General features: G+C 37.2%; 4 protein-coding genes across 9 annotated transcripts in view; 1 reads left to right on the top strand and 3 right to left on the bottom strand.

Moving 5' to 3' along the window:
• Positions 1-46,561, top strand: part of alpk3.S (alpha kinase 3 S homeolog) — a 56,590-nt gene extending 10,029 nt beyond the window's left edge. Inside the window, exons 2-16 of one of the 2 annotated variants that reach the window (XM_018255628.2) lie at positions 3,024-3,249; positions 13,101-13,142; positions 13,981-14,102; positions 17,391-17,508; positions 19,823-21,233; positions 26,603-26,731; positions 29,669-31,805; positions 32,333-32,480; positions 38,426-38,553; positions 41,133-41,168; positions 41,385-41,659; positions 43,013-43,101; positions 44,402-44,619; positions 45,197-45,245; positions 45,476-46,561. In XM_018255628.2, coding sequence (XP_018111117.1) covers positions 3,080-3,249; positions 13,101-13,142; positions 13,981-14,102; positions 17,391-17,508; positions 19,823-21,233; positions 26,603-26,731; positions 29,669-31,805; positions 32,333-32,480; positions 38,426-38,553; positions 41,133-41,168; positions 41,385-41,659; positions 43,013-43,101; positions 44,402-44,619; positions 45,197-45,245; positions 45,476-45,812 — 5,409 coding nt within the window. In that variant the 5' untranslated portion in view covers positions 3,024-3,079 and the 3' untranslated portion in view covers positions 45,813-46,561. The remainder of the gene's footprint in view (positions 1-3,023; positions 3,250-13,100; positions 13,143-13,980; positions 14,103-17,390; positions 17,509-19,822; positions 21,234-26,602; positions 26,732-29,668; positions 31,806-32,332; positions 32,481-38,425; positions 38,554-41,132; positions 41,169-41,384; positions 41,660-43,012; positions 43,102-44,401; positions 44,620-45,196; positions 45,246-45,475) is intronic. The other variant, XM_018255629.2, reaches the window with a different exon arrangement.
• A 13,309-nt stretch (positions 46,562-59,870) lies between these two features.
• LOC108713003 (stimulated by retinoic acid gene 6 protein-like) lies at positions 59,871-93,814 on the bottom strand. Of its 5 annotated transcripts, none has more exons than XM_018255626.2 (20): positions 93,679-93,814; positions 92,925-93,072; positions 90,949-91,071; positions 82,532-82,628; positions 81,663-81,760; positions 80,336-80,475; positions 78,673-78,793; positions 75,082-75,130; positions 74,463-74,585; positions 74,006-74,079; positions 73,288-73,399; positions 71,721-71,841; positions 71,286-71,361; positions 70,801-70,870; positions 68,980-69,028; positions 68,194-68,311; positions 67,901-68,020; positions 66,806-66,969; positions 64,360-64,479; positions 59,871-61,851 (listed from the first exon to the last, which is right to left on the bottom strand). In XM_018255626.2, the coding sequence occupies exons 4-20, from the start codon at positions 82,580-82,582 to the stop codon at positions 61,592-61,594; spliced, it is 1,866 nt and encodes a 621-aa protein (XP_018111115.1). In that variant the 5' UTR covers positions 82,583-82,628; positions 90,949-91,071; positions 92,925-93,072; positions 93,679-93,814; the 3' UTR covers positions 59,871-61,591. The 5 variants fall into 5 exon arrangements, with proteins under 5 accessions (XP_018111115.1, XP_041444323.1, XP_041444324.1 ...); XM_041588389.1 differs by lacking the exon at positions 93,679-93,814 and adding an exon at positions 93,461-93,630; XM_041588390.1 differs by lacking the exons at positions 90,949-91,071; positions 93,679-93,814 and adding an exon at positions 93,461-93,630.
• Positions 93,815-103,127: 9,313 nt separating this feature from the next.
• On the bottom strand, positions 103,128-118,046 carry crabp1.S (cellular retinoic acid binding protein 1 S homeolog). The gene is made up of 4 exons (XM_018255624.2): positions 117,869-118,046; positions 115,177-115,355; positions 110,482-110,595; positions 103,128-105,718 (listed from the first exon to the last, which is right to left on the bottom strand). The coding sequence occupies exons 1-4, from the start codon at positions 117,936-117,938 to the stop codon at positions 105,668-105,670; spliced, it is 414 nt and encodes a 137-aa protein (XP_018111113.1). The 5' UTR covers positions 117,939-118,046; the 3' UTR covers positions 103,128-105,667.
• Positions 118,047-141,899: 23,853 nt separating this feature from the next.
• LOC108713002 overlaps positions 141,900-144,179 on the bottom strand; it is a 15,575-nt gene continuing 13,295 nt past the window's right edge. The window contains exon 6 of the mRNA XM_018255623.2: positions 141,900-143,464. Coding sequence (XP_018111112.1) covers positions 142,998-143,464 — 467 coding nt within the window. The 3' untranslated portion in view covers positions 141,900-142,997. The remainder of the gene's footprint in view (positions 143,465-144,179) is intronic.

The raw sequence follows: 144,179 nt of genomic DNA, 5'->3' as shown, positions 1-144,179 counted from the left end.
GTCTCAGCCTGTGGTTTAGTGTCCATTGGCCTCACATGTAATTTTGTGTTTTTTTTACCTTCATTGGATGCAATTATAATTAAAGTAAGGACATTTCCAAAATCAAACATTAGGAAGTGGGCTACTTTTTTGTGGAATGCCACTTGGAAGTGGGCTGGTATGGGGTACCCAAATACATTCTGTTTACAAAAATATCCCTAGTACACAGAATTAATGTCTCCCAGAGTACCTAAGGATTTGTGACCATATACACAGAAAAAAAATGTACAAAATACCTATTTCTATTAAAGAATAAGAACTAAATTTTGTTTGTGCATAAAAGGATATTATTACATTACAAACTCAATTAACAAGCAATCTCTCTCATAAATGTATAACATCCACGTTACAGACTCAGTTATGTGCAAAGTTACTTACAGAATTAATTATGTAAAACAAAAACTTAAACAGAAGAAATAATGGTGTAACTAACTAATGCATGCTAAGATAGATTATAATGACAAAATAGATTCTTGTGAAAGAAAGCAAGATTTTATAGTGCAGGATTCATTCTATCAACAAAATGAAAATATAGTTTCACAAAACAGATAAAATATCCATTATGTGAAACAATACTGTTAGTCACATTACTGAACCAATAAGAACAAAGCTTATTGCTCTATAACAAACATGATGAAAAGTTGCCAGCTCTGCTCCACATGGCTGCATTATCGCTAACATATAGGTTACTATCTGGCCTGCTGTAGAGGGTGTTCTCTAATAAAGAGAATGTATGTGGGACAAATGGCAACCCATAGGCTGGAGCCACATAACTACAGGTATGGCACCTGTTATCCAGAATGTCTGGAACCTGGGGTTTTTCAGGTAACTTATCTGTCTGTAATTTGGATCTTCATACTTTAAGTCTACTAGAAAATAATGTAAACATTAAATAAACCCAGTAGACTGGTTTTGCTTCCAATAAGGATTAATTATATCTTAGTTTGGATAAAGTACAAGGTATTGTTTTATTATTACAGAGAAAAAGGGAAAAAGCTGACAATGACTTTTTGTCCAGGTGCAACAAGAATTATCAAAAGACAATGGTAGATGCAAGTATGTCCAAGTATTAGAAATTACAGGATTAAGACACAGCCTGCACTGCTCCAGTGCAGTTACATAAAGCAACAAATAAGATATGTGCTTCATGTTATAACTTGTAGTAGACTATTGCTATTGGCAACTGCACAGGTAAGTATTTTAGTACCTATGATAGTCCAATAGTCAACACTGCTACTCTAAAGAAAGTCCAAAATTACAAGGTCATCTCCCAAAGACTCAATCTTAATCACATAATTCATATTTTTAAAAATGATTCCTTTTTCCCTCTGTAATAATAAAACAGTACCCTGTACTTGATCTGAACCAAGATATAATAACCCCTTATTGGAGGCAAAACAATACTATTTGGTTTAATTCATTTTTAAATTATTTTAAGCAGACTTAAATTGTTGGTAATTCAAAATATGGAAAGAGCCCATATCTGGAAAACTATATGTCCTGAGTATTATGGATAACAGGCCCAAACCTGTATAATAACAATGTTGAAGCTAGAAGACCTGGAACCTTTTGCACTATTCAGACTACTATATAACAATATACTCTATTAAATAGCCATGCTTGGAAAAACTACAAATCCTACAATCCACTACAATCTACTGTCACATGAGTGTAGCAGAGGCAGATAGAACATGCAGTTTGGTATTTTTGGATATTCAGTCATATCACTCAATGCTTCACACTAAAACTTTTCATCACTGCCATGTGCTGAGATACTACAAATACATGATGCACTGTAAGTTATCAGCACTAAAAGTAACAGGGGTGACAATGGAGATTGCTGAATGCAGAGATGTAAGTACAAGTTAATAGGCCCACACTAAAATCATTTTAGGGCCCTCCAATATATACCTTACACTACTGGGCCCCAAAGCAGTTGTGGAACCAGTATGCCATACTGTTAACCCTGGATAAAGGCATCAATGCATTAATGATCTATCTAGTTATAAATTGCTGCCATGAAACAGAGTAATATAAAACAGACTTTAATTCATATTGGGCATCCTTCATGTGCCCTTGTGAATTGTTCATGTTTGAAAAGACCACAAAGTTAATTATGCACTATTTTACCTTTTTTTTATCATTGCAGACCACTGTTGTTTGTCTAAATACCACCACAGCATCAGGAAGCATTGGCAATGTACGTTGTACAAAACACATTATCTATTAAAGAGCCAAATTTCCTGGTTGAAAATCGGAAATCCAGCTCTTAAAGTTACTGGGAGTGGCTCTTTGCCAACCCTGGTAACTGCTGGGGCGCTACTGCCTGCCTCATTGGTGCAGCACCCCTGGGGATCAGATTTTGTAACATCCCACAAAATCTTGTGCTATTGCAGGGCAATATTTTGTGGATCAGATAAAAATAACTTAATGTCTTAGGGGGAAGCAAAGTTGGAAAAGGCATGTGTACAGTGGCTGCAGATGCTGTGAAACACAACAATATTTTCTGGCCCCTCTGACAGTTGAAAAATTGTGGCCCTTAGACATTCTGCCTGCTGCCTGCTGTTGGGTTATTTATATAATTGTGCTTGCTTGATGACTGATGACATCAGAGATGGGCAGGCCAGGCATTGGTATATAAATAATGATGTCTTGCTTGGTCAGTTTTGATCTATGTTGAGAAAGAATGCATGGCACAATTTGGTGCCAGATAGGAGTGAAATCGCTGGGGCAGAGGGAAAGCCTTCTGAAGGCAGATATAAAATACAAGGCAAAGAGTATGAAAACTTCTGAAATGTGTATAATATTATATTTAATTGATTGTTTTTTATGATGAACATTGTGGTCTGTATATATCTTGGTAGTTTGAACTTACCAATTTTGCAACAATATTGTATTTTACAATAATAACGACCATTGAAATATATTTCTGTTACTAAAACGAGAACAATCCTAAATAAAGGCTGTACTCTTTTGATCTCCAGATTTCAGACTGTAGCCTTCCGTTTTTCGTGACCAAACAAAGGAAAAGATATATAGGATGGGTACCCGAAGACCCATGAGCCGTACATCATCTACAAATGGGAGGTACTATGACTCCCTAGGAAGCAGCAACGGCAGTGCCAGTGAAAGTGAAGATAGTAATGGGTCTGCATACAGTCCCCGACCAGATAGTAGAAATTATCTGCTGAATGTGAGACCTGAGAACAGGTAGGAAGACTTGATTTCTTATGCATTTGGTAGAAATTGTCTGCCATTAATGAGCTATCCAATAAAATGTATATATGATAAAAAGCTCATTTATGTCTTGTAATTAAAAAGATTTTCTCCTCAGATTATACAGAGTATACATAAAATCTACATCCACATCTACATCCAAAAATGCTAGGCTTCTTCTTTTGGAACTTTTCCTGCACACTGAATATCTGATTGAAATGCCTTTTAATTACATTTTTGCTGAGTTCTTGTTACTTTTGCCATATAATTCCAAAATTATCTTTATGGCACTGGCACAGGGGGGATTCTTTGCATTTGCCACCTGCTCAAATTTTAGCTTAGATGGAGGGCAGCAAAGTGTTAGTAATTTTCCCCACTGACTTTAATGTTCATTTCCTGGACCTTGCCGGTGCAGTTGTAGGTTCGGCAATTATCACACTACAGGGCAGATTTATCAAGGGTCGAATTTCGAAGTAAAAAATACTTTGAAATTCGACCATCAAATTAAAATACTTCGAATTCGAATATCAAAGTCGAAATATTTTTCACCGAATTTGGCCATCAAACGATCAAAGTAAAATCTTCAATCGCACGATTAAATTGTTCTATTGGAACGATTTTAGAGTACGATTGAACGATTTTACTTCGATGTGTGAAGGCTTAGAAAAATGGTCTAGAAGGTCACCATAGTCTAACATCGCACTTCGGCAGGTTTAATTTGGTGAATTATTGAAGTCGAAATTTTTTTAAAGAGACAGTACTTCGATTATCGAATGGTCGAATATTCAAACGATTTTTACTTTGAATCGTAGTATCCTATTTGATGGTCGAAGTATCCAAAAAATTACTTAGAATTTTGAATTTTTTTACTTCGAAAATTCCCTCGAATTCACTCAGACCCTTGATAAATCTGCCTCTACGTGTTTCTAAACTATAAATGCTCCCTTTCGGCTCTAATAGTATTTGCACATTAGTTCTTAGTCAAAAATACAATCACTTTGTCCTAATACAAAGTCACGATGAACCATATCTAGTAATGAGTTTAAAGCAACTAGGCCTGCTGAGTAATCATGAAAACATTTGACCACTCATTTTATGCAGTTTCTTTATGGTGGAACATTCTCCAACATTTTAAGACTCTTAAGGATATTACAGTATATAATGACCTGGATGAATGAAAAGTTTCATAGGCATTTTTGCTAATTTTTGAAGTACCCTGAAACTGGTACACGGAAATCAGAGGATGGCCAGAAAACTTGTGGATTACAGGAACCATCTACACTTTGTCTACGCCTGGATTCCTTAGTAAAAGTTCAAGATTATCCTACAGAAAACCCATATACAACTACTAAATAAACAATTGAAGCAGAGCAGCTTCTCCACTGAGGTGCTAAATCTAAAGATTGACCATTGAAACAGAGGTTGGCAGTTAAACAACCTGCTATGACAAAGTGCGGTTGACTTCACAAAGTGAGCATGGCTAGCCCAGCATACCAAGGTACCATTCTACTATCCTGAGAACAGACAAATTAACATTGAGGTGGAAAGAAAATCACGACATCCCAGGGAACATCAAGGATATGTGGGTATATAACTTATCAGACAAGGAAATCACAGAGCGAGAGAAGTAGGTACTAAATAAGGGTCTAAACTTCTACATGCCACAACAGTATGTCACAGTGGTGGTTTCAGCAACAAACATAGGGGCAAATTTACTTACCTCCAAAATTGCGCCAGCGACAGCTTCGCTGACATCGCAGCACTTTGCCAGGCGTAGATTCGCCAGGACAACGATAATTCACAAAAATCCGAAGTTACATCCAGGGTTCCAAATGCTTGCGAAGTTGCGCTAGTGATAATACAATAAGCAGTTCGAAGTTACGCTAGCGATGCCTAATTAGCATACGGCGTGAAGTTAAAGTACAATGGTTGTATATGTTGCAATAACTACATTTCAAAACATAAGGCCAGGGAACCTTAATAAAATAAAATAGAGGTGTTATATTGCCCTACACATGAGCCCACTGTATAGTTTAGGTGCCATATGTTAGGAAATGTAGGGGGGAAGGAGGGAACCCAAAAAAAAATTTACGATCTTTTTCAGCCTATCACGTAAAAAGTAAAAGACGCCAGCGTTTTTAGGGACTTGGAAAAATTTTCAACTTTTTTTTGAGGCCTCCTGGCGAAGGCAAGTCTGGCGCAAGAGGTAACGTTCAGTAAAATCAGCATCTTAGTGAATTTGTGTAGTTACGTCCATTCGCCTGAGCGAAAATTCGCCTGCCGTTAGAGTGCAAAGTAGCGTTAGAGTCTATCTCCTTCACTAGCGAATTTATGCCAGCGCCCGTTATTAAATCGACGAAGTTCTGAAATGACGTCACGCTGTCGAATTCTCGCCGGTGTTAGTCACTTCGCCCTTTAGTAAATTTGCCCCATAGAATCTTATATCCACAACAACATACTTGTAGATGAGGCTAAAAATATTACAGTGTCAGCTTTACTAGCTAGTGTTAAAACTTTTCCTTTCAACCTAAGTATGTGAGAGAGAAAAGCTTTGACACAACTTACTAAGGACCCAATTGACACCATACTGTCTGCAGATAAACAAAATGCACAGTGGAGCTGCACACATAAGACTATCATTAAAGGTAGTCACACTACTCAGGGATTCTGATACATAGGGACTATTTCAGAGGGAGTGCATCCTACTAGCAGTTACAAGAGAAGGGGTTTAGACTGCTTGCAGCAGCTTGAAAAGGTCAGTGTCATCAATTCAGCTTTTTATTACCATCTCTACCACTGGAAAGCCACCCCATGCCTATATGACCCCCATATACATTTAAGGCAATTGTCAGCATCATCAGCAACAGTGATGCATAACATTGCATATATGAGGTTCCAGTTGTCACTGAACACTTAGGGGAAAATGTAATAAAAAAATTCATAAATAAGAATAAAACATTGCATTTCACAATATCTTATTCTTTAATAGATAGTTATTGCATTGCAAATTTAAATTTTTCTGCATTCACAGTCCATTGGTGCAAACTATTAAACTTGCAATCGTTCTTCCAATGGAAGATGTGATCTCTAAACAGTTTCCAGATTTGCTTAATCTTGATTCACTCAAATAACTAGTTTTTACCTTACCCCAGGAAACTCAGTGGACAATGGCATGCTGTTCACAAGAGAAGATGTGAAATGCCTCAAAATAACGTGTTTGGACTGTGAAATATGAATTAAAGAGGAGGAAACCTGAATATTGTAGTATACAGGAAACCTGTACAACCTCACCTTACCCTGATTTTTTGCTGTTTTTCCCATCACACATTGGAACATAAACAGGGAGATTTCATACATCCAAGTTGAATCTTGGACAGCCGCTGCTGAATCGAAAGACAAGGAATATAATCTTTTCAAATGAGCTTTAAAGGAGTTGTTCAGTGTAAAAATAAAAACTGGGTAAATAGATAGGCTGTGCAAAATAAAAAATGTTTCTAATATAGTTATTTAGCCAAATATGTAATGTATAAAGGCTGGAGTGACTGGATGTCTAACATAACAGAATATAGCCCAACTTCCTGCTTTTCAGCTCTCTTGGTTTACACTGACTGGTTACCCTGGTTACCAGGCAGTAACCAATCAGAGACTTGAAGGGGGGCCACATGGGTCATATCTGTTGCTTTTGAATCTGAGCTGAATGCTATGGATCAATTGCAAACTCACTGAACAGAAATGTACCATGTGATCCCCTTCAAGTCGCTGACTAAATCAGATTTAGAGAGCTGAAAAGCAGGAAGCAGTGTTCTCATTCAGAGACATAAAACTCTCTCCCTCTCTTATTTACAGAGCATTTTTTAGAATTATCTTCTGTAAGGTATCTGCTTTAAGGCAATGACTTATATCCTATTCTTGAACATGGTTTAAGAGCTGAATAATCAACTGCATTTGCAGTAAACATGTCACTCATTAGGTTACTTTGCGCCTCAGATGAACTGGTTTAGTTAATCATTTGCCACAGCTGTTTTCTGCCTCTGCAACTTAATCTTTAGGGAGGTGGCAGACGGGGAGATTAGTTGTCCAGCGACCAATCTCCTCTACTGCAGGTGACTAATTGCCTTCCTGTCCGCAAGAATATGAACTGCCGGCAGGATTGAGGCAACTTCGGGCGACTTCGGAAATCCAAAGTGATTTGCTTGGCTGGGAGAGTAATCTCCCCACCTGCCACCACCCTTAACTTACACTGTTCAATCTATTATCAGTCTGTAAATGTTCACAGATGTGCTGTGCGAAACCATATGTTGCTATATAACTTTACAGTGTATTGATGCATTATGCAGGAAAGGGATTTGTGATCTTGGCAGATCTGGGTGGTTACTTGAGGCCACGGATTTGGAAAACACCTTGTGCTCTCTCCGATTTAGCTTCTAAGTGGGACATGGGACAATACTGAGCCAAGGCTAGATTATACTGGGATAGCAAGAAGTAGCATAAGAAATAGGCACACTCATTACACTTCGGGGCACATTTACTTAGGGTCGAATATCGAGGGTTAATTAACCCTCGATAGTCGAACGATTTTTAGTTCGAATCGTTCGATTCGAAGTCGTAGTCGAAGGTCGAAGTAGCCAAAAAAATTATTTCGAAATTCTAAGTTTTTTTTATTCTATTCATTCACTCGAACTAAGCAAATGTGCCCCTTCATCTTGCTTCCTACCCCATTTAGTATTACAGATAATGTATTATGCAATGACATTTTACCTCCTTTACAGTATATAATTTAGCTAATAGAAAAATAATGACCAAAACAAATCCTTTCTATGAGAAATGGTATGTGGTAATGTTGAAATGGCTTAAGTTAGAGTACTTTAAAATCCAGTTAAAATATCCAGTTCTTCTATGAGTAGTAAAGCAATGTAGGGAGCTAACTGCTTATGCAGCAAGCCTATAAGCCTATAAGCTACTACAGAAATTATCTATAGAAATTAGAAGTATAGTATCATGATGTATACATTAGCCTCTTGGCGTCTTCAACAGGAGCGGGGTCACCCCCTGATTTGAAGGGGTCAGTAAAGGAGTCAGGTTTACGGCCAAGTCTAAATAGTTCAGTTTATTCCTGCTCTATTGGAATTCCCTAAGCTTCCCTTCTAATCTTCCAATACATTTTGGTTCTTAAAATGGGGCTGAAAAGCATAGCATTATATTAATCTAAAGACATACATTATGTTGCAAGCAAAACTGTTTTAAACAACAATAATCCTATGCAAGTTCATAGAGCCTCCCCATGAAGCAGAGTTTGTTAAGAAAATGCCACTTCTCTGCTAGAAAAAAGGCTCTGTGGTCATTGATAAAGATGCTTGATATATTCCAGTGATTGGTCCTTCACATAGCAATACAAGAGCAATTATGCCATACCACCCAATATTCTTCAAACTTGAAATTCCAATTATAACTGTTGCTGGAAATAGCTCCAAAAATAGAGCAGGGTAGAAAAAAAACAACCTCCAAAAATAATAATAGTGCAGTACTTTACTATTCTTTGTAGCACCAAACTGTACCGTGCAAATATCAGTTGAAGTAGATTTATTAACAGATTTGTTATGTAAAAAAGGTGGAATAATGTGCCACACATTGCCATTTTACAAAACTTTTACACCGTTTTTTCAACAAATTTAGTTTTACACAGCATAATAAATAGGCCCATAAAACTACCACATCAGTGATAAAGTCAGAAAGAATAACACGTTTCTAAAATTCATTAGGCAGAATAGGGAATCACATATAAACTCCGATGTACTTGTGCTCACAGAAGTTTAAAGGGGTTGTGTCCATTTTATAACATACTAAAAGTTATCGTAAAGGTGAATCACTCCTTTAACTGATTAGTAGACTTATCAAATAAAGCATCCGGTACATCAAAGGTTAAAAACAGGATAGTTCCCTCTGACTTTCTTTTTAACTATAGAAAGTGACATGTGCAAGGACCTGTTTAAAATATTTTAATTATGAAAAAGATTGCACTTACAAACAATTATTTTAAAAAACGCATATCAGTTGGCAACAAATCTCTGTTGCGCTCAGTGTTTTGTCAGCGTCCTGAGTGGTCAGCTGACATCAACACACAAAGTTCATATGTGGATTTGGAATTTCAAGTTGGAGATGGAAGAGACTTGTCTGTCTTTGGAGTTTGGGGAACACTTGAATTGGAACAAAATCTTTTAATTTTTAGTAATATTCTTCTATAAAATATACCCACACACTCAAGCTGCCGGTAACTTCAGGGTTCCCACTGCGGCTGGTACCAATACGCACATCAGACTTATACCAAAATAATCACGCAAAGACATTTAGTACAAGTGCTAGAAATGAAGGCATCTGAACTTGGAAAATTTTTAACACAGAGTAAACATTGTGCTCGTTTTGACACACTGGGCACGATTGCATCAGATGGATAAGGGCAACTCCCCCTCCAGCCCACAATTACTCTGGAATTGTGGGGGAAAATACTGCATTGTGGCTACAAAACATGTAAAATTTCAGCCAAAATTTAAATTTGCACACTAACGTAAGTTTATGACCCTGTTTATTTTTAATTAGTTTTTGTGTTTAGATGTAGAAGCTGGTGGCTAAATATTAAACCTTCCACTTTATCATCCCCCTAACCAGAAATTGCATTTTAGAAGCCCTGCATTACTTTCCAAATTAAAAAAATAAAGATAGTAAGGTTGCACAAAATGTACTTTGAATATAGAACCTTTATTGGCATCCCTACTTGAATAATTTAATTTACCAGCTATGAATATCGGGTACTATATATATATATATATATATATATATATATATATATATAGGCAAGAGAGAAAAACCGCACCAACAGGTCTTTATACAAAATAGAAATCCTTTTATTTTAGAATAGAAAGTTTTTCTATTTTTGTATAAAGACCTGTTGGTGCGGTTTTTCTCTCTTGCCTATGTCTATTGACACATGTAACCAGCACACAGGCATTGCTTTTTTCGGTTATCCGTGTGCACTGTACTCAAATTTGCTATATATATATATATATATATATATATATATATATATATATATATATATATATATATATATATATATATATATATATGCACTGTATATATATATTATACTATACAATATATGTCAAGAAGTATACTGTATAATGATGACTTTACTAATATGAATTTGTCTCCTTTTATTTCCAGTTTTTAATTCTTAATTTTGTTTCCATTATTTGTTACTTACTTACTTCATTTTGTCACATTTGTAGTCCATTTTAATATCATACTGTATATGTATATATATATATATATATATATATATATATATATATATATATATATATATACATTTGTTTGCATTGGTACTTCTAACCTGTGTTTTGTTATGTTTGAGTTTTGCATCAGTGACTCATTTATTTCTCCACTTCACTAATATGTAACTATTTGTTCCATTTGTGTTTATTTCGTTCTCTGGGGTGTGTTCACATTGCAGGATTGGTATGATGTCTTCTGTGTGGGGCAATGCTATTTTGTCATTAGTGTTCCTCTATATTTTGGACTATAAGGAAGGAAAATGCTGGAATGGAATGTTGGTAATAGCAAGGGACTGACCCACTGTATTGTTATTGTTATAACCTTTTGCCCTCTAACAAGTCATGTTAGTGTGGATAATTGGAAAGTCATCTTGCATAAATATATTTGTTCAGACTATGTAAATGTAAGACTTGTGGCAATGCAAATAAGGAGGTGCTAAGAGAGACGCATGTAAAGATAAAAGAGAAAATATGGTTGGTACAGAAGATGCAGAAAAATGGAAAGGCCAAAATGTAGGATTCAGGAATGGAGAGTGAAATACATGTGGAGTAGTGTAAGTCCTACAGGTTATAAGAGCCAATCAGCAGGCCACAATTTACTGGTCACTTATTCAACAGCAAGCATCTTATTGGTTACTGCACCTGGACAAACGTTATGCCATCTATTACATACAGGGCATAAAATATACTTTCCCCCATATGCAAAAAAAGGGGCTAAGTTTGCCCATGAGTGGTATCCCATAGCAACCAATAAGATATTTGCTTTTAAACAGGTGACAGTAAATGCTACCTGCTGACTGGTTGCCAGGGGATACTGCCGCTAGGCAAACGTAGTGCCTTTTATTACATAACCCCATTTGTGGTCTATAATATAATGAAGGTAATCAAAGGAAAAGTCAGCAAGTTCACGACACATTTTGATAACTTAAGTCTTAGTGCCTGAGGCTTTTTATGCATGGGAGCATGTGCTAGCTGGTACGTTTTTGTTTTTCTCTATGCTTTGGAAATTGTTCTGAAAGTGGCCCTTACAATCCAAATTAGTAAGCAATGTTGATTGTAAGCATACTTTTTGTGGGCTTTACAAGGGCTCAGCCCCTGACAAAATTTAAACTAGGACAACAATTGTTGTTATAGTTCTAAAATATGAACAAAACTATTTAAACAAAACTACAAAAATCATGTATTAGTCTCCAGATAAGTTCAGTCCACCATTACCCCTAATTCCTGCATGCTGTAAATTGGGCCCTTCACATTATCTTATTCTGCTTTGGAAGTTCTTATTTTGGATGCCCATGGGGCCTCCAACCTTAAAATAACCTTAAACAGAGCTTTTTTCCAAGCAAGGACACCTTTTTTAGTTAAATAAATCATTTATGGTTTCAAATTCCAAAACTAGTCAATATCAAGTCCCTAGTGTGATTATGTGGTCTTGTTTTGTTAGTGCACCCATCAATGGGTAATGCCAACATGTCCTTTAAAGACAGATGCTTAAAATGTAATGGTAGAAAAAAGCTGTACAGGATATAGCTAAATATATAGAGCTAGAAAGACTGCAGAAATGCACATTTGAAAAAGGGTTGAAAACCCACACTTGAATGATTGCAAATGCTGGTGTCCATTTAAACCACAAAAGTCTTTCAGATGTTCTGAAAAAAACCCTATGTTTTTAATATTTATTTTCAATCTCCTACTTAAAAGGAACATCTTGGCTTTTATGTGAAATTGGTATGTGAAAGTACAACAGAGATGGAAATCCATCACATAACTTGACTCTTGGATTTCACTTATATTAAGCAAATTATACTAGGTAGTATATTTATAAAGGTGTGTACTTTCCTGTGTACTTTACCTTTACTTACTATACATACCTTTATCCTACTGCCATTTGAATGCATTGTTGTGCAGCCATACATGGGCCCAGCAGCAACTGCTCTTTACTTCCCCATCTATACCATGCACTGGCCGAGATGGTGCATTGGCAAATTACATTTTTAAACCTGCCAAATCCTCAGACTGGCCAATATCCAAAGTACACGATAATAGGTCAGCATCGATGGACCAGCATACACACGCAAATAATTATATGGAACTTTCATATATTTCTAAACCCTTAAGTAATTGTTTATATATGGCAGAGTTTAAATTATGTTATAGAAAGAGGAGCTAACTTGAAAACAGCTCCATAAAAACCATTGTTAAATAACACAGCAGTTTATAGCACAACAGAAAATGTTCCCCACCTGAGTATGCCCGTGGCCTGAGGTGGCATAAAAGTTAGTTGTCGTTAAAGAAAATACAAACTTTATAAAATTTTATACAAAAGTCAGCTATCTCTTTGTTATGGATTATGGAGTGTAATGCATGGTTCCCAAGGACAGCAACAAAACTTTTTTTTTTGTTTGTTTTTGTAGTTTACACTAACGTTCACACAGCTAGAAATATATCCCTAATTGTTCTTTTGCTAATGCTTTTCCTGCTTAATGTTTTCCAAATGTGCCGGTTTTCTGCTTGCTCCAGTCGCTCCAGCTTCAGTCGGTATTCAAGCTATACACCAGGAAGGTAATGACCCTGCTTCATTGTCTGGCTGATTGGGTGGGAAAACTATTGTAAATAACTCAATTTTCTATTGTCAAAGGCAAATTATTTGATTAATAGATATGAAAACTTTATACCTCCTTATACAAGGATTATTTTGTTAACACATTAGAACTTATACTAGCTCGAAACACAGTATAATTTCCACTTATTGCACATATTTTATAAGTGGAAATTATACTGTTTCGAGCTAGTATAAGTTCTAATGTGTTAACAAAATAATCCTGTGTCCCCTATAAAAACACCTAGGTTTTAAGTGTAACATTTCCATGCCTTTAGGACTAAGCATGGTTTGCAGCTTTTGTCACTTGCCTTCAGACCCATTGCTAAACTAAAGTGTATATCTATCATCAGATATAAGGTTTGCCAACAGCTGTAGCAATATCTGCTTGCTTCTCAGATGACTTTTCATACTGAACCAGTTCTGCTACTGTGCTCTGTTCAGAGGGAAGCAATTCCAAAGCCAAAATCTAAAAGTTGGGCTGATGGGCTGCTCGTCAAGATTTAGATCATCTCCACAGACAGTTTTGGGACCAGTATTGAGCAGAAGGTTATTTGACTTTGTTTAGTATTTGCATAGGAGCTATCACTTACCTGGTAAAAAAAGGAAAGTATTTATTTATCCATGATGAAAACATTTTTACTAACTGTTGTTACAGCTTACACCTAACTTCTCAGTACATATGTGCAATGGCCGTGCATTTACAGCTATTGAGTCAGATTAATGCATACAAGTCTAGTTCACAATGCACTGCTATGACGCCCCCCCTCATTTACCAAGTGATGTTACTGTTTTTGCCAGGACCACATTTTGCAGCATCATCTCTCAGCTGACTGAGGAGACACAGCCGTGTTTTGAAACCACTCTGAAACCCAAAGCAGTGTCAGAGGGATGCGATGCTAAATTTATCTGCATGGTGTCAGGTAAGCAAGGAGGAGGTAACACTTACAGGGATTCTCTCATTGTATAATACCCCTTTCAGATTATCACTTGTTGCATCACTGTCACATTAGGAGTTTCATTTTTTTCTTTTTCTTTTTTCTGTTAAAGTTTAAGGCTGTCCGTGTGGTTTGTGTGCCAAGCTCTTGCCCACCCACTTCCCTTTTATTTAAATGGGGGAACAAGCTGCCAATGTCTGATCATCGTCCAAGCACTTATTCAGAAAGAAAAAAAACACACACAAAAATGGGGAACAAGCTAGCAGTGAAAAACGTTAGTACAAGTATAGGATCTGTTATCCGGAAAAATGTTAACCAAAAAGCTCTGAATTACGGAAAAGCAGTCTCCCATAGACTCCATTATAATCAAATAATCCAACTTTTTAAAAATTATTTCATTTTTCTCTGTATTAGTAAAACATTAGCTTGTGCTTGACCCCAACTAAGATATAATTAATCCTTATTGAAAGCAAAAACAGCTTATTGGGTTTATTTCATGTTTACAGGATTTTCTAGGAGACTTAAGGTATGAAGATCCAAATTACAGAAAGATCTGTTATTGGGAAAACCCCAGGTCCCAAGCATTCTGGATAACAGGTCCCATACCTGTATTATAAGACAGGGCTTGCTTAGGAACAGGAATATTAGGAATTTGCAGATACACTCCACTTCCTTAAGTTGCCCGAAGTTTCCTCATGAGACAACTTCAGGCGACTTTGGAAAACTACTAATCTCCCGAAAGCAGCGTGTGTCTCTGCCCTAAAGCCGTCTAGTTATGTCATTTTGAATTAAATTGAAATCATGGTACATGTAGGATCTAACTGGGACAGCCAGAGTATGAAGTGATGCAATTTCTGGTTCTTCTGTGCTGTGAGGGTAATTGATAGGGCTGGGCAGGGACCTTGTGTGAAGTGATGGGAGCTCAGCTTTCAATCACTGACGTCCACAAATAATTTATCTTCTGGCACAACGTGCTACTTGTACTGGGAAACATAAAGTTCTTTAGGAAGAAAATTGTAAAGAATAGATTCTTCTTTAAAGATAAACTATCATGAAAATGAAAATTGAATACTTGTCTCATGGAAATAAGGAATCTTTCTAAAATAATTAATTAAAAAGTCTGTACCTTTTCTGAAATAATCATTTTAACTTTTTATCCCCTTCTCAGCAATCTGTCTCTTTTTGCACAGGAGTCAGATTTTGATGGACAGTTAGGACAAATGCATTGGTCTGTGTTGCCTTTGCCTATTAAAACTGTTTTAAAATAACCGATTCCAGCACAAAGCTGCATGTTGAGACAGATTGCTGAGTTGGGGATAGAGAAGAGTAATTTGAATATTTTAGAAATAAAACAGAATATTTAATCAATTGGGAAAAAAACAAGTGGGTATAAGAGGTCTTGTTGCAGAAAAGTCTTGCGTCTGTGAATGATTTGAGGTTATGACAGAAAAAGATATGGGTCAGAACAGCTGTTTTTACTTTTTGCTTGATAACCCTCTGCAATAGGTGGTTTTTGGTTTGAAGAAACCAAAATCATCTGAATAAATGCACTAAGAAACAATCTGTGAGCTAAAGGCTTTGATGTTAAAAATGTGAATATCATTTGAAGAAAAAGGAAGCTAATAGCGTAAGTGAGTAAGAAGGAATAGTGGCATTTATGAATTTAGCGCATCTAACAGCAGCATATAGGACAGGCTAAAGTAGAGAAAGAGGGTTGAGTGGAATCCCATAAAAGAGTAAGTTTCAAGAGTCTAGACTAAGGTGAACATGTATTTACAGAAGCTTCATCTGAGTTACATAAAGGGTTAACTTATGCACTATTCCTCTCTTAAAAACATCAAGTTTATCATGAGCTGCATATTGGTTTCATCTATCAGGAGGGAGTGCTTCCTTGTTAATATATATATATATATATATATATATATATATATATATATATATATATATATATATATATATATATATATATATATACACACACACTGAATAACACCACAGTTTTAGCAGGGCTTGAACTAGAGGTAGGCAGCAGAATCACTTGCTTGGAGCACAATTTGGGGAAAGGGTATTGAGGGGTACAGTTGCAGAAAATATGTATTGAATATTATTTCTGCTTTATTGCACATTCATTGAACTACCAACAACAGCTCCTTGTCTCTACCTTCCTGTTTAAGTTGGTTTGTGCCAGCCAAAGTGCCAAATAATGGGTGAAGATGTGTTATTACCATGGGGTGTGCAGAGTTTGCCTCAGGAGGCAAAATCCTTTGGTCTGGCTCTGCACTTTAGTAATAGATATTTTGATATAGTGCATCCCTACATGTTTCCTTATGGGCATGTATTTATACATTATGACTTGCAATGGGTCACTTTATTTTATTTATCTTAATATACTGGAATGAATGCTTTTCCAGAGAATGTCACAGCTTTGCAGTCAGAGTTCATTAGGTTGTTTATGCACCGTCCATTAGCAGTGTTCTCCATTGTCAGGCATATAGGGGGTTCAAGACAAGACCCTGCGCTGGTTGCCCTGACCCCTGCCAGCCATGCAGAGGGTCTCCACTCACACTCCACACACATACACCCGTGACTCGTACTTTGTATCGGCTGCTGCATCTGTGTGCTGGCAGAAATGGTTTCTGGAGTGAACATTTGGGGAATGAAGACAGAGGAAGTACAGGCGGAGCTACCCCTAGCATTGTGCTCTAGGAACATATGTCTTCTGCTTAGCCCTAGCTCCAGCCCTGCATACCTCCCATTGCATTTATTACTTTTTTTGAAGTGGTCATTTTGAGTTGGTTTTGTTTTGCCCTATTTTTTGGGGCTGTTAAATTTTCTGGGGTTTGATTTTTTTCTGGTCGGACTTAAAGGAGATAAACACAATTGTTTTTGGAGAAAGAAACCCTCAAATTTGTCAAGATTTATTAAACTCAGAGGCTGTTAAATGTCTGATTATAAAAGTACTCCATCTCAAACCTGCTGCGGTCATGTAGAAGTCAATGGATGTTCCGTTTGCAATTAGAAAATATCATGATCTGCACTGGGTTTTGTTCAATAATCTGAAACATTTGGGGTTTTCAGGCGATAATCTGAAAAAATCATACAATACAAATTTTTCGAGTAAATGTATTGATAAATACAGTAAAAATTTGCATGGGAGTTTGATCGAAGTGGTTTTAAGAAAATAGTGAAAAATATTCATATTTTAGTAAATAACCCCCTTAATGTCAGAGGTCATAGATAGCTATAAAATGTGCCCTTTTATGATTTCTGCAGGATATCCAGAGCCTGAGGTTACCTGGTATAAAGATGATGAGGAGATGGACAGATACTGTGGTTTGCCGAAGTATGAGATTTTCCGAAACGGAAATCAGCACACCTTACAGATTTACAAGTGAGTTTTTCATTTTAATGATAAATAAATTGTATTAAGAATGACACATGATAAATTATACACTGACTCTGGCTAGTAAAATTTGCGCAACATATTTAAAATGGCGAGATATTCATATTGCCCTCAGCATAAACATACCTCCCAACATTTTGGAAATAAAAAAAGGGACAAAAAAGTTGGTGGGCGTAGCACAGCAAAAATGTGGCCATTTTTGCGGCCACACCCACTAATTACCATGTTCATTTTACAAAATTTGGCAGGTTATGAAAGTTTGAACATATTTCTGTGTTTTTTTCAGTTATAACAGTTTTGCTAATGAAGGTGAATTGCCCTTTAAGCTGTGAGTCTAACTTTTCCCAAGGGACCTATTATCTTATATTGTTACAATTACTTATTTGCTTATCTTGAAATTGTTACAAAAGTATCTTATCTACTGCTGTGGTTGTTCTGGGCTCTCTGCAAAAAGCCAATTAATTTAGAAACGTTTTTTCTTTTTCTGGCTGTTCAGTGCAGAGAAAAACAGGACTTTCCAGTACAAACGAGGGACTGCAGGTTGAGCTGTCAAAAGAGGGACTGTCCCTCTAAAAACGGGACAGTTGGGAGGTATGGCATTAAGCAGTCATCCCCAACCAGTAGCTTGTGAACTACATGTTGCTCTCCAACCCCTTGGATGTTGCTCCCAGTGGCCTCAAAGCAGGTGCTTATTTTTGAATTCCTGGCTTGAAGGCAATTTTTGACTGCATAAAAAACAGGTGCACTGCCAAACAGAGCCTCAATGTATGTTGACAAGCCACATGGGGCTACTAAATGGCCAATCACAGCCCATTGTGATTGACATTCAATGACAGGCCCGGACTGGGGTTCAAAAAAGGCCCTGTCATTTCATATACATAGAGGCTCAATAAACAGTAGCTGTATATTACAGCTGTATATGATCTTAAAGCAACCCCTTTGGCAATTGCCGAAATCTACAGATTGCCAGTATAGGCCTGTTCAATGAAATCCAAGTTCCTATTGGGAAACCTTGTAAAACCTTGTTTTGAAGCAAAGTTGTCTGTAGTTTTTATCTTATTGAAATAAATAGTTTATTTTTAAAGATTTTCTTGCTATTGAGATGTAAAAAAATATTTTTATTTGCAGCCAAAACTTGCCTCCAAGCCTGGTATTCAAAAATAAGCTCCTGCTTTGAGGCCACTGGGATCAACATCCAAGGGGTCGGAGAGCAACATGTTGCTCGCAAGCTACTGCTTGGGGATCACTGGTCTATAGCATATAATAAGTTACAGAATATGTAGAAATGACAGCTAATAGTATAAAAACAAAGCATGCAACCACATTTCCCCTCATCAGATAAGTATGGTTCGAAATTTGGAAAACACTCGTCTGGACAGAGACACTGATTGTTACCTGCAAGACAGCATATTAGCAGAATCTCCAGAAAAGGTCAGTTATTGATCGAGCAGGGTAAACAGCTGAAGCTGTTCATCCTAGGGGTTATGCCACTGTATCAGTCACATTGTGGGACCACCAGTGACCCATCCTTGACCCAGCTTAGCCAGAGCTAAACTTCTAGGCTTGCACCAGTTTAATAAGCATAAATCTAATGTTAATTTCCACTTGGGACATTCACACAAACAGATATTCTGTTAAGTAATAGGGCTATGTGTAATGCAGCATTATATCACATAATATGCATGCTGAGTGTAGGTAAATACTATAGTAAAAAAAGTATTGCCCAACAAAGAGTCTTAGCACCTAATACCCAAGCCCCCATATCTTTAGAAGGTTTCAAACAATTAGCTACAAATCACAATATGGTTACTAAAATTGTGTAAGGATAAATAAAAATTAATCAAAGTAATGATTAATTAAGTTGGAGAGGTATTTACAAGTTCACTCCTGCCATAAGGCAAAGTGAAGGAGGAAGAGTGTGGCAAGTTACCAGAGGTGGAAAAATGTAATCCCTTGTAACTTTAAGAACCAAAATTTGGGGTTTTAAAACAGAAGTTCATCTCAGATTTGCACTATATTCACTCACAACAGGGTTGGGCTAGGCTATTAACCCCGGCCCTCATGGGCCCTGCTTCCCCCAGGATGGGGTTTAGAATGGTCCTAGGTGGGCCATGAGTTGATGGCACCTCAGTGGGCCCCACACATCCTAGCCCAACAATGATATGCAATCCCCCCCTCATTGATGCAGAAAAGGTAAGCACAGGGGATGGCTTCATGCAATGATTTTTTTTCTTTTATATGCTGTTTTACTCTATGTTGTATCCTTGGTATCCCATGGTAAGAAAATGTATTCTTTTCCTAGTTGTCTGGAAGAAGATGCTGCCATATACCAAGCTTCAGCAAGAAACAACAAAGGAATTGTGTCTTGTTCTGGTGTGCTGGAAGTTGGTACAATGACTGAATTTGAAATACACCAAAGGTGGTTCGCCAAACTCAAAAGGAAAGCTGAAGCAAAGATGCGTGAGATTGAGCAGAGCAGGAGGCGGGTGAAAGAGAATTTAGAGGAAGGAGAAAAAATAAGGGCATTAAGCCCAGAAAGAATTCAGAGAAAGAGAAGATTCTCAAAAGAAAATAAGCAAGAAGCTGCTGCTGCTGAATCAGAAAAAGAAGACTTAATAAAGGTCCATATTCCAGACCCAAACTCACGACTGCAAGAGGACATATCCAGTACAGTGCAGCAACCACAGAATGGGGTTAACGGGTTCACAGAACTGGATAAATCTCAAGAAGAATCAGTAGTCACAAATGGTTACACACTTCCTGAGAATGTAGAGGATAGTGGTAAAGAATTCCTGGCCTATGTCTATGAAACAGTGGCAGTAATAACAAAAAAGCCAACTGCAAAAGAGTCATATGCAAAAAAGAAAAAAAAAGAGGATGATCCTCCTGTTTCTAAAGCAGAAACCAAGAGAGAGGAGGCTGCACCTGTTAGCATTCAAAAGAAAGCAGAGGGCATAAGTCCAGCTCCTAGGAGATCTCGCATTAACAAGGATCATACTATGTCAGCAGATGAAAAAATGGAAATTCAGCCAACTCAGCCAGTAGTTACAGCAAACCGAAGGTTTGCCATTAACACTGCACTTCCGAAAGTAGGGAAGACAATATCAAAAGATACAAAGAAACCAAAAGAATCAGTGGCACCACCAATCAAGGTAGCAGATGCCACCAGCTCAAGGAAAGATCCCCTGCCACCAAAGACAGATGGTATCTTTTCTTTGAAGGATATGTATTTTGGGGAGTCATTGCAAGTTACACAAGAGGAAAAAGATGTCAGGCCATCTAATGTAGTCCAGAAGTCAAATGCTGAAATAAAAGTCTCTAGCGTTAAACAAGATAGAGGTATTCCAACAAAGTTTGGAATACAGACACAAGTTAGTGAGCCACCAAAAGCAGCTCCAAGACGCTCCAGAGAACAAAGAGAACTGCTTTCAGGTACTACACCCCAAAAAGCAAGCACACAATATGATGCTTCAGTTGGTAGCACCTTAGATAATCAAGGGAGTCAGGAGGCAAAACCTGTTTGTGAAGTTCTACAGCAACCCATTGTAGAAAGCAAACCAGAGCCTTCTTCCCCCATTAAATCACATTCTATATCTGACATTCCTGAGCAAAAGCAGTTGGAACAAGTTCCATCTCTGAGGCTGCCTGAGAGAGAAATCCAAGAACCAGATGTCTTAAATAAGAGCAGAATAGCCTCAGAAGACCTTCCTGAAGTAAGTTTTATCTTTTTGTTTACTTACATCATGCAAACGTTTTTTCCAGATCAGTTAATCTCCAGACTATAACGCAAAGGGCCCTAATTATAGCTTAGGCATTCATGGGTTGGATAGATTCCTACAGCCATGATGACTTTTTTTAATGGCTGTTGCAAACAGAATACCTTTCATGCCTCTCTTTTGTGTAAATAATAATGTGCAAAATACCTTCTGCTATGCACATTTTTACCATATAAGTTACATGCTACATTGTTATTAATAGACTGGATGGCTTAATCTATTCATTTTATATTTTATTGCATAGAGATTTTAATCATTTTACAATCAAAAATGTCACAAGATCTAATTTTCTACTGTACAATATAGTTGTGGATGCAAAACCAAACCTTTGAATGTAAAATATTTTTTTCTCTAGTCAGTTTTTTTTTAATTAATAAAATAACCCCAATTCTTGCACATTTTGTAAAGTTAGAAAGTTGGAGAAACCTGCAAATGGAGTACTAGTTTCCACTTTGTAGATTAATGTAATAAAGTAGAAATGAAAGGTAGCTAATTGCTGACTACCACCTTTTGGGACTTGATAAATCATTAAATTCTTTGCTGTCAGAGTGCTGTCAACAAGGGGTTACAGTCCAGAAATATGCTTACATACCAATATAATAAAGTCATGGAAGTGAACTCTCTTTATCTTTCAAAGTAGTCATGGGCTTGTGCCGGCATAAACATAAATGTATTTGAAGCGGCTTGTAAGCAGGTGTTGTGGTTCTTCATCCCTTGACTTTCACTGCATTGGAGTTTCCTTATGTCCTTCAGTATTTCCATAAACATGTTCAAGGGCAAAAAGATACTGTATCTGACTTTTATATAGGGGTCTTACATTCTAAAGCTCATCTAAACTTGTCCAAGGGAGGTGCTTGATATGACACTGGGCTGCTGATTGATGCACCTGTGGTTTTTAAGTTACAAATATGTTTTAAATATGCACTGAAAGTTTGGCTGAACCTAGATTGCCTTCACTGCAGTTTAGAAACTACCAGCGTGTTTGCTTAGCTTCTCGTTGTGAACCATTAACTTTTTAATTACATGTATGCAGACCGCAAGGACAATTTCTCAGAGAAATCAGATTTATAACTAGCTGGGGAGACCTCTCAGAGGCCAAATTTGTTGTGCATTCTACTTTTTTACCAACTCCTTTTTGTGCTCATAGAGTATGTGATGCAAAACAAACAAAAAAGTTTGTTCTGGTTTGTGCTGACCAGCTCCAAATAAAGCAAACCCTGGGGTTAGGGTGGATGGGGGGCTAAGTAAACTTTAAGGCACATAACCATAGCCATCTTAAGGAAATCCAGAGGAATCAAAACATCCTTTCCATTTGCAGTGAGTGTCTTTGACTTGGATGCAAAACATACAGTTTATTTGAACAAACCACAATTCCACATTTCAAAATGCCTGCAGCTCCCCTTTCTTCTTTATAATTCTAGAAATAGTGACAATATTTTTTATTTCAGGCACTACCCAATTTTATATGATAAAATACCCATTAGTGCAAAGGGTAGCACAACTCCAGCTAATATATTGCTCTGCCCTTAGCTCTGCCCTTACACTTCTAGGTACTTTTCTTTTGTTCAATATTACATTACATAATATGGCATTTATCTTATAGTCTATAATCTGGCATTTAATATGTTACTGCGTTACCGGAAAGGCTCTATAAATATCTAATGTATACATTTGGCTTAGGTCAGAAGGCATACTGTTTTTCTTAAATTTTATTCAATGAAATGTTCTATATGTCTAAAAGCAGGCCTTAAAGAAAAACTGTTCTCTGAACAATGTAAGTCTCTATAGAAATATATTGCATAAAACAGCTCAAAAACCCTGCTTCATGTAAATAATTGTCATAATAATATACGTTTAGTATTTTGCGCCATTGGGTTATTCGAAATAAAAAATTGCCATTTTAAAAGATAAGGGTCCCCCCTGGGATTCTATAATTCACGGTACACACAAAAAAACCATACTTGTTAGGTCACATGAGCCAGTTAACAGACAGTTCTCTTTTGCTTCAACATGTCTTCCTTTTACAGTTGTAGTATTTCTGGTAGGGATACACCAAATCCACTATTTTCGATTCGGCCTTACCCCCGAATCCTTCGCGAAAGATTCGGCTGAATACCAGACCGAATCCAAATTTGAATATGCAAATTAAGGGTGGGAAGGGGAAAACATTTTCTACTGCCATGCTTTGTGACAAAACTTCACACAATTTTCCTCCCTGCCGGGTGAGGAAGGTTCGGGCAAGGTTCGGAATCAGAATCCTGCTGAAAAAGGCCGAATCCCAAACCGAATCCAGGATTCGGTGCATTCCTAATTTTTGGGGGGCTCAAGGAATAAGAGGTAAAAGGGCAATAATCTGGTTTGGTAAGATTCTTTGATATGCTACTCAATATTGTGTAAACTATCTGTTGCTTAAGTATTAATGTATTTGGGGCTATAGTTTTCCTTTAAAGGGATCCTTTCATCAGAAAACATGTTTTTTTCAAAACACATCAGTTAATAGTGCTACTCCAGCAGACTTCTGCACTGAAATCCATTTCTCAAAAGAGCAAACAGATTTTTTATATTCAATTTTGAAATCTGACATGGGGCTAGACATTTTGTCAATTTCCCAGCTGTCCCTGGTCATGTGACTTGTGCCTGCACTTTAGGAGAGAAATGCTTTCTGGCAGGTTGCTGTTTTTCCTTCTCAATGTAACTGAATGTGTCTCAGTGGGACATGGGTTTATACTATTGAGTGTTGTTCTGGCAGTTGTTATCTTGTGTTAGGGAGCTGCTATCTGGTTACCTTCCCATTGTTCTTTTGTTTGGCTGCTGGGAGGAAAAGGGAGGGGGTGATATCACTCCAACTTGCAGTACAGCAGTAAAGAGTGATTGAAGTTTATCAGAGCACAAGTCACATTACTTGGGGCAGCTGGGAAATTGACACTATGTCTAGCCCCATGTCAGATTTCAAAATTGAATATAAAAAAATCTGTTTGCTCTTTTGAGAAATTGATTTCAGTGCAGAATTCTGCTGGAGCAGCACTATTAACTGATTTATTTAGAATTTTTTTTCCCATGACAGTATCCCTTTAAGTACAATGCTTCCTTGTACCTGTGTGAGTATCAGTCTTAGCCTTGACCTGAATTCTTAATGGAACAAGAGCTGTTTGTTACAAGTTGCAAAATAATGCCTTTTCATCAGAATACTTCTCCTTTAAGCAGTTTTCTCACCCTAGTCTATTAGTAACTATCACCAGTGTGATAAGTGGACTTTCTGTATAGCAACAATCATCTGAGCTGCTGTAGTGTCTATAAAGAGGAGATGACCTCACTCCCTGCTACTCTTAGCACTGACACTGCTCTGCCATTGCCATTTTTGGCTCTGCAAATATTGCCCAACAACATGCACGTACACAAAAAGCAGTAGAGATTTCATCAGCTCTTACTTTGGCTTCTCTATGAAGGAAAAAAGGAATACTCAAAAAAGGGCTAACATCTGATATCACATAGACATTAGTCAAAACTGGGAGCATTTTACATGCATGTTTTAATATAATTACACTGTTAAAGGTATAATATTTAGGTGCAGATTCACTAAGGGTCGAATTTCGAAGTTAAAAATACTTCGAAATTCGACCCTCGAATTGAAATCCTTCGACTTCGAATATCGAAGTCGAAGGATTTAGCGCTAATCCTTCGTTCGATCGATCGAAGGATTTTTCGTTCGATCGAACGGTTAAATCCTTCGAATCGAACGATTCGAAGGATTTTAATCCAACGATCGAAGGAAAATCCTTCGATCAAAAAAAGGTTAGCAAACCTATGGGGACCTTCCCCATAGGCTAACATTGACTTCGGTAGGTTTTACCTGCCGAAGTAGGGGGTCGAAGTTTTTTTTAAAGGGCAAGTACTTCGACTATCGAATGGTCGAATAGTCGAACGATTTTTCGTTCGATTCGTTCGATTTCGTTCGAATTCGAACGAATTTAACCAATTCGATGGTCGAAGTACCAAAAAAATACTTCAAAATTCGAAGTATTTTTCATTCGAATCCTTCACTCGAGCTTAGTGAATCTGCCCCTTATTGTCCAATAATAATGCAATAACAAGGAGAAAAACAAAGTGACCTAGTAACAGTGACACACTGGATGAGTTAGGGAGCAGCAAATTGTCTAATAGCAAAGGCATGTTAAATGAGCCGGGCAGCATGTCAAACCTAATACAGACGGCTTGTGTGGCTACTGCAGTATCTGACGAGATCATTTCTGTGTCACATGGGGAAATATTCCACTTAATAAAGCAACATCCATCCTGTTCATGTAAAAATACATTTAAAGGAGAAATAAACTCTCCGAAACGTGAATGCATTGCAAACTCTCCAATAAACAATGTAGGTAGACACTTTATAGATAGGAATATAACATTTGAGAAAGACAGTATAGTGTGGAATTGCTTTTTTTTTTTTATCTATGAACAATCTCTTGCCTAGTTTTTTACTAAATCTATTTCAACAAGAAGCAAAAAGTCAAATTGCACATGTAGTAAAAACTTGTTGTTTGCTGGGCAAGACTGGAAAAATATTAAACATTAATCAATTTTTAACTTTTGTCCCCAGATTTCCAATTGTGTAGTTCTGCAGCATATGTTGGTGCTTTACAAAATGTATAAATATTATAATTACAATTTTATAACAAGTGCCTATAAAATAGCATAGACCGATGCACTTAAAATGCAGGAGCAAAATAACACCCCATGACAAATGATAATTGCAGGGTTCCCTTGAGTACATGTGCTTTATACTCTTGTATGCCCTTCATCAAATCAGGCTGACCTAGACACTGGTAGTAGATGCACGTTGCAATGACCTTGTAGAGGTAAAAATACCTTTGTGACTAGGGATAAAATGCAAGCAATGTTTTACAATTTCTTTCACTTTGCTCCTGTGTTTGCTTTCCAAAACAATCCAATATTTGTGCTTTGATTCAAGGATGCACACTAGAATAGTTTTTTGAAGCAATGGCTCTTGAAAAATATGTGCCAATGTTGACACTGTTTGTTGTGTGTGGAACCAGAGACTGCATGCAGCACCTTGGGTATGTCTGATTTCTTTCTGAATTATTTACCATACTGTGCTAGTTGGAATCCCACACCACCCATCCTTGAAGAAGTAGGAGGAGATCAGGGAAATATAGGGGTTAGTGTAGAAAGAATTGCTTATAGAAAAGTGCTATTAAACTTTGAAAGGCTATATTTTTAAATTTAAGAGACAAAACAAGTAACTATTCATTGTAAGTTCTGATTGCCAAGTACTATTTTTTTTTAAGGAAAAGTCCCAGACAGAAACAACTGAAAAACTGAAGATCTTAGAGATGGAGTATATGTCTTTGCAGAAAGCTTATGCCCTGCTGCAACAGCAACTTGAGCTAAATCAGAAGACTGAAGAACAGATGAAGGTAAAGTGATATACAAATAAGACATATGATACAAATAAAAAGTGGTATTTTGATGGATATGTAACAATATAAATATTAGTCGTAAAGTCGGCCATTTATTCATAGCTGTTAAAAAGAAATTTTGGTGGCAAGGGCATGATGCAGTTTGCAGTAAATGATCTTCAGTATATTGGTTGATTGAAACCACAGAAATCAGTTGAACAGAAATATTCACCAACTGTGCAAAAATGTCTACATTTGTGGCAGCAGCATTCATTTTCATATCACTCACAGTCACTGGGCGAAATGTGAGAGAGGGATTGAATGGCTTACTATACATACAAATATCAGATTCACAGAGTAGCCGTATGAGATTTATAGTTAGTTGAGCATTATGAAAATGTCAAGGCTTATGCTGAGACAAGGGGCAATCAATAGGGGCAAAGGTAGCAGGTAACAATGTGCTTTCTTATCTTTTGTTACAGCACCAGGAGCCAACAATATAGGGGTTATTTACGTTTAAACCCCCCCCAAACAAAATCTACCATGTAATCAACTATTACATATAGATGTATATAACAAACACCAGATAAAGATTGTACTCCATTTAAGGAAACAAATGTCTGGGTGCTAGAGTAAAATAGACCCAATTGCTATGCACTCACAGGTCCAGGGGCGAGCCTGGCCCCTCCGCCGCCTGAGGCAGCTTGGTGTTGATGCTGCCCCCCCTTCCCCAGTGTGCTCTCTCTTTTTGGTCTGGGGGGGGGTCCGCAAGGGCGGTCGAGAGGGCCAGGACGCTAGCGCAGAGAGCATAATTTCACTCTCTGCGCCAGAAGTTTGAAAAACGGAAATTCTGGGGCTTTGCTGCCTGAGGCAAGTTACTCAATTCACCTCATTGGCGGAGCGCCCCTGCACAGGTCTTTGCAAAAAGAAAACACTTTTAATTCACTCTAACCTATTAGGGGTAGGAAGATGAGGCAGGAGCCTTGGGTACTGTTTTCAACACCAATCCTCTCACCCAAATGCCAAGCTTCTGTCTCTTATTTTTTATTCCCAACAACAACTGAGGCAGGGAGGTGCCACCAGTTCCAAATTTGCATAGGGTGTCTAAGCACCTAGTTCTGTCTCAGCTGTATAGCACTTTTCAGCAACCTGTGGAGGGTAGTATCACTGTGATCACCATCACAAGTACCATGTGTACTACAGCCTTAATCCTTTATTGCAAGGAAACTATTTTATTGGAATTGTAGGGATGCAAACTTTTAAAAGTGCTTTCACCTTTTCAGGGAACTCATACCTCCCAACACTTGAGAATAAGAACGATTTAACGCCCCCCAAAAGTCATGCCTACAAAAACACACCCTTTATTTTGGTTGTAATGGCAACATCAGATGCACAATATGCACTAGCATTTTAAGGCAGACAAAGTGGCCAATAATAGACTCAGTGTGGCAGGAGCATTGCTGAATCTCAGCATTTAATGGCATGTTGTGGTGCCAGCTTTTCATGACAGACCCTCTACTCCACCAATAACACAGCTCAACAACTGCTCCCCTAATGAATCGTTACATTATCATGTATAGCTGGAAAGAGTTAGGAGAAGAAGCAAATAACTGAAAAGCTAACAAGCGAAGACCAATTGGGAAGTTGCTTAGAATTAACCATTCTATAACGTACTTAAAGTATACTTAATTGTGAACCACCCCTTTAAGAGAAAAGTCTGATCTCAAATACCCTTAATTTATACACAATCTAGCCAGCTTTACACTTTCTGTACTCTGCTCAACAGCTCAAGTATGCTTAAGCCACTACCACAGACTTACTCATTGGCACAGACTGTATGTGGCAGAACTAATTTATCAAAAACTTCACAATCAGGGCAAACTCACCAAGCTGTGTTTTTTTTTTTTTTACAAAAGCAGTGTAGATCCACACCAGAATTTAAAAAGTAAGCAGCAGCAACAGCTTTTTACTTCCCGAACAGTGCAGAGCAGTTAATGGGCAGGAGCACAGCTTGCTCATGTCCAATCAGAATGGTCTCACTAGCAGCTATGTCTCATCGCGCAAGATTTACTGTCCGGTTATTCAGAATGCGCGTTGTAAGGAGCCAAGATGATCCGAAGACCCAAAGCACCGAAGACCTGAAGACAACTACACCGTAAAAGGACAAGAAGACCTGAAGCAAAGGCAAGAGTGCTGGAAGAAGTCTCTAAGACCAGAAGATGACCAGGATACTTAAAGGCACATCTGTGCAACTATCTGGGACAGCGGGATGGGCAGCAAAATGCACAGCGTAATGTGGATATGATGGCATATGATAACATATTATAGTCTAAATGCAAATATACATCCCTATGGTGTGTTGATTGAAGTTAACCCAGCCAAATAGGGGAAACCCTGGTGCAGGAAAACAGTATGATGCAAAAGTCTTGTAGTAATTCTGGTTCCACAGCTAATAGCCTGTAGGTCCCTATAACTAGACAGTAATGAACTCTAGAAAGCAAAATGTGTCAAGTTTCAGGTCAACAGAAAACCGGTCAACTGGGTGCGTGAAAAAAGTAACTACAGTCCTATGTTTGTAAACTAAGATCTGACCGTTCAAAATGCATCGACAGAATAGAAACGATGACACTGAAGTGCTCCTTTGCCCTCATGAATAATTCAACATTTTATTTTATTCCATGGCTTACTCATGTTAAAACTTTGAAAGATAAACTATTATATTTGTTTACTGGGCTGCAGGGAGTTATCCCTTTTGGTACCATTTTAGATAATTGTAGTTTATTGTTCAATTCCAGTTTAATTTAGAAGTTTGTTAATCATTTTATGTTTGCCTTTTTATAGTGTTTGCTAAGGGATATAAAGAAACAAGAATATATCTTTAGACTTGGAACCAATGGTAATAAGTTATTACAACCTTACAAAAACTACATAATCTTTTTTTATTTATTCTTTTAGACAAAGGAAGTCACAGAATCGCAGGAAAACATTGGACAAAAGCAAATCCTCATCTCTGAACAGAATCAAATGGAAATGCAAAAAATCAGAGATGAGAGCAATGTGGCTGAATCTTTAAATTCACCAGTATTCATGGAGACAGATGAAGCCATAAAAGCAGAAATGGATGCTACTCCTCAAAAGGAAGGAGTAGATCATGAAAGTAATCAAGATTTAGTTTCCTCCTTATTATCCGAACATTCTACAGAATTCTTAATGGAATGCAGTTCAGAGAAAGGTTTAGATAATAAGGATGTTTGCTTGACTGAACCTGAATCAAAAGTGGTAAAAGAGAATAATTTTTTTCCACTCAAGTTATTGCAGGAGGAAAAAACGAACATTGAAGGTGATGATGATAATTTTTATAAACCCAGTGCCAATTCACATGAAGATGGTGAAGAGAACCCAAGATTGTCAGACTCTAAAGTGGAAACGATGGAGGGTATAAAGGAAACAAAACAAGTAGATGAAAAAAACGAAACCAAATTAGAAGAAATACTAGCATCTGATAAACAAAACTCAAATACTCTCTCTATCACACCCACCTTCGAAAATACTAATCAATTAATATTATTAGATGTGGATTTGACAAAAATGGAAACAAGCATTCCACCCTCCATTACAGCCCAACCTTGTATAGAAAGCATAGATGATGTTAAGGAACTAAGTATTTCTGAAGATATTGTAGAAACAAATATTCCAGGTGCCACGTCAGTGGCAAATTTATTGGCTGGGGACACTAACCAATCTGTGGTTACACTTTTAAGAGATGTAAAGGCCGCTTTGGAATCAGGGATTGTTAAAGATGTAGAATGTCCTTCAGAATCCAGTTCTAGTTCAGGGCTTTCTCCACTTGTAATATCTTCTCCAGAAGAGTATTTTATAGAACCTATGCTGCCTTTATCAAGTGAAGAAGAGAAAAATATTATTCATCACCCTGTGGTACCTGAGCTTGAAACCATACCCGTAAACATCCAAGCAATCACTTCTGAGATTGAAGAATCTGCCAAAGACATTGAGGTTCCAATATCTCCAGAGCATCAAACAAATGAAGAGGCTCAAAGTGAAATGATATTAAAAGAACAGAGTAAGCAAGATCACAGTTTAGTAACTACTTTGAAGAACTCTTTGTTAAAGTTGTTTCATATAAAACCTGCAGATGATGTAGATCATAATTCAGAGGTCAAAGAAAGAAACAAAGTTGGTGAAATTCAAGTTGGAACTCCTGAAGAAATGTCTTTTATAGAGGGAAATGTAAGTCCCATGAATTCTAGTAAAACACTGACATCAGATGAATATCACTTTCAAAAGATTGCAGAGATTTCCACAACAGGAAAAGTATCTCCAACTTTGGAAGTGGACATCCCTCAAAATGCAGACTCTTTGAAAACAATTCCTACCACATGCAGAAAAGCAAGCGAATCCTCTAAAAAAGGCATAACACAGGAGGTACATAGTGCCCCACTGACCCCAGCAATCTCCAGGAGTTCAAGGGGTTTAGATGAAGAGTTTGTGTTGAACAAAGACGATCTTAGCTTTAGTCCTGCCACTGCACGAAAGATTGCAGGGAAAATATGCGCTGATGCAGAATTTCCTTCTGTTTTATCTGTGCCTTCTATAGTTGTTGGCAGCCTTCCTGCTGAAAAGACCCTTGGAAATTTGTTCTCTGATTTTGAGAAAGATAATTGTCGCAAATGGAGGTCTACTGAAAACGTAAGTTTTATTCCTTCAGCAACACCACAGGAGCTGGCCTCTGGGGCACGTCGCAAAATATACATTGCTAAGCCAAAGCAATTAGAAGAAACAGGCAGTACCGGTTCACTTACACCTCCTTCTAAACGAGAAAGCCCTAGTGTTTCTCCTGGCCAGACTAGAAGGAATACTTCTTTGCTGTCCTCTCAGCCTCAGCAAGCTGAAAAGCGTTCACCAGTTATGGCTAGAAGGATGACAAAGTTGGAAGTGCCAAAGATAAATGAAGAATGTGCTGAGAAAGAGGGGAGCTCAGAAGACCATTCTGTGCAAACTAAAGATTCAGATATCTTGCCAAAAGATGATATACAGCCAGTTGAACCTAAAAAGTCCAATGATCCTCATAAAGGTAATGTCTCCCAAATGCATGTGGTTTTAATACTTTATATTTCATTATTTTTAAAGTAGTATGATTTTCCCTTTCAACCTTTCCTTACACATAGGGGCAGATTTATTATGGATTGTTCTGGGAAATTCTGAAAGATTCCCAGCAGTTCCATCTCTTTTATGAGCATAACTTTCCTGACTGTTTGGTAAAATTTCCAGACAGTCAAAACATTTTTTAACAAATTAACATATTTATTAAAGTGTTTTAAAAGATATTAATTCGAAAAACCTGTTGCAGCTTTTTGGGCTACAGGTTGAGGTTGGGGATGTGGGTAAGAGGAAAATACAATTTAATTTATTAAATATGCTATAAAGGTAGCAACATGTCTAACCATTCTAGAAGTAAAAGTAGGCACTTGGTGTATTCAGATCTGTAAAGGAATCAGGCATATACCAAGCAACTGTGAAAAAAAGTTTAAATAATAGGTGTTTCCATGTTTGGGTGCTTAAACTTCTTTCTCCTACAAAATATTATTTGTACTTTTTCAGCTCCACAAGTGATAAGGAAGATAAGAGCCGAGCAATTTTCTGATGCATCTGGAAATCTTAAACTTTGGTGTCAATTTTTCAACATTTTAAGCGACTCTATTATAACATGGTATAAAGATGAAGTTCAAGTTGCTAAAGTAAACCGAAGGTAATGTTAATGAGTAAAGCCTATACAATAGTGTAATCAAATTCTTTATACAGGAATGGTATCTGGTAATTCCTTTATACACACTGTACTGCTTAAACAAGAAGATGATAGAAATTGATTTAATGCTAAGTTTTAGGTGTTGCAGTGACATTCAGTAGGAGGTAGTGAAAAGACAATCTACGGTGGCATAGTACAGAAGGAGAGAGAGTTTGAGTAGATAGGAAGATATGGATATCATCTGCAAAAAGATGATATTGGAATCCAAAAAAGTAGATTTGTTTTTCTACAGCTGTAGTGTAGAATAAAAAGAGCAGGGGACATAAGATGCAGGTCTGGGGAACATACACAGAAGGAGTGAGTAATTGGTATATCTAGAAAGAGTACATTTAAGCTACAGGCACACAGGCTAAAGGCTCTGGCTACTGCCAGCCTTGTGTATTTTTGCAGGCTGAGAGAAGCAGATCTGCTCAGTGCCCCTGCTCTATTTATTTGAATCCGGTCAGCCTGTGTGCACTCATACACAGCGGAGCTGAAGCTAAAATCAGCCCAAATACGCAAAAGGAGGCATCTCCAGGCTGACCTCAGCTTCAGCTCTGCTGTGTGTGAGTGCACACAGCTATTTGGTAGCCCCTATATGAACTGGCAGCTTACAGGATGCTCTGTTTGGCAGTACACCTGGTTTTTATGCAACCAAAACTTGTCTCCTATGGGGTGCCGTTTGTCCCAAATACATTCTGTATACAAAACTATCCCTAATACACAGAATGAATGTCTCTCGTGTTATATAAGTATTTGTGACCATACACAGAGAAAAAAAATATACAAAAGACTTATTTCTATTAAAGAATAAAAACAAAATCTGGTTAGTGCACAAAAGGATGTCATTATATCACAAACTCCATTCTGTACAGTTTAACAAGCAATCTGTCTCACAAATGTATAACCTCCATGTAAGGGACGCACTTATGTGCAAAGTTACTTACAGAATGAATTATGTAAAAACAAAGTTGGACATAATATATAATAGTGTAACTAACTAGTGCTTGTCAAGCTAGATTTGACTGACAAAATAGATATCTGTGACAGAAAGCAAGATTTTATAGTACAGGATTCATTCTTTCCACAAAATGACAGTTTTGTTTCACAAAACAGATAAAATAACCATTCTGTGAAGCAACCAATAAGAACAAAGCGTATTGCCATATACAAACAAGATGAGAAGTGGCCAGCTCTGCTCCACATGGCTAAGGCAAAATATCTGACCTGCTATAGAGGGCGCCCTCTAATGTCCCCTGTGCTGCATAGTAATAAACATGAACAAACATTTCCTAAAAGAGCTGCTGTTAAACACTACAGGTTCATGAATGGAAGTTTTTACAAATGGCTGAGAAATATAATTCTGCACTTATAATAATTGTAGAGAAAGAAAAGTATGCAAAACTTATATAAATATGATCATTTTAGGTGATATGGCTATTCTTATTGTAGCAACCTGCTTGTGTGACCATTTTGGTTAAGGGCATTCCTGCTGTTTTGCCATTATCTTATGACTCACTCCTGTTCCTCTTCCTGTCTAAGCTGAGAGCAATAATGGGACAGGCCACACCCACCTGCCATATTGTATTAAATGTACCAGAAATTACTGTGCTTGTCTGGCTGCTTATAAGTTATAAGTTTTGTATATGATAGTTAGACTCCAATGTCTCCTCCTAGCTGTAATCTTGCACCAATTAGCTTGTAGTAGTCTCTTAGTAATGTGCTTAGCTATAGTTCAACTACTACATAATAGCTTTAGCCAGAGACTTGGGACTGATAGGGTTGCCACCTTTTTGTAATTTAGTTACCGGTTGGTGGGGGGGTGGGAAGAAAAAGGGTCTTACAGGGGATTGGGGGCGGGCCGAGAGGGTTTTTATAAGGGTATTACAAATGTACCGGCAGCTACATTGCCAGTAAATTTGTAATACCGGCCCTGGCCTTGGCTGGTGTTATACCGGCTAGGCTGGTAAAATACCGGCCAGGTGGTAACCCTAGGGACTGATAGAGTTGCCACCCGGCTGGTATTTTACTGGCCTAGCCGGTAAAACACCTGCCAAGGCCAGGGCCGGTATTGCAAATTTACCAGCAATGCAATTGCCGGTAATTTGAAATACCCTTTAAAAAAAGCCCCTGGCCTGCCCCCAATTCGAAAATAACTTACCTTTTTTCCAGCGCTGTGCGATGTTGCTCCGCCCATTTTGTGGCACGCCACATAGCTCCGCCCCTTTCGGCGGCACCCTGCGTAGCTCCGCCCCCTTTAGAGTCACGGACCGCACCCTTTTGGTGCCCCCCACTGGCCGGTAATTTTTTTTAATAAAGGTGGCAACCCTAGGGACTGATCATGTCACACATTGTGTATAGTATGATGTGTAGGTTATATGAGCAGCCACTCCTGAGTACTGTGTGTAAACAAAAGGCTTCAGGACTTCAACTCCTTTCGTGAATTCGGGTCTTTTCGCCGCTTCGGGACTTCAGCTTCGTCTTTTCGGCACTTTCGCATTCTGTAATATGTGAAATGGCCGCACGGCTCGGGCGCTCATAAAGGGGACCGGCTCTTTTAAAAATGCAGCACTTCTGTGCCCCCCCTTCAGGCCCGGAACACTTGTCCCCCCCCTGGTGGCGGCCCTGGACATGCATGTGACATGGGCACAGTTGTGCTCTCTGCTCTAGTGTTGTGCCCCCCTCGACCTACTCTGATGTGAAAGGGTTAGAGGATTAGAGTCTTTTGTTATAAATAAATATAAAGCATTGTATAGCTTGTTGCTTCTATATAACTAGATTATGATCCCCTAAAATTGCCCCTGCCTAAATGACCCCCTTTTGTTTACACACAGTACTCAGGAGTGGCTGCTCATATAACCTACACATCATACTATAGAGAATGCGTGGTCATACCTCACAACATTTTGGAAGTAAAATTTTTTGTCATGTAGCGTGGCAATTTTTTTGACCACACCCATTTTTGTGGCCACACGCCGTAATTACCATGTTCATTTTACAAAATTTGTCAGGTTATAAAAGTTTGAAAATATTTCTCCTTATCTAAACTGTTAAAATTACTCATTTTCTTATTTTAAAATTGTTACAAAGTATCTTAGTTGCACCTGTTAGCTGTACTGGCCTCTCTGCCAAAAGCCAATTAAGTTAGAAATTTTGGACACAATAAAGATCTTTACACTTTGAATTGGTGCCTGCTCCTTTTTACATTTCGGTTCGTCCGCCCCCTATGCTGAGTGCTCAGGGCAGTGCACCTGGGCCACTTCCCTTGCGTGGTGAGTAATTAGTTTACCACATTGAAGTACCCATACTACAGATGACTTCTTGTAAGTTAGAAATTTTGTTTCTTTTTCTTGCTGTTCAGTGCAGAGAATAGAGGGACTGTCCCTCCAAAAAAGGGACAGTTGGGAGGTATGTCATACCTCCCAACATTTTGGAAATAAAAAGAGAGACAAAATTTTTTTTTTTTGCATGTAGTGCAGCAATTTTTTGACCACACCCATTTTGTGGCCGCACCCCCTAATTACCATGTTCACTTTACAAAGTTTAGCAGGTTATAAAAAATTTAAAATATTTCTCATTATCTAAACTGTTAAATGTACTTATTTTCTTATCTCAAAATTGTTATAAAGCATCTTAGTTGCCCCTGTTAGCCGTACTGGCCTCTCTGCCAAAAGCCAATTAAGTTCAAAACTTTGTTTCTTTTTCTGGCTGTTCAGTGCAGAGAAAAGAGGGACTTTCTGGTACAAATGAGGGACCTCAGGTTGAGTTGTCAAAAGAGGGACTGTCCCTCTGAAAAAGGGACAGTTGGGAGGTATGTGTGCACATGATCAGTCCCAAGTCTCTGGCTAAATCTATTATGTAGTAGTTGAACTATAGCTAAGCACATTATTAAGAGACTACTATAAGCCAATTGGTGCAAGATTACAGCTAGGAGGAGACATTGGAGTCTAACTATCATATACAAAACTTTCTCTGAGAATCAGGCAAAGCAGCCAGACAAGCACAGTAACTTCTGGTACATTTAATAGAAGATGGCAGGTGGGTGTGGCCTGTCCCATTATTGCTCTTAGTTTAGACAGGAAGAGGAACAGGAGTGAGTCATAAGATCATGGCAAAACAGCAGGAATGCCCTTAACCAAAATGGTCACACAAGCAGGTTACTACAATAAGAATAGCCATATCACCTAAAATGATCATATTTATGTTTTGCATACTTTTCTTTCTCTACAATCATTATAAGTGCAGCATTATATTTCTCGGCCATTTGTAAAAACTTCCATTCATGAACCTGTAGTGTTTAACAGCAGCTCTTTTAGGAAATGTTTGTTCATGTTTATTACTATGCAGCACAGGGGACATTAGAGGGCGCCCTCTATAGCAGGTCAGATACTTTGCCTTAGCCATGTGGAGTAGAGCTGGCCACTTCTCATCTTGTTTGTATATGGCAATAAGCTTTGTTCTTATTGGTTCAGGAATGTGACTGTCAGTGTTGCTTCACAGAATGGTTATTTTATCTGTTTTGTGAAACAAAACTGTCATTTTGTGGAAAGAATGAATCCTGTACTATAAAATCTTGCTTTCTGTCACAGATATCTATTTTGTCAGTCAAATCTAGCTTGACAAGCACTAGTTAGTTACACTATTATATATTATGTCCAACTTTGTTTTTACATAATTCATTCTGTAAGTAACTTTGCACATAAGTGCGTCCCTTACATGGAGGTTATACATTTGTGAGACAGATTGCTTGTTAAACTGTACAGAATGGAGTTTGTGATATAATGACATCCTTTTGTGCACTAACCAGATTTTGTTTTTATTCTTTAATAGAAATAAGTCTTTTGTATATTTTTTTTCTCTGTGTATGGTCACAAATACTTATATAACACGAGAGACATTCATTCTGTGTATTAGGGATAGTTTTGTATACAGAATGTATTTGGGACAAACGGCACCCCATAGTTAACCACTGTTCAGTGACCCTCATAGAATTAGGGGCCGATTCACTAACTTCGAGTGAAGGATTCGAAGTAAAAAAAAACTTCGAATTTCGAAGTTTTTTTGGGCTACTTCAACCATCGAATGGGCTACTTCGACCTTCGTCTACGACTTCGAAACGAAGGATTCGGAGTAAAAATCGTTCGACTATTCGACCATTCGATAGTCGAAGTACTGTCTCTTTAAAAAAAACTTCGACCCCCTAGTTTGGCATCTAAAAGCTACCGAAGTCAATGTTAGCCTATGGGGAAGGTCCCCATAGGCTTGGCTAACTTTTTTTGATTGAAGGATATTCCTTCGATCGTTGGATTTGAATCCGTCGAATCGTTCGATTAGAAGGATTTAATCGTTCGATCGAACTATCTGCGCTAAATCCTTTGAATATCGAAGTTGAAGGATTTCAATTCCTAGTCGAATAGCGAGGGTTAATTAACCCTCGATATTCGACCCTTAGTGAATCAGCCCCTGTAACTCCATTGGAATCCCACAAAAAGTCTATTTCCAGAGGTGGAAATATAAGATATGGGTACAGTGAAATAACAAGATTGAAGTGTGTTTTTTATTATTTATATATACATGATTTTCTAGATATGAGGTTAATACAGTGAGAAGGTTTTGGTTTCTGTATTTGATATACTGTATGATAAGGTTCTTATTAACTCTAGATTTCCAGGTCTGCATCAACACATCCATAACGATTCATATGTGCTAGTCCTAGGTCTGCTTTTTGAGGTGGATAACCAATTACTGTTTTTCCAGGTTGGGTATATAATTATAAGAAGCCATTTTAAAATAGCAAAACTCCTGCCATAAATAATATGTCTGCAGATTCAGCTATGATAATTTTTTATTCAATGTAATTGCTCTTTGCTTGTTGTTATTATTATCTGTATACACTTCTTGCTCACTAGTTGCGGTGATGAAGGCCAGGTGGCACTTGCCATTGTTCAGGCATCAACGAAAGACTGTGGTGTTTATCAGTGCACAATTGATAATGATTATGGTACAGATTCAACAGACTGCCTTCTAAGTGCAGAGAGTAAGTAACCTTCAAACATTGTATTGACCTACATCCATCAAATCATTTCTATACTTTTGCCTCTGTATGTCCATGTGATTTGTCTGTCTTGTCTGTCTTTCCTCTATGACAAACCTGTAAGCCTGTAAAGGTTTAATCAGAACATCTCTTCAATCATTTGACTGTTCATTTAAGTCAGTTTTTCTGTGTAATTTTTGTTGCAAATTCATTGAAGAACTGGATGTCCCATGGAGTTATTATTTTCATCTTCTTTTCATATTTATATTTCCTATGCTCTATTTATTGTATTTTCTGTTGCCCAGTTCTTCTCACCTTGTCACTACACTGAGCGGCACATTTACTTAGGGTCGAATATCAAGGGTTAATAAACCCTCTAATTCGACCCTCGAGGTAAAATCCTACAAATTCGAATATCGAATTCGTAGGATTTACCGCAAATCCTATGATTGAACGATCGAAGGAAAAATGAATGAACGATGAAATCCTTCGAATCGAACGATTTGAAGGATTTTAATCCATCGATCAAAGGATTTTCCTTCGATCAAAAAAAACCTTAGAAAAGTAATGGGGAAGGTCACAATAGGCTAACATTGTACCGCGGTAGGTTTAAACTACCGAAGTATGTAGTCTAAGTTTTTTTTAAAGAGACAGTACTTCGACTATCGAATAGTCGAACGATTTTAAGTTCGAATTGAAGTTGCAGTCGAAGGTCGTAGTAGCCTATTCAATGGTCAAAGTACCCAAAAAAACCTTCGAAATTCGAAGTTTTATTACTTCGAATCCTTCACTCGAGCTTAGTAAATGTGCCCCTGAATGTTTCATCTTCATCCTTTTGGTTACCCCACCTTGCTCACATTTCTTTCTGTCTGTATTCCACATTTCTTTCTGCTTTTCCCCCTAAATATTATAACCTTTTCTTGTTCTTTCCACTCTTTTATCTCTTCTTTCTTCTTCCACTCCATCTTTGAACATTTCATGAAATTTTTTTATCTGTCTTCTGTCCTTGCAATTTGTATTATTTGTATTTCTTTTCTAGTATCAAGCCAATTCAGATGATTTAAAACAAATGCACAAGTTATGCAGCTATAATTTATACTCTTTAGAACCCATGCATGTTACATTGCACCCCTTCTTATCCTTTGTGCAAGCTGCATGTAGCATCTTGTGCTGATAAAAAAGTGTGATACAAAGTGTAGAGCATAGCTTGAGCTTGCATGGGTGCAAAGAAAGGAGCCTCTTGATTCTAGTATCCTCTGGCGATCTTGCCTTGCAACTTGTGCATGGTTTGTTAGGCTTGGAACATGCCAATGGATGACTTTCATGTACACTTTTTAAAAAGTGTATTCTCACACTGATCAGCTGTGTACTGTAAGCTCCACATTTGTTATGTCCAAGTGCCATAACTTTTGTTGCACAATGGGGCACAGTAACCTCTACTTTTACCATTGCCTGCAACCCACTCATGACTACATTAAAGGAGAACTAAACCCTAACAATGAATATGGCCATATTTTATACACTTAACCTATGGCACCAGCTTCTTATTAGCAGCAATGATCCAGGACTTGTCACCATCTTGGAAAGTGTCTGCGACACTCACATGATCAGTGGGCTCCAGGCCCGGACTGGCAATTTGTGGGTTCTGGCAAATGCCAGAGGGGCTGCTGTAAGGTCCCATAGACAGTCATTATTTAGTGGGCTGGTGGAGGACTATTTGGGCCTCTGTGTACTTGGAATGCCAGGGCCTATTTTGACTCCCAGTCCAGACCTGGTGGGCTCTAAGCAGCTGTTGAGAAGCTAGGTTTAGGGGTTGTTGCAAATTATCAAGCAGAAAATGAGGTTAGTCTATAATTTAAGCTGATGCTAGAGGGCTGATTATTAAATTCTGATGCTATTTGCACTGGTTTCTATGCTGCCATGTAGTAATTATCTGTATTAATTACTAATCAGCCTTATATTGTGACATTTATATTTTGTGTACACAGTATATTGTGAATTAGTCCCTAAGCTCATTAAGTGACAGCAGCACAGAGCATGTGCAGTGAATTAGCAGAAAAGAAAATGTCAAGCTACTGGGGCATCTTTGGAGGCTGTGGTTGCCTAGGGCTGGTACAGAAGCCCAAAACCTAGGAGGTTATTTACTAAACTTTTTTTTTTCTGGTCTGCATTTTAAAGGGGAAAAACATAATTCTTGAATGTTTCGAGATTTATTAGTGGTTTTAAGAAAATAGTGAGAAATGTTAGGATTTTAGTAATTTTTTAGAAATTTTTTTAGTAAATTTCTAGCCTACTTCTTTAGTTAAGCTTTAGTTCTCCTTTAAGTATGATATAACCTAAAGTAGAAGAAACATACAATGTGTTACATTCAGTGCCATTTTGATAGGTAGGGTAAACCTTGTGGCTGTGTGGGGTGACGTGATTTTTCAAGGCCCTGGAAGTAACTATCATTTTTCCTGGATGGTACAGTTGTAAGCAGGCATTTTTATTGCCATCTAATTAAGCATATTTAAACTACACAATATATTGTCTATGCAACAATGGTTAACATTTCTTTTCAACTATTTTTGTTTGTCTTTCAGTTTTGTCCGCATTCATCAGCAAAGAAGAAGCTGAAGGTAATACCCAGAAAATATTAGAAATGGACAAAATATACTGTATGTATACTACTATACAAGCAGACAGCCTATTCAGTAAAATGTCAGTCCTCATTTTCCCCTCCTATGTAACCAGAAAACTAACTTTGCACAGGGTATGTGGTATTGGTGGGGCAAGGGCATATTATTCATTGCTAAATCACTTTTGTTTCCCATTGTTTTTGTTGTTTTATTCAGTTGGGGAAGAAATAGAGATGACACCAATGGTTTTTGCAAAAGGATTAGGTGACTCAAGTTACTGGGGGGACAAATTTTTTGGAAGGATTATGATGGAAAATGCGCATGTTGGAGAGGGATTTCTGAGGAAGTCATGCCGAGCCAAGGCTATATACGGGCTGGAACCAATATTTGACTCTGGAAAAACATGTATAATCAAAATAAAAAATCTTATCCCATTTGGAACGAAGAATGAAAGTACCTTGGTTGAGAAGAATTACGAGATCACAATTCAGGCAAGTGGAAATATTTCTTAAATATCAAAAGCTTCTTGTTGTTGGGTAAAAGTAAGACCACTACATTAAAATAGTTAGTTAAAAGCAGTAGCTTCTCCCCAGTAAGGGATACCTGTAGCAAACACTGGTGCTGTTCAGTTGAGGTCATTCTGTAATGTTCCAAAATTCCCAATCATTTTCTATCTCAAAGGGCTAGCATTTTCCATAGAATTTCCATAGCATTTTCCATAGTTGCTAGAACATTTTCTATTCAAAAACATGGTAGGAGGCTGTAGGAGAAAAAGTGTTTTTGACTACCATGGTTTTTCCAGAGAGATCTGAATTTGTCAATGCACTTTCTTTGGCCTTTAATGAGGCTCCAGCCAAATACTCAAGAAAAAATTAAACATTTGCTCAATGAAAGAAAATGCTACTCCTGAGATTTCATTCTCCTCCAAATTGGAGGCTTCAGGGGAAATTGTTTCAGTGGTACATGTAGTCAACACCAGCAGTGCAGGGAACAGCAAAATACTGATACTGCTTACAATAGCAGTTACTTTTTCAAATCATAGAAATTTTAATGTAATGTATATTGGAAAGTTCCTTATAATTACATTTTCTTTCATAAGCCGTCATTTTAATAATTTGGGTGTAGTTTCCCTTCAAGGCATAATACTTGAGAAAAGATACTTTTTGCAAGAAACTATGAACTAGAATCCTTAATCATTAGAGTATAATCATTTATAGGGTGTGTATAACCTTGTATGATATATAACTGATAGTTTTGAACAAAGTAAGCAAAATAATTGAAGTAAGAGTTTGGTTGAAGTTATGTTTTAACTTATGACCTTACACATATCCTATAAATGTTGCTTAGTGACTGCACCAGTTATAATTGGCACATTGTGATGTCATTTTCCAAATATTCTTTGAAATATATGTATGATAAGTAATAATGTAACTTGTTATCTTTTGGTAGCCGAGGATGATTACAGTATAACATTGCTTTATTAGCAGGCTCATGCAGCCATTACACAACAGTAAGCAACTCTAACACCACAAGCTGTATAGAAAGTATGCATAGTATAAGTCACAGTGACATCTACAAGCCATTTGTATAAACACCACATAAACCTTATTTGGAAATATAAGAATATTTGAAGTAAACCTGGATGTTAATATATATTTGAAATATTCCATGATTTGCATGTCACATGTCATTACATTTCAAAAGAGTGGAAAATATTCTCTATATTGCACATAGTCGTGTATAAAATAGTACTAACGTTAGTTATATTGGTTTTTCAGTATTAAGCTGGAGGATTGCTTACCAACACTTACGTGATGGTCAACATTTGTGACTTTGTGTTGCAGGAGTGTAAAATTCAGAACACTACCAGAGAATACTGCAAGATATTTGCTGCTGAGTGCCGAGCAGTCTCCAGCTTTGGACAGGTCCCAGAGTAAGATCAAATGATCTGTGAATCACTTATTTTTTTCTGTAACCGCTTTACCCTAAATATCCCCTCTAAAGTCTAGGAAAAAAGATGGTTACAATGGATTTTAACACCTCTCAATTTCATTACTCACTTCATGTGTGCTAGATTTGCAGTGTTTACATCTACATCCTTTAGATGCTTACGGTTTTCTCAGACTTTATCATTTCAACATATTTTACATATTAAGAAAATAGTGTAAATATTGAAAGCAAATAGAATTCTTATTTTTTTCTAAAGATAACACCACCCAAATAATAAAAAGAATAACATTTTGTATAAATCAGGAAAATATACATTAATTAAAAATTTTTAATGATTTGTGCATGCAACTGCCATTGACAGGAGTACCACTTTCTATTCTCTGATCTGCTTCTATTGACTAAAAAATATGTAGAAAAATCCAACTCTTCTTCATGTAAGACTCCAGCTCCAGCTGCTTTGGTCATTCTGTATTTAACAAACACGTGAAGAAGCATGCAAGGCATTGTGGGAGTCAGAGTCTTGAATGGAGGAGAGCTGGATTTTACAACATTAATTAAAGTGGACCTGTCACCCAGGCTTAAAAATCTGTATAATAAAAGTCCTTTTAAACATGAAATCAAATGTCTATTTTTTATTACAGCATTCATAGCTGTTGTAATCTCAGTTAAAAATCTCAGCTGTCAATCAAATATTGTCTGCCCCTCCTCTATGCCTTAGGCATAGAGGCGGGGCAGACAACTACTTTCACTTTATATTCAGTACTTACTAGATGTCACTGCTCTCCACACATTCCCCCGTTCTCTTCACCATTTAATTGTGTAGCCAGGGCATGGGGATGGACATCGGGTCCCCTATTCAAGATTCTGAGATGATGCAAGGCTTGCCTTAATAACAGTGTCCACAAAATGGCTCCTGCCTGCTTGCTATCATTATGAACTATTTTATATCATTGTAATTTAAGTTCATTTTGCTTGACTAATGTGATAAAATAGGATTTTGAATATTTTTTGTGGTGACGGGTCCTCTTTAAATAGACAGAACAAATGTAGAGAACTGAAATCTAGACAATCTGCTTTCAACAACAATAACATTTATAAAATAACCTTATAAACATTAAAAAAAAATGAACTCATATATGCTGTAAAGTTGTTTAGAATTATATGAAATGTCACTATATGAAATGTTTTGATTATTTGGGTTGAGTCCTCTTGAGCAAAGTCTCAATAGATATTGTAACATTTAACATAATGGCACCTAAAAGAAACCCTTATGTTTCATCTAGAATTGTACCTCTGAACGTAATTTATCGACCTGCCAACAATATACCCTATGCTACAATTGAAGAGGACTTAGAAGGCCGTTTTCAAAAGTACTGTATCAGAGATCAAGGTGGAAAACTACACATTAAGAATTCATCAGAGACTGAACAGAAATGTTGCACTTTTCAGCACTGGGTCTACCAGTGGACCAATGGAAATATGCTGGTCACAACTTTAGAAGGTCAGAATAAAGTATAACTGTATTTTGCCAAAAGCAAACTGTTATGTGTCCTGATTCACAAAGTTTATCCTCATTGAATATTTATTTGTACTTAGACATACTGCAATGACATAATTTATACCGACATTGTCACCTGGTATGAATGAACAAGGGAATTTTATTATTTCTTTTATTTCCTAGCAACAGTTTAGTTAATGCTGAAATAATGTTGAAATATATAGGGAGAAATGGAATTAGAGAACAAATTTGCAAATAAATATTTGCATGTCGCAATGTAATACTGTTCATTAGGCTTTTATTGCATTGCGAATCTTAATTGTGAAATGCGATCTTTTAAGAAGTGCTTGAAGGTGGTACAAAATTTTGGAGCAAACGTAACAACTTCATCATGTTTTATTGCATACACAGAGCCACCTATATATTTCGCAATCACTATGCTGAGGGGCAAGGTGTTCGCAGAGGCGACGTTTTTCACATTGCAAACATGTATTTGCATTGCAAGCGATTTTTGCCTTAGTGACTGATATTACATCCCCCCAATAGTGTTTTGATAGAATGAATATTGTGTTTTTTACAGGAGTTGGATGGAAATTAACTAATATTGGAATTGCCACAAAATCCAAGGGGTGAGTATGCATTTCTGATATAATTTAAATATATAGCTTGACTTATAAGTACAAAGAAATTATATGATATGATTTGTGTCCAAACAATGTGTACAATATTGACAGCCTACAAGAAGTACTAGTAGGAATAGAACTGTGATATATTAACTTTGCATGTTAGGTGTTACATCAAATTACTGATAATTTAATACAAACAAACACACTAAACTTTGTATTTACACTTATCCTAGATACCAAGGCCTAAAGGAGAGCTGCTTCCCCTCTGTGCTTGATGAATTTCCCTTGGTTCACCAATGTAATCGTTACTGTGAAATGCTTGGGCTAAAATCTCTAAAAGCCAGTGAAGGCCTTCAGCCTCCAGCCAAACCAAAGGCCTCAAGGAGTCCTATCATGAGTAGAAAAACCTCCTCAGGTCAATCCAGTCCACAGATACAAAAAAAGGGGTTGGCAAGCCCACAGACTGCCAGAAAAGTGGGTGTCAGCCCTAAGATTACACGAAAAGCCACTGATACAGGAGATGCCAAAACCAAAGGAAACCATGCCATGACGCCTGCAAAATCCCAATAACACCTCAAAACAGAGGCATATTAATATGTCATCAGTGCAGACTTATTGGATTTTCAACATTTTATCTACTAAACAAACTCAGTTTGCCAGTCGTCCTTATCCTAGATACTGTTCATTGATGTGGTGAAGTATGTTGGCTGTTGACAGCCTTGTGTGCTGAGTTGCATTTGGTTTGGACAAAGATCACAGAACTTGCACTTACTCAGTGATCCCATAAGGTACTGTACGTGAGAGCTTTGGGATATTCTAAGTATTTTTTTTGCGCTGGATAAGCTGCAAATGGAAGGAAACATATACAGAAAACATCAAAATGATCATTTAGGGCAAAAAGCAAAACTGCACTGCTTTCCAGAGATAACAGGATAAATGTACATTAATCAGTAGTACAATTTGTAACAGTATAAGAACACGCGGCTCATGTTTTCTGTTCAATTCATATTTCATCATTTAAATCAACATATGATATTGATTCTCTTTTGAGTGCATAAATTGCAGAAACCCAAAAGTAACTGGGCAACCTATGTTTGGAAATGAAAAACAACCGGTTTCTGTTGATTGATTATGTATTAATGAACTGTAGTATCGCTGCACAGATCACCTATTGTGTTTTTCCAATGAATATGTTCCAGTAAATCATTGGGTGCTTCAGACATATGCTCTCTATGTAGCCTTTGCAGCAACGTTGCTGACATTGGGCGTTATATTGACAGCTTTGTTTTTAGAGACAAAAACAGAAAAAAAGCACAAACTACTGTAAAAAACCAAGTGCTGCTTCAATTTATTGCTTAAAACTTTCAACTGGCAAAATATAGATGGGTCCATGGTTTCTACTCTGGACAAGGGTGCCCTACATTACAAATTCATATGTTAAGTGTGGGCACACTGGCGAAAACTAAGGTTATTATGGTCATATTGCACCATACAATAACTTTGGACCCACCTGTATCTCACATGAAACAAGATCTTGATTATTATAATTTTGATACCACTTTGCAGATGATGATAACACCATATGATAACTACCTTGATAATAGTCTGAGGAGGGAGGTACACTATCAGTCATTTATTGTACGGGTATGGGACCTGTTGTCCAGAATGCTAGGGACCTGAGGTTTTAACAAATTTTTCTGCAATGTGGATCTTCATACCTTAAGTCTACTAGAAAATCATTTAAACATGAAATAAACCCAATAAGGTTGTTTTGCTTCCAATAAGAATTAAGTATATCTTAGTTTGGGTCAAGTACAAGGTACTATTTTATTATTACCAAGAAAAAAAGGAAATCATTTTTAAATATTGGATTATTTGGATAAAATGAAGGCTACGGTAGATGGCCATCTGATAATTCAGTGCTTTCTGGATAACGGGTTTCCAGATAACAAAGTACCTACTGCTGAAGAAACCTTTAATTAAATCTTCAAGCAAACGTTCAAATAACAGTCTAGTTTGGGTAGATGAGTAACAATATAGTTCCATACATAGGTAATGCAGTGTACTGGGTTCTTAAGCAATCACAGACGAATTGCTTGTCTTGCTTCATACTGTACTTTTTCTTATTTAAAATAATATTTCCAAACTAATGTAATCTCATTTTCTGAGATGAATTACTGTATTTACCCTTTATGTTTGATGCCACAATTTTGAGAACTTGTTTACGCCCTTGAGACATAGACAGTTCAGTTGCCATTTGAGAGTCAACTGAAATAAACATAATAGGAATAGGACATTATAGGAAAGCCAGAAGGAAAACAAACAATTTGAAGTGGGATGATTCAGACTTGGGAGCTTGCGCACATCTTTCGCTTAAGAATGAACATTTAGTACTTCTAATAACATAGGAGCTAAACTGCAGTAACACTGTTACAAGTAGCATCAGCTACCAGTGAAAATGTGGTTGTCATCAGTCTACTTCAAGATAGAAAATAAATTCAAAAACCTGGGTTGGCGTGGACAACTGCACTTAGCAATCAGAACCCATGTTAGTTACCCATGCTAATAAATCTACTCTACATTTGCTAAATGGGTGATATATATGTATAAGGAGTATTACTGCTCTATTCTAAAGGGGGTTCTAGTGGCTGTTTAATAAATACACTTTCCCATGTTTACTTGACTTTGAGATATTAAATTATTCAATGTTGAGCAAATGTCACTGAATTCAACCTGTCTAACAAACTGATTGCAGCATAAGTCACCGACCCTGCTTTGCTCAATGGCAAAATATTATAAAATCCATGTTGCCTCAAAAACTACAACAAATAACAGCTGTGGCTAAAAATGCATTAGAAATCTACTGAATTTGAGGTCTATTTTTTGTTTAAACCAGTTCCCCTTTAAATACAGCTGGGATATTTAGAGACAAATGATTTACTTCCATCTGGCAAGTAGTGCAGCAGGTCTGTACATTGCTATAAAACAATACATTTTTTTCCTTTAACTGAATGTGAAAGGTTACATTATTAGGTTCCCGAGAAAATAAAATGAAATTCAAACATGTCTCCATGCCTTGGTAGAAGATAACCGTAAAACAACTGCTCAGCCCAAAATTCATCCAGTGTTAGAGACTATTTGATAACAATTTTTGAATGTAAATCTCCCATACCCTGTTTGAAGGATCTCATATTACATGTACTGTCCATTACAAAAAGCAACACGTCCAGTGGAGCAGTTTTCCATAGTCACAATTTTAAAAACATTTTACAACATGCCATTTTATATCAGAATACTCAGCAACCACATTGTAAGCACTCGGTCACCTGATCCAACAGTCACAGTGTAACCTACAATTTGCCTTCAACTCAGCGTGACACTGTGATTATATATATATATATAACAGTGTGTTTAATATCCATTTAGTCTGTGTTCAATTCCACATTATAGTCTCTTTGTGCTTATTGTGTCATGCTTGAAATGTCCACAAAGTGCTGCTTTGCCTTTTTCATTCCAAAATCCCAAATGTCCAAGTCTAATGTTCAGTCTGTACCTTCATGTACCTTTTAAAGCCCATATCTCAAAATAATGGGTTTGCCTCAGTAGCAAAGAAGAAATGAAGTGGAATTATACAGATCCTGCATCTGCTCTGCACTCTACCCATCTCTGCAACATAACATATACAAGCCCTCCAGCACTAACTTAACACTTTTCCAAAAGTGATGGGTTGGTTTGTGTTGGGCCCATTTCTCTTGAACTTAAATTCTTTTTATTAAACCATCAGAACAATTCTTTTTTTAGGTTCTGCATTAGAGCGGAGATGTGTGCAGTAAAATATTGTTTGGGGACTTGTGTAACAACTGGGTTTGCTTATTATACTCTGTACTGAAACTATAAGGATTTGTTGGTTGGAAAGTGATTACTGTATAAGACCAGACTGTAGGCAATTATATTTCTGGAGCAAAATAGGATTTAGGTGTGTTTAGATGACTAAAGGCAAATTGACTGGCAATGCATTACTGGCAAACACCAGAGGTACCACCTCTCTACTACATAAGCAATACTGAAAACAAATAGCAAAGTCACTTGTAGAGAAGTCACATATTAATAATATTATTTTGAGAACCTGTAATCTCTGATGACAGGATTTGTAGAATATATTTGTGCTGTTGACGCATTACGACCAATTTTTTTTCCAGTGTTATCCAACTCGGTCCCATACTGTGCCTTCAGAACTGCCTTAAATGCACCGCACACAGTCACTTTGTCTCAAGTTTGGACTGATATTCTTGTGTTGCTTGTGGGTGCTTTAGCCTGATTTACTGAAGCCACCTCTGATAATGGCATGCTTGTATTTGCACATTTTTTGAAATAGTTTTTTTTTTTTTAAATATGTTTATTCAGTGTTCATTTCAGTTAAGAGACTAATACCATGACTAAATCTGTGGTATACAAGATTGTTTCACTGAGGACATTATTTGAAGCTTATGGAGACGCATACATGGATACAGTGTCAGGGGTTGATATTTTTAGATAGGAAAACGCTACATACTGCTGTGTGTAGTCTTTCTTTTCTTGTTTCCTCTTCTTCATAATTGTCTCTAAGGGGGTTATTTATCAAAGCCCGAATGCCAAAAACCTGAAAAATTAGAGGTTTTTTTTTTACTATAAAATCCAAAATTTGATTGGGAAAAAAACTCACATTTTTCTGGATTTATTTAAACCCCGAAGCTGCAAAAAGTCTGATTCCGAAAATCTGGCAACTCAGACCTACCGAGGTTGTATACAAGTCAATGGGATAGGTCCTTATCCCATTTGGAAGTTTCTGTAGCCCGAAAATTAGACTATTTAGGCAAAAATAAAAAAAATGGAGCTTTTCGAGAAATCATGAATTCTAGTTTGGTCGGACTTTTTTAACTTGAAAAATTTAGATTTTGATAAATAACCCCCTATATGTTTGCAGTCTCCTTAGTACATGTTAAATGTCCTAAAGTCAGACAAATAAATGGGAAGGGAGTTTAGCAATAAGTGTATATGTTGGCACTATGTATAATAAAGCACAATAATGCTAATTATTAATGTTCCAGGCCATGAATTGGCTCTTACAGTGGTTAACCCCCACTGCCCTGCACTAGTGCAGCTTCTCTGTCCAGCCGCCAATTACACTGTTTTTCTTGTGGATGAACAAGATTAAACCTTGGGGAAAATGCATTTAGTATAAAGTAATATAAAATGGTAACAGCAAACCACACATATCTCTGTCTCAGAGATTACTGTATGAACATTCACTCTTAGTCGAGGCAATGGTGCCTTCATTCTTATTGGTATTGCCTCACCCATAGTGAGTCCTTATTCAGTATTAACTTCTGGAGCCTAATCATAGAGGAGCAAAATTATTTGCCCCTGAATAACAAGCTGACATGAGGCTGAGCTTCCCCAAAGGAGAATTGTCTATTGTAACTAATGTCTTATTATACATTTGTATCAGCTTCATATTACACCTAATTAACCCCTTTACTGAAAGCTAATATCCATTTAATCTCAAAGTGTTAGTGTCCAGCTGTGTATTTATAAACTGAAATACATCCTCAGCTTTCTTTCATAAGAAGATGTTGATTTCATTTCCCGTTCCTGCTCCAAGACAATGTTTTCTGACAGCTTTCTAGACCTCTAGCTCTGATAAACTAGTTGGTCCATTTGTCTTTTCTTATTGTTTAACTTTGTTTGTAAAGTGCTGCAAATGGATTCTTTATGAATAAAGTTTATCAGGAAGAATTGCAGTGAGATCATTTCTCTACAGAGAAGGCTGGCTATGGACATATTTTATGTTTCTGCTGAAAAGAGTGGTTCCATTTAGTCAGGAACATTTAGAAGATGAAATGCAAAAAAAGCTTAAAAATGAACTCTGGAGAAACACAGCGAATTCAGTGTATTTTTATTTCTCACAACATAAGCCGATTTGGACGTTTTTGTGGCTGGATGGGGCTGCTACTCTGTTGAGAGGATACCCTGCAACACATTGGAGTGTGGGTCCACCAAAATTCAAAACGACTTGTGAAATGCAAAATAGCATTCATGTATCACAATGGCAATTTATTCTTGATAGAACAGCACAAAGTGTATTTGAGAAAACTGGCAAATCAAACTGTTCATAAACAAAAGTGTTTGTAGTTATACTAGCTGGAACAAGCTGTGATTTGTGGCATCAAGTTTCCCTGGTACCCTGTAGTTCTTCTGCTTCAGGATCTGTTTCAGACTATTGCATTTTCATAAAAAAACATTTATTTTAGTAGCCCATCAGCAAAAGGATTTTTAAAGGAGGCAACCCTCCTAATATTGTAGGCAATAATGAATACTATATGGTACTGGTTTTACTTTGGGCTAAAAATTATTATCATTAAAAATGGTCCCTTTATTGTAGCTCCCTATATATCTGCTACAGTTGCTGTCTTAGTTTCCTAACAGTTCCTGCCAGTAGCACAGTAAGAGGGGAATAGCCAATCACAGCCCTGCAGGCACACAAGCAAAGAGGGGCTTTAGTTCCCTATCAGGTCAGCCTAGCTGCTGATTGGTTCCTATCCTACAGCGCAATGTGTTGAGTGCAACCAGGTCCCATGTATGGCCAGGGAAAGGTGGCAGCTGGAAGTGACAAATATAGGTGGAACTATTAGGGTTTTTGCAGAAATTTCCAATAAATCAACCAGAAAAAATCCTTTTTAAAGCACATTCCTTCTATATTTTAAAGAGTATAATCCACTGACATTGTTTTCTTTTTCACACAATATGTCTCTTTGGTGCCCAGGCTACTGAAATACAATTTGTCTAGAAAAGCTCAGGGAATACTCTATTCTTGGGTGGATCTTCTCAGATTAGGAATTAAATCAAATGCTTGAATTTATAGTTTCTGCTTTCAAATGGCAAGTTAGTAGGAATGTCACATACACATCTTACAATACGATAGCTATAAACTCTTTTGGTGCCATAGAACTGAGAATGTATGGCATAGTCCAGGTGTATATTTGTTTGCATGCCAACAAATAGCACAGGCCAACAAGCACAGGCCATTTGTGTTTACTATTATGTCTCTTTACTGGCACTGTTTTTCAGTAAGGTACAGCACAAGTATTAATTGCATGGTCCACTTAATATTTTGCTCCTATAGGCACTCCTACATATTCCAGTTGTATTGTGAATAAACAACATTGACACTGTCTCAGCGTTCCCCTTATTTGCTTGGTATGGAGAATAAGGTGTAAACTGTCATCTCACTACAATGCAGAGTAAGAATGTTGCCCTTCATGGTGGGCAAATTGCAAACAGATACTCATCAGTCTTACTGTATGGGGCAGATTTATCAAGGGTCGAAGTGAAATTTAGAATTTTGAATTAAAAAATTTGAATTTTCAAGTTTATGTTAGTGTAATTCGACTTTGGGAATAGTTAAAATTTGATTTGAGTTTTTAAAACAATTAGAATTTTGAAATGTATCATGTACTGGCCCTTTAAGAATTTGAATTTGACTATTCGCCACCTTAGACCTGCCAAATTGCTGTTTTAGCCTATGGGGGATGTCCTGGAAATTTGGAGTTGTTTGGTGAAAAAACTCAATTTGATTCGTATTTGATTCAAATTTGATTGGAGTTTGCAGGTCAATCCCATTCACCATATCATACACAACCGCACAGATGTTGATGCATTCCAATGATATGCATTTTATAACCAATTATAAGCATCCCTAGCAAGGTTCTAATTTGAAGGAAGCATTTATATCAAGTTTCTGGCAAGCTAATGCATCAACATTACATATTTTATTTCCCAGTAATCAACATATCCTTACATATAAGTGATGGTTAGATTCATTCTGCTGCTGCTGCTGACAATCCAGACTGCACGTTCGATTCGAAGGATTTAATTTTTCAATCGAACGTTTTTTCCTTCGTTCATTCAATCATAGAAAATGCAGTAAATCCTTCGACTTCAATCTTGCTAAATTGAACTGCAACTCTTAAGTGTATCCCTTGTTAGCCGTGGTGCTTAGGAGCCACACTGTAATGTGATAATGCAGAGATTTTGCAAAGCTATTGCCTCCACTGGTACATCTTCCACCTCCAGTTTTATGATAAAGAAATGTTCACTCATTGTCTGCTCACCTGCTATGGCGTAAGTGCAATAAAAATGCTAAACCATCTCTAATTGACGGCCTCCTAATTTACTTGTATAAGCTTTTGGAGCATTCATCAGAGGTTATTGGATTCCCGTCATAACCATATCCATAATAGTGTAGAATAGGAAGTGTCAGCAAACACACTAAAATTGATCTGAATCAGGTACATATATTTATGGGATCAGTTATCTCCAAACCCATTATCCAGAAAGCTCCAAATTACATCTCCCATAGACTCCATTTTATCTGAATAATCCAAATTTGTATTTTTCTCTGTAATAAGATCCAAACATAATGTACATGATCCAAACTAAGATATAATTAATCCTTACTGGAAGCAGAAACTATTGGGTTTATTTAATGTTTACATGATTTTCCAGTAGACTTAAGGTATGAAAATCCAAATTATGGCAGGATCCGTTATCTAGAAAGCTCCAGGTCCCGACCCTTCTGGATAACAGGTCCCATACCTGTACTTGACTTTGTGCTGTGCCAACATTTCAAGAACTATAAAGTGGAAGTTTTCTGTGTGGCATGACTGTTAGAGGGATAAACAATCCAAAAGCCTCTGTTTCTATACTTCTTACGTATGTGCTATTGTATTATTATTATCATATTATGGTATAGAATCTATTATCAGGAAGGCTTGGTACCTGGGGTTTTCTGGATCAGGGGTCTTTCCATAAAATGAGTCACCATACCATACTGTAAATCTACAACAACAACAAAAATGTATACATTAAATAAACCCAATAGGATTGTTTTGCCATCAGTATGGATTCATGCAGCTTAGTTACCATCAAGTAGAAGGCACTATTTTATTATTACAGAGGAAAATTTGAATTATTTGCTTAAAATGGATTCTACATTTTGGAATATGTAGAACTTTTCTTAGGTAATGTCCAGAATTCAACTTATATTTTTTTACCTACGTTGTTGCTTTTTTCCCTTGAGGGTTGAAAAACATATCCCCGGGCAAATATTTTAGGTATAGTGAGTAGGGATGGGCAAATTTGACCCGTTTCATTTCGCCAAAAATTAGCCGCCGGCTATATGTCGCCGATGCCCATTAAAGTCTATGGGCGTCAAAAAAAATTTGTCGCATGCCGATTTTTTTTTTGATGCATGCCGCCATACAAGTCTATGGGCGTCATTTCCGTGTCGAAACAAGGCGAAAAAATTCGCCCATCCCTAATAGTGAGCTATATCCCCTTAAATGTTTTTTTTTTTAAATTTTAATACACAACATTGCAATTCAAAAACTGTACATGTGACTTTTTTAAATTATTGTAGGGAATACATTAAATATATTGCTCAGACTAACCGAGCATGCTCAGTTAAGTGAAAATTGGTCAGGCTAAGTGTATGTTTAGAGCAATGGGTATATATATATATATATATATATATATATATATATATATATATACATATATATATATATATATATATATATATAGGCATATATATAGGCATATATATATATATATATATATATATATATATATATATATATATATATATATATATATATATATATATATATATATATATATATATATATATATATATATAGTACAAAAAAGACCAGCAACACCGATATATTTTGTGCAAAAATTCAAGTGTATTGAAGATGCATGTACAGCCAACGTGACATTTCGGTCCTCTTAGGGACCTTTCTCAAGGTTGCCTTGAGAAAGGTCCCTGAGAGGACCGAAACGTCACGTTGGCTGTACATGCATCTTCAATACACTTGAATTTTTGCACAAAATATATCGGTGTTGCTGGTCTTTTTTGTACTATGTAATCTATTTTACCTTGCACCGGACTTTGAAACAGTTTGGCGGAGTGCGGCCCCATAGGAACTTTATATATATATACTGTATATATATATATATATATATATATATATATATATATATATATATATATATATATATATATATATATATATATATATATATATATGCATATATATATAGGCAGAGGACTTGTATTTTTATGTGAATTTTGTGGTCACAACCTCATTGCACCCAGGGGTGATCCTGGCCCCTCCACCGCCTGAGGCAGCAGCAGTTGCTGCTGCCCCCCTCCCCCGGAAATTCCCTTTTAAAGTACCAGGAGCAGCATTTTTGCTGCCCCTGGTACCTAGTGGGGTGCTGCCGCCTGAGGCGACAGCCTCAACTTGCCTCATTGGCGAAGCACCTCTGATTGCACCCCTGCTTAATGTTTTTAAAAATTAGTTGTCCCTTGTTTGTTATAGTTTATACAGAAGCAGTTGGCAGCTCCATGTTGTAGCTCCCACCCTTCCCAGCTATAGTCAGGTGACCCCAGTGATGGCCAATAAAAAGACAACCAAGTTTGGGACTTTTTCTTTGAAAGCAGCAAGTAAGTTGCAGGTAAAACTTAGACCCTGTGTAAAAGGTATACTGAAGCAATAGAATTCTTAATGAATCAGATGCAATTTGAGTGCAGGACTGGTCATACCAGGGATAACAGCTTAAATATATTGCAATATATGGACAAATAATCCCTGTTTTGTTTAAAAGTTAAAGCATTTTTTGTAGCTAAAGGGATATGGACACCATAAATTAAACTATTTTTTAAATCTATCATAACATTGTCTGTGCATGAAATTTATCATAAAACCATTGGTCTGATGCTTTTATATTACCTATTTGATCCCCCATGTTCCGCTATGAGGGGGCTGCCATATTTGTGCAGCAGCAGCAGTCTGTTAGCATTAGAAACTGACAGACTGAAAAGGGACAGTCAGATTGACAAAACATTCAGGTTTAGGAACTTCAAACAATTACAATTCAAACAATCAACAATTACTTACAAAAGCAGCCCTCTCGGCCAAAAACGATCAGTTGAGTGAGTGCAGAGGACCTCTTGTATTTTTAAATATAATCTGATGACATATGGACTATCTGCCTTCTTTGGTCTAAACAGTTGTATTTGTCCATTTAAAGATGTCTTCTAGTATTAGCATGAAACCTCACATTTTATCTGGTTCTTCATGTTCTTGGCCGCATGAAACACTGAGATATCAGCAAGTTAACTGGGTCCATTTTTCCAAGTTTGGTTAAGAACACTCACATATACATGCTTTCTCCACAAAGAGGAAGGTAATGGGTAAACAAAATATTATCTAAAACAAGTTCTTGCTTTCCATTCGATTAATGCAATCCGTGTGGCATGCACAAAAGCAGGAAGTTAATGCATAAATGAATTGAACTGTTTAGTGCAGTCCTCTTGTCTTGCTGATCCATTTGTTCCATAAATATTTATATCCAAGCATTGCACAGTGTTGTTATAAAACATACAGCAATTTTCAACACCCGAGATAGCATTAGGCAAGTTTTCCCATCCATCTCTGAATGATAGTGTTCCATTAGTCATGTATTGTGATCATTTTAAATGGCCAGACAGTGTAAGGTAAGTGACATTAAAACATTATTTTAAAAGTTAATTTGCTACAATCATGTCTTAAGAACTAAATCTGATAAAATGAATGTTTAGTATTTGACAGATAACTTTGACTGCAGTAAGTTCTTATTTTTTATGCTTACCCTTCATCAAAATTGTAATTTAAGCTCCTGGCTGGTTGCGACGGGCAGAATACAGCTTTGAATTTGCACTGCACAAATTCATAATGCATATCCTACCTCTAGATCATAACATTTTGGGACAATAATACAATAAATTAAAGTAGTTCCTTTGTCATTCTAAACAAATGTTGGGTTAATAGAAGGGATGCTGCTCCAATAAGGGGAAAAATTGGCCTGAGGTAGCAGTGCCGAGCCGGTTACCAGGGCAGAGAGAGAGCGGACATTGTGCTTTTCTCACCAGCGATGTGGTTTCTCCCGCACCCCCCCCCCACTGCACAGGAAAGGTAACCGCTAGGGGGTAAGGGGGGTCGGCAGTTCAGGAGCAGCCTCAGAAACGCTTCTGAACTCCCACACTTAATTTGGGTCAAATTAAAAAAAAGTTTCACAAAATGTGTCCTAGATAAAGCTGATGTTCTGAGAAATTGTCTTGACTCATCTGGCTAATCGGAAACGAAGGCAAGACGCACCTAACCATATTGGGCATTCAGTTAAACAAACTGAATTCTGAGCAGGCCAGAAATGTATCCAAAAATATTACAATAAAAAAATTATCAAAAAAAGAATTGTGCCACAAAGTAGAATGTAAGAATGACAAGTGTTCTTAAACCACAAAAGGAGGTGCTTGTACATAAAGCACTATCTTGACAATAGCGTTTACTATTGTATCACTTCTGTAAAAAAAAAAAAAAAAAACTACTTACTTGCAGATATATCACTCTTTTCTAGCACTTCTACTATGTTGGTATAATTCTACTACAGTACAGTAGATACAGTAGGATTTAACATTAAAATTGGAATACAGAAGGAATCAGTTTCAAATCTCCCCATTTAATAAAACTTTCCTTACTGTTTATCGACTGTCATGAATATTTGCGTTATGAACCATCTGCCTTGTATAAAAATATTATACAAGGCAGATTATTTTTTTTTTCTTGGTCAAAAAAATTTGTCACTATGTAAAATTACAGAAAGTAGTGCCCATGCCGGGCAGGGGCCCTAGGCAGGCCCGGCAGTCGCGGCATCTGCACTAATTTGCATTCGCGTGTACATGCGCAAATTCAAGCTCGCGTGCATGCGCAGAAGTGTAAAGAAGCGAGAAATAATGCAGAGTTGGGAAGAGAAGGGAACCGGACTTGGGCTTTGTGCCCTAGGCACGTGCCTACTCTGCCTACCCCTAGTTCCGGCCCTGACCTAACCTATCATAAAGATTATTGCAGCAAGTATAAAAATTTGAACTTGTCTCGTTAATAAAATTTCCATTTGTCAATAAATCTTTGCAGAGTTCAATCCTTCAAGGGCTACATATATAAAATTCCTAAAAGACACAATTGCATTATTATTCAGACAGCAGGACTCTATATATTAACATTAACATTTATACTCTATAGTTATTACCTGCATACGCATGCATTGACAAATGATACACAGGCTCCAGTTAAAAGGGATTAAAGAACCACCTTGGCAAGGTCACCCTTGCGTTCAGCCGCCATGGAAGCTGTAAAACAAAATAATCATATTTTTCTGTATGTAAGGGGGACATGAAGGCAAAACAGAAAGCAGAAATGATCATTCTTTTTTTTTTATATTTGAAATGTATTCAGCTGCAAGTTTGTCCGTGTCTAAATATGTTATATCGTTCCTTGTGGAACATTCCCAGTATCCGGTCATTTCCCATGACCAGTGTCGGACTGGGCTGCCGGGAAACCTGGAAAAAACCCGGTGGGCCACGGGCTCTTGTGGGCCCCGCCGGCCCAGATCCGCTTCAAAGTGGCGGGACCCATCTCTGTCGGTCTCTGCGCGCATACTTAGAAACCTGGCACCGCGCGCGTGTACGGACAAGCACGGCACAGTGCTCCAGAGAGGCGAGGGGGGGCCCTGGGGCAGTAGCCCCGGTGGGCCCCAAGCCCCTCACTCCGACCCTGCCCATGACCTCTTGGGCTATTCCATTTCAGTACTATTCATGCAGCTGGCTTTTAGATGGAGAAGAAGGAACAGTTATTGGGAAGGGGGGAGAAAAGAGAAGGGGAGAAGGAAAGTTTAAGAGTTATTATAACTACAATATATCTTTACCAGATGACATCGTACCCATTGCATTGCTCAAGTAGTTCCAGATTCAGGGGAGTTAGACTCAGATTGGGTTTCCTCCAGCTGTCGGGCCCACGGATACCACTCCAGCTCCCTCTCGTAGCTCTTGTCCAGAAGTATATTTCTGATAGATTCCATTGCTGGGATCCAGTTTACTTTGGTTATCAGTGATTGTCAACCAGGCAATTGTGGTCGTTTCCAATTCGCTGCTAGAAGAGATCTTACTGCTGTCAGGATGTGTGGCTAATTTATGGGATAGTTTAGAATTAATGGTCTCAATTTTCATGCCTAAAAGAAATGTGTGTGGAGTTGAAATTTAGAAATTTGTTATCTCCAGCGCATCCCCAGTGTTTTTGAACCAATGTGGGTGTGGTTGAGCAGCATGCCACCCCCCTAAAATCCTGCTGCCCTAGACCCAGGCCTAGGTGGCCTTTCCACAAATCTGTGCCTGACCTTACCCCCCTATGTCACTGCTTCACCCTCAATACCATCATCCCTTTTCCGGTTTTTGCAGAATTCAAAGGTGGCAGCACTAGAGAAAACACTGATCCACTTCCTTTTGCCCCAAAATCCTTGTGTAATAATAAATAGGTACAGTATGGCATTAGCCTTTTAGTGCCAGAATCCACCCATCTGCGCAGAAGAAAGGAGATCATGTTTTCTCCTCTGGCATAATTACAGTTTGATGTAATTTGCATTGCATTGTCTTTTTTTGACATACAGGCATGAGAGATTACAGATATTGATAATCAATGAAGACTTCTAGTGTATTTCAATAAATTGTCTTTATTGAAAAGTACAAGACAAATGCCAATATAAGTAACATTCTAGGAATCAGTCTATGGAGCCAAACAGAATAACAAATAGTCACAACATCAAAATTCAAAAACTAAAAGTGACTGTTCCCTTTTGGGACTTTTAACACAGTAAAAAGTTTTTGCAACTTGCTGCTTTCAATGTTCTGTGAGGTGCAGTGACTATGGACATTATAGAAAACACTGGGCTGCGCAAATTCATGTATTTACTTATGGTGTGCACATAAAAAACCATTGCAAGGGAACACAGGACAAAACACTTGTGCATGAGAGCCCTTAAAATTGTAAAATAGATATTATAAGAAACATGACATTATCTACAAAACTGTATTGGTTCAGCACAAAGTTTCTTTATGAATTCTGCACATTTATTCCACGCTTCCAGAATGTCTTTATTTCACTTCCACTTTTATTTAGCCCAAGCCATGAAACATGTATGATTTAAAGCTAAACTGTAAACTGAATGACCGGGTGTTTTGTTTATGTAACAGATCATGCATCAGAGAACACACGTTTTTATTAAAAGTACAGCATATTAATTATTTTGCAACGTAGAATTTTAAAATATAGTGATACTACTGACAAAACACAGTGGGTTTATTTCTGCTTAAAAATAATGGTAATGTGTCAAGTGGTTTAGAACCAGTTGTATTTCTTCATATTTGGCTTGTTGGAGTGTCATTTCTGGTATTCATCTGCCTCTTCTTAGCAAAAGTAATGGTCTAACAAAAACAAGGCTGTGAGCATTTTAAATATATAAAGATTTAGTGCATCTCTATCCAAATAAGAAACTATTTTTAGCATGTGTTGATAAGATTATAATTATAGTGCACAGACTGATAAAACAAAGATACACTAAGAAAATATGAGTAAGGCTTCATTTGGCTGCTTATATGAGAGGTGTGTGTAGCAATACTATTAAGATGACAATGGACAATATCTACTGTGCATTAGCAATCACTGTGTCTATTTAAAACTATGAATAAATAGGCCATCTGCTTATGGCACACATAGCAACATCTGGCCCTTTTCATTGTCATATATTTCCTGTATAAAACATGGCGCTAAAGCACTTGAAATCCCTACTGCACCCATGGCTGTCAATGGGAAAGATGTGCAAATGTGAGCACTGACATTGGGCAAGAGTTGAAATTAATCCTGCCACTAATGCAGGGTGATTTAGGAAAGCTGACACCATGTTTTTATTTAAAAAAAAAAAAACATTGTTTAAATACAAATGTCTTAACTTTTGCTACATGCATAACCACTGGCCATCCCATTGTTATACTTTCCCTTCTTCATCTGTCATGTCTCAAGCCGTTTATATAATATTTATTGCATTACAAATGCCACTTATAGCAATATAGTGTTCACGTACCAGACAAGTTTACTGCAACTATCTTCATATAGCCTGACATAGTGTCTTTGTGCCAGTGAAAGATAGTGTTATAATTTGCAGAAATGAATGCAAATATTATTGACATATACCTATTACAAAAACTGTTTAGGAAAGAATGCAGTAAACAAAATTTTTTGCAATACTTTTGTTCCAATTTTGTGCACGTATCCCTTTTGCTAAATAGCCCCTTCGGTTTGTTTTCCAGCAAGCTGTACATGGACCTGCTCCCAATTCCTACTACTGACCATCTCATTGTCTGCTCATATTATGAACATTTAGATCTGATTGCCCTCACCCAAACTTTCTGTAGTTGATGCCTCTGTGTCATTGTCTGCCAGTGCCAGTGTCTGCTTGTGGAAGTGGGAGTGAACAGCACAAATCCTTATTCTTTCTAACATTTGCTGCCTTAGGGACAAAGAGCTAGAGGAGCAGTTGTGTTGCTTCCGGCTTAGGATCAGCACGGGGTTGTTAATCAAAGTATAGGCTAAGTGCCATTTTATTTTTCTCTGTTTTTTCTTGCAATCATGGAGTGCATCTGAAAGGAAAACAGATAGAGAATACACTCATTCTTGTGGTAAGGGTTATAGTGCACAAGTCATTTTGATCATTGTACTCTGCTGATGGAAACTGCTGCAATCAAACACCTTTCCCCAGTGTCGGACTGGCCCACCGGGATACCAGGAAAACTCCCGGTGGGCCCAAGTGTTAGTGGGCCCTCTTGTTTCTAAATATTTGGCCTATTTCATGGTCATTCCCTATTTCTTTACGGGGAAAAATGCTTAATAATGGGAGAATATATAAAAGACTAGGAGAATAGAGAGGTTGAGTGAGTAGAGGAGGAATAATAGTTTGGAAAGGTCCACTGTATATGGTTTTCTGGTGGGCCCAAGGTCTAAGGCTTTCTGGTGGGCAAATGGCATCCCAGTCCGACACTGCCTTTCCCTGCCAACGTTTGCTCCCCATGCTGGTGCCCTTTAGCACATTCAGTTACAATGAAAGTAGTAATTTTGGGAATGTAGTAAGTGTTTCTGAATAATGCTCTACGGGAAAGGATTCTAGTTGTCTGAAATGCCTACATGTTTTTGCTTGAAGGATTTACTTAATCAAAGATCTTGAATAAAAGAAAGATTTTAAGTGCAATGGTAGAGCTTACCCCAATTATTTTAAATACTGTACACCAACAGTTACTGATGGCATGATTTGCTAGCAAATTGAAAATGAATTTTGAACAGTATCACTTGTTTATCTAGTTAGTTCCACTGATGTATTATAGCACAAAAAAAAAATGACTCGATAAAATGGTCAGGATGGAGCTCAGGCAGAATGAGAATATCACACAGAATATTTTGTGAGCTAGGCTACAACTCAGTATTACAATCCAATTCTTCATGCTAAGAACCTGTCTTGCATAGTAATGGAAACGATCTTCCTGATAAACTATGCTGTGCATACATGCAGGACAAATAAAAGTTACAGAGTGACAGAGTACATTCACAATCAATAATTCTTCTGTGATTCCAGAAGCTCTATGGAACGTACAATAACAAGTATAAACACAGCCAATATCTTTTTGTTACAGCATAGTATTGCCATTTAATTAAAATATTATTTTAATACAATCAAACAATTATCCATATATTGCTAAATTTCACACCATATATAATGGGGTTCTATATAACTAAGGTTACTTCAGAAAGATACTCAATATTTTAGATGTATATGTAAATTAGCTGAGCTGTAGTTATGTTTTTAGGAAATACCATTTATAGTTTAAAATTAGAAGTTTTAGGGCTTTTTTTTTTTAAGAATCTCTTCAATGAACAATAATAAATTCTAGATCAATCAAAGTGGCCTCATCTTTAAAATAAATGTATAGACCAATGGCCTGAAGGGGTATGTCTGCATGTGAGTGTGGTTGGGTGGGAGCTTGGCCTTTAAAGGGGTTGTTCACCTTTAAGTTAACTTTTAGCATGTTATAGAATGGCAAATTCTAAGCAGCTTTTCAATTTCCCTTAATTTTTGCCTTAATTCTTTTTTTTTAGTTTTAAATTCTTTGCCTCACCCCAACTTGCAGTGCAGCAGTGAAGACTGAAGTGTATCAGACCACAAGTCACATGACTTAGGACACCTGGGAAACTGACAATATGTCTAGCACCATGTCAGATTTCAAAATTAAATGTAGAAAATCTGTTTGCTCTTTTGAAAAATGGATTTCAGTGTTGAATTCTGCTGGATCAGTATTATTAAAGGATTCATTTTGGGAAAAAACATGGTTTTCTATGGCAGAATCCCTTCAATTTAAAGTTGAACAATACCTTTAATATTCAAAAGTTTCCCCATTATTTAGATCAAATACGACAGTCCACACTATGGTCTTTCAGCTGCTGTACAACAAGAGATGAAGCTCAACATATTAGGCAGCAGTGGTGATAATTGTATCCATCTTTTTTTAAACTCTTGCTGTGCTCTTTGCAATCTCACACTCTTTTTACTACAGCTGGTGTTTCAAAGGGTGCCATTATGTGTGAGGCTGGGGCAGTCATCCAACAAACTGACACATATGGGGCCCATTTACTAAGGGTCGAAATGAATTTTCGAATGAAAAAACTTTGAATTTCGAAGTAATTTTTGGGTGCTACGACCATCGAATAGGCCAAATTCGACTTCGAATCGAAGTGAAAATACTTCACAAATTCGACCATTCGAAAATCGAAGTACTGTCTCTTTATAAAACTTCGACTTCGACACTTCGCCACCTTAAACCTGCCAAATTGTTATGTTAGCCTATGGGGACCTCCTAGAACCTATAGCCAGTATTTGACAAAGTTTTGAGAAGTTAAATCGTACGATCGGAGTACGTTCTTAAAAATCCTTCGACTTCGAATGTCGGACTACCCCATTCGATGGTCGGATTTCAACGTTTTTTTCACTTCGAAATTCGACCCTTGATAAATCTGCCCCATAATAAATGTTGCAAAGAACTTAATACTATACATTTTTTATTTGCATCATTGGCATTTTATTCAGTTACTTAGGATGGTACCTGTGCTTTTTAGCTGTTTACTGGTTGACAAATCATGTAAGAGTAGATGACAAAAGGACAGGGCCACGGGGTTGGTATGGTGAAAGTCAACCAGGAGCATGCCAATCCAAGTGCTGTATCCTGTAAAGTAAACACAGACAACATAATGGAGGAAGTATATATATATATATATATATATATATATATATATATATATATATATATATATATATATATATATATATATATATACACACCACCGATTCTGTAGAAGGAGCTGCCTCATTGGCTGAGGGCCCCTGTGTGTGTGTGTGTGTGTGTGTGTGTGTGTGTGTGTGTGTGTGTGTGTGTGTGTGTGTGTGTGTGTGTGTGTGTGTGTATATATATATATATATATATACACACACACACACATATATATGTCACGAGTCAAATACTGGACAGAGAGAAAAATACAGCAGGAATGCACTATGTAGAAAAAAACAGAAATGGGGGGGGGGGGTGGAAACAATATCATAATAGGCAAGAAGACAGGGCAATACCAAAAATAATGAATTATAATATAAAGTAATAGACTTGAGAATGGCAAAAGCAATGAAAATACAAAAACTATTTTCTACCTCCCCATAATATTACTATGAAATTTCCCTAAATAGTACACAGTAATGCACATTTGTGTTGTGACACCATTAGAAGTGGCACAGTGTTATTGAGATTTTCAGCATTAGAGTAATATGCTTTTTATGATTGTATGCTAAAAAATGAAGCACAGTATGCACATACATCCTTAAACTGACCACTACGAGGTGCCAGAGAGACATGATTCTATTCTCCATTAGTTACAAGGTGCATGGAAATTATTTGAACAGAAAGCTGACGCAAAAACTGTTACAGTTATCTTAATAGCGTAACAATATTCCTTCCTTCATCCGTTATATGTAAAAATAAGGAATATATGTATCTTTAACATATTATAGATTTCTGAATTTTAGCCAGAAAAAAAAGTAAAGGATAATTTCATGTCTATTCATGAATGTTTGTTCATTTACAGCTATGTTTGTTCCTTATAAATTCAGAAACAGTATGCCCAGATGAAATAAAAACTCTCAAGCAATAGCTACTATACTATACATCATTTACTTATTTTACTTACACAGAATGCAGTAATATGTACTGTCCCCTCATATGAGAAAAGTTCAGCAATCATAGGTATAACCCATCTAAACCATCTGGAAAAATAGGCACCCCCTACCATATTTTCCTTTCAATGTCCTTTGCAGATTCCCCATTGTTAATGAACAAAGCAAGGTCTCCTGGTCTTGACTCAGTAGGGTTATTTTTAATGTCCCATGCAGTGTGCAAAGTGCAAAAATCTTCAATAGGCCATTTGTTTGCACTTTGTCCACCAAATGAAGCATTCTAATAGTCGCAGGGCTCTGTTTCAGAGAGCAGGGACCTGAAAATGCACCTTGAATCCAGAGATTCCTGCATTAGGAACTCTAGATTCAAGAGGGGCTGGCGGGGGTTGGCATGTGCAGTAGGTGCCCCCTCCCAACCTTGCATGTCATTCAAAGGTGCAAGGTACAGAGTGGCAGGAGGTGCAGCTGGCATCAGGGCCCTGTCCTCTTGAGCCTCTTAGTGCCCTTGCACCCAGGGGTTCGTGTGACGCCTAGGGGCAGATGTATCAAGGGTCATATTGAAAATATGAATTTTCATGTTTTTTTATATCAAATTAGACTAGGGAGTTATTCAAATTCAATAAGAGTTTTTCAAAAAATTAATATTAGATTTTCGAGATTTATCATACTCTGGCCCTTTAAGAACTCAAATTCGAATATTTGCCACCTAAAACCTGCTGAATCCAGGGATGAATTTATAGTTGTTTGCAGCCTTCCTGATAATCAAGTTGTCAAATACAATTTGAATTCAATTCGGGTTTTCGGGTCAATCCTATACACCCGTGTTTCAAAAATTTGATTTTTATAAAAGCTTTCGATTAGTCGAATTTCGAGTTCATGGGAGTTCATAGGAGTTTTAAAAAAACTCCTATGAACTCGAAATTCGACCCTTGATAAGTCTGCCTCCTAGTCCAGTGTCGGACTGGCCCACCGGGATACCGGGAAAACTCCTGGTGGCCCCAGGTGTCAGTGGCCCTCTTGCTTCTAGCTATTTGGCCTATTTCACGGTCATTCCCTATTTCTTTATGGGAAAAAAGAGGCTTAATTATGGAAGAATAAAGTATAGTAAGTAGATATAAAAGACTAGGAGAGTAAAGAGGTTGATTAAGGAGAGAAGGAATAATAGTTTGGAAAGTAGGCCTATGGTCTAAGGTTTTCTGGTGGGCCCTTAGCATCCCAGTCCAACACTGCTAGTGTCTGTTCTACTCCTATAATAATGGCTTCATAAAAATAGTCATTTCACTTTCTAAGATGTTATAAAAATCAGATTTGATGATTACAATATTTACCCATATCTGCACCCTCATAACCTCTTGGAAAGAGTGGGCGATCGATCCTAGCAAGTAACCAGCTCCCCAGGAATACGTTAAGCATTATACGGATTAGACATGCTCCAAAGCCAAGGATTGCAGAATAAAACATGAAGAAATAGCTGAAGTTCTGAAAGGCTCTCCTAAGAAAGGAAACAGCAGCACATGTAGAATGGCACAATTCAGTCAGTGTTCAGACACATCAAGTTAGTGTGGGAGGCAGGCCCGGATTTGGGGAGAGGCCCCCTAGGCCCGGGCCTAGGGCGGCAAGATGTTAGGGGCAGCAAGCAGGCCCCCTTACATCTTCTCTATAACATAGTAAAGCGGAGCGGTCCGTGACCGTCACATTTCCAAACAGAGCAACCGCCCGCCCCCCACATTGACCCAGCGTAGCAGCTTGTGTAGACTCCCGCTGTGCGCCTGCCTCTACTCTACAGAGAGTAGATAGCAAGCGGTGTCAGTGCAGATCTCCACTTCTTCCGGTCTGCGCTCTGTGACGTCGCCATGTAACTGCGCATGCGCGCTTCATCGTGACATCACTTGGCGCACGCACAGGCACGCACGGCGCCAGACTAATTAGAAATAGAGTCCAGAGGATTGGGAAGGGAGCTAGTTCAGGCAAGAGTGCAGGTGCAAGCAGCCAAAGATTTACTTCCAGAAAATACGGGGGGGGGGCGGCACAGTAGCTGGGCCTAGGGGGGCAGGAAGGGTAAATTCGGCCCTGGTGGGAGGTGAGCTTTATTGGTTGCAAACATTCTCCAGTGATGCTCATTGCTGAGGATTTATCAGCAGATCATGCTTTACCCTTACAGCTAATTGCATCAAATTGATCTCTCTGTAAAAAAGTTGTTGTGATTGCATTCCACCGATAATTTATTGGCGGGCAGTATTCAAACTCACTTTTTGGAGACTAGCTAGTGAGTAATGTGCATGATATATATTCTAACAACATGCACTGTTAAATTAATCTGTTTGTCAAAGGTACTGTAGCTACAATAGACCATGACACCCTTTTCCAAACAATGTTTCTATGCCACAGGGGTAGGCTGAAATACAAGAGGGACTGATGTTTACCTGTTGTTGATGGCCAGTGGTTTGCTTTTGTCCTTTGGATTGATTTTATCTTGTAGGAAGAAGAACTGAGATGCCAAAATCTGTATTACAATGACACCTACCATGATCACAATACCCAGTCTAAAGACACAAAAATAGAATGAAAATTATATGAAAACTGATATGAAACTAATATGTAACGGAAATTCAAGGACATAGTGTCACTTTCAATTTACCCATATGCATAGGAAATTTAATGTCACCTCTGTGTAAAAAAAAATGAAAAAAGGAAGATTGTCAGAGAACATTCTTACACTGTATATCCTAGGCCTTGTAGAATTATTATTCCCCTCCCCTCTTGTATAGGGATTATGAACCAGAAAGTGATCATCAGACTAATCAAAAAGAACAGAATGTGCAGAAGGAAATATCCTAGAAGGAGATACAAAAAATACAGTATTATTACTCCATTAAAATTCTATTATTACTTTTTCTTAGATGCAGCACAGATTTACATTAACACAGAACAAATTCATAAGGGTTCATCTATCCACATTGTGATTTGTTTCCTGGGCCATGGGATTCAGGATTATAGTTTCTTTTTAACAAAACAGGGATGTTTATTCAACCAAAAAGCAAACCATGCAACTGTCAGTTATATCAATGATGAAATAACCTGAATAAAACTAAATTCAGATTGGTAACTATGAGTAAGTACTCTAAAAGAAAATGTGCACTCAAACATTGACAGTTTAATCTGAAAAATGTTTCAAGATTTTGCTGCACATCTGTGTTTACATGGAGTCGACCAACTTCTGGCACCTGTTACATTCCACAATTCTTCTGCATTTCTTGGTTTTGCCTCAGAAACAGACATTTTTGATGTCACCCCACAAGTTTTCTATTGGATTATTGTCCAGGGAATGGGCTGGCCACTCCATAACGTCAATCTTGTTGGTCTGGACAAGTTCAAAGTTTAATAGAGAAATTGATAGCCTAAATTACACATCTATGCTAGAAAATAAATGTGACCTTCCTATAAAAATGATCTAACCAGCTATGCAAAGTGAGCAAGCTATACACCATCATGAGTAACCTACCCCACAGCAAGTAAGCAATCTGATTCCCAGTGTATCGAATGCTAGCTGCCTGAAACAAAACAAGTCATGTTAGGGCAATTTTTTATATACAAACTTCTTACACAAAAAATTATACATATATAAAAGATCATGTTCTAATTTTTTATTTAATATGAAGATGGGCACTCAACAAAAAGATGCATAATAGACCGATTCGATTTTAAGATGATGCACGGCTTAAAATTTATAACAGTGTCCACAAAATGGCACCTGCCTGCTTGCTGTAATTATGAGTTCCCAGACCAAACGAAACAAGATTCAAATAATTTATATAGTGCAATTAAAGTTTATTTTGCTTGACTAATGTCATAAAATAGTGTTTGGAATATTTTTTGGACCACAGGTCCCCTTTAAAATCTGTGTTTTTTTGTGATTGCATTATTGCAAAAGGTTGAAAAGTTAAGTAATTAATCATAATTACTTACATGTCCTGTTCGTTTTATTGTAAGTAAAAACTACTAACATGTTAAAATGTTATTATTACTTGCTACTAGACAGATAACAAATAAAAAACATAAATTGAACATAAACCTCCATAGCACTTCAAAGTTGGGTTAAAGTGTTCTTTACAATCTACATCAAAAATCAACAAGATTCAAGCCCATGATTCTTGTTAAAAACAGATACAAGAAGTAGGAGTCATCCTACTAGTGGGGAGTTTTATCTCATAAACTCAGCAGGCTGAGACAGCATAACAGCCCAGTTACTGAGGATAAACTCCAACCAATGATTATCAACATGGCAAATTATATTGTGGATAATGTACCCCCTTCTGTAATTTATTAAGATATTATTAGTCACCGAGTGGCCTTGTGCTTTTATACAGGTCACATAACTCCGACTTGACTTGGGTCATAACTGTTTGCTTTTGAATGTGACCTACATGGTAATGATCAATTGAAACTCACTGAACAGTTATGTCCCACGTGGCCCCACTTGAAATTGCTGTCTGACTAAGAGTTAGAGAGCTGAAAATCAGGAAGTAGTGTTCTGGCTATTATGTTAGACATCCAGTCACTTCAGCCTTTATACATTACATTTTTGGTTAAATAACTATATTCGAAACTTTTTTTTGCACAGCATATCTATTTACACAGTTTTTATTTTTCCTTTAGGATTAGTTCACACGAGGAGATTCGGGGAGATTTTATCGCCTGGCGACTAATCGCCTCGTCTTCTGATCGACAATCTCCCGAATTGCCTCAGCGTGTTTTCCCATAGGCTATAATGAAAAGTCGCCTGAGCTAAAGCACACATGGCGATGCATTTTCCATAGTTGCCCGAAGTTGCCTCTGTGAGGCAACTTCGGGCGACTATGGAAAATGCATGTTTTCATTATAGCCTATGGGAAAACACGCTGAGTGTGAACTAACCCTTAAAGGTGAATCACCCCTTTAATACTGTGGGTGGAGAGGAGGAGGAGTGAGACAAAGAGGCATCATGTTAGGAGAGCCAAATGGAGAGGACATGGGGGTGGGGGCAGGTAGAGTGGGACCTGAGACTGAAGTAAAGAGGCCGCAACCGATAGACAGTGAGACAGTAGGAGTCATGTTAAGGAAGAGCTGAGTCAGGGAATTAGATGGAAGGGGAGCAGAGCTCTCTCTAGCTTATAAACAGCATGTATTGATGTAGGAATGCGCCGTTTATAAGGATATAATTTACATTTAGTCTAATAGAAAAACTACCAAACTGTAGATTATATAAAAATGAACCTTTCTGTACTATGTTTTAAAAAATCTGCTGTTTTATGCATCACATGTTAGTTATGAAAATGTTTCCTACCAGAATGACTGGAGGTTTACTTTGACGTGAAATGTCTGAGGTGCCTTTATAAAGTTTTTTCATTTGTTTCCTAGAAAAATATAAACATTTCATGTTACAAATGACCCCAGTGTTAACACAAGACACATACAGTATCTATTATGTATTTATTTATTTTAAGCAGGGGTTCTGAACCTATGAGTTGGGTCCCAAAATGGTTCATCATGCTGTTCAGGATGGACTGCCATCATTCCCCAAAATAAAATAAAATTTCCCCCTACAGTTTAAAAATTAAAATTAAAATTAGTTGCACTACTCAAAAAAATGTAAATTGTGATTCCCAAACTTAAATTGGATCCCCTGAGAAAAAAAGAAGACATTCTTAGTTTTGCTATAACCTGTACAAACATTTATATGTGCAGTGGCCATCACTGTGTTTTTTCAGTGATTAGTGCTGGAAAGTCATTGAATATTTCTTTCTCGGTAGATGAATGTGACAGTGTTACCTGTAGCAGGATAGTAAGTGCAAGATGTAAATAACACTTGTAAAAGCAGCTGGGAAAGTTGCATAAAACCAGCTATCTGGAAAAATATAAGTGAAATATTCTGTTAGGAAATATAATATACTCAGTATAAACGTATGCAGTTTCTCATTGTTTTCAGTTGCATGATTGTATTTTACCCACTGTAATGTCTACTAAATTACTGATACTTTCTTGCAATAGTACGAGTAATCAGGACCAGCAGTGAAGTAAACAGATAATGCATTCAACTGCAAATAAATGTATTAATAACTTTACAACGGCTGATCATTTTTAATTGATGTGCATTAAAAAGTTGCTTAGAATTAAACTGCTATCATTGCAGAAATGTGTTCCCTTTTTAATATTAACAGCACAACAAAAAAATACTGCAAACAACAATGCCACAGATAAACTGACCTTTCAGCAAATTTAAGACCCATATAGTCCGGTTTTCATAGGATAGGTTTATTGTTATGAGCGCCCAATGTTCCAGGCCCTTTACAGCTTTGGGTGAAACAAACAAATCTACTAAAAAAAACTGAAGATAAAATATTAAATTGTTGTCTACCAATGATTAAACTTACTTATTGCTGAATACCCTATAAAGATCAAGAGTTTTAAACATCAGTAAAACAACATTCTAATACTTGGCTAGAATTACTGTACTTTTAGAGTCTGCTGGACTGTCATTAAATACAGGTATGGGATCTGTTGTCAGGAAACCCGTTATCCAGAAAGCTCTGCATTACCGAAAGGCATCTCCCATAGACTACATTATAAGCAAGTCAAATTTTTAAAAATGATTTCCTATTTCTCTGTAATAATAAAATATTACTTTGTACTTGATCCAGACTATGATATAATTAATCCTCATGGGAAGCAAAACCAGCTTTTTGGGTTTATTTAATGATTTACAATACATGATTTTCTAGTAGACGTGAGGTATGAAGTTCCAAGTTACGAAAAGATCCATATCCAAAAAACCCCAGGTTTGAGCATTCTGGATAACAGGGGCCATACCTGTACAGGTATACAATCTCTTTTCTGTAAACCCAATATCCAGAAAGCTTTGAATTATGGGAAGTTCATCTTCCATAGAGTACATCTTAAGCAAATAATTCTATTTTTTTTTTTAAATGATTTCCTTTTTCTCTGTTATAATAAAACAATACCTTGTACTTGATGGTAACTGAGCTGCATGAATCCATATTGGTGGTAAAACAATCATGTTGGGTTTATTCTATGTTAAAATGTTTTTAGTAGATTTATATTCAGCTTGAAAAGGCAACTAAACTGTTCTGAAAGCTTGCTATGATTATCCTATTTAACCAATAAAGATATCACCTTTATACCACCTTTTTGTTATTTTTATGGTGGTCCATCCAGGTCCCAATCATTCTGGATAATAATCTCCCATATCTATTCTTAGGTTCCCATCAGTCCTCATTTCCAGGACCTCAGTCATTGGGGTAAGTCTCCCCATGCAACTGCAGATATTGCCTCAAAAATGCCCCTGATTTTGGAGTACCTGCACAACAATTTGATGTTGGGGAGCTGCTTTTGCTTTGACTGCAACAACAGCTTGACAGCAGTGGTGACATCAGCTGCAAAGTATAAAATGCTAACATACTTTCTACGAAACAGAGGTTTTGAGGCCATGGGTGGGTGTAGTTAAAGGAAGCTAAATGAAAATGTGTGTAACTCGCTTCGTGCCCCAAACTGTTATAGGTCTCTCTGGATTTCACTTTGAAGATATGGTAGCCTTACTATAGCTGTATTTTGAATCTCTAGAAAATAATGACCAGCATATCAATGTTTGCCATATCTTTGTCGTAAATCCAGAACAAACTCAATTTACATTCCATGCTGACAGGCACATAAGTAATCACTGCATTTTGTACCGCTTTGTATGGTGTGAATACAATGCGCAAAATACAGAATATGGTGAGACAGGTAATTAAGGATAATGTTCTGCAAAGCTTACATTGTACAAACAAATGAGGCAGAGCACAGCTGTTACAATCATCCTGGTTGGAAACTTAAAACTTGGGTCAAATGTATAAATCTTCTGTTTCAGCCAACACCTCTTTGAATCTCTATGTAAAGAAATAAAAGAAAATGATTCATATTCTTACAATATAAAACATTTTAAAAACACATGCTTCCTAAATACAAATATATTTTTGCTTTAGGCCAATTGCTATCAGAGAGCTATGAGAGCAGGCAACAACAGGACTGGGTTAAGTAACCCTCTGCACATATTTGGATGTTTAATTAGTTCTGTCATCTTAAGTGGGCTATGCCCAGTCTAACATAGTACTGTGGAACCAAAGAAGCCGAAAGAAACTTCTTACTGCACTACCTCGAAAGGTATGGTAAACTGTCATATTTCAAGCAAGTAAACATTCTTTTTATCCTCAGTTTATGTTTTTTGGAAACATCAGCCTCAAGTTGTCTATCCCTCATTTAATATTGTATAAATAAACAAAAACCTGACTAAGGCTCAAATCTTCAGCTTGACAGGAATTCTTCCTCTAGTCAAGTCTTAGCTCTGATTTCATAAAGATACACAGTCTATATCCATAAGACAAATTACTAAATCAAATACATACATTTAAGGTTATTTGTGACAGTGTCCCACTGTGGGTATATTCACGTGGGTGTGTGGCTTAATTTTTTAACCTCATCAGTTAGAAACTTACATTTCAGGAAAGCCTTTCAGGAGGTAATTCAAGTAGTGTGTGAGATGTTTTGGCAGTAATGGTTCCTCATGTTCCTGTGTTAAAGTCAAAATATAAGAATACATAAGCTATTTTATACCATACAGTTAATTAAACGGACAACAAATGTAAAAACAAAACAAATTCTGAGCATTTTGGTTGCCATCAACACAAATTAATTGCCATCATTCTGCATCTTATGAGCTGCAGTCTGACAATGCTAGTAGTTTTAAGATGTTTTAAAATAAAAAAATAGTACACACTCAATATTTTAACAATAAATTAAATATAAAATTTGACAGAAAGAGCTTCACAGAGTAAGGATTTCTATTCAATAATTACACATATAGAGTGTATGTACACACACATATATATATATATATATATATATATATATATATATATATATATATATATAAGGATGTATTAGGATCTCAACCTGTTTCTCCTCAGGTCTGCGAAGAGCCAACATAGTTTTCACTAAGATGTGCAGAAATCTTCCAATCAGAAACAGACAGCAAACTAGAGATGGGACAGGAGTGAGGAGAAGGATGGTTGAAGCCTAGCGAAAAGGTATATGAGACATAGACACGTTAGCTTAAAATACGTAAGACACGTAAAAATGCCTCATTTTTTTCCCCTCTTAATAGGTGTATTCAATCACAACTGTAATCCTAATACTAATTTAATTCCCCACTACTGTTCTAGAAGGATCTAGAGAGTGTTTTGGTTAACATTGTTATATTTCCCTCTCAAATGTTCACCACTCTGCATCTGTACTGTCTCATGTCACTATTTTTCACTTTAAATATTTTTGTAAAGCTAGCTATCTAAAGCTTAGCCTGTCTAAATCTGAGTTCATTATCTTTCGCCTGTAAAGAAACAGTATGTTAACATATGTTACTAATCTTATTTTTCCACCTGTTTCTGAATACTGATTTTCTAACACAACCTTTAATAACATCATATCATAATGCAAACTCCTGGAGGGGTACAAAGTTAATTCACTTATTTATAGCAATAATATATTTTTTACCAAACCATTAGTTACTACTCACCTGAGTTATCTTCTGGCACTCAAACATATCAGCCAACTGCACACAAAACCTGAAGGAGAATATAAAGATCTAAGATAACTGCTATAATATAACAAGTTTTTGTGCAGTTGGTAGAGAATCAACAGTTTGCCCCTGTAGTAGTTTATCTATTCGCAATTCTCCTCTCTGTTGTGTAGATTTTTTGTATGTGCCAAAAATGACTTTTTACTTCCTCTTCCTTCACTGTGCATAATGTATTGCAAAAATAATTTGCCACTCATAACCAATCTGTAGGATTAATATCCAGTGGGCTAGTAATTGGGGTTCTCTGGGTGACGGCCCTACAAACTTTATAGCACTGTAAGCTCTTTTGGACAGGGCCCTCTTTAATTCTTGTATTGGGTATTGGTTGTCTTTGAACATAAATCTGGATGTTAGGGTATTGTTATTATTATTATTGCACAGGGCCCCACAACTATTGATGGAGACCCTGTGTTTATCACAGTGTAGGACCCTGCTTTAAACATATAGCCAGTAGTGATGTGCAAATTTATTTGCCAGCGAATTTGCGCGATTTGCCGCGGGCGAATAAATTTGCGAAACGGGCGCGAAAATTCGCTGGTGAAAATTTGCCGGCGTCAGAAACGAGTTTATCGAATTTTTCGCCATTTCACAAATTTCACGGCGCAAATTTGCAAAAACTGAATCTGTTTTATTGAATTTGAATTTGTTGGAGATAACATGTTAATATAGAACATTTAATCTGCTAAATTGCCTATGTATTCCGTCCCCAAACCTTCATATTTTGAAGCCTTCTTTTGCAGACAACTTCAAGTCTTTTTTAGTTAAGTACTGTATATACAATTTTTTGTTTCAGATTCTTTGGTTTAGTCAGATCACCCTTGTTCAAGTCAATTTTCATATGGTGCGACAGATTCTTAACTGGATTGGCCATTGTAGAAAGTAGAAAAACTCTTTCCTAACCTCCTAACCCAGTTTTTCTTCAGCCTTGGGTTTAAGATCATTGCCCTGCTCAAAGGTGTATTATTCCCAAAGCTTGAGGTTTTGTTGGACTAAAATGTTGTAGTGTATTGTGACCCATTGATACTTCCTTCTATTATACCAAGATACCCAGGACCACAGAGCATGATGCTAACGCAACCATGCTTCACTATAACTATAGTGCTTTTGAAGGCGGCTGCAGAGTTTCATGTGTTCTTGGTCTCGTCTGGCCACATCAACCCGGGGTCACTCTCATACTTTATAGCAAATTATAGCATATTTTGTGCTGCTATCCCACACACCTGTATTATGCAGAGCTCATGAAATGATTGACCCATAGCTACAGTAAAATAATGTGGTGTCAGCAACCTGTTGTAGGGACCATAGTGCATCTCTCTAAACTAAACTACCTGGAGAAAATCAGGCTTGAACAATAGGTCAAAACCACCCTTAAACAATTCACAAAACTGGTTCATATTTAAAATTCAGAATGTGGGGAATTAATATCCATGTAAACTGAAGCACATAACAGCATGGGCAGAACCAGCAACCGTTGTGATTGCTCAGTCTCCTACTTTTACTATCTCTACAGCTCGATCACTCACAGACAGACAAGCTTGCTTGCTTAGCAGTGTCAGCACACTAAGCTTACCCGATGATTGCCAACAAGCAATGGCCTCTACAACCCTTCTGTATTCAAGTGAGAAGCATCTTATTAATCAATGCAGTGCTCATATGTAGAGCTGACAGAATACAGACAGGTAGAACTCTTTGTGGTATGTAATTCGGATAGTTAGAATTCATTAACAGAAGTGGACAAAAGTATTGCTGGCATGAATTGGCATGTCCAACTAATTATTTACTGTTCAGAGTTATGATTGTCTAGCTTGTATGCCTTATTAATTTGCCATTTTTCAGTACCTAAGCAATGGAATAAAGCTACAAGGAAACATCATAATGTATAATAATAATAAACAATATATTTAATGGGGTGGTTCACCTTTACGTTAACTTTTAGGGGCAGATTCACTAAGGGTCGAATTTCGAAGTAAAAAATACTTCGAAATTCGACACTCGAATTGAAATCCTTCGACTTCGAATATCGAAGTCGAAGGATTTAGCGCAAATCCTGCGATCGAACGATCGAAGGATTTTAATCCAACGGTCGAAGGAAAATCCTTCGATCAAAAAAAAGTTAGCCAAGCCTATGGGGACCTTCCCCATAGGCTAACATTGACTTCGGTAGCTTTTAGCTGCCGAAGTAGGGGGTCGAAGTTTTTTTTAAAGGGAAAGTACTTCGACTATCGAATGGTCGAATAGTCGAACGATTTTTAGTTCGAATCGTTCGAATCGAAGTCGAAGGTCGTAGTCGAAGGTCGAAGTAGCCCATTCGATGGTCGAAGTACCCCAAAAATACTTCGAAATTCGAAGTATTTTTCATTCGAATCCTTCACTCGAGCTTAGTGAATCGGCCCCTTAGTATGTTATAGAATGGTCAGCAACTTCTCAATTGGTCTTCATTATTTATTTTGTATACTTTTTTTTAATTATCTCCCTTTTTCTTTTGACTCTTATAAGCAGTGACAGTGATCCGCAGAAAGCTCATGCTTGAAGCGCTGCTGCACCAGTGTACCCGAACACAGGCCTACGCCAAGCCTGCTGCTGCCCAGATACAGGAAAGCAAAGTGCCATGACAGCAAGAAAACATTAGGCCTGTCTCCCCATCCAAAACTGACACAGCCTCTCTCTCACTCCTAAACCTGCAGTAACATGGAAAGTGGGAGCTAAAGGATCCAGCAGTAGATAGCCAGGGAGGAGAAATCGAGCGCCGCTCGATGGATCGTCACCCTGCCGCCTTTTCTGAAGAGGAGCAGAAGCAGCGTTTTTGGTAAGTTATTTCTTATAAAGAATTTGCAATTTTAAAGTATAATTTGCCTTGTTTTTTTAAAAAATTTTTTGATGTTACTGGTCCTTTAAGGCAAGCTGTATATTGCCCAAATGCGTGTATGCACCTGAATGGGGGACTAACCGCACAGTGCCCTACACAATTAGTGTGAGGAGGGCAGTGATATCTAGGAAGTGCTAACTGGTAACTGAAAGTAATTTACTGCCCCACTTTATGCCTCAGGCATAGAGGCGGGACAGAAAATATATGATTGACAGCTCAGATATTTAAACACCTTTATAAGAGGTATGGATGTTTCATGTTTAATTTGCAAAATACTTTCATTATACAGCTTTTTATGTGTGGGTGACAGGTCCGCTTTAAAGAACATTAATGAGCTCCATAGTAACAATGCTACTGTGTTGTAGGCAGGCTAGATATGGAAGAGTTCATTTTGTAGAAAGAATTTGATTAGACATCCTCTTCTGTATTAGCTATTAGAAAAATAGATAATTTTTAACATTATAAAACAATAGGCAAAGCATATTTCCAATCAAAACCTCTATTTGGGGTTATTGGGTTCATGTTGAGCTTATTTCTATTTCACCCCTTTAAGTCATTATAAAATGAGCATAATTCCTATCTAATCTTTGGAGACATGGCATTTCAGGCATTTGTAAATGTGATATTTTCTCATTAAAACAAAACTGCACATTTGTTCTTACCAGCAGACAGCGTAGCAGAATCCTAGGGATGAACCAAGAATTCTGTTTTCAGTTGATAGACAGGCAAAGAAAGGGTAATAATCCATAGCAACCTCGAGAGCAGACAGTAGATAAACAAGAGCTAGATACAAAATGGAAACAACAGGCATGATTTTACTTTAATTAAATCTAATTAAATCTAATTTATGGTTAACCTTCTCAACACCTGAAAGATAAGACTTTTTCATTCATCCCAATATTCTCATCTTTAAAATTAGGGGACATTTATTCATGTCCCTGATCCCATGTTAAACCCAGTGTGAATAGCTTTGTACAGTCCCATGAAAAAAAAAACAAGATATGCAACTAGCAATACATTTCAGGAATGCTGCAACTGGCCTCTTTTGCAAAGTTAACATAAAAGGCATGATATATGTATGCTTTCTCCATCAGCATATTTCAGCTGGTGGAAAAGCCTCCAAAATATCCCCTGCTGCCTCTCATTTATTTTAGTGGGAACTGTCTAATGTTACCAGTACTGGCCGTTCATGGCCTGAAATCTAAAGATCTTCTATGACCAGCCAACATTCCGAACCCTTAATTAACAGGGTATTGCACGTTACTTTTGAGACCATCCTAAAGGTTTGAATATAGAAACCCTGTTCGTATTTATTACACAATCAATTTCGAAACTTCTGAATGTAAAATAAACTTTCTGGATTGCAGCAGTTGTCACACAATTTTATATATGTTGTCCCATACATATATACATATCAGTGGTATGGGACCTGTTATCCAGAATGCTCGGGACCTGGGGTTTTCCGGATAATGGATCTTTCCGTAATTTGGGTCTTCATGCCTTAAGTCTACTAGAAATTCATTTAAACATTAAATAAACCCAATAGGCTGGTTTTGCTTCCAATAAGGATTAATTATATTTTAGTTGGGATTATGTACAAGCTACTGTTTTATTCTTACAGAGAAAAAGGAAATCATTTTTAAAAATTTGGATTTTTTGGATAAAATGGAGTCTATGGGAGACAGCCATTCCGTAATTTGGAGCTTTCTGGATATCGGGTTTCCGGATAAGGGATCCTATACCTGTACTTTAAAACCAATTTTCAGGAATGGTACAATTTATTCGACGTGCCACTTGTTCCACCAAGTGTACCTATTTTCATTAACAAAACACTGTTTGCCTCAATCAGTTGTTGAGAAAACAGTGATAGATATGGCAGATTTGTGCAGAACCTCGGGCTTCTTAACAATTTATAGGAGAAAACCCTGCAGAACTAGGAAGGTTGTTATTTTTTTTAAGGTCAAACTACATGCAGCGGTGTGTTTTTTGCAAAACAAGGATATGTCTTTGTAACTATATATGGTTCGAAAGTTTGTATTTGACTATACTGGTTTATTCAAATAACCCCTGCATTTCCTCAGAAATCAAGGTAGGCATAGGTAGCACTGCCTGCAACTCACAGGCCAATCTGATTAGTAAACCTGCGGCTTGGGGAATTTTTGAAAGAGGGTTAGATTGTGCTTAATCCTACAGTGGTGTGTGTGGTTTACTCTAGCACTTCATGAAGAACTGTTGGCACTGATCCTTCAGCTTTGCCAGTGTAGTTTAAAGATCTTCTTCTCTATAAATATAAATAACTGAATACACAAATAGTCACATCCATACCTTTGGCCCAGGGTGGAGCAGTAAAGTTGAAGTAGTTTGAATACTCATTGAAGAAAAGAAGAAAAACAGTTGTAGCTGTTGCCCCACATGCAGCTCCAAATGACCATCTGTTTGAGTAGCTACTTATAAAGTTCACTGGCCTAGGGATAGAAAACCGAATATTGAGTTCAGTAGTACATTAGCTATTGGTTAGGCACAACATCATTTGGAGGCTTTGCTGCAGGAGTGCTTGCTGCAGTAAATCTTAAAGTCTGTCATGCTTTTTATAAATGTCGCTTTTATTTCTAAATTACACTGTTTACACTGCAAATAATTCACCATATAACATTTCATTCCTGAACCAGCAAGTTTTTAGTTGTAATATTGGTGTGTAGGCAGCCATCTCAGGTTATTTTGCTGGTCATGTGCTTTCAGAAAGAGCCAGCACTTTAGGATGGAACTTTTTTTTGGCAGGCTGATGTTTCTCCTCCTCAATGTAACTGAATGTGTCGTAGTGGGACCTGGATTTTTACTATTGAGTGCTCCTCTTAGATCTACAAGGCAGCTGTTATCTTGTGTTAGGGAGCTGCTATCTGGTTACCTTCCCATTGTTCTGTTGTTAGGCTGCTGGGGGCAGGAAAGGAGGGGGTGATATCACTCCAACTTGCAGTACAGCAGTAAAGAGTGATTGAAGTTTATCAGAGCACAAGTCACATGACTGGGGGCAGCTGGGAAACTGACAATATTTCTAGTCCCATGTTAGATTTTAAAATTAAATATAAAAAAATCTGTTTGCCCTTTTGAGAAAGGGATTTCAGTGCAGAATTCTGCTGGAGCAGCACTATTAACTGATGTGTTTTGAAAAGAACATTTTTCCCATGACAGTATCCCTTTAACATTATTCATATGTATTTTGAGGACAATTGAATAATATCTAATACTGCACATGCAACAGCCCTGTTTCAGTAGTAGGAACATACTCCAGTCCTGGTAAATTACAGAATGGTTCCAGTTTATGGTTCAGGAGCAATAGTATCCACCACACAGTATATCTTGTTCATAGTCTGGATGATATTAGAGGGAGGTAGGTAGACAGTGGTCACCTTAACACCTATGTCACCAATCCACCCAGCTTCTCTTTTGCAACACCTGAAACAATTATGTCAATTGTCAAACAAAGTCTATGAATCCCTTAGGCAGTCTCATAAATCCCTTGGATAGCCTTCAGGCAGGCAAGATGAATTTCATATTAACATTTGTAACATTTGTACTTTCTGTTTTTTTGTGCTGGGTATACATGGCAGTTACATTACATGCCTCATGACACTAAGTTGAATAAAGTACCTACACAACAATTCCAAATTTCTTGCTCAATGGAAGCTTATCTGTGGTTTTCAAAAGACTTGCTCGGCGTTGTACATAGGATAAAAGAACTGTGATGAGAACCTAAATATAGATAGAATAATATTATTTTATAAACCAAACAAGATATTTATAAATAATTTGGATGAAATATTTACATTCATCAGTATAGGAGTTTAAGATTCCTATCAACTCGTCTTCCATCGACTCTGTGTCAGAATGCCAAACTAAAATGCCCCCAGGGAAGCTCCTCTCAGCATATATGTGATTTACTAATCCCTAAAAGCATCAGTGCAGAGGGGAATCAGGACTCTGCTGCCTGTAATGTATTTCATTTAGGTCAATGGTTTTCAGGGCTCCCTTACTTTATGGTGAAGATATTTTGCCCACATTTTGCCCCACCTGTTCCCTACAGCTCCTATTATTCTCCTTACCCTGCTTCATTCCCATTCTTGTACATCCCATTTAACTCCTGTGTGCCCACTAACCCCTGCTATTCTTATTTAATTTTCTTTAAAGAGCAACAGGCAATACTGCAGCAATTAAAGGAACACCAAAAACGTAATGTAGTGTTGCTGTGCACTGGTAAAACTGGGCTGTTTGCTGCAGAATCACTACTATAGTTCATATAAACAAGCTGCTGTGTAGCAATGGCGGAAATTGAAAAAAGACTATATGGCACAGTATAAATAATGGACAACATTATGTTCTACAGAGCTTATCTGCTGAGTAACTTGAGCCTTTTCTGATTTGAATGGCTGCCCCCGTTGCTACACATCAGCTTATTTATATAAACAATAAAGGTGTTTCTGTTTTCATTTTAGATATACACAAAAGTAAAAAAATATTACTCACTGCTGGAATTAGTGAAACATGGACAAAGAGATCCATTCTAATGGACTTCATACAGGTATCAGCAGTGGATTGTGTGGTCTCATTGGCATTGACAAGTCTTGGAAAAAAAGGAAAGAAGATTACAGCACACATTTACTGTATATAACACAGCAACAACACAGGTTGGGGGTGGCAGGTAGTTCCAGTGGCTTATGGGTTTGGAGATTTCAGGTTGCAAATTTTGCCCTAAAGAATGTGAGTGACTAGTTCTGCTACTGCTCAAGTTCCAAATTTGACAAATCTAAACCATGGAATTATAAAAACATTAAAGAGTCTTAGGGGCAGATATATCAATGGTCAATTAAAAACTCCCATAAACTCCCATGAACTCAAAATTAGACCAATCAAAATGTATTAAAAAATCGAATGTATTAAACTCGGGTGAATAGGATCAACCCAAAAATGCGAATCAAATTTGAATCCAGGACGCCTCCCATCGACTTAAACAGCAATTCAGCAAGTTTTAGCTATAAAAAAACTCGAAAATTTGGATTTCGAATTCAAATTTCCAATTTGACCCTTGATAAATCTGCCCACTAATGTTTTTGATTATTACGTTTTATAATAGAGATAATGTAAACTTATTTTCCATAAATTACAAATACAACTGATTTTGAAAGCCCTGTATAACACAGATGTCAATAACAAATATGCATTAGTTTATGAACTTGTCTTCCTTGTATAGATTTAAAAACCTTTAGGAATACAGGAAAGGATCTGTAAATCACAATGCCAACTATGCAGATTTTAGATTGAGAAACCAAAGCAAGAAAAAATACATTTACATGACATTTTCCTAGAAGACTCATATTTGAATTTTCACTGAAATAATCACATAGCAGTGTTTGTTGTCATTGCCCCCATTCTCAGCTTAGGTGCTGGGGTCTAACCTCCCACACAACATTTATACAAAGCAATATGGTCCTGGCCTAGGGGCTCCCAATGTGTAAATCCAGGTCTGGTTTTTCCTCTATGTGCCATATACCTTCTGTATATCTGACTAATGCAGTAAAATGACTAATACCCTTGCCTATGGGTAGAAAAACTCAGTAGTGGTGAGAAGATTACTGAACTGTACGTGGCGTTCAAATACTTAAAGGGATCCTGCCATCGGAAAACATGTTTTTTTCAAAACGAATCAGTTAATAGTGCTACTCCAGCACATGACTTGGGGCAGCTGGGAAAATTGACAATATGTCTAGCCCCATGTCAGATTTCAAAATTGAATATAAAAAAATCTGTTTTCTCTTCTGAGAAATGGATTTCAGTGCAAAATTCTGCTGGAGTAGCACTATTAACTGATTCATTTTGAAAACATTTCTTTCCCCATGACAGTATCCCTTTAATAGTAATTTTAAGGTAAACTACTGCTTTAAATACAGTTGCAACATGTATAAATATAAATAACAACTAGGAGTAATAAAGGAGCAATAAAGGAGCATTTAGGCCATAACAACATGTAATACAAGTTAAAAGGGATGACTATGTGGGGTTGGGCTGTGGAACTTATTTGTTTTCACTTTTATCAGTGGTTTTATTGCTTTTCTGCTGCTGTTGAAGTGTTGCTATTTACATTTATATAGTTCTTGCATTTTTCTGGAAAAAGCCGGTAATTATTTGTGTATTTCTAGTTAATGTACATAATTAAAAATCGCTTTCCAATACCAGGGGAAGTACAGATATGAATAAAGCATTTCACTGATAACTCACTTCACAATGATAGCACCCACACATGTTTGCCGAGGGTGTTCTGTTTAGCAATTTAAAAATCTGAGCATGTTTTCGAAATTTGGCACAATATCCCCACAACATATGGGACTACAATATTATGCAATATCTGCTCTTGCCCTCTTGTGTGTTGGTCTGGTGTTTGATTTCAATGCTGTTTTGACAAAGGTCCAGTCTGGTTATCTGCCAGCTTTTAAGATTGCATCCCCTTAGACTCACAATTGCCTGGCACAGCTTCACCCAGTGGTGTGAGTTATGAAAACCGCCAGTTTATGTTCCAGTTGTTGGTGGAAATTATACAACAAATACTGATCACTATGAGTGGGGTCCCTTGACTTGAAAATTATTATAATGGGATAACACAGCAGTATGAGATTGAGGCAGATGTTGTGGGGTTGAATTTGTAGCACTATCATTTGCACCAAATAGTTCTATTAAAAGACAAAAGGGGACACAAAGTTTTCTGCAAGCTGGCTTGTTTGTAATGGTACAGTAATGCTTGCCGCCTCATTACTAACCCTGTCCCTCCATTCACTGGCTAAAGAGCAGGATTACATTCTGGTGTCTCTATTAGCAGCTGTTTGGGCACCCTCTAAGGCCAGACCAGACCAACACAGAAGTGGCAGGTTTGCCAAAAATACCAAAAGAAGGCTGTAACAGCAAATGTTAAACTAGCCTCACAGACATTTCTCTTAATAGGCCTGTAAAGTGGGTTTAACGTGATATCAAAGACTTAAGCAATGAGATCACTATTTCCATATGGTGGCACAGGTATGGAACCTGTTATCCAGAATGCTCGGGACTTGGGGTTTTCCGGATAACGGAGCTTTCTTTAATTTATTTAGTATATTTAGTAATTAATACTAGAAAATCATGTAAACATTAAATAAACCCAATAGGCTGGTTTTGCTTCCAATAAGGATTAATTCAATCTTAGGCTGCATCAAGTACAGAGTACTGTTTTATTATTACAGAGAAAAAGGAAATCGATTTTAAAAATTTGTATTATTTGGATAAAATGGAGTCTATGGGAGACAGTCTTTCCGTAATTCTGAACTTTCTGGATAATGGGTTTCAAGATACCAGTTCCCATACCTATACCTCAACAATGACATGATTCGTCTCTTTAAAGGACACTAAACCCAACCGTAAAGCTGTCCCACTGCGCACTCTATTCTCTATAGAAGTTGCCAAAAACTTAATTCACCAATGAAAAATGTACTTCATTATAGATGCAAGAAAATTCACCAATGAGAATGTTGTTTCATTCATCTTGCTGTAGAGAGATTATACAGAGTCACATGGAAATAAAGGAAATACTTGTTCAGCGCTAGCAATTCCAGTTGTAGGAAGAAAGAACAAGGAGCCTAGGACTTGAAATGAAGAAATATTTTAAATATCCATGCGACCAGTGGCCCTGCAGAGCCAGATAAAGGAAAACAACCATGATTGATAGACTACAGCTCCCAGCATGCCTTAATAATATGGTTAAAAGTATGCTGGGATTTGTAGTCCAGCAACAACTGAGTAAAGGTGGTTAAGAAGTGCAGTACAGTAGGATTTAGTGCCCCTTTAAAAACATGCATATTACATTACAACACTATTCTATCATAAGGACTTCCATTTTTATCCTAAACATCCATATAAGCATTTAGCCCTTTATATTTTTAGCCCTTTATACCCCAACCTGTAACTTTTATAAAAGCATTGGATCAGTGGGAGCATGTAATTTACTATTCATTTATAAACTCATTACAGCTTAAGCAAGTTTTAATTTTATTGCTTAAATGTCATATAACCTTAGCTACATAATGTGTGCAGTTTGACTATTAGTGCTTTCTATGGACAACAAAACAAAGCTATAAGTGCAATTCACTTGCTCCTGAGGACAACATGAACCCGAGTACAAAATCTCCATATTATGTACAGAACGCCCTAGAAAATGCTTTTAGTGCAGGATATGGACAGTTAGGAGTGTAATTAGCTTTACAAAAGCTATAAGATGTGAAGAGGAGAAAGGTTTTCAATAACTTTGCCAACTCACACGAGAAGGCAGAGAATGTTTTATAGCCACTTTTTGCCTGGAATGTAACTGGATGTTTATTGTGACATTCTGGCTTAACCCTGTACCTGACAGAAAGGTCAAAACTGGATAATACCCCGTTTAACTGCAAGGCCCATCCATCAGTTGCACGGCCTGCTTTCTAGATGCACCTGGGTCAAGTTCTGTATTCTTACAGCAGATCAAGAGCATATACAGTGACCAACAAAATCTCCAGTATTGATCTAAAATGCAAATCAGAGATCGCGTTTGCCAAACGTGGGTTTGTCGAAAATTTATGTTTATTGAATCCTAAAAACCCTTTCAGACAGTGCAACACTTCCCAGGACATGTGAGGATGTATATTATGTGGCATGATACAAAACAAGAAAGCTCTAAATCCAGTATACGAATCACCATGAGAATCACAGCACCAGGTACCACCAGCTTGTTCTCTCTCAAAAAGTGTTCATATGCTAGAAAACAGGAGTCAGACAGTAACATCCCATCCCTTAGCACACCAACAGACACATGGAAACCAGTAATAAATTAAAGGTGATTATGTGTTAAAAAATATATATATACTGTATATGCTGCAAATTATACACTTAGGTCCTGCACAGTTCAGTTTCAGAGAATTCTTCACCTTTATCCAATGCTAATTACAGGGAACATGAGAATATAGGCTATATATATATATATTATAATTCCATAATCATCTACTTACAATCTAGATGTGGTTGCTGACTCCATCATGCTGCTGCTGCTGCCCCTGGCTTGCAACGTGTGACTACTTACCAACCAACTGAGAACAGCGGAGGAGGGTTTTATCACAAGGAGCAAACGACAGGCAGAGGAATATGACTCGAATAAACAGTTGTGTAACACCTCCATCCAAAATGATCCTGCAGTAGCTCTAAATGTTATTAGCATTACAGCAGCACTTTGGAGGGTGATCCCCTCAGTCAGAAAAGCATTAATACTTTTTCCCATGCTTAAAGCTTTTCTTTACTGACACAGTTTTCTCACGTGTGCAAACCAAACACTTATTTTTTTTCAGAGACACCATGGGGCAAATTTACTAAGATTCGTAGTTGCGCCAGGCGCAACTTCGCCGCACTTCACCACACCTCGCCAGGCGTAGTTTCGCCAGTGCTCCGCAAATTCACTAAAATCCGAAGTTGCGCACAGGGGTAGCGTAAGGTTGCGAAGTTGCGCTGGCGTTGGTTCGCTAAGCGAAGCGAAGTTACGCTAGCGATGGTTTATTTGCTTACGGCGCCAAATTCAAATTTCGTAGAATCACTACAAATTCCTGGGAAACCTTCAAAACATCAAATATTTTTTTTTTTTTGCCCTACATATGTGCCCACTGTATAGTTAAGTTGCCATGAGTTAGGAAATGTAGGGTGGAAGGAGGGGAGCCCCAAAAATTTTTTCGATCTTTTTCAGCCTATCACCTATAATATAGAAAAAACGCCAGCGTTTTTTGGGACTTAGAAAAAATGTGAACTTTTTTTGAAGCAATCCCTATTTACTCTATTGCACTTCGCCTGGTCTGAGGTGGTGAAGGAAGTCTAGCGTAAAAGGTAGCGTTCAGTACACTGCGCGCGTAGTTACGTCCGTAGCGAAAATTCCCAGGCGTAAGGGTGCAAAGTAATACTAGCGAATTTACGCCAGCATTCGTTAGTGAATTTGCGAAGTAACGAAAATGCCCAACGCTAGCGAATTGACGCTAGCGTTAGGCGCTTCGGCGCTTAGTGAATTTGCCCCCATGTCCTCTAGAAGAGAACAAAACAGAGGATTTGTCATTATTCAAAGATAATCTCGTGCACACATCTGGGAGCTTGGATAGGCCCTATGCAGAAAGAGCTTACACTCTAAAGGGAAGGGAGTAATACACAAGGTGTGGGAGTGGGCAAAGATCGAATTAAGTGGGTGAGAAATGTGGTACTGTATGTGGTGTTGCATTTGGTAGTTAAGCAGAGTGAGGGTAGGCTTCTCGAAAGAAGTGCGTTATAAGAGATTTCTTGAAAGCAGAAAGGTTGGGAGAAAGTTCGACAGACCATGGGAGAGAGTTCCAGAGGAGGGTTGCAGCCTTTGCAAAGTCTTGAATGTGAGCATGAGAGGTAAGGGAAGGTTTCATGAAAACAGCTGGCACAGGCATTCATATAGTAAATTCCTTTTTTATATTCATGTGAACTGCACGGAAAGACGCATTCCAGATCGATTCTACACAATCCATGAGACATTACTAGTGATGGGCGAATTTGCGCCTTTTTGCTTTGCCGAAAAATTTGCGAATTTCGCGAAACGGTGAAAAATTCACGAAGCAAATTTTCGCAGGCATTTTGCGAATCGCGCAAATTAGCCGCGAATTTGCGCCTGGTGAATAAATTCGCCCATCACTAGACTTTACAGCATTTTAAAAAATCTTGTTCTGTTGCAAGCTGCCTCCTGAGAAAATGTATCTACCATGTAGTTGATCCTTATATTGTACAACAGGTGAAGGGGCCAGCTCCATGTTGCAGAGACTATTATTCAGCTCCCATTCACCCAGTTACAGTCAGGTGATCCCAGTGATGGGCAATTAAAAAGGGCAAGCATGTGGGAGTTTTAACCATGGAAAAAAAGTTGCAGGTAAAACTTAGCCCCTATGGATAATGTATAATGAAGCAGTAGAATTCTTAATGAATCAGGTTAAAGTGAATGTCGGACTGGCCAGACCAGGCATAACTTTGTTAAATATTCGTGTTCCTTCAATATACAGTACTTCTAAAAATAATTACTCAGTAATCTCCATACCTCTTGAACCCCAGCACCTCTAACTAAACTGAGACCCAAGTATTCAGCTGGCAGCTCCTGAGTGAGTGATGTTGGACAAGAAATGCATCAAGTTTAGTGCGTTATCCAACTGATTCTGTAGATTTCTATTTTATATTGAATCTAATAAAAATATGAGTTTTAAAAAAATACAAGACTGTATGATTAGATATCTTCCTCTGTGCTTGTTTCCTGCAAGATTGTTTTCTGGTGACGCCACTTTCCATTCTATTTGTCGAAAAGTCACCAAAATTGAGGAATTAACATATTTTATAGATATTCCCATTGTCCACTGCAAATCACAGTTTAAAGGAGAACAAAAGCTTAATTAAAGAAGTAGGCTAGAAATATTGTACATTATGTTTTAGGCTTCTGTATCATCCCAAGGCAACCACAGCCCTTTAGCAGGGAAGATCTGTGTCTCCAAAGATGCCCCAGTAGCTCCCCATCTTCTTTTCTGCCGATTCACTGCACATGCTCTGTGCTGCTGTCAGTTAGTGAAGTTAGGGACCAACACATTGTTGTAATGACTTTAACTGCAAAATATTTCCGACTGACTTCAGTGAAGTGCATCTAGCAGGCAAATGGCTTTGAAAAACAATCCCTTTCACTATATTAATTAGTTAGATTTAAACAATGAACATGCTTTTCTCAGAAAAATCAAAATGTTTTAGGGTAGAGACACATGCTCAGTTTCGGGATCAGGAAGATTTAGTCGCCCGTCGATTAATCTCCTCTTCTTCGGGCGACTAATCTCCCCGAACTGCCTTCCCGCCGGCTAGAATGTAAATCACCGATGGGATGGCACTCGGAGTGCTTTGTTTTCCGAAGTCGCCTTTCAACTTCGGGCGACTTCGGGAAAACTAATTCCTCTGAGTGCCATTTACATTCTAGCTTGCGGGAAGGCAGTTCTGGAAGATTAGTCGCCCGAAGAAGAGGAATCCCCTGATCCCTGAATCTGAGCGTGTCTCTGCCCTTACAGCTTTGACTTTTGGGCCTTTGCTGTGCTAGGCTTTCAGGCGTCAGTTTGCCAGAGTACATTATCAGTATAACATTATCACACATTAGTATGGAAGAACAAAAGAATACTTCCAGAGGGCAGTGCTGCTTGTTTATCTTCTCTATTGACTTTCCTAATGTGTGCCCTGTGTTTGATTTATGTAATTGCCTCAAAACACAATGGAGGAGTCACAACTTTGATATTAAACTTGAAATAACACCAAATAAAGACCTTTACCTTACTGATAATTTTCAGCAGTAAACTGTGCATACCTTGTTATAAAAGCAGAAAGTTTCACAATAAATGTACTGGACAGATGGCTTTATGCAAACTGCATATATGTGATGTCATAATAAATGTGTTAACTTACACCTTTTCAGGTTAATGTTTAAGATTATTAATACCACATGACTTATCCCACAGCTCCCTATTCTGTTCATTTTAGGTCTGAAACATTACCAAGCCACAGCACATGCAATCCCATAACCACCTTAACTTCTACTTTGTGTCTGGGAGTCAGATCGGCTGGAAGTGATAAAGAATACTTCTCTTTCCCTGAAAGGCCCAGGGTTTCTGCATTTTCCCCACTAAGAAATTGAAGAGGTGCGATACCTATACCTACTAAGTGGTCTTTATGGATCTTCTCATAACTTTCAGCTATTACCACTCTCACACCCTGTTAATAGATCACAAATGTTGTAAGAACAAAACCCACCATCTTCAAACTACATTTGTCAGTTCTACAGACCAGCATGAGAACTTTTGTTGTTGACAAATAAAATGACCTACCAGCAAAAATGGTCCTTTAGCAGCCCAGTCTCTGGAATTACCAAGTCCATACTTTTTCCCAGCTATAATTATGAGGGGAATTTCTGATTTTTCATAAAGTTCTGCAGCATCAAAGACATCCATCTAGATAGAAGGCATATATGTTTTTATAAACTAATATTTTGTACTTTTAATGCTGTTCTCACTTAAAGTGAAATAGTGCAAATACTGATTAAGAAAACAAAAATCAGACATTGCCATCCTTGACTTAAATGGGTTATTCACCTCTTGAAATTCATCATCAGACTTTCAAGTTAGGCTTCCAGGAGTATCTATGACAGAAAATAATCATCTAAATACATTCCTAGCTGTCCACACCAGCCTATGCTCATCTGGAATAATGCAAGCCTACTGTGTGAGGCTAATCATTGGTCTAAAAGTTAACTGAAGCTAGGTATACCAGCAGTGAGATATGACATCCATCCCAACGAAAGAGGCACACAAAATATGGTTACAGAGAGTCTGCCATTCTCAAGAAATAATTGTCATGTGAACTATGTGCTGATCAAGAAAAAATATCACAGGGCCTTCAAATAGCAACTAGAGAGGCATTGAACAAGTCTACAATGGCATTTAAAAGAGGTTTGTGTGTTCGATCCAGAATCAATTGTCTCCAAATAGAAAAGAATCAGTGCTATTGCTATTCTCCCTAAGAGTGGGCATCATGCAAAGAAAGAGAACAGTGAGCATGTGTGAAAAAGAAACACATGGTAACAGTAAAGGAGCTGGGGTTACTGAATTTAAGTCTGTTTATGTGTCCATTAAAATAATGATGTTACTAGAAGAACACCGTAGATAAAACCTCCAATTTAACAAAACAAAGCATTGCTGCACATCATGGAATTGTAACAGAAATGGGTGAGTCACCAAGACAATGACCAAAAACACAGTAGTAAATCAACCAAATAGTTTAGAGATTACAAAAAAAAAGTACACAAAGTGCAAAGGCAAAGAGTCAACCCCCTTGTCCTCTGCCATGCCATTCTGCCAGTCCCTACTCCAGCTTCAGCTATCTTTCAGAATAAAATTCAAACTAATGCCCCTTACGTTCAAAGCACTTCATAACTCTGCCCCACCCTACATCTCTGAACTCATCTCTATATACTCACCCAACCGCTTACTACACTCCTCTACTGACCTGCTACACAACTCTTCTCTCATTACCTCCTCACTTGCTCGCATTCAAGACTTTGCAAGGGCTGCACCCCTCCTCTGGAATTTTGTCCAACTTTCTGCTTTCACAAGATCTCTTAAAGCACATTTATTTAGAGAAGCCTACCCTACATCTGTCACCTTGCTTATGTCTGATCTTGCCCACTCCCACACCTTGTGTCTCAACTCCTTCCCCTTTTAGATTTTAAGCTCTTTTGTGCAGGGCCTTCTCTAACTTTTGTATCGGTTACTGGTCGTTATGTATGTAATTGACTATGTATGTAACAAATATAACATGTCCCATCTCATCATGATATCTAAGAGATGATAATGCTCAATAGAGCTTCACGGTTTGGGGAAAGGTGTATATCCACTACCAGCAATCACCGTGAGCAATGTCTGACCAGGGGAGCAGAGTTCCGATTGCCACGGTTAAAGCTATTCCACTGGCAGATTTAAAAACATGTCCAGTCTTCATTTCAGGCTACACACCACACAGAGTATCTCTCTGCAGCTCTGACATTTGTAAGAGTTAAAATAAGACTCTCTTTTTTAAAATGCATACATATACATTTATATAATAACAGTTCATAAGGATGATGCAATATCCCCTTTAAGGAATTCTCCCTATATTCCTACTAATTGGTCATTTTTATATTCCTGCTAATTGGTAATTTTTTTTCAGCCTATTGATCTAATAAAAAAATGCACATTGGAAAAGTAAATGGATACATTCGTTGTGCTCCAGTCCAACAGCAATCAAGAGTGCTAACCAGATTACTCACAGTTTGTCCTGTTGGTAAATGGATAGTTTTGGGCCCAGTTTTGCCAACAAGCTTATTAAAAAGCTTCATATTTGCAAAAGTCCCTCGTGTCATCACAGCATCATTAACTCTCCGGGCTCCATATGAATTAAACTCCCGTGGAACCAAACTGCAATGAAAAAATTAGAAAATAACAAAACATTTAATTACACACAAAATACACCCCAAGTATAATTAGCTTTCAGTTTTAACACTTGAGCTGCCCTTGCAAAGCCATTTGGTAAAAGGCCTAAAAAGTTTACTGAATTAAAAAAAATCAAACTATGCAGTAAAATCAGCACCTTCTGTTCTGGTCTAAAGTTACATGACAAGAGTTTGGATTTGACTCAGGCAAGCACTTGGATTCACACAAAACCAAATTCTGATGAAAAAGGCTTTGATTCAACCAATCTCGAATCTTGCATACGGAATCCCATAATAGTGGACTCAGTATGAGAGTTTACTGTTCAATCAGTCTAAGAACAATGTAATTGTGCATTGGATAGACAGACACAAACCCCCAATCTGTTTTTGTGGCCAAATCCCAGAACTTGCACAGGGCTTTGATTTAGTCAACTGCAAGGCTGCATAGAGTTTACATTCCATTTCAAATTTGGTCAAATCTTTTGTGGAGCATTCTATTTTCGCCCGACTCCAGGATAATGAGACCTGTGAAAAAACCTGTTAGCAAAGTGAATAATGAGAAGAGTGTGGCATTTATTAAACACAGACATACTTCTTCTGCATTAAGTACTTAGCAGCAGGGCTAGTCCATGGAATGCTTCCTGCAGGTGACATGTTGTCACTGAATCTCCTAAATAAAGTAATACGTGGGCTCTCTCGATGGGCTGAATGCGTGAGGGAATTTTCTCCTATAAGAGATGCACACATTAGTACATTAGTTTGTCTGCTAACACTATTTATTTCAATATTACAACAGTTTAAACCTGAAATATAAGCCACATAATAATATTTATATATATATATATATATATATATATATATATATATATATATATATATATATATATATATATATATATATATACATAAAAGTAGAAGGTAGCGACACTCACAGGTTTTTTAAAGTTGCAAAAACAAAAAAAGATGTTTATTGTGGCTCAACGTTTCGATCCCCCACAGGGATCTTCGTCAGGAGTAAACAAACAAACATTCAGACAACCCATAATTCCCCTGAATTTAAACCCACATCCCAGAAAATGGCGCCAAGAACTGTTGCTAGGCAACCGTGTTAGCTGTCAGTCAGCTATTGTATATAGTGCCCAAACACTCGTGAGGTACAGGGAACAAAAGGGAGGGAGAACAGATAGTGTGGGACTCAAGAGTGAGTGAAGAAAGTGAAATGCATACTAGCAGGTAAGTATTTTGCCAGGGAAAACTATCGCTTTGCCAGAAAAAACCACACTCTTGTGCCCATACGTCCTTGGCCAATCGGAGGCACTCTCAGGCCCTCCTGGTCCAATCAAAGCCATTGTCTGGCCTGCTTCAGCCAATCATAACGTCTAGTGGAGGTGGGTGTGCGCACTCGCGCTGTGAACATCAGTACAGCCGCCCGTTGCCTGGGACCCGTCATATGGCAACCCAAATAAGTATATTCGCGGCGGCCACAGAAGACACAGCTCCCTGAACCGCCGCTTCAGAATGGAGCAGGGTGCCTGTTAGCGATATCAGAGCATAGCAGGTAGTAACTGCTTGTAGCTGGTCGCCACCAATACAAGGCACAAAACGCACCAAGGCAGACAGAGTTACATCTGGAGAAATGCAAGAGCGCCCAAATCACGTGATTAACTCATGGCTGGCGGATGTACTTCGGTCCGTGCCCACATACTAGACAATCTAAATTAAAGCCATCCACGCCTGGACAGCCAACGGGTGTATGACGGATCGGGCACGGTGGTGTGTTGCCATTGTTTATTTATTTACTCTCTTTATACTTGAGTTCTCTGCTAATCCTCCACCACTCAGACTGCAACATAACTGAGCATTGGCAATCTGATAATAGTTTAAATACCAACTGTTAAAAAGAACTGGAGAACAATAATGTCCCTATAGTATAACCTTATAAGCATTTGCTGGCAATGGCCCTGCAAAGGAATGGGGCAATTTCAAGAGCATTTGTTCTAATGTTTTTTTCTAATATTAAGAATGCATGACCAAAAATCTCCTGCTATGCCAATGCCCTTGAAACGTGTGCCCCCCGCCAATGGAGCGACTCATTTTCCAATCAACATACAATTGGAATATCCATTGCCTTGCATGTTAAAAATAGTTTGATTCCAAAGAATTTCAAGTAAAATAGCTATTCTGCATACAAAATTAGCCAAATGGAAAACAACTTACAATTTAGTGAAATCAAGTTGTAGAGAATGATCAGCTATGAGGTCTGTGGGACAGGCAGGATTCACCTGCTGAGGATCTTTTCCAAACTTGCTTATGGCATCTCTCATTGCAGCAAAATCCACCATTGCCGGTATACCACTTGATAAACAGAAGACTGTTGTATTTACATCAAAGGAGCATAGAGGTTAATTTTAAAGAGGAATAAATCCCCTTTAACTTATATTAACCATTAAACAATATCTCACGTATGCTTTATATACATCAGAACCCTACACACCTATAAATGTATGTTAGCGCAGTCAAGCAGTTTCCATATAGTGGGTTGGGTATTCACTATATAACACAATATATTTGTGGCCAAATTAAAATATTAAGCCATCTAATGAGGTCACTGGAGATTTGAGCAGCCCGCATCTGGGCCACAGTCTTCAAATGAGTAACCTTGCATTACTTCTTCAATAGGCACCAGACTGCTGATGAACTGCTAATCTATAGATGCAGAATGAGAACTAGTTTGTAAAAGAGAACTGCCAATGATCTGCTGAACTAACAAAAAGCTTGGTGTGGGGGTGTAATGTAGTTCATATACTTAATTGTTTACATAACTGTTCAAAACGTCATTAAAGATGGAGATTTAGTATAAAGGACAACTAAACCATATGGCTAGAAATATAATATAATATTTAATATAGTGAACCAGCTTAAAGGTTCAGCATTTCTATAGTAGTAATGATCCAGGACTTCAAAGGTGTCCAGTGTGCACAGAAGATTCCCATACTGGATTTTGTTAGGAGTCTGCAACACACACATGCTCAATTGGCTTCAAGCAGCTGCTGAGAAGCGAAGCTTAGGGATTGTCGCAAATCATCAAAAAATGCAGCAGAAAGTGACATCGAAACGGGTGCTACAAGGCTGATTATTAAATGCTGATGCTAATTGTGCAGGTTTCCAGACCAAAAATTATATACTAAATAGCTTCAGCCTTATATTGTGACATTATATATATATATATATATATATATATATATATTCAGTATCTTTTGTGTTGGTCCCTAAGATCAGTAATGGACAATAGCACAGAGCATGTGCAGTGAATGAGCAAAAAAGAAGATTGGGAGCTATGAGGACTTCTTTAGAGGTACCGATCTATACTGCTAAAGGGCTGTCTTGGGCTGGTACAGAAACTACAGGATAGTTACAGTAAAACATATAAGCTTTACACCTAATACTATTTCTAAAAGGTTTCTAAAGCTATAATTAACACTATTTCTAAAAGTTTAAAAAACATTTTTATTCTCATGTAAAATCTTGCAGCATGACACGAGCAGGCAAGAAAGGAATCTCTTTGAGTTCACATTTAGTCTTCCAATTTAAAATGTTAAAGGCATCTTGTTCCTTTACCAAGACTCCATCACAGTTTCGCACTACGGCCTCCAGTACAACACGTATACAGTAAGGCAAAGAATCTGCCAATTAAAAAAAAAAAGTCATTACAATAATTTCTACAGATTTCTAGTTTTCTAGAATTTATTATGGTTACTATACCTGGGTTATCATCTATGGAAATCAGTTCGGAAAAATGGACATTTACCCTACCACACCTATTCATATTTCCCCACTCCCCCACACAAAGACATACAGATATCATACAGATACAGATAAAAGCCTTATTTGGCACCCCCTGATTTTTTTTCATGCTTGTGTTGCTCCCCAACTCTTTTTAATATTGATTGTGATTGATTGAGATTGAGATAAAAAAAGATTAGGAACCCCTGCACTAAAGTATAGTGCTGTGTGTATAGGTACTTATAAAAGACCTGTAGTTGAGGATTTTTACATGCAAAATCTATTTTTCCAAACACAAAACTAAAGTTTAATAGGCAGCATAACAAAAATGAATTTCAGAATGTTTCGTGGTCGGTCTAAAATAAACCTTTACCGTGTCTGTTACAGCACATACTTGACAATGGGTAAAGTCCATAAAGTATATGTAAAGGATGGAGCACATGGCCCCTTGGTTCCGGGATGATAAGGCCCCCAGAAGGACTTTAGCCCCTGAGTGTGATCTTTGGTAATAATTAGGTCCTAGTAGAACAAGCCAGTTGTTTCAGAAAACAGATATCTATTTGAAACGATCCAGCAGTTCAAATTTGTAAAAAAAAGCTTTGTGGTGTCAGAAAAAGGGTCAAATGCACAAATGCTCATTGCCAAATTCTGCTTGGACCTCTTCACTATTTGTCAATCAAGTTAAAGGGAAACTAAAGTCTAAAATAGAAAAATGGTAGAAATGCTGTATTTTGTATACTAAACATAAACATGAACTTGGGTTCGCTGCAAATGGATAAGATAATAATTCGCTGTTATGTCTAACATAATAGCCAGAACACTACTTCCTGCTTTTCAGCTCTATTGGTCACTGACTGGTTACCCTGGTTAGCTCCCACTCTTCCCAGCTATAGTCAGGTGATCCCAATGGTGACTAATAAAAGGGCAACCAAGTTTGGGAGTTTTACTTTGAAAGTAACAAGTAAGTTGCAGGTAAAACTCAGTCATTTTGTAAAATTTATAATGAAGCAATAGAATTCTTAATGAATCAGATGCAATTTGAGTGTAGGACTGACCCGTTATGGGATGAATTTGGACGTAGTTGGCCAGCTTAAATATATTGCAATATATGGACAAACAATCCCTGTTTTGTTTAAAGGGTAAGACATTTTTTAGTAGCTATACTCAACCCATCATCAATATATTTAAGACATTGCGACATTTTGTGCATACAGCTACTAAATCCCTTTAAACAAAACAGGGATTGTTTGTCCATATATTGCAATATATTCAAGCTGGCCAACTACGTCAAAGTCATCCCATATCTGGCAAGTCCTACACTTAACTTGCATCTGATTCATTAAGAATTCTATTGCTTCATTATACATTTTACAAAGGGACTAAGTTTTACCTGCGACTTACTTGTTGTTGTAAAACTCCCAAACTTGGTTGCCCTTTTATTAGCCACCAGTGGGATCACCTGACTATAGCTGGGATGGGTGGGAGCTACAACATGGAGCTGGATACTGCTCCTGTATAAACTATAACAAACAAGGGAAAGTTGTGCTCACCACTAATTTTTAAAAACCATTTGGCAGGGGTGCAATGAGGCTGTGACCACAAAATACATATAGACAAATACAAGAGTCCTCTGCACTCCCATTATCATAACTCTAATATTTGGTTATCCTGGTTACCAGGCAATAACCAATCAGAGACTTGAGGGGGGGCCACATGGGTCATATCTGTTGCTTTTGAATCTGAGCTGAATGCTGAGGATCAATTACAAACTCACTGAACAGAAATGTACCATGTGGCCCCCCTTCAAGTCGCTGACTAGCTCAGAGTTATAGAGCTGAAAAGCAGGAAGTAGCGTTCTGGCTATTATGTTACACATCGAGTCACTCCAGCCTTTATACATTACATTTTTGCCTAACTAACTATATTAGAAACATTTTTTATTTTGCACACCCTATGTATTTTTATTTTCACACTGAACCGTTCCTTTAAAGGGAACCTGCCACCCAGACAAAAAGCTGTATAATAAAAGCCCATTTCAAATTAAACATGAAACCCAAATTCTAGTGTTTTTTTTTTTTAAATTAAAACATCCATACTGGTTATAAGCTATGAAGATTTGTAGCCTTAGAGCATTTGTTTTTTAGATGGGGTCAGTGACCCCCAATTGGAAGCTGGAATGACATGTAAAACATTGAAGACCATCTGAAAAGTTACTTACAATTGGCCATTCTATAACATATTAATTGTAAACTTAAAGGTGACCCACCCTTTAAAATTGTCAATCATATACTGCATACTCCTGTGCTGTGCCTCAGGCATAGAGGCAGGGCAGTAAATTACTTTCATTTTCCATTCTGCACTTCCTAAATGTCACTGCACTCCTTACATTCCCCCTGACTCCTCTCCATCTAATTGTGTAGCCAGTGCATTGCATAAACAAGATGTAGGCATGATATCAAGCTCATCATAAAGGGGTTGTTCACTTTCAAACAACTAGTTGTTTTCAGATAGATCACCAGAAATAACAACTTTATATTTTCTGTGTCACCATTTTTCTAATATCGAAGTGTAAAGTGTCATTTTGTCACCTTCTAAGCAGCTCTGGGAGGGGGGTCGCCGACCCTGTAAACTGTTCTAAATTGATACATTTAGTTGATGCATTTCTTATCTTTGTCCCTGCTGAGCAGAATCTCTTGGTTTCGCAGGCAGCGGTTAAAATTGATACAACAGTTGCAATTACTCCAGAGATGCTGCTGAGAAATGTATCAACTCAATGTAGCAAAATTGTAACAGTTTAGAGTCTGCACCTGAATTACTGAGCTGCCAGACAAACATCAGAGACAGGAAAATTCTAATTTAAACTTAGATTTTTGAAAAACTGTAAAAAGTAAATAAGGAAAGTAATTGAAAATAAGTCTTTATTTCAGGGGAACAATCTGAAAACAACTGAACTGAAAAAAGTGTTTGGAAGGTGAATAACCCCTTTAAAGGAGAACTAAACCCTAAAAATAAATATGGCTAAAAATGCCGTATTTTTTATACTGAACTTATTGCACCAGCCTAAAGTTTCAACTTCTCAATAGCTGCAATGATCCATGACTTCATGCCAGTATAATCATGGTCATCAGGGGGAGATGGGCCTGAAGTAATTGAAGTCGACATTTCAAAATTCACACATTTGAGATTGCATTTCAAAGAGAACTGGACACAATTATTCTAAAAAGTCTGGCTTTGATGACATGTGGAATTGTATGTCTGATTCTTTTAGAGCCACTGCGGTTTCTGTTTATCAATATTTTAAAGGATACATACTATAAATCCTGTACATCCTCCTATTTACTTCCCTATGGCAGATATACCTATTCCCATTGCTGCTGAAGATATGAGGTAAAGACTTCATAGGCCGAAAGCACCACTAGATGCGGTTGATCCTTTCAGTATCACTTTAAAGAATAACTAAAGCTAACTGAAGTAGTAGACTAGAAATGTTGTACATGATGTTTCTGTACCTGCCCAGGGCAACCACAGCCCTTTAGCAGGGAAGATCTGTGCCCCTGACTATACCCCCAGTAGCTCCCCATCTTCTTTTCTGCCGATTCACTGCACACGCTCTGTGCTGCTGTCACTTACTGAGTTTAGGAATATATATTACATATAAAATACAAATGTCACAATATAAAGCTGATTAGTAATTTAATACAGATAATTACTATGTGGCACCAACAAAATTAGCATTAATATTTAATAATCAGCCCTGTAGCATCAGCTAATATTACAGGCCAACCTCATTTTCTGCTTGATAATTTGTGACCACCCCTAAGTTTAGCTTCTCAACAGCTGCTCAGAGCCCCTTAGTATGTGTCACAGACACTTTCCAAGATGGTGACCCCCTTTAACAAGTTTGAGGTCCTGGCTCATTGCTGCTATTGAGAAGCTCAAACTTTAAGCTGGAGCAAAAAGTTCTGTATATGAAATATGGTATTTTTAGCCAAATTAAAGTTTAGGGTCTAGTTCCCCCTTCAAAAAAAATCTTTTTGCAACTATCAAACACTAAAAATGTTGCAATATTTGATTGAAGGAAAATCCTTCGATTGATAGATTAAAATCCTTCGAATCGTTCGATCTAAACGATTTGCGGTAAATCCTTCGATATTCGAAATCGAAGGATTTTACTTCGAGGGTCGAATTCGAGGGTTTATTAACCCTCGATATTCAACCCTTAGTAAATGTGCCCCTAAATGAAGCAAAGCAGGGATGCTGATCTCCTGGTATACTTGCTGCTTGAACTAAATCTCCAATTAAATTCAACCACCCAGTATTACATGAATGGCTTTTCAAATAATGCATACATTTGGGAGAGATTGGTGTCAGTTCAAATTATCAGAAATTGCCTTCTCCTGCATTTTTTGGATGTAACATGATCAGCTGACACCAATGCTAATGTATTTTGAGGAGATTTGTTGCACGCAGGTAATATATACAAACAGTTTTTTGCAGATTTAAATACCCTGCCACCTTAAACCTGCAGAGTTTTTTTCATTGTTTATTTTTCAAAAAACAATTTTTAAATAAAAAAGATGCTTTTGTTTTTTTAAAATGGTATTGGAGAAAACAAAAATAATCAAATGCAGAAAACACAGGTTAGTTCAGAACTACCTTCAATCCTTAATAGATCATAAATATGCCCCTACATTTCTCAAGGTGAATTAAAAATATGTTAGCCTTGTTATCATGAAAAATAGTAATAAACAGACATTTTATTGAAATAATTTTATTAAACCACAAATTAACCATTTATGGTATGGCAATGAGTAATCAATAAAAGGCACAGTACACAATACAAATAACATGGCATATAAATGATTATTTAAGGGGTTGGTGCTATCTGCCACCTCCAGACCCCTATGGCAGTGACAATTTAGAGACAGACTGTGTCCTTATGAAATGCTGTCTTGGTACCAGTGGTCCAGAAACAGAGCTCTAATTTTTTTTTACTATGATTCTGCATATACATGGCTGGACTACCATCGGGCATTATAAAATAACATTTGTAGTATCCCAAAGCTTCCCTGCATATTTGTTTACAAATCAAGTGAATAATGATAAACTTCCCATCAATATTGTTAACCTGACTTTTGTCAATGAAAGAAATGGAAAAAAAGTATTTCAAGTTTTTCTTTTCTCCATAAAAAAAATCTTCTTGCTTCCTGCTACACATTTTTCTAAATTACAATTTAAAGGAATTTAAGTGCCAAGGTTTTTTTTATTATTAGAAGGTGTTCTTTTGTTGCTTTATTGTTGTCCATAAATAATTTCTAGGTATATATTCCATCTCGGTAAAACACATTATTTATACATTTTTTTGAAAATTGATTTTAATGAAGGTTAGGAGTAATATTGTGTTATATTTCTTCAAATTTTTCTGTCTCAGTATTTTTGTGCTGTTAAGTTTTGGAATTAATATACTGTTTGTATAGACATTTTTTTGATGTATAATGTGAAGAATATTGAAACTGTTGGTCGGTCTATCTATTTATATCAATATAAACCAGAGATTCCTAAACTATGGGTTGAAAACAGTAATTAAAAAGGTGCATACAAAAATAATAAATCCAATTTTGTTGCAAAGCTGACTCTCAGATTATTGTTCTAGGTTCCTTGGAAAAAGAATGGGAGTCGTTTACTGACAATTTAATCTCAAAACATTTGTGGATTTACTATATTTCTAAAAATTTCTTTACTTAGTTCTAAAAATTCTTAGTTGTAAAAACTGCACAAATCTCTAGGGCATAACTTTGCCAAGTAACAGTTGTAGAGGTCCTATAGATGAAGCTGCCCTGATCTTACTGGACCACTTTAAATCAATTTGGACTTTTAGAGGTTTTCACATTTTTTCCTCGCTAGAAATTATCTGAAGAATTTGAATTTTTATTTGTATCCTTTAGCACATCAGTTAGCGTTTTTTTTTTTCGTTCACTCTTTTTTTATAATCAGATCTTAATAAATACAATGACAATTATGGTTTTAGAGTTTGTGAGTTTCAAAAACCACAATCTAATCACTCAATAATATAAAAAGACAGACATATAACTACAGCTGGTCCATTTTTTTACAGGGAAGCAAAAAATTTTTTACCTGCACATAAAAGGAATTTGATAAAAGTAATATGGTTATTTGCCCTGTGGAAAGATATTAATGTATGCTGAAAAGAAATCCCTATAGTTAAAAAAAGCTAATTGTCTTTTTTTAGCATGCTGATTGGTTGGTCTCGTTTGCATTTTACATTGTGACATTGTGACATTATAATTACTGCATAAGGCAAGGGCAATATTTGAGGCTTACTCTCCTAGTGCTTATCTAAACCTATTCTTTTGACATTAGAACTAGGTTTCATAGCACAGTTATGTTATGAATGCATAAAATATGCCCTAAGAAAAGTGGGAGAAAATTAAAAATATGTAGGGTTAAAAGAAACTTAGAGCCAAATTTCACTATAAAAATGCAATTTGACTAAGCAAGTCATTGGAAAGATTATTTTTATCAAAATTTCTGGAAATTTCTCTATGGAATATTTTTCGTGATAGAGTGAACTAATTTGAAGAGGCAGCTAAATGTGATAAGAGCAATGGATGTTTCTGCTTCACGAGAGAAAAAGGCTATTTTTGAAATGTTGTGACATTTAACCATTGCTGATCTAGAGACCAGTTTAAAAAAATGAATGCCATGTCTTTTTTTTTATAATGTTTCTGGAATATTATGGAAAATAGTAATGGAAAAGTGAGTTAATATGCTACTTTCCGCCTTCTATTTCAATTGAGTTAAATGTTCACAAACATCAGAAGATAAAAATGCCTTAAAAGCATTTGCACATTGAGCTGTTTTTGCAAATATTCAGCATCACTATTAGCAGTATACTTATAAATATCTTCCTTTCTTTTTGTAGGCTTTTGTACCCAAGACAAGAATGAAGGAGTCATTTACCAAAACAATTTAAGTGTGCAAAGTGCAGTTTTGGATGCAAATCACCATGATTCTACCCACATTCTACCCACAATGCTGCATTTTCATACTGAATTCTAACATGTTTGGTGCCATACGCAAATTAGTACTTGCTACAATTACATCTGATACCTTAAAAGTAGGCAATAGTGCATTTTTAGTGTGTTTTGACAAATTGGATGCAATTTGTGGTCAAAATTGTCAGTGTCAGAATTGTGTCATTTCTGATATTTTCTCGTTATTGTTTAGACAAAAGTCTGCTGCACTTATTGACGCAGCCTGCGGTGGGCAATCTGTAATTATTGCTGCATTCAGTGTGGCAGAAGTTGCATGGTTTCTCTGTGTCAATAGGCACCATTGCATGTAATTCATCAGACAGACTGGTCTGGTGCAATGTCATTTGGCAGAAGTGTGAGGAGGATGTTTGGACACGCCCCTTTCAATGAATAGCGTCAATATGTGCATCCATTTTAGCACGGCCATACTTACAGCTGTGTTCATAAATGAGTTCTGTTTTGGTAACATAGAAAAGAAGTTAACAGACAAAAGGACCGATAACAAACAGGCTAAGAAAATTTTTTGTTGTCTTCGGCCTTAAAGGTTAATTTACAGTCAATAGGGATCATAACTATAAATACAAATATAATGATGCTTGATGAAAACTCCAATTCTATAATAATGCTCATATAATTGCCTTTTTGAAGTTAGGATGTACCTCTAGTCAAGGATTACCAAGAACCTGCAAACTGTCCATTTATCATGGAGAATAGTGGGCAGTTGAGAAAAGTATGGGTGGGGTCAAGTGATTTGGTGGTGATGTCTGTGAATGCCTGTGTATACCTGTAAATGACTGTAGTGTTACATTTCTGTTAATGGGTAGAGAAAATCCTTTTCTTTTTTCATTGAAGCATGTGCAAAACTCTGTAGGAGATGGTAAGCTCTTCTAGGACAGTTTTCAGTGTTTCCAATGATATCAATGCTATAACTGTAAAGTGTTATAACTATAAACTTAGACTAAATATTCTGATGTACTGTATACATCTAGCTATATTTTTAGAGGCAAAGATATATATTTTGCCAAATTTTGTGCAACCCTTTTAAAAAGGCACTTAAGTGGTGCACAATGTATATATTTAATGGGACAGCATATTTGTAGTTGTAGCAATTCAGAGAAGATGAAGTAAGTAGAATTATAAAATGTATATTGATTAATATAATTCATCCTCAAACTGAGCGTATTCAAGGTTAACAAAATGTAGGCTTTAGACATTGTTACAGCAGGCAGGATGGAAAAACATGGATTTTGCATGAATCCATGAGAGCCTTTATGATTTCTTGTCTCTATGTAAACAAACCTGCAGGTAGAAACTAGGTCGAGAAAGATAGCTATCCAGACAATTTAAATATATTTTAGATGTGCAGATATTCATGGGATTTCTTTCTTAACTAACAAGGACATGGAACACGCATTGTGTATAAAAATACTAAGCACCATTTTAGAACACGATTCATTTTAAAGGAATCATTTTCATCTAATTGTTGCTTCGCAGCTCTGAATTTTTTTTACAGAATAGTGTATCATTCATAACCTTCACTTTTTAAAAATGAAAACAGCCATTTTTAAGAACACAGTCTGATTTTGCAAGCGAATGAAAACTTTTTGTCTTAAAAAATGCAACAGGTGATTGGTGTGTCAGGAAAATGATTCCTATGTTACTGAGAGACACCAAGTTGAAGGTTTTGTGAATCCAGGTCACACAATTGTTTTGGAGATCATTTCGAGAAGTAGAGCCCATGAATTATGCCCTCACATATATCCGTGTACAGACCACGTCATCAGCTCCAAATGTCTGCAATACACAAAAGTACAAGCAATTTCATTACTGCAACCATAACCTGCATTTGAGAAATGTTACATTTTACAAATAAATATATAGATAGATGTTAGAACTTCAATAATATGAAATATTTCGTTTTTTATAGGCAGTCTGCTTCTTTCGCCTCTTTCTTAACACAATAGAGTAGACTTTTGACAGGTGTATGTGCACTTTTAGCATGCTCAGTACTAAGCACAAGGATGACTCCTGGTTAAACCAATAGACACAAACACCAAAATATATAATGCATATAACAGCAGCAGAACTTATCTGATAGATGACTGCTTTGTTTGATGCTCATTTATCAACTTCAGAACATTGGGGCTTTGATAACAGTGCAGTGAATGTAGTCTATTTTTAAGGTTTTTCAGTGTCGAAATAGACTCCAGGGAAGTAGAAATCCAGGCCCCACCTCACAACAATAAAATATAGATAGCACTAAATACTATAATGCAAGGGGCCCATTTACTTAGCTCGAGTGAAGGAATAGAATAAAAAAAACTTCGAATTTCGAATGTTTTTTTTGGCTACTTCGACCATCGAATGGGCTACTTCGACTACGACTTCGACTTTGAATCGAACAATTCAAACTAAAAATCGGTCGACTATTCGACCATTCGATAGTCGAAGTACTGTCTCTTTAAAAAAAACTTCGACCCCCTAGTTCGCCACCTAAAACCTACCGAAGTACAATGTTAGCCTATGGGGAAGGTCCCCATAGGCTTTTCTAATGTTTTTTAGGTCGAAGAAAAATCGTTCGATCGATGGATTAAAATCCTTCGAATCGAACGATTTGAAGGATTTAATCGTTCAATCGTTTGATCAAACTATTTGCGATAATCGAAGTCGAAGGATTTAACTTTGATGGTTGAATACAGAGGGTTAATTAACCCTCGATATTCGACCCTATGTAAATCTGCCCCCAAGTGTTGTCTTTTTTTTTTTGCAGTTCACCCTAAGTACATGAGAAGATGCTTGAGCTTTCCTTTTATGTGTGATAGTTAAAGTCCTGGAATAATACATAAGGACATATCTCGGGGGAAGATTTAATTGACATTGAATACCTACCCCAATCATGTTTTTGTTTACAATTTGAAATCTGACAGAATACTCTTGCCCTTATGAGGCCTATTTACTAACAATCGAAATGTGATTTTTTTTTTTTCCCTAAATCAAGAAAAAAAAAAGTGGTTTTCCTGGTTTTTTTAAAAACGTTAAAAATGTGTGATTTATCAAGTGAAAAAACCACAAAAGCCTTTCATGTCAAACCTCGCCAAGTAAAAGTTGTCGTTGTGCTGTAGAAGTCGTCTGAAAAATGTGAAATTTTTAGAGGTTTTTGTGGTATTTTTTTCTGATCGTTCAGTGCATTTTTCGTTTGTACTTTTTATAATTGTAACTTTTAATAGATTTACAATAGTGGTTTTAGAGTTTGTGAGTTTAGTCGTGGTTTTAAAAACCTATAAAACCACTAAAATCCGTCCTTTAATAAGCCTCCTCATGTTATAATTCTCTACTTCACATAAACTCACAATTTAAAAACATGAATGTTACCTTATTACTAAAAAATCCAAATATAAAAACCGTGAATGAATAAAATAGTTGATAAAAACGCGAATACCATTGAGTTTAGAAGCTTGAAAAACTTGAAAAAATTTGAATTGAATAAAAAGATTACATTTTGCCTAAGACAACTCCCACTGACTTCTACATGATTTGTGAAGCTTTAAGATGCTGAAGTTTTCCATTAAAGTTTTTCATGTTTTTTTAGCTTAATAACTACTTTATTGGAAGTCATAATTCAAGTTTGCGAGTTATAGCGTGAAAAAAATTGAATTGTGGTAAAAACCCAAATTCAAATTAAACTGGCTTGTTACTAGGAATTCACTGAATCCATTTGTTTTAGGATTCAACCATATCCCAAATCTTTCATGAAAGAATCCCGAACTGAATCTGAATCCTAATTTGCATATACAAATAAGGGCAAGGAAAAGTTAAAAAGAACCACACTATAATCAATTTAGCCATTTCATTGTTCATGTAACTAAAAGTCACATGATTTTGAGGGTTAAAATCTGGTTTGGCCAGACACTTGGCTTTGGTGCATCATTATGTGTCATTAAAAGCTGAACTGACTGTGTGACTTCATTTGGAATTGTACAACTTGTTCTTTTACTTGTGTGTTGTATTGTTGAGTCCTTCCTCCCACCCAATTTTCTGTGTCCATATTTTTGGGCAGATCAAAGCACATTTGAGGACAATCTGATGATTAGACAGTGATTTTTACAGTCAGCGTGAAAAAAAATAATAAAGGCAATTTCAGAAAGAAAAGCCATTTAGGCCAAAATTTTAATGAGCAAAGAACAACAACCTCTTTGTATAGGGATATTATTAATGAGTATTCTGTCAGTGAATAAAGACATTCTTGTGTGAATGTAATGCTCACATTGACCTTAGTGTCTGGTCATGCTATTAGTAAATAGTAACAAAAAACATCATTAGCTAAAGGTGCGAGTCAGGCACTAGCTCAAGGTGCAAATACAGGCTTGGCACACAGTGATTTAATGATCCTTCTTCCATATACACTTACTGAGCACTCCTCCGCAACTGTTTGTTTTAGTTTTGCAATAACAACAATGTCCCTGCAATAAAGGTTAAATCCAGGTAAACAAAGTAATGAGAAACTTAAAAGTGATACTGACACTAAAAATGTATTTTCAAAATATGAATCTACCATACCTATAGCTCATGTTGATCGTTTTTCGCTGATAGTTCTGTTTTTATAAGTAAAGTTACTTGAAGTTCCTAACCCTGACTGTTTTGCCAACCTGACTGTCCCATCTCAGCCTGTCCAGGACCGCTCCTGCCATGAGTACCTTGCCTCATAAGTAAGTAAAGCAAGCACCAGACAGTGGACATATAGTATACACTGAAATATATGAGCAAAGTAGAATAAAAACATCTAATTATATATAGAGGCACAGTGAAACATTTACATACAAAGGGGATCGTTTATCAAAAATTGAACTAGGAAATCCATAAGGATTCACAGCAGTTGCATATTTTTAAAAACATTATAGACTGCCTGAAACATTTTCTTGATTGTCAGAAAGGTTTTAAACTAATACATTGAAATGACATCTGAAACCCACAGGAAAGTTTGATAAATCAACCCTTAAGGGTCGTAATTAAACAAAAAAAATGCTGTAAAAACATCTGACAAAGCCACATTAACAGAGCAGTTCTCAGTGTAAAATGTATGCTTGTATGTAACCTAGTGCAGTATTCTTATTTAAAAAGTTTTAGCTTGAAAAAATCTGCAAATAAACTTGATATTATGGGGCAGATTTATGAAGGGTCAAAGTGAAAATTTGAATAAAAAAAATTCAAATTTCAAGCTAATTTTTGTGTACTCGACTAGGGAATATTCCAAATTCGATTTGAATTTGAAAAAAATTAGAATATCGAAATTTATCATGTACTGTCTCTTTAAAAATTCGACTTCAACCATTCGCCATCTAAAACCTACCAAATTGCTGTTTTAGACTATGGGGGACCTCCTAGAACCCATTTGGAGTCAATTGGTGGACTTTGAAAAATCAAAGGTTTTTTTTTTTTGGAAAAACTTTGAATGGAATTTGATTGAATGCACTGTTACTTCGATTCGTATAATTTGAATTCGAACAAAAACGGCCTATTCACCCCAAAAAAAATAAAAAATAAATTGGGAGTTCCCATTACTTCAAAATTCGACCCATCATAAATCTGCCCCTAAGGGGCACATTTACTAAGGGTTGAATATCGAGGGTTAATAAACCCTCAAATTTGACCCTCAAAGTAAAATCCTACGAATTCGAATATCGAATTCAAAGGATTTACCGCAAATCCTACGATCGAACGATTCGAAGGATTTTAATCGATCGATCAAAGGATTTTCCTTCGATCAAAAAAACCTTAGAAAAGTGATGGGGAAGGTCCCCATAGGCTAATATTGTACATCAGTAGGTTTAAACTGCTGAAGTATGTAGTCAAAGTTTTTTTTAAAGAGACAGTACTTTGACTATCGAAGTCGAACGATTTTTAGTTCGAATCGTTCAAGTCAAAATCATAGTCGAAGGTCGTAGTAGCCTATTCGATGGCCGAAGTACCCCAAAAAACCTTCGAAATTCATTTTTTTTACTTCGAATCCTTCACTCGAGCTTAGTAAATGTGCCCCTAAGTGTTACTGCTTTTACACCACATTCATGACATTTCTTCCCCATCTGTATTAGTCCCATTAATTTCAATTAGGGATGCACTGAATTCAGGATTTGTTGCAGGAATCTGACAAATCCAGGCACTTTTTGAAAGTTCTGCACAATGGAAAATGATAGTTTTTTCTTTAACAGAATATACTGTTTTTGCACAAATTAAAATGCAGTTTTGACTTCTGATTAGGTTTGGCAGTGTGAAATAGTAGTATGAACTACCCTACAGTGTCACACAAAAAAACAGAATTTTGGTTCAGCTTATTTCTGCAGAACAAAAGCTATCTAACACTAACCCAACATATTGACATATAACATAATTGTCATGTATAGTTACCCATAAAGAAACACACACAAACACCGAATACAGTGTTAAATAAATATGTCAAACAGCATAGACAGTGATACTGTTAGACATTTCACATAATGAAACAAAAATAAAATAAATCTGATAAATTAATGACACATTATATTTTTTTGTCCATTGCTCACCAGTATCAACTCATCTCCCACAAGTTCACGAGTCCAATATGTCCTTGGTCCTGCTCCATCCAGGAGAGTCTGCTTGCAATAAATCTTATTTTCTTTGTCCCAAACAGGGAAACTCTGTGAATCAGAAAAGGAATTAGAATTTTCAGAGTATGGTAGGTGTGAAGCAATGATAGTGTGCGACAAAGGAATACATCATCAGCTGCTTCCTTGCTTGTAAGATATCAGCATTTTCTGTCTCTTTTTGCCTAAAATATCATCACTTGAACTCTATATATGGAGATCCTTAACACTTTATTTTGCAGCAGCCTATGCCAATAGATGCAGCATACACATGGCTACATTATCACGCCCAGACCTCATTTTTATGCTGAGCACCAGAAATTATGACATCCTGCATCCAACTTGCATTGAAGTGCAGTTGCTTGCATTTTAATGCATCTGACACATTGCTTCAACCACAAATTCCCTTGAAAGGTGCTATGTTGCTAGTATTATTGGAAAAATAACATATTATGAGTAAAAAAATGGTGTGATCAGAATTGCACTATGCACACTTACTTACATTTACTTGCACTCGTAAATTAACTACTAGTTATTCACGTAAGGGGGGGTGTAATTAAAATTACACATTAAAAACAAAAGCGTTGTTTAAATTTTTCTTTTGCACGTTTTTGCAAATGATTAGCACTGCTTGCAATGTAAAATTATTCGCTGGCAAATATTCCGTCACTCATTATCACTAAAAAAAGTTTTGCGATAGCAACATTTTACAACATAGACTGTGCATGTTCGCAAAGCGTTTTGTTTTCAAACTTTGCAAGAAAGTGTTGGGGTTGAAATCAATCAAAAAGGATGCAAACAATGAAAAACACTCGCAAATGTGTCTGGGAACATTTTGTGCCCTAACAAAACATATTACAATCCTTCATTAGTAGCTTACTATGTGCAATGCTGGTGTCAGTCCAGAGGCTAATAGAGTTACATGGGCAAATTACAGTAATAATATACATAACCCATATTTAATTTGTAGTAACTTGAAAAAAAACACACTGTTTAAGGTGCAGATTTATCAAGGGTCGAATTGAAATTGAATTTCGAGCTAAATAAATATTTTCTGGAAAAAAAAAATCTCCAACCAAAGCACGGGTTTTTTGGGCATATTTATTACTACACTTTCCTGAAAATTTTGTTTGTGGGAAAAAATCGTGAAAAATCCGGTTTTCATGATTTTTTTTGGATTTTCCACCAAAGACTTATATGCAAACTCGACAGATCTGAGGGGCCGTATTTTCAGATTGGGACTTTTCCATCCTCGAATTCATAATTTTGGTTTCGATATTCGATGTTATAAAAACAAATCACAAACTTTTCATGATTTTTGCATTCGGTGTTTAGCAAATAACCCCCTTAGTGTACTTTGAATAGGGAATAGTCCAAATTAGATTATTTTTTTCTCGTTAAAAATCCAACTTCAACTATTCGCCATCTGAAACCTGCCAAATTGCTGTTTTAGCCTATAGGGGACCTCCTACAACAGCGGTCCCCAACCTTTTTTGATTTGGGGACTGGTGTAGAGCCAAATTTTTTTGCAAGGACCAGGGGGGGGGTTGAGGGGGTCGGCATCCAATTTTTGCGTGGCGTCATCCAATTCGGCGTGCCCCATTAATTTCCCCTAGGCTCGACGGCCCAGTTCAAGACTGTCTGCGGTACTGGGCGTTATTTGGTGGACTTTGAAAAATCAAAGTTTTTTTTTAATACTTCGAATCAAATTTGATCGAATACGACCCGAATTAGATTAGAATGATCGAATACAGCCTATTCACTCGAAGTTAAAATTTTTTTACTTTTTAAATACATTTTGGTTGGTCTTTTTTTATTCGAATTGATGGGGTTTAAGAAAACTCCCATCACCTTGAAAATTCGACCATTGATAAAACTGCCCTAAGTGTTAAAATTAGAACAATATAAAACTCCTTAAGTGTACCTTGTTTGTGCCCTATTTTTTCAATAAAAGTGCTGTCCAACTTTCTACTTGAAGGCACTAGTCAGCATGGTGCACTTTCTGTACTAATTGTATGTTAGATCATGATGTCGCAAGCTGAAGGTCGCCATTACTAGTGCTTTCTGAGTTCTGTATGAGTAAGCAAGGATGTCATGTCACAATGCATCCTATATATATATATATATATATATATGGCCAGCAGCTGGAGAACTGACCTAGTCAGGATCAGTTATTGGCAAATTAATTCCCCTAAGTAAGCTAATGTTTCACATTAAATTTTTATTATGCAATCCATCTAGTTTCTATCTTCCCTTTAGGATCAAAAATAATAAGCAGCTGAATTTAGGCATATTACATTTGGTCTACTAAAGTAACAGAGTAGGCCACTGAGTAGTGCTTTACAGAATATTTTTTTTAAGCACACATACTCTATGTTAGATGTTCAAGAGAGTCCTGGACTAGCTCTATGTCTAACTTGCAGTTTTAATGGGTTTTGAAATAATTGGAGCATTTTTCAGCGTTTTCTATGACAATCACAGTCATGTGTTGATTGAATATGAGCTGTTTTCACCCACTAGCATTTCAATACCTTATAGTGACTGATTTTATATGAACGTCGGAGAGGTTTTATGGCTTCCCAGTAATTATACCATGTGAATAATAATAGGGTTCTAGGCATCTGTCCCATGGCAGTTTTGGGCTTGACAGATGTCTGATCTTGCCAGTTTTTAGCTTTCAGCAACAAATGAATCAAGTTCCTTTGTGTTTTTTTGGTCTGGATAAAAGCCAGACAGGAGACGGCTATATAAATCAGGGGGTCGTGTGGTGCGCTGTCAGAATTAATAAATGGCACACAGGAGAATGTGTAATGTCTCTGCTGTAATCATGTAACCAATTCACGTTCAAGCTGACAGCCATTGCAATATACATTGAGTCATAACCCACTTGTGTATCATTCCTTATACTAATGGACTGACACACTTTCTACCTTCAGCTAATGCACTCACCAATGTGTTACATCAACAGGCAGGCACTACTGTTTTCCGTTAATTCACTGGCACAGCTAATGCATGTGCTCCATTTACAGTATACACTGGCAGTGCTAGCATTAATCCACTGTCATTGGCTTTAACTAAAAGGTGTAACAACTAACAGTTAGTTCCATAATTCTAAACTGTAATAGATGCAATGCAAATGCTTGTTTCTAGAGTAATTGCACTAGTATATATTAGCACTTGGTAACTGTGGCAAGTGGTATATCTCATTACTGCATTAGTTCATGCTATTGGGGAGCAATGGCAAAAATAAAAATGCTTCCCCATCAAGGTTCCTTTTAACATCATTGGTGCTAGTTGGTGTTCTACTGCCGTTCATCCCTCATGCAGTTGCAGGGAACCCCCATATTTTACTGTAGGCATTATCTGAATTACAGGGACCCTGTGCTCTCTGCAGTAGCATGATGTAATCCCTGGTGAATTTGGAATTTTCTAAACATGGAAAAAGGGGACCCCTGTGAAAAGTACCTTCTGTTACACCATGTTCAGCGGCACTAAGTGAAAACTGAGAGGAGCGCTTCTTTTTAAAAATATAGAATACTAGGGTGTTGTGCCACACCATTTTCAATGATAACCATTGGTATGTGGAGATTATACCATTCTTGGAAAAATGTCATAGTTTTAGCCCTACACTTCTATGGATGTACCACAAATGTACTGGCATGCTTATTAATGCCTTGTGACTACCACAATTGCTCATTAGGACACTTGTACTGCAAATTCTCTTTTACTAACTTAACGGGCCAGATTTAAATCAATGTGAAATGTTGTTTTATGGTTTATCACCTTACAACATATGGGCAAAAAACATATGGAAAAAAGTTTTTCCTAATTCAGTTCCAGTTTTATCCAGAGACTTCAATAGAGTTGATATGGGAAGTTTTTATATTAAATTGCATCTGATTATTTTCTTGATATGCATTATACGTAACATATTAGGGCTGTAGCCATGATAAGAATAGGCATGTATAAGAGTACTGTGCAACTTAGAGTGAGAAGACATTAGTGCAAGAAAAAAAAACCCCAAACATTTTATACTGTGACTTAAAACAAAATCTAAAAGTGTATCTCCTTAAAATCTTCATCTTGAGAAGGTAATATATTGTTTGTACCATAAACACAGTGAAAGTTCTCAGTGATTAAGACAAATGACACATAGCATGATATAAGCCTAAACCAGCACAGACAATTGAACAGGTCTGTCCTGTTGGTGTTTCATGATTTCTCAAACCAAGACACCATTACTCGACTTTGATCTATCCACCCGCTTTTTCATCATTTGCATTCAATGTCGGACTGGCCCACCAGGATACCAGGAAAACTCCCGGTGGGCCCAGGTGTCAGTGGTCCCTCATACTGCTAAACTTTTGGCCTATTTCATGGTCGTTCCTTATTTCTATGAGAGGCTAAATAAATGGAATAATTGATTATAGTATAAAGAAAACAGACTAGGAGAATAGAGGTTGATTGAGGAGATAAAGAATATTTGTACTGAGAGTGGGCCTCTGGTCTAAGGTTTTTGGGTGGGCCCCTGGTGTCCCAGTCCGACACTGTTTGCATACATTTTTGAGATTATTAATTCTGTTGAACTACTATTCTAATATGAATGTTTCAAGGTTTTAATAGAAAGACTATTACCTTACATTTCCTGCCATCCACTGTTTCCTCATAAAATTCCTCTGCCACTGTGAAATTGATCTCTGTGGTCCTCACAGTGGTGGATGTCTTGATATAGAACTGGTCCCCATTTTGACGGATTTCAACATGAGGCTTAGAAGCTGCTGCTACAGCCACTTTCCTAAGCATAGCATTAACACCTGGTTAAAAATAACAAACTCATCAGTATTTATAGACAGGACTTCTTATGGTTGTTCAGATATATCCATGTGTGTTGCATTGGCCCAGTCTAGTTACATGTCATTGTTCATTTCTAGTGCAAAATATTTAACGTTATTTCATTGTAATGGGCTCCCTGAATTGTTAAGCTCTTCCATTCAAGCGCAGAGCCACCTGAATTGCGGACATTCACATAATCTTCATATATGACTATTGCTGTGTTTGTGCCCCTTCAATAATTTGAAGTTTAAAAACATTCCGTACTTGTTTACTGCCTCATCATTACTGTATAGGGATGTAGCGAACTGTTCGCCCGCGAACTAGTTCGCGCGAACTTCGACCGTTCGCGTCCGCCAAATGTTCGCGAACGTTTGGGAACGTTCGCATTTTGAGTTTGCGTTCGATCGTTCGACCATTCGACCATTCGAATTCCTTCGACCGCTAAAAATCGAACGATTTCCATTCGTTCGAACGATTGTAAGCATTCGATCGAATGAAAAGCATTCGATCGAATGGCTTCGATCGTTCGATTCGAATGAAAATCCTTCGATCGAACGATTAAAATCCTTCGATCGTTCGAATCGAACGATTTTAGCGGTGTTCGAAGTTCGCGAATGTTCGCATTTTTTGCCGGTGTTTGCGAACGGCGTTCGCGAACACCAAATCGGCAGTTCGCTACATCCCTATTACTGTACCAGAGAATACAGTATGTTATGGTGGAACATCATTTGCTTTCTGTAACAACTTGTACCTAAAAGCACTTTGCATATTAGCCAAAGATTTCCTCAACTTACTAGTACTGGATGATAAAACAGCCAATAAAATATAAGCATTGTATGTATATTTTTATTTGTATAGCGCTCCTTGAGGGCAAAGCACTGTACAGCAAAACAATAAATTAGCAGTGACAAGCAAAGAGTCATTGAAGTAAAAAGTTACAATAGGTGCATTATTAGAAATATAATTCACATAAAAATAAAATATAATTACACTACAGATTAAGTGCTCAGATGCTTAATAGTAATCATCACTTTGTCCTACATTCATCAGTTCCTAGAGAGAGCATCTGCTGTAAATTGTAACACCACTGCCGCTAACCTTATCATTCTGCCTTGTCTTCTCATTAATACCTAGAAATGTTTCACGCTTGGTTCCCTGCTTCTTCCAGTGGGTTGATCCATCTTCTCTTCTCTATTTGTTTGACCTAGAAATACTGTACTAAGATCGTTTCTGGATTTCAATGTGTTTTACGCTACATGTTTTTTCATAGATTTTGCACGGATTTCATCATTAGATGATTTATTAAAATTGATTATTAAGTGCAGTTTATTGTAATTATATGAAATTGCATTAATGAGAAAAAATAACTAAAACATCTTTTAATTAACCATTAAGGTTGTGTGTGACAACATGGTAATGTCTAAGCCTGTGGTTGGATCTGTTTTATGGAAGAGATCTGATGGAAAAACCCACAGAACACTTTGCTACACTATTGAAAGAAGAGCTGATTCAATTACAGTACCATCAAGATTGGCTACTAATATCTGCCATGAGACCAAAGAATGGTGAGTGTACACTGCCCTTGTTTCACTGGTTTTAAGAATACATTTGAATTATGTGATTTATGCAAGCAAGTTATATAAAAACAGTTAGCTCCATATTTCATTAACATGTAACACTTATTTTGCCTTGTAAGGACAATATTGTGATTTGTATAAGTAGTTAATAGGTTAACCTGAGGATAGTTTTGCTGCACCCAAAATCAAGTATTTCTGATGTTCTTGGGGATGGTAAAGAAACATTGGATTTGAGATATAAAACATCCACTTTAGTGGCTGCAGATGTTCAGGGTTGTTTAGGTATGTGATAACTCCTTGTGCTTTATTAAAGACTTCAAATAAATTGCTGATGAATTTGGGGTCTCCAGGACACTGCATTAGGGCATTTCCAAGCTGGACTCCCTAGTGTAATGAAAAATGAACTGCTGATTTAGTGAAAAGGGTTGCTTAATAAACCTCTCCACAACTGCTTAAATCTTCTGTGATTGATGTTCATTCACACATGCACCAAGTTTTTCCAGTCTTTATATGTAGGCTCTTCATATTGGCAGCCTTTTAGCTTAACATTCAGAGTTAAAAAGCTGTCTATTTTACATACAAGGATAATAGTTATCCTTAATGTTGAGTGCAAAAGCTGCTTAGTATGCACTTACCTTGCACTTCATACAGAGCTTAATATGCAAACAGTTCCTGTACATTCCCACACTCCTTTTACTGGATCCTTAGAGTGCAAGTTTAATGAAACAGAAATGCATTATGTATTCTGAGTTGTCTTTGCTTTTTGTTATATCTGTCTGAATTATAAAAAGGCTCATTAACAGCCCTAAATGATAAAAAATACTTTTAAATATTCACTTCTACAATGCATTTTAGCATTAATGCTATCACAGTGATGTTAAAAATAATATCAGAATGACACAATTTATAAGACTTACCTAGAGCTTTCAGAAGTTCGTCAAAATTTTCACTGCTCTTCATTTTCCAGATCCCAGCAAAATCTGGCATGTTGTATGTGCCAATTTCAGAGTCTATAACGAGGAGCAGGACAAAAGTGCTGCTGGTTCACCCAGAGCGGACGCTCTAATTCCAGCCAGGCGTCTAAACGAGTCCTGTCTTATTCTCTCTCTTGCGTGTCATCTTGATGGAGGGAGCTGGCGCTCCTCCTTCTGCCCCCTCCACTGACCCCTCCTTAATGTCAGAATTTTATATGTATATATAAGAACCTTACTTTAACAGACCCATAAAGCAAATTATATGTAAAACATCACTGCATTTACCATTGAAGAATACATGATATATAAAAACCAGCACTGATAAGTTAAACCTCCAGAGGGGTGTGGTCCTTGGTAATTTCATTCCATTTTACATAAACTCTGCAGGTTTTTGTGGTATTGATAACCAAATTGATATATTCCTAGATATCAATTCGTAATCGGGTAGAGCTTTTAAAATAATGTTTAGGAAAGACCAAGTGATCCAAATAGCCCCTGCTTAATTGATGTGTACAGTGCTGTACTGAACTGGTATATAAACAGCCTTGCAGAGGTGTATATTTGGCAAGCACGTTACACAAAATTAAAGGCCCCTCAATAAAGTACCATCATACCTTGAGTCTGATTTATTTATTGCAATACATATCAACCTTTCTATAAACAGACTAATTCTGATTACAAAAGATTATTTCATGGTTTACTGCATAACGGTTCTGTATTAGTGTACACAGAAAATAATATATAACTTACTCACCTCAGTATAAAGTATGGACAGTAGAGTCAGATCATCCTGATGAGGAAGGGTTAATGTACTACAGCTGCAGTCAGGGGGATGATTGACTGCCCCAGCTGCTATATAGACGTGGGTCATTTGGGACTAAGATGCAGACATTTAGGTGTCATAAATACAGATCCCTTCAGGCATTAATGACATTAAATGAGACAAATTTGCATAACACTTTACTCCTCTGATCTGCCTATTGGTTTAAAGGTAGAGTCTACACCCAACTGATGTAATGATAGTGACATGTTTTATTGGTCAAAGGAGCAGTTCCTAATGAGATTGATATGTTTAATTGGTAAAAAGGTTAGCGTCACTTAGGAGCGAAGGAGCCTAATGATGAGAAATGTTTGATGGGTTATAAACCCTCTAGCGTCTGCCCCCTAAGTGCCTCTTTTCTTTCCCTGGTCTGAGCTCAGCAGATGCACTGCCGGTGAGGTACGTTCACAGTCACCAGATGTGGTGTAATAAATTCAACCTTTCTAAATCTGAGACACTCACTAATGGTATCATTTCAGGTTTTCTGACTGTTAGAAGTAACATTATGGAATTGCAATTTATAATACCGTTATGACTTCATAATTAGAGATAGCCTGACAGCTTTTATGGAGGTTGTAAAGAATTTCCTATTGTGAGTAAATCTGCAGTGTTAGATTGGATGAAGGTTGTAATAAAAAAACAGAACATGAATTTACTGTATGCTTTAAGCAGCACTAAAGGACCCATATCCCTTTATTGTGTTATTTGTCATTTGTCTAATGGAAATATTAAGAAGTGAATGCATAATAACTTTCACTTTGCTTATTTAACCCCTTAACTTCTTAGAATCAAAAATAGTGATTTCAATGTTGTATAAGTTGCCATTATCTCTGGCTATTTATCTGTTATTCTCCTTATTAACTTCCAATGTTCTCCTATTGTTTTATATAATCTAAGATTCAAGACTGGGAGATTTATCAGAGGTTGAAATTTTTTTAGAGGTTTTTGAAACCATGATTAAACTCTACTTTTCTGAAATCCCAAATGCCATAAAGTTATTAAAAGATCCAAATATAAAAAGGACAAATGGAGCAAAAAAACACTGGATGATGCGCTAAAAAAATAAGCACCTTACCTTACCATCTGATACCCTTATCAATGACGAGATTGCACACCAACTTGTTTCTTTTCTCTTTTTCTTTATTATTGTTTTTGAGTTTAGTTGATTTTGGTGAATTTCTCTCCCCCCCCCCCCATTAGATGAATACAATAAAAGCTTAGCTAACCAAAGACCAGTTTACCAGCAATGTTGTCGAAGTTGATGCATAGTTATATGTGAAAAATTGTTAGACTCAGGAAGTTTAAATCTGATAAAACAAAAGTGTAAACTCAAAATGTATGCCTGTGTAATGTCACAGAATATGATGTAATAATGATGTGATTTTAATAAAGCTAAGAATTTAAGTGAAAAAAAAAATTAAACGCCTTGGCAGTTTTACTTGGTATCATTTTGTATTAGAGTTTTTCATTCTTTTTATGAGATTTGTGGGGAAAAAAAAGAAATTAAAATGTTAGTAAATAAGCCCCTTGGTGTGGCCTAGTGTCCCACATGCAACTGTGGGTGTTCTTTTGAAAAAGGACAGAGAGATATGATGGATCTATGCCAGAACATGCAATTCTCTGTACTATCACCAAATTATTCAAGAAAGTTTAATGGTATAAGCTTTTAATAAATGCAGCCTGTTCCTGATCTTGATTTTATCTCCCTAATTCTTAGTTATTGGTAGCATTCCTCTGTTTTATTAAACTACTGTGAGTATAATATTCAGGTTTTTTTTAAATTCAGTCCTCTGTTCTACATCTTTTAAAATATTTGTTGTTTGCATTCAGTTGTAATTATGCTTAATATGTTTATATGTTATATGGTTTATGCATAATATTTTATTTATAAACATATATTAGCAGATAGCACTTTAAAGTATACTTTTTCTACAACTATGTTGGACAAATAATAAAAAACAATGGTTACTGAATTCCAATTTTGGCTCTTAACCTTTGTGGAATAATTATATAAAAGCTCCCAAATAATTGTTTTCTCTTAACTTGCTTATGAAGGTATTTGTCTTTGTGATATCACCTTGTAAATTGGTCCTCTGATCTATTTTTAGTTTATTTTCACTTTGTGTATCCCTTTTGTTATCTTTCTTAATCTTCTCATTAAATAAAATTTTGTTTCTCTTGCCGTGTATGGTTTTTTGAGTATGGACCAGGTGACCAGATCAGTTTAAGTATATCTATGGAATGCAAGAGGATCAGTCCATCTGTGCATGACAAAATTATTAGCAAGGTTTCCTTTAAAAAGTAAACTGTTATAGGATGCCCATCAGTCCCTGTTTCAGGGGGACAGGCCCTGTTCAGTGGCATCTGCGCTGGTTTCCCGGCACCTCATCTACCCACGTCAGTCACATCACCTGCTCCCCACCCGCAGGTAGAAGTGTAGTTGGGGAACATGGATTTATTTGCAGCTATAGAGGAAGTAGATCCCGCTGTCCTGGTCTCCCTGCCCCCCCCCCCATGACTGCGGGTACTGCTTCCTCTATGGTTAGGCCAGTGGACCTGATTTGAGACCTCAGTCCAGGGGGAAAGTGTCCCTGTACAAAGTCCCTGTCAGCAGGACCAGAACTACGGGTAGGCAGGAGAGGCACCTGCCTAGGGCGCAACGATGTGCAGGTACCTGTTAAAGGGTCTGTCTATGTTCACTCTCCTCTGCCACTCTCCACTCCCTCTGTTACTCCTCCCTCCTTCCTCTCTGCTGCTCTTTCCTTCCACCTCTGCCTTCTCCTCTGTCCCTCTCTGCCCTCTCCTCGGCCACACTCTCCCCTGCCCTCTCCTCTCTTATGGGCCATGTGCTTGTACATTCACGATCGCGTGTGCACGTATACCGGGTGAGCGTGGGCAGCGTTGTGGCTGTGTTGCCTCGGGCGCTGGTCATCTTGAACCGGCCCTGCCTGTCAAGACTTATTGGCTCAAGATTATCCCTGTTTCTGGATTGTCCACCACATGATTCTGAGCTCTTTTTGTAAGGACTGCAGCAACAGTGAGACACCAGCCACAAAGTATAACATGCTAACATCTTTATTTTCTTTTTTTAAAATGAAACTTATTGATTGTTACTCTAAGTGGATGTGGTCAGGGGAGTAGTAAAAAGTAGGCATGGCCTAAACAAAAATTTGTATGGCATACTTTGCATGCCAGACTTTTGTAGATGTTCACTTTGAAAACCTTGTTCTGAAATACAGGCCTTGGTGGAATATCTATGGGGAAATTAGAAAGTTGTCAGAAAAGTTATATGATAAATAATGAAAAACATCTTGCTTAAAAAATCTAATTTACATGAAATCTGCAACACATCTTTTGATTGAAATGTTGCTTGTCACCAAAGAAGATAATTTTGAAAAGTGACATTGACATCTAAAATGATTATAGGTGCTTTACCTAGATATATGTGCCATTTTAACTGTTAATTTAAACAAATACAAACTGAGATAGGCTCCTGTTTTTATATAACTGTGTAAGCAAGTTAAGGGATCAAATCAAGTAAGTTAAAGCTAAACTCATTTCTACAGAAAGCTTATATGATCAGCTGCATAATACTATAAGATATTACATTGTGCCAGGTGCTGCCTACCACAGTAGTATTAGTAGTATTAGTTAGTATGTGCCACAACTGAGTTAATAGTGAAAGAAAAAGTGTGTAGGTAGCCATGAAACTTTGCGGAGGCCCCTATGTTTTTTCTAATTTTTTATGAGTTGTATATTCATCATACAAGGACATACAAAAGGTAAAAGGTTCAGTGTAGTTAAACTAAGTACCATTGTGTCTGACCTGTCTCTTCTTCTTTATTGCCTACTGATGCTGTGGAACCCTGGTGCTACCACAACCCTGAACATGGAGATGATTCCAGAATTCCCAGAATATGTTGCATCAATAGACACAGCAGACTTGCACTTCAAGAATCAAATGCTAATGGTGTTTTAATGCAGAGCACCAGAATGATGCAATCCCCACTCTGAAAATGCAACTTACATCTGACTTGTAAAGACATGCGCATCACATGCAGTTCCATTTATTTTGAGGCATCGGCCCAATTGCAGCAAGTGACACTCCCCACACTGCTGATATTACACAAGAATTCTGGGGGGGGGGATGCTGCACCATACGCTTTGCACAATTTGCAGTTGCACAAGAAATAATAATTATTCAAGTAGTGCCACAGTTATATAAATTTAACTAGGAAAAGTTATGTATGTATGTATGCATATATAATTATGATAATACAAAATGCATTGCTTCTGTGATATACATTTTGATTTGTATCTTTCTTATTGCACTTATTTGCACCATTTTTACATGTGAGACACATTCAGATGTAAAAAGGATTATGGGGATAAGGGTTGTTTCGGAGCCCCTATGTGAACTGGCAGCCTACAGGATTTGGCAGTGAATATGGTCTTTATGCCTCCAAAACTTGGCCTCCTACTTTGAGGCCACTGAGAGCTCCATACAGGAGGGTCTGTGAGCAATATGTTGCTCATGAGCCACTGTTTGGGGATCACTTGGTACAAGACAGCATGACTTCAGAATTAGGACTGGTTTCTCATTGTACTTATATTTGATTTTTATATTTGATTTTTTTCCCGCATTTTACATTTTTTATTTGTGGTCCCGCTAATGCATTTCAATTGGTGCATTTCCCGATTTTAAGTAATGTTTTCTTGATGTTCCCACAAATTGCAGTTTGTCCTCTTTGAATGTTATTAGGTTTTACATACTAATCCGATGTATATTTTGCCATGGTAGCCCTTTATACAGTCCTGCACCAATCACTTATTGGATTAGGTTGTGCATGTGACTGACAGAGAGGCCTTGCACATGCCCCCCATAGGGTAACATTAATTCTGCACTGCATTACTAAAGCAGTAAACATGGTATTTCAAAGTAAGACTCCTGTGCTTATACCCTTTCAGTACTTGAAGAAAAAGTTGCCTTTTCCCTGATTTTACATTTTTCCTGAATTTTTACATATTTTTTTACTGGTCCCCCAGAAAAACTTATAATGGGGGTTCTACTACACTATAGTATTTGCACTGACTGGTAGGAATGGATACACAGTGAACTGTCAACTTGAACCACCCTGCCTATTATATTTTCTATTCATTAGCCATCACTGTGCAACCTTTAGTCCAACATGGGACCTTTATGACTGATATAAACAAATGCATCCTGTACCCTGAGTGGTTCGCTACTGATTTTAAAGTCCATACATATAACAGCACACATTACATGATAACCTTCCTCTGCATTCAGTATGTTTCCCTCCTCTTGTGTGAGAGCATTGACTCTTTCAGAACATTTTCTACAGTATCTCCCTAGAGAGTAGAATATGTTCAGACCTGAAGCTTCTTCTCTTTCCTGAAATGCTAAAGAGAATGGACCATGCACTCACACATGAGCAAACAAATGTATTATACATAATACACAACACATTAATTATATAATTATATTTTAGCATTCTCTTGCTGTCTGGTGTATGTCATAAACCATTGCTGCAACCATTAGCCAAACTCAGAGTATTTGTATCCAATTGGCAAGTAATAGATGAAGCAGAGCCACCATCAGGGTTTGATTGGTAGTACTGCATTAAGGTGCCCTGATAATGTAGGGGGATTTCACTGCAATGAAAGGGGTGGGGTTTGGGTGGTTTATATGGCATGGCCAGGATGGTGTAAGGGGCTAGATACTATTGAAAAAAGGGTCCTATGATAGGTAAGGAGAATTAAATTGGTTTTCCTCGGCACCAGAAAGTAAGAGATGGAGATGGTACATATTGTGGGAACTTGATTCAAGTTTAAGGGGAGGTGGTATCTTAGGATCCAGCCCATACGTTTAACTTTGTGGGTGAGACGTAATCAAGTGCCTGGCTCCAACATACTTTACAGGTGATGTATCTAAACGGTTTTAACCATCCTCACGGCCTTTGGTCAGGGTAAGGAGGTCCAAGAGGGACTTTAAGTGGCAGTATATGCTTCTGTTATATGTTTATTGTTCTGTGTCTGGGAATTAAATCCTTAAGCAAAAGAGAATGCTTAAACCGTTTTTCTACATACAGATAAGCATTTCAGGCATATTTTGTTGCTTCTCTGGCTGTCATTACAACTGAACTTGGAAGGACTTATGTACGAGCTAAAACAAGTACAGTGTGCAAAGTGCAATTCTGACATATTTCTTGTTACAATGCATATTTTTTCCCCATAATTCCAGCGTAATAGTGGTTGTGAGGTGGCTTTGTGCCTGACACACTTCAGACTTCGTACTTTTATGTGAGTTGAATGCAGTTGCTCTCTATTTATGAGGGACAAGAGGGGGCAGGCACATAGACATCCCCCCTCCTGTCCATTACTTATTCACCTACTTGTACATCATTCAGATGTTTAGGTAAGGGAGTAGTGGCAGACAGTAAGCTGCAATTGGGCCCTGACCAAAATGCCTAATAGAATTCCCTTAATTCTAATCTGTAATCGTTCCCAAGACTAATTTTACCCACCATGAGTTTACCAATGATTCCACCCAACAACTTGCCTTGATTTCTGGTACTAAAGGTTGTAATTCTAAGGTCAAGTGCATGAGGACTAAGGGGTGCAAGAGCTACACTCTACTACACGTCAAAAAGAATACAATTTGAGGTGCAAAGCACAGTGTCAGCAGGCTCAGATTAGCCCTGTCCATCCTGCCACCACTACATTCCATCCCCCTACCCTCCTTTTCATGGGGCTAACTGCAATTCTCTGTGCTCTGAAACATAATGCAGAGACCTATGGCAAAATTGGCAATTTATAGGAAGGCAAGGTGAAAAGTGCCTGTTTTTGCACTTTTCACTTTGTATACTGCTTTCTTTTTGGAATATTTCTAATAATATTGGTGATAGAGCTCTCCAGATTTCTCCAATTAAAGTAGCATCAGAAAACTAGTTATACTGCAGTTCTGATCCATGCACTACACATTTATAGTAAATAGCCATAGCAAATATTCAGCCTACACACTGGCCCAAACCTAAAGGCAGAATTTTGGCACTGGTGCAGCATGCAGCTTGGAGTTAAAAGTTACTCCCAAAGCTTTGTCATAAGTTCATTTCAAGCATGAAACAAATAACAATCTCCCATACAGATAAATCCATGTTCTTCTGCTCCTTTGCATGAATAAAGGCACCTAAACTTCAGCATGATGACTTTTTTCAATTTCCCTTTTTGATTTAAACTTCCTTTGTGTGCTTGCAGCAATACTGCTGATTTCCCCAGTGTGCCTTCATGTAGTTACATTCCAACTTTGTATGCTGTATTTCAGAGTTTATCTATAGGCACCCCATACACAGAGACTGCTGAGTCAGCCATGGAAAATACTCTCAGCTGTCACTCAGTGAATGTATATACCCTTTAACTAGGCACTTGTATTCAGTACACAGCATAGAAGCAATACCTTTATAATGAGCACACAAAGAGTATTCTCAGTCAGAAGGCTGATGAGTATAGAGGAGTTTTATACAGGTGCTTTATTGCTTTAAGTTGGTCCATCTACATTAGTTGTGTCTAGATGGATCCCTGGGGATGTATACAGAAGATGACCGCACCAGGTTTTTTTTTCTCATGTATGTTTGATCTCAGTGGCCATAATTGAGCTATATTGATGATTATTGAAGATGAACAGATAAAGCAATGTTAATGCACTGATTGGATGCTTATAATGTGGAAGTTACCAGGAACAAAATGTTACCTTATTTTCAAAATGAAATTTGGCTATGGTACGCATATTTTTATTTAGACCATACCTACTTTTTTATCACTCCCCCAACCACATCCACTCATGTACAATGTTACATTTAATAATAAAAAGAGAAAATAAATATTTTAGCATACTATACTTTGTGACTGCTGTCACTATTGCTGTCACATTGCTTCTATTGTTGCACTGCTATTGCTGTAAAAAAAAATTAACTACTGGATATGCGTCCAACTGCAACAGGCAGATAACACTGGTGATAGGCTAGTAGGCATCTTTTGGACAATGAGAAGAGTCCAATCACCCTCTTGAACAAATAAAGTTATCATGTTGATATTGTGTTGGCTCCATATTGAACTTTAGTAGCAAGACAATGGGGTTTATTATATTCAAGTTCAGCACTAGCCTCCATTTCGCCAAGTCTTTATTTGCCAAATAAACATGAGAATAAATTATTATTCCTTCTCTTGACTTCCTGCTTTAACATTACTTGAGACACTTTTCACCTACACCCACAAGCACAAATGCAGATGTGCTTTACGCATAAAGCAACACTAGTGCAACATTGCCACATTTTGTGTAATATCTCTATCAACACCACTTGATTATTCTTTACCATGTATATTTTAGGGATGCACCAAATCTAACTTCCTTTTTCATGTGATGATAAGTCACATGATTTCAAGGATCCAGTTTGGCCAGACATTTGGATTTGGGCAAAATTGAATCTTGCCGAAAAAAAGCATGAATCCTGGCCAAATCTCAGACTGAATCCTTGAATTGCTGCATCGCTAGTCTTTTTACATGAAACTTAAGCATAGAGGTTTTAGAGCCTGACAAAGCACAAAGCCATGTTTACAGAGCAACTACTTGAAAACAAGCCAGTGAAATTTATAGTGTCAGTCAATCTGTACAGTGACAGTTATTTATGAGATAGTAATACCTCTTTCTTTTTTTAAGCTGTTTATCTTCTAAGCCATGCAGTTCTAATTGTGCCCATGTAGTGGCATTCACATACCAGTGTTTCTCTTCCCCAACACTATATATAATAATTTGCTTGCACTGAGGGGACCTTCCAAGGAATAGGAAAGTTTAACCTGCTTAGACACCAATACTGTTTCCCATACAGTATGAAACAACCCTTTATTTGCAAAATCAGTTTATAATTCACTGGTACCTATTTATATTTATTATAAATAGCTTGAAATGAAATTAAGAAACAATCCTTACACCAAAGTAAAAACATCAAAATCCTAAGTATGAAGGGTTAATACTCCTAGTCTTGAGTGAAATATGTACTAAAAGAGTAGTGCAGATTTTGGAGTCAGTTATTTTCTCCCGTAGGAAGATGAAATTCATGTATGTTTTAGTATATATCACATAAAACAATCCATTAACCAAGAGAATGGATTATTCAGTGTGTGTATTTTACATAAATGTTTAAAACAGCTATATATTGTGGTACAATTCTATTAAGCAGAGACAATAGCATGTTGCATGGTGTGTTCCCATAATGCTTTTCTCCTTGGCATGTGTGAGTAATGTTCTGCCCCTTAGCTTGGGTTTATTGTCAGGCTGCAGTGATAATGCTGCACAATAATGGGATTTCTGCTGGCCTCAAGCCCAATGGCAGCTTAATCAATGGTAAGATTTATGGGATAATTACTTGACAGATAGGATTTCCAGCTAAACAAAGGAAATCAGGGGAAAGTCGTTGCAGATGAAGACATATGTGCTCCAAGGAGAGTGTGAATGACAGATGGTTGATCCAAGAAGAGGAGAGATGGAAGAGGAGTATTAAACAGGATTTTATGTTCAGTGGCAACATTATTACTCTCCTGTAATGAACTGGCTGAAGTGTTTAATGATGCCAATTATTTTTGTAGAGCCTGCTGATCTTCACATGTTGCTAATCCTACCTAGATCTTCAAAAGGTACATGGTCATGTATATTAAGTAGCAGTTTTATGAAATACCATCAGTGGCTGTTCATTTTATTCATGAAGTGTTAACTTATACTACATGACCATTGAAATGTATTCCACAGCTTCTGGAAGCAGGTATGCTCAACTTGCAACTCTCCAGATGTTATAGGCAACAACTTCCAGCATCCCAAGTATTTGCAGTAAATGTTATATCGGCAGTACTTTAACTTCAAAGGATAAGGGAAGTACTTCCCTATGAACACCTTGCAACAATCCAAGACTGGAAACATGGCTGAAATTGGACGTACCTGGCCTGGTTCATTTTCCACTGAGGAGGAGCAGCAGCAGCTAGTGGCCCCAGTTTAGCTGTTAGATATACTGTTGGTCTGTACTTATGAATTTGACTTTCTTTGTAATTTAAGTGGGCCAAACACTGTTCTTTGTGGTTGAACAATTTGCCTTTTTGAGCAAATTGGCTGAAGATTGCTGTAGGTCTGGCTCCAGCTGCACCACAGAGATCATTCCTCTGAATCAATTAAATGCAATTAAAATGTGCATAAATATTACCAATTGCTCACATTTCGCAATGTAGATGCTTCATTCTAAGATTAGGCGCAATGTGTATTTGTTTGTTGACCAATTCCCACTGCAGAGATAGAAAGCACTGTAACATGCAACGGGGGAAACTAGAGCTTATAAGAATGAATAGGCTAGAAAACGATTTGTGTGTATTAGAAATGTAACTTATTTTTTGTGAGAAGCTTTCCCCCTTGATTAGTTTGCAGTTTATCGTTGTACAGAAAATGTATGTTTCCCATTTAATTATGTCTGCCCATCAAATTACAGAACAAATCTTTGTAAACTGCTTTATCTGGTCTTGAATTGATGCAGGACTGTGCTGTGATTTGGAGCCAATACACTTACCTGAGACAATGGACTCCAAAAACCTTGGTCTCTTTGAAAAATATCTCCAACTGCCTTAAAGGGAACCTGTCACTATAACAAATAATTCCAAATCATTTTCTATCATGTTAATTAATAAAAATAAACGTTACTTTTAGTAGATAAATTATTTAAACCTTGTTTCCTTAGGAACATGCAACCACAGCAAACAGACAGGTGCCATTTTGTGAACACTGGTATTAATGCAGTTTTTTTTTATCACCCACAAAAAGCACCAGAATGGGGGCTTAGTGCCCATGCCAATGCACAGGGTACACAATTATGGTGAGGAGGGAGATGGAATGTGAGGAGTACAGTGACATCTTGGAAACGCTGAATAGAAATTTAAAGTAATTGACCACCCCACATATATGCCTGAGGCAGGGTAGACAATATATGACGGACAGCTCATTTTTAAACAGGTTTAATTTTTTTAAATGGATTAATGTTTAATTTACAAAGGATTTCTGTTATATAGCTTTTTCTGTGTGGGTGACAGGTTCCCTTTAAAGGAATGCTTATTAAATCAAGTTTGTATTAGTACCAGATTTAAATTTAAAATAATGAATAAGGGGTCATTTAGAGTTCCCCCAGGCTCATACATGCCGCCCTTCTGCCTCAGGGCATGGCTGTGCAACTTGTGTCAAATAAGAAAGGTGCACAGTGCAGTTATTCCCTTGAGCTCCATGCATGAGCACTAAAGTGTGTGATCTTGCACTTTTGCCAGGGGAGTAGTAAAAACACCTCATAAGTTTTTAGATAGCACATTTTTCAAAATGACTCGTCTTTACAAAAAAATACTTTCAGGTACAAATACAAACTATATTTTTATGAGCCTTAGGCAGATACCAAGGTGTTTGGAGTCCAGTGTCTCACAATGTATTAACACTAAATGTACAAGATTGAGTTATTTTGACACAAATAGAAAAGAGAACATGATAAAAAGGGTGCTGCCAGGAAAAGCTTTGATTTATTAGAATACCTCCCCTTATGAAAATCTGCTGCTTTTCTAATGAGTTACATGAGTTAATGAAGATTGTCCATTCCCTGACTCCTCTATGTGAGGACCAGACATTAAGTTAATGTATTTTAATGTACTTATTTAAAGTGTTCCCGCTACCTCCCTCTTTCTCATCACAATCCCTGAGAACAAATACCTCTGGCAGTCACTTTAGCTACACCAGATGTGCCAAATCTATTTCTACTGCCAAATAGCCAAGGGTGATGTGTAAAATGCTGACCTTGGATCGTTATAAAAAAATGTAATGATAAAAACAAAGATTTGGTCTTTATTTTAAATGTATTTTGACAGCCCACACTGCATGTACTTACTAAAGATTACTTTTCCAAAGATGACTGTTGTTTATGTTTTTTGTTCAAAGATGTGCTGTAGTTGTTCCTACGCCAGGATGTTTGGGAGTTAATGGTTCAATAGTGTTTAAGCAATTGTGTAAGCTGTGGTAGAGCCTCACACAAAGGTTCTAGGCCGAACATTCAGTGTGAGTGACTGATATGGTAAGAAACTGAAAATGGTACTTTTGTGTGATTTGTGAACTGTTTGCTTCTGTCAGATTACTAGAACTCTTGTTCCCAAAACGTTGCCCTTATTTTGTATGTACATGGGCTAAATAAACAACAAATTCACTTATATTTCACTTCAATCAGTGTACTACTGGTTCTTTTCTCCATTGAATGCAAGACCTAATGGGCAGGTGAAGGTCATCCAGATTAAGCACCTGACACACATTAACAACTCATTGATGATAAACTTGCATGTTCCCGCTATCTAACCATCTTATACTTGAGCAGGGGATATGCAGATTCCCCTGACAGCTGAAGCACATGAAAGTTCTGCCTTTATTACACCCATTGGGTTATTTCAGTTCAATATCATGCCTATTTACATGAAAAATGCACCTGCTTCTTTTCAAAGAGTGGCAAATAACCTTCTGGAAGGGTTCTGTTATTTTGCAGTAGCTGATCTACACAATATCTCTGTATTCAGTGATACCCAGGAACAGCACCTGTCTTATCTGTCCCAGGTGTTAGATAAAATTGTATCTTCGAGTATTGAACATCAAACCCAGTTACTGTCAACTAGTTATGACAGAGGTACACCATGTGGGAGGAGGAGTACTAAAGCCAGAAACAGACAAAGTTAAGGCTATTATGGCCTGGGGACGGTCGATATTATGGAAAAATTTGTTCCTCATTATAGTGCAATAGCCAAACCTCTGACTGATTTGCCTCCAGGTCAAGGACATTCTATATTTAGAGCTAAGTATAGGTTTCTATGTTTTTTCTTTTTATTAACTCTCTTAACTGTATTTTTAATGTACAGATGAAGCCACTTTGGTTTGTGTGTTTGACACAGAATAACTATACCCAGATAACCCACGTATCCCATTTAATACAGAAAATTGCGTTACAGCATACAGCATCTAACTAAAGCGTTCGTCATTGTGAACAATAGTGCTTTGATATGCTAATGAAAAAGTTAAATGCATTAAATGAATTAAGATGACTTTAGATAACACAGTTTCTTCATTTTATCTTGTCATGACGCATTTAACACACAAATCCAAGTGGCTTCATCTTGTATATCTTTTTTTGTAACATCTTTTTGTTAATTTGCACTGTTGTACCTTTTATAATATTAAATATAAAATGTACTACGTTTGTCTTTGATACTCTAAATGACCCTAGCCCAGAAATATGTAACTGTGAGCCTTAGCCCTCTGTGTGCTAAATGGAAATGCTAGTCTGTTTGTCTACTAGTTAAAGAAATCAAGTGTGTTTGTTGTATAACAAATGAAGGTATCTCTCTTGAGATTGGTGGCAATTTTGTATGAGTTTAATGGGTCTTGGTTGGGGTTTGGGGTGCTTTAGTTTTAGTCTAACTTGTGTGCAAGGTGTGTGAAAGACTGAGATAGGGACCCTGATAGCCACACCTAGGGGCACATTAACTAAGCTCGAGTGAAGGATTAGAATGAAAAAAACTTCAAATTTCGAAGTTTTTTTTTGGCTACTTCGACCATCGAATGGCTACTTTGACCTTCGACTACGAATATATAATTAACCCTCGATATTCGACCCTTAGTAAATGTGCCCCCTAATGTCACATGCAGCTGGAAGTGCCATAACCGTGACAGCATATTTACTAAAACTCGACTTTTTCTCACTTTATTGTAAAAAAAATTCCCCTCTAAAAATTCTAATTTTTTGCCCTTTAAAACTCGACCAGAAAAATTTGAGGCTTGATAAATAGGCCCTGAAATCTCTACTTTGTGCCCCCACCAACGTCATGGACAATTTTATTTTATTTAATTGCAAAGGAAAATGTGGTATTTTAATGAATAACTATATTGACCTCAAGTCAATGGCACAGACACTTTCTGGGGTTTCACAGGTAGGTTGCAAAAAACCTGTAATTGTTCCCTACTGATTTGAATGAAAATTCCTTGGATCCACTGGTGCATTTATAGGTCCAATAATGTTATGAAAAAACATAGCTGTCAGCAATTCATAGTGACAATCACTTAACCCACACACTGGGCTTGTAAGTAGTCTGGAATTGGCAATGAGTCATAGGCCTAATGTTGTTGTTGCTGAAAAAGGCGGAGATGCTAGTATGCACTAGTTGTTCAATCAAAATCTAATGGTAGATCATAATATACTGTTAGTTCATCTCTGCATTATGCAACACACGTCAAGTTGTGGTATACTGAAATCACTTTTTTTTGTTTCCATTTTTTATGAGCGAGAACCTATAAATCCCTGCATCTACATTGCTACACAGGCCATGCAATCACAAATTTCATTTCTGTACCTACAGCTTTTCCTTTGTCGGTATCATATCCATTTCATATCTTTTAGAATCAAATGTTAACACCAAATTAGAGGACCTTGAACACTCTGGGGCCTATTTATAATGATGTGTAAAAAGTGGAGAAAAACCATTACGAGTACATTTTAAGTGAGTCGCCAATGCTCTTGGCTTAAGCTGCCATGTCCCCCTAATGTAAAATATAAACATATTAGCTCTCACCAAAGGGTTTCATGACCATATAAAGGCTCTTTTATGCAGGCTGAGTTCTTTACTACAGGTCATGGAACTTTGAGGTGACTTTTAATATTTACATTAGTTTTTATAATATTCAAGTTTCAGATTAGAACTGATGACATCACTAACCACCACCTATATATATTTTACAAATCATTCATTGCACTTTTGTGTTATTGTTATATATACATGACTGTCATGCTACCTGTGTGTCATTGCGCTGATGTGCAATGTTTGGTAGCCTATGCCTGCCTGTGTTTCAGTTGCCTTCCTATATTACTGTTCCTGGAATGAGCCAAAAAGCCCTTCCTATGCATTGTAAAGCTTTACTTGCCTCGTGCCATATAAATAGTACTGCCTTATTACCCAAAATGAGAGTTTAACTCTTACATAAGGCATTATGGGCAGAGACAAGTTATGTCCCTGTGGCCAACTATGCATTCAGAACTACTGGTTTTATAACACAGATACAGCCTAATAATTCAGAGCCATATATCCAAATCCAAACTCATCAGTGCAAGATATTGGAACATTTCTTCTGAGTAGGTAGGACTTGTAGAGTAGCAAAGCAGAGTCCTTAACCTGGTTAGGTGAGATGGGCTAAAAGTACCAAAAAGCCCTTTTACTGTGTGTGTTTAACTGTATATAGCACAGAGAGTTGCAATGGGATAACTTATAAACTTAATAACTGCTTTTTGTAACAATTTAGTATTCTTTGCTAAGATATATTATAATTTAGTATTCTTTGCTATAAAGTTAAGGGGGAATGTAATTAAAATCACAAGCATTGTTTAAAGTTTCTGCCAATCTTTAGCGCTGTTTGCAATTTAAAATCTCTCGCTGGTGAATATTACATCTCTCATTAACGCTAAGCAAAGGTTAACATTTGCACTTGCTCTGGAGTTTTGTTAAATATTTTGTTGCTAAAACCACTTTGCGATTGTGAAATTGAATTACATACATTGTGCATGTTCACAAAAGCCATTTGTTTGCAAACTTTTGAGGAAGTCGTTGAGTTCTGAAATCGGTCAAAAAAGTAGCAAGCAATGAAAATCTTGGTCGCTACCGTTCATGATTTGGTGAACATTTTTTGCACTAATGAAAGATATTACATTGCCCCATTCGTTTTCAAATATATGGGACAGTTCCAAAGAATGCGCTTCTAAATATGGATCTTTATCCAGGCAATTTTTAGTACAGTTAACAGAGAATAAGCCACATGACAGGAGAACAGATGAAGGGAAAGACCGGAAACAAGAGGCTTGAACAGCAGAGACGGGAAATATGCATGTATTCACTTCAATCATGTGCTGAAACTAATTGAGAATATCATATCGGGAACTAATGTACATTGATCATATTAATGGGAACCAATATAAGCAGAACATAACTGCGTAGTGGCCACTTCTTCCACAATATTACACTATTGGGAGCAGCCTTTACTTGCAGATACAACTAAAGGAAGATAAAGATCCATATTTAGAAGTGCATCCATTGGAACTGTGTACTATTGTAATTTAGTGGTGCATAGGTGGATGCTGCTGTGAGTGAGATAAGTGCAGTATTACTTTAAAAATATGGACTGCGCAAATCTTTAAAGGGAATACAGTGGAAGTAAGAATTTATAATAGCTGCTTATTATGGGGTGTGTATGGAGATTTCTATGAACATCTGTACAGATTTATATAGGAAAGCAATACTGATGGCTTGTGTATATTCACACAGGCATATAATTGGCAGGCATAGCCCTCTGTGGTATTAAGTGGGCTAGTAAAGGTTTTCATTATCATTGATTAATGAGCAACATAAATGGCAATGGGGCCATGTGAATAAAAGCTTCAGTGTGAATGTCACACTCTCACATCTGTTTTCTGGAAGATCTGGCACCTGCCATACAAATTGGAATTGTGCCAAAATTTATCATTGCTTCCAAAAGATTAAATAACAAAGGTTTTTAACTCAAATGCAAAATTTAACTCTATAGGAGCACACTAGAATAGGAGGAGGGTGATTTTTGTGCTTCGGGAGGCTACTTAACCCATTCCTTGTTTTGATTTTACCTCTCTGCTTATGTCCTGTAAACACAGGGCATGTAATAAAAGAAAGGGCAATTATTGTGCTGTACTGTGTCAAGTCTATGATAGCTAACTCTCTAGAATGTAATATCTGTGGCAGGTAGGTGAGTACAAGAAGCAGTTTTTATAATAACCTCTGTTAGTACCCCAATAATAAACAAAATGCCAATACATTTCTTTGCCTCTCATTAGTGGCAAAATGGTATTCCTACTGCATAACAGACAGCTGCTTTAAGAACAGTGAAAACAAATGAGAAACTGGGAATCTAAGTATCAGTGCACGAACCAGACATTGAGTAGCTTCAATTTCCCCTTTAAACTTCTATAATTCTCAGAAAATACCCATGTAATGCCTTTGTCTCTCTCTAAGGATATTGAGAGGTGTAGTTAAAAACCAGCTTGGAGCTGCAGAATGATGCCTGGAAGTAGGGTTTGTGTAGGATCTAGTGCACACCGAGAGTAATGGCTAAAGGCACATCATCCCCACCACAAATGTGAGATCAGTTAGCTTCTGTAGCACACTGTTAGACAAAAAGAACTGCATAGAGGCACACCAAGCATAGGGTGGGAACTGACACCCCAAGCACATGATATAGTGAGAGACAGTGGGTTGAGGCACCACAAACACATAATAAACAGAGAATTACTGTGGGTACTTACACTCCAGGCACTGAGGCATATAATACACAATAAGAGATAGTGGGGCTCATTTATTAATGCAGTGCAAGGCTGAATAGATCACACAGGTTAAACTTTTGCCTATATTCAATAATGTAGTGCACAAACATTTTAAAGTGCAATTATTGTTTGAACAATAATAACACTGAAACTGATGAAACTGGGTGGACAGTGGAGTGAGTAGCTCCCACCGGTTCCCGATATAGATAGGGAGGGGGAAAGACTGTAAGGGAGGGAACGGAAACTTCTAATATTACTTTGGTGTTGAATAAGAGCACCACCGTTCCTCTGTATGCATTTTTAAGTATTGTATGTTCTCCCATGGTTGTCAAAACACCTGAAAATACCTGAATTGAAAAGGCTTCCAATCAAACTTTTCAAGTCTATGCAATAACATAAATGTACAAAAATCTTTTTTTTTTTTTTTTTTTTTGCATGGATTGAAATAGCTCACAACAAGGTGATTTAAAGTCTTTTCAATTAAAATGTAGTTTTGTTGCAGAGAGTGAGCCGATTTTGCACAGATACCAAAATGCCCGTATGCCCTTGCCCTTACAGGTGAGCAATATTTAAGTGACCATTCCTTCCTTCTGGGAGCTGTACAGGCTTTTGTGTCTCTTGTCCCTCTCTGCCAATATGATTGCTTATAGTCTGCATTGTTTGGCAGGTCAAACAGCTCATTTTGGAGTTCAGAGAGAATGGAAGAGCAGACAGGATCAGATGTGCAGACAGCTTCTGTATATTGGGTAAGCTTTGATCCTGATGCTTTGAAGCTGAATCACATTGATCACGATCTGTCCAACAAGAGACCAAAGTGACCTAATGACAGTGGCAATTATAACAGGTTAGGAGAACTCTTCCACTGTTATGGACATCTTAACTTGGTTAATCACACAAGTCAGTTTAAAGGGACATTACAAATTAAAGGGGATGCCCACCCAGAATCTGTTTTTGTATAATGAAAAAAAAATATTCTATTCAATTTTCCGGTATACATTATGTAACTTTTTTTGAAAGGTTTTCTTTATTGTGTTTTTCAAACTTATAACAAGGTATTATCTGAAAAAAAATATGTATACATTTTAGTGGTGTCAAAGTTTTTTGTAAATGCATTTACAGTTGAAGGCAAACCCTATCTGACCCTTCACGGTGGCTCTGATGTCACGAATGGGGGTGTGGTGGATAGGCACATGTCTTTAAATAGAGACTGCTGAAATTGGAAGTCAAGAGTAAGGTTGCAAAGTAATAGCAAATTAAGCATACTTTTTATTTTTATTTGCATCTATTTGCATCTCATTTAAATGTACAAATTTGTGATGTGCGGAGAAAAAACTCAACCTGCACCCAACACCCAACCAGCGCCCCGATCCATGCCTGCCAGCACCTGACTTCCGCCTTCCTTCCGAAAAACAAAGGTATGTAGGTATCGGACCGACCGGCATATCATTAGTACAAACCTAGTTAAACAGGTTCAGCCTGAAACCACACAACCCACAGGACAAACAGAGCAAGGACTATAAACAGCCATACATACATTTTGCAAAAACAGTTTTTAAAAGGAGTTCCCCTTGAACACTTTATTGCTGAATTGTAATTACAGGTTCAATTCTGGATGAATTATGTAACTGACAGATGGCTGGATAATAAACAATACCTTTAACATTATAATATAATGCCCCTTATTTCCTCTAGGTTAAAAAAAAGTAACATTACCATTTCTTCTTTTTAAAAGCACAGTTTCTCATAGGTCAAAGTTGCCAAGACCCTTTGGGGCAAATTCACTAAAGGGCGAATTTTCACCTGCAAAGGCTCTGCCACACTTCGTGCCACTTCGTCAGACGCAAGTTTGCTACTACCTCTCTAATTCATTAAAATGTGAAGTTGCGTCTCTGCAGCCTAACACTGGTGAAGTTTCGCTAGCGTAAATTCCTCATCAAGAGCATTTCATAGCGAACTTTCGCTAACGGTAACTTTATGCCTAATTAAACTACGTTACTACACTTGCGCTTAGGTCAATTTGAATAGGGTGGGTACATATAGGTGGTATATATGTCTTTATTAGAGATGTTGGGGAAATTGCTTGAAGTGGCCACTTATTATTAAAAATGTCCAAGGAAGCAAAATAAAGACAAAAGAGATGCCCTAGACATGAGCCCACCCTAAAACAAATGTGGCATACCCCTCAAATGGTAAAAAAAAAATTTTAAAACAAAAATTGTCACTGCGGATGGTATTTGTGGCGATTTTTCGCTAGTGAAGGCCACTTCGCCCTTTAGTAAATCTGCCCCTTTATCGCTTCTATAAGTATACTGCAAAAAAAAAAACACATTTTCATCTCTAATTGCAAAGTAAGCATACTTTTTGAATTTGCATCTTATTTACTGTAAATGTACAAACCTAGTTAAATAAAACACGACTTCTTGTCATTTCTATCAGGCTATTGTATGAGCAGGAGGATGAATAAAACATAAAAATGCTTAATACCTCACTCAGATAGAGGAGAATAATCGTGATAGTTGTATGCATGTGTAGTACATGTACAAATAGCTTCAATTAATCCTTTTCCATTAAGGGAAAGAATAAAAGAGGACAAAAGAACTACAAAAAGCAACCACAAGGAAAAGGTTGCCATCTTCAGGCACATAATATGCATGCAAGGTAAAGTGATACAACTCCATTATTTTCTAGTGTAATGAGAAATCTCCTTGATGTCTGTTATGTCCCATAAGGAAAGAAATCCCTAAAATATATAGGGCAGTTAATTCACACGTAAGCTATAATGAAGAACTGTTTATTCACACTCACCAGCACATAGTTCTGTTTTATATTTCTCTGGTTTTGTTTTTGTTGCTCCATTGGCACCACATGCTGCAGTTCTAGTCTAGGTTCTTATGAAACATGCTTCTTGACCTTCCATAGCTATTGAGCTTGGTGGGATCAATGTGCCTTAAACGTAAATTCTTATTTAATGCAATGTTTCTTGAGGAAGTTTTTATGGCCATATCTGATGTTGCTAGCTCCAGTTCAATTACAACTGCTGGATACAGTGGATAGGGGAGTCGAGATTCTGCCGCTTACTAGTGGGAGGCATAGAGCATTGACTTCACAGTCATATATTGTTGTGGATTGTTCAACAGAAATAATTAGCTTAACCAACTTGTTAATGCTTTCTTCTGGCTCCAGCCTAATTTTAGCTGCTAAAACGTACAAAATAAAAGCCCTGGGTGAGACAGAACAAAAAAAACTTTGCACTTCACTGCTATATATATATATATATATATACAGTATATATATATGCACAAAATGTCGCTGTCTTTAATATATTGATAATGGGTTGAGTGCAGAGGACTCTTGTGTTTGACTATATATATATATATATATATATATATATATATATATATATATATATATATATATATATATATATATATATACATATATACATATAACTAGATAGGTGCTGGAACAAAAATTCATATCTATAAAGCAAAAAAACTTCCGCACACATAGGTCTTGATCAGTGAAAAAAAGCTGGTAGATTTATTTCAACGTTTCGGCTTACAAACTCAAGCCGTCATATATATATAGGTACATACCTCCCAACATTTTGGAAATAGCAAGAGGCAGAAAAAGATTTGTCGAGAGAAAGTTGGGACATTTCAGTAACAAAAAAACGGGACTGTGGCTTGAGCTGTCAAAATCATGACTGTCCTGTGCAGGAATCTCTCCAGTAATACATACTGTAATTTATGTTATAAAGAAAGGTATTACAAGATGATAGTATGCTTGAAGAAATAGATAAATTGGAAAATGAAACTGTTCCACACAATTTAGTTCAACAGTAACCTGATTTTAATTGAAAATAGGTAAAGCATGTTTACAATATGAACTGGGACAGCGTAATAATTAATCATTACTTTATTCTATAAGAAAGCATGCTGTGTGTTAGCTATTAAATTATTGCAAATATCAGATTCACCTTAGTTCGTAATAGTGCTGCTCCAGTAGAATTCTGCACTGAAATCCATTTCTCAAAAGAGCAAACTGATTTTTTTATATTCAATTTTGAAATCTGACATGGGGCTAGACATTTTGTCAGTTTCCCAATTGCCCCAGTCATGTGACTTGTGCCTGCACTTTAGGATGGAACTGCTTTCTGGCAGGCTGTTATTTCTCCTACTTAATGTAACTGAATCAGTCTCAGTGGGACGTGGTTTTTACTATTAAGTGCTGTTCTTAGATCTTACAGGGAGCTGTTATTTTGTGTTAGGGAGCTGCTATCGCGTTACCTTCCCATTGTTCTGTTGTTAGGCTGCTGGGGGGGAAAGGGAGGGGGGCGATATCACTCCAACTTGCAGTACAGCAGTAAAGAGTGATTGAAGTTTATCAGAGCACAAGTCACATGACTGGGGGCAGCTGGGAAATTGACAATATGTCTAACCCCATGTCAAAATTGAATATAACCAAATCTGTTTACTCTTTTGAAAAATGGATTTCAGTGCAGAATTCTGCGGGAGCAGCACTATTAACTGATGCATTTTGAAAAAAACATGTTTTCCAATGACAGTATCCCTTTAATGACTTTAACTTTTGAAAAATAATCCTAAAGCATGCTTAAAGGTAAAAAATACATTTATTTCACATTATAAAAAGTCAAAAATTCCCCTTATTGCGCCTAACGCGTTTCATGCTTACCTAGAACTTAGTCAAAGGCAATCTCTTAACAGGTTAATTACTTCTGCCCCTTAAATATTTGCTCTCAAAAGCCCTCCCCACAATAAAACCAATCACAGTTCAACACACATGTTGCATATAACAATTATTCAAATCCGGGCTATTGGCTCAGTTTGTCAGTTGGTTAAAATCACGTGATTTGTGTTTTATACAATCCATATTACAGGGTATTGTAAAAAAAAATAGTTATACAAAGTCATAAAAAATCTTAGATATTCTGTATAGCAAGTTACATCAAAAGTATAATTTAAACCAAGTGGCAACCTGGTTTGTAAATTAAATATCCAGTATACTTCCCTTTTACGTAATTTTGTCAGAAAATCTCCTCCTCTAGTAGCTATTCTAATCTGTTCTATCCCTTGTATGGACAAATATTTCAGTTGCTCTCATTGCACTCTGCAAAATGTCTAGTGACATTGGTTTTGTTACTCAGTTTAACATTTTTTATTTGATTAATGTGTTCTCTCATATGTTCTTTGAGTGATCTAGTGGTGCACCCCACATATTGTTTGCCACATCTAGTGCAAGTGATGAGGTAAACAATCCCTTTACTGCAGCAATTAATATATTGTTTGATCCTATATGTATTGTTAGTTACTATTGAACAGAACTCCTGTGAAATCTTTAGGTAGTTGCACGTAATACAGCGGCTGTGTCCACATTTAAAACAGCCTATGGATTTCAAAAATTCACCTTGTTTTTTGTGTTGTTTTTCTCTATATAGGCTTGGAGACAAAAGGTCACCCAAAGTATGTGCCCGCCGTGCCACATGGCCCACCCCTGGGGCAGGCACGTTTCAGAGGCTGCTGCCGCCTGATGCCGCACCTCCTCCTGCTCCGCTCTTCTAACTTCCAGCGTGGGAGCGGGTGGAGGAGGGGCCGCATTGATAGTGCACTGAGAGCTATTGCGCTCGCTGCACTCGAAGAGCCGAATTTCCATTCGTCTCTTAAAGTTACCAAAGGCGGCTTTTTGCCGCCCTTGGTAACTGGCCACTCCGTGACGCCTGAGGCAAGATTCTCACCTTGCCTCATGGCTGGAGCGGCCCTGCCCTGGGGCCAGTGCATTGCAGAAATCTTCATCCGCATACAAGATTGGCAACAACCTCTTTATTACCTTAACTATATTTTTATACTGTCTGCTGTATCTTGTAATAAAGGATATTTTGTTTCTATCATATGGTTTTTGTTTTTATTCTTCGGAAGCAGAAGGGCATCCCTGTTGGTATTTTCAGCTTTTTTGTATGCCTTGTGGATAATCTCGCTACTATATCCTCTTTCTTTGAACCTTCCCTTCATATCTTCTGCAACTATTTTGTATTCCCCTATGGTTGTACAGTTCCTCCTAAGGCGTAGGAACTGACCAGTAGGGATTCCAGCTATCTGGCTCCTTGGATGGCAGGAATGTTCATGTAGTAATGTGTTTCCACTACAGGGTTTGCGGTAAATCGTGGTGTTTACCTTTAAAGACTTTAACAAAATTGCATAGATCATAAATAATACCATCCCACACTGCTAACATTTAGTGATTTAGTCTGATTCTCAGCCTGATCAGATTAAAATTAGGTTGATTCCATTCTCAATATCTAGAGAAGATATGGTCTGTTTTATAATGGACCCTTTTATGGACAGTTAATGGAAGACAGTTCAGTAAAAATGGCTAATACACGTGCAATCTAAATGTAATCTGAATTCAAAGTCTGGTTATTGAAAATAGCATTTAAAAAACATATTTAAAACTGCCCTGATTATGCAGTTTTTACACTGCCTGAACGGTACCTACTGCTCAAACTATAGTCCCAGTACCCACAGTTTAAACATTGTAAACTCCCTGACTTGCTCAGGACTGACTGTTTTATTAGTAGATATTTTGGGTGGCGGCTATATTATTTAGTGTCTAACTACTAATGTGCAGCTCACTCTATTAGTTTTGCTCGAACTACAAAGACTTGATGAAAACACTTCTTTTTTTTTTTTTTTTAATATTTTGGTTGCAAAGTTAGCATGGTGCCACCTTACCTTATTTCACATTCTACCCTCTATCAATCAATGTTTTTTTTTAACCGCTACTGATTTTGCAAATTCGGCCTCCAGCCATCCCTGAACTTGATTAATTTGACAACATGAAGGTCATTCATACCCAGGCAACTCTTCATTATCTCGTGGTCCAGCTCATACAAGAATTGGCCATCCACCTGTGCCCCCTTAAAGGCCGCTGCATACTGGTTCATGTTGAGCAGATTAAGACACTCACACATCTGATTGATAGTCAAGCTTCGAAGATCTTTTGGGACATCAGTCATGTTTATTATTGGTGTGGTGACATTTGGCACCTCCTGAGGCACTTGATTCCAGCTACATGCATTGCTCTGGTTTCTTGGAATTGGTCTCTCACTGGGGGTAGATTTGTTTATGGGTGTTTGATTTCTCTGCTGTTCCATTCCAAGTTCATTGATGTCAATATAAATTGGCTCAATGGTGCTGTATTGTGGTTCCTCGGATGATATATTCTTTTTTTCTAGTAAATATATTTCTACAAAGCAAAGAAGACATCTCATGGCAGTTATGTCTCATGTGCTCAAAACTATACCCCCCAAACAATGTAGGTCTCTATAAAAAGATATTGCATAAAACAGTTCATATGTAAAACCCTGCTTCATGTGAATAAATCATTTTCATAATAATATACTTTTCTAGTAGTATGTGCCATTGGGTAATCATAAATAGAAAATTGCCATTTTAAAAAATAAGGACCACCCACTGGGATCGTATGATTCACTGTGCACACAAACATCCCAAAAAAACAATACTTGTTAGGTCACATGAGCCAATTAACAGACAGAGTTCTGTATCTTGCTTTAACACTTCTTCCTGTTACAGTTAGAGCTGCAGTATTTCTGGTCAGGTGATCTCTGAGGCAGCACACAGACCATCATGAAATCGTGGCTCAAGGCAAGACATGTAAAAGGGCAAGATTTACTTAAATATATAGACCAGTTTGGTAAGATTCTTTAATATGTCACATAATATGATGTAAACTATCTGTTGATTAAACTAAGTGTTCATTTTGGGGGTATAGTTTTCCTTTAAAGTCGCTGACTAACTCAGAGTAAGAGATCTGCATAGCAGGAAGTAATTTTTAGACATCCAGTCACTCCAGCTTTTATAGATTTTATTTTTGGCTAAGTAACCATTAGAAATAAAATGTATTTTGCACATACTATCTATTTACCCAGTTTTTACTTTTA

This window comes from Xenopus laevis, chromosome 3S (genome assembly GCF_017654675.1).
Source record: "Xenopus laevis strain J_2021 chromosome 3S, Xenopus_laevis_v10.1, whole genome shotgun sequence".
NCBI classification, from domain to species: domain Eukaryota; kingdom Metazoa; phylum Chordata; class Amphibia; order Anura; family Pipidae; genus Xenopus; species Xenopus laevis.
This window is presented reverse-complemented; position numbering and strand designations above follow the sequence as displayed.

Bases quoted from the DNA above. Each gene is read 5' to 3' on its own strand.
- LOC108713003 (XM_041588387.1), bottom strand. From the start codon at position 87,095: ATGATGGAGTCAGCAACCACATCTAGATT. The intron at 82,629-87,066 runs GTAAGTAGATGA...TTTTTTTCCAAG, and splicing joins TCAGCAACCACATCTAGATT to ACTTGTCAATGCCAATGAGA. The intron at 71,362-71,720 runs GTCAGTTTATCT...ATATTTTTCCAG, and splicing joins GGTCTTAAATTTGCTGAAAG to ATAGCTGGTTTTATGCAACT.
- crabp1.S (XM_018255624.2), bottom strand. From the start codon at position 117,938: ATGCCAGATTTTGCTGGGATCTGGAAAATGAAGAGCAGTGAAAATTTT. The intron at 115,356-117,868 runs GTAAGTCTTATA...ATTTTTAACCAG, and splicing joins CGAACTTCTGAAAGCTCTAG to GTGTTAATGCTATGCTTAGG. The intron at 110,596-115,176 runs GTAATAGTCTTT...TCTGATTCACAG, and splicing joins TGGATGGCAGGAAATGTAAG to AGTTTCCCTGTTTGGGACAA.